Consider the following 101,288-nt stretch of genomic DNA (forward strand, 5'->3'; position numbering starts at 1 on the left):
ACACCTTCCCTAGTTAGAATAAGCTGGATATCAATCCTTTATGGGTGCATTTAGAAGATATCTTACATAGTTATATGTTTTAATAAGAAATGTACTTGTATGTCTTAACCATGTAGGAATTTTTACTTTGGGTTTTAAGATGAATGTTGTATCTATACTAGTATGATTAAAGGAATGAACCTTGTATGATTAATCACCTAGATAGAAAGTATGTGTTGGTTAGTAGTAAACATGTGGGGATCTTTGGTTGGTTGGTTTGTTTAGTCATCCATTTTGATCATTGGATTGTTGTGGCATGTATTCAAGAATGTTTCAATGCAATTCGTAACAAACAAATATGTTAGTCTATGTTTATCCTTGTTTCCAAGGATTTCGGGCGAGACATTACAATTGGCATTAATAAAATAACTATAAATAATAATAAAATTGTGTAATATAAATATTAGAGTGAAAAATATTTGAATTTATAATTGCAAACTACTAAATTATATTGTGCATATTAAAATGATTAAAAATAAGCTCTGTGAGCATGAATGTAAATACAAACCTCTCCACATTCATGGTTGGATTATGGTTGATTGGTGGTGAAGAATAAAAAAATAAGGAGGAATGATAGAGTTGTAGTCGAATTGATTAGAAAGGAATATGAAAGGACGATTGGTAGGGTTTCAAGAATCTGGGCAATTCCAATCACCCCTAGAGGAATCATCCTTAATACCCCAGACGATGGGTCTTGGAGGTGATTGGAATTGCCTAGATTCTTGAAACCTTACCAATCATCCTTTCATCCTCCTTTCTAATCAATTCAACTGCAACTCTATCATTCCTCCTTATTTTGTTATTCTTTACCACCTATCAACTAGAATCCAACTATGAATGTGGAGGGGTTTGTATTCACATTCATGTTCACAGAGCTTATTTTTAATCATTTTAATATGCACAATATAATTTAATAGTTTGTAATTATAAATTTAAATATTTTTCATTCTAATATTTAGATTGCACAAATTTATAATATATATAGTTATTTTATTAAGGCCAATTGTATTGTTCCACCTGAAATCCTTGGAAACAAGGATAAACATAGACTAACATATTTTTTTTGTTAGGAATTACATTGAAACATGCTTGAATACATGCCACAACAATTCAAAGATCACAATGGAACACTGAACAAACCAACCAAACAAAGATCCCCAAGTGTTCACTACTAACCAACACACACTTTCCATCTAGGTGATTAATCATACAAGGTTCAGTCCTTTAATCATACTAAAATAGATACAACATTCATCTTAAAACCCAAAGTAAAAATTCCAAGACCCACCATGATGCGGTAAGTTCCAAGATCCATCACAATATTGAAGTTAGTTCCACTCAAGAAGAATTAGAATAAAGACTTATTATCATTAGATAAAATACACTTGGAAAGATTAGAGGCTAACTCTATAGAGAAATCAAAAGACGAGGAAGGGAACAAGATGAAAGAGGGTGAGGTAGTAGTTGAAGATAACCAACTCTCATACTCCATTGAAGCTTCAAGTATAGTAATTCCTAAAAGGTCAAGGAGCCTTGAGGAGCATGCAAATACTAGTAAGGTGAAATGAATCTGACATGAGATAAATACAAGTCTAGTTAATGATAAGAGTAAACTACATATAATCTCCCTGTAATGAGATTTTGGAAGAATTTATTGAAGGAATGGTAGGAGATATGTTGGATACAAAAGATTTTGGTAGAGAGAAGGAACAAATTATCACTAAAACATTAGAATTGGGAGAAGAGGTAAGGAAATAATAAGGATTCAAAGAATGAATAGTTGAACTAGGTAGTAGATAAAAAAGGAGGGCGGGGGGTAAAATCTATGCTAGGAATTGAGCTAATAGAATTAGCAAGGATACTCCAAATTGCATAAAGAATGCTAAGAAAAGAGGTAGGAAGTCCCATGTGGAGCTTAGAAATAAAGATGGTTCAACTATGGATCAAATAAATATTACAACCCTATTCAATGCAAGGAAGGGAAAGAGCCTTCCCATGGAGTCGTGAGGATTAACACATGGAATGTTAGGGGCCTTAATGCCCCTAACAAGAAGAAAATTCTAAAAAGTTTCATTACCCTAACTAAACATGAAATCTTCAAGAAATCGAGTTCAATAAGGAAGAAGATGAAACTCTTAGGAATAAAATAGGGATTTGGGATTTAGTGTTCTTGTTGAAGGGCCTTTGTGGCATAAGAATATTATGGGATCCCAAAGTGGTCTCTTTCTCACTAACTAGGTGAAAGAATCTACATCAAGCTCTGCCACCATGGAAGAATCTTCCTAAGGCAATAATGAAATGCCAAGATCTAGAAGCTTGAGAGATATCACACGAGAGATAATGATGGTCAATTGATTAAATCAATAATGATCAAGAGTATAATGCTCATGCCTTGATTTACAAGGTAGAAGTTTCTAAATATATAGGCAATGTAAGATGACTATGATTCATACAAGTGACAAGCATCACAACTAAGCACATGTCCACCAGAGATGGATTATCCTCCATTGTGCATGAAAGTATGTGTGAAAATGAGAGGATGAGAATGCAAAGTTGTACCACATAAAGAGAGGTATGAGACAACATGTGCTTAGATAGTGTGCAAACTCATGTGTTTCTACATGAAAACGAATATGAAAATTCATTATCCTAAGTAAATTTAAGTAAAGTGTTATTAGTAATATTTAATTACACCAACACCCACCCTTAAGTGCAACTTAGGGGAATGCACTTAAGCTCACAAAATCTATGTAACAATGCAAGATGAGACTCAACTACTAAGTCATGTTAGGTACCCATGTACAAGCTACAAATGCAAAAGAAATACAATGCAATCTCTCATAAATCAGAGAAAGAGGGAAAACCTCATGGAAAAAACCCTCCCCCAAAAAGATAGATAAAAAATAAAAGCAAGATGCATGCATGGATGAAGTAATCAAGACCCCCCTATTATGACATACATCATGCATATAAAATAGAATATCCCTTCCTGGGAAGGAAATAAGGAGAAGTAAAATCCCCTCCATAGTGAATGATCTCCTTCAAGTGTGGCAAGTGCTTGAAGACAAAATGTGATCCAATGTCTAAAAACAACATTTCCCCCCTTAGGAAGAAGATACACCAATTATAAATGAAAGAATGCTTCCCATTATGGATAGGAAGTAGGAAGGGGAATCCATATGAAGTATGAAGTCTTTGACATATGAAGATGTGTCACCATGTCCTTGATTGGTGAAAATGTCATGAACCAATCAAGATCAACCCCAAAAGAAGAATGTGACAAAAAAGGAACCAATAGTAACTGCTCCATGTAGGAATGTGGTTCAAACTTCAAAGATAAAGATGCCTCCTCAAAAGAAGTATGGAGAGAAGAAAAGAAGCCCCCCCTCAATGTAGAATGTACACTTATGATAAATACACTTGGATCAATGGAGAAGATGCACCATTAAAATTAAAAAATGTTCCTTCCATTAGGAAGAAGTGTCATCATAGGTGTATCCGAGAATCCTCCCCAATCACTAGGAAGAACCCTCACAATGTAGGATGTCTCAAGAAATTGCAAGGGAATCTCCAACACATTATTATGATGAACCATGTAATGTGACATCTCAAGTGAAGCATGAGACTCATCGAAAACAATCTCCTAAGATTGAACAATCTTCTTTGAACTAAAAGAAACCTCCTCCAATTATTGTATCATAGGATACACAATTATGTCAAACTCAAAGGAATGATCATGTGAAGGATGATGAGAGATAGAGTGTTTCCCTACAACAACTCTAGAAGGATCATCCTCAACAAAGAGAAGATGTATATCATTAATCATATCTCCTAGATCCTCAATGTAAGACTCCACAAATAAACCTGAAATATCAGTCAAGGAATGCCCTTCTATAGTGAATTAGAATCACCATCATCATCTTCATCATCATTGTCATAATCAATATTCAAATGTCATCTATGTCACAACCTCAAGACTTCTTCATAGAAGAGAATATTTGTTGTATCATCAAGTGGGATGAGGCAATCCACAACTCAATCTTTTGGGATTGGAGGAATATGAGGATCTCCAAAATGCTCCCAAAACTTTATCCAAATTTCATGTGGGCATTGAGTATCAATGATCACGGGGTTGAAGGTAGGGATAAGAGAGACACCGATGGTTCCAGTAAGTAGAACTTTGAGATAGTTGTTCTTATCTTCTCAAAATATATTACCTCCACTCTTCTTGTGGCACAAGAATGAGTACATAGAGATAAGGCAAAAGATTAATCCACCTACAATGTGTAATTATCCCTTATTTCCATAATGCATAAATTTTCCCAATGAAAGGTATGAGAGTAGGATGAAAGAATTTCACCATAATTACATCAATAATGTACCCCCAAAATAAAATGAACCAAATATCCCCCCTAAATAGATGATTTTGACACTTTATATGTAGTGCGAGTACATTTACCACTTGCTCAATCTGTCCAAAGTGGCCTTTTGATTATAATTATTACAATAGAAAATATGAACCAATAACAAACTCAATATAATTAGGACACTAGATCTCTAAAAGTTTAACAAAGTACAAGTACCAAATAGGCTGAAATAGACCAAGTGTTGAAAGTGAAATTTTCATCCAAATAAGCCTATATTAAGATAGTAAATATGGATTTATCTCTAAAAATTATGGACTTAAAAAAAATGACACCTAAAATGTGTCTGTATGAGCTTGAACAAAGCCTCTAAAGTTGCAAAATCATGGACTAGACAAGCGCAGTCATCAAAATCTACAAATTCTAAATATCTATCCACCAAAATGAGAAAGTAGTTGTACCACTATTTTTTAAAGGAAATTTAAGCCAAAATAAGAAAAGATTGCACTGAAACTGGAGTCTGTATGACCAAGTTATTATTGTGCAAAGTTGGACTACAAAACTAAAAATACAAATAGTGAGGTAAAAAAGTCAACATTCGATGACATTAGTAATGTGCTAACTGGATAAAGACTGATATGATTGTCTATATTTTGCCAGGAAAAGGTCAGGTGACAAATCAGGACCTCCATTGCTTGGGGTAAGATCTGCTTGAGGGCCCCCGAGCTCAGGCTGGCAAAAGAATGTTGATAATGATCACAGGTGATTCTACTGTGTTGACGTGTCTCACTTATCCAGTCTCTCCGATGTCACTTGGATCTCAATTACTGTAGGACAATATCAATGTCTCCATGATGAAATATTTTCAAAGTCTCTAACGGGCAAGGAAGCTCCCAAACTTTGTGGGGTTTGTACAAGATCTATGAATAGTGAAGGACTTCCTAGTATGCAATGGCCATAGCTTAGGGTCGACAAAGTAGATGTGCAATGGAGCTCGAGCAATGCCAAGATGGGATGAGTATTCACATGCTAGCTATTTCGAAGATTCAATCTGCAATGTGGAGCCGCTTGGTGAAGAAGAAGTTGAATCTCCGCAAATAAGTGTCACATGAATTTCAAATTACTGTATCTCTATCCACAGATGTCAAATGTGCTCAGGTTATTTTCCCTCATTGAAAATGAGAGCTGATCAGATCAATCTCGGAGGTGTTTCCAATCCGCTTGTCAGAAGCAATGAAGGGGGCTTGAATACGGGTGAACCCTTCAATGTCCGATCAGATGAGAATGTTGCTACAAGTTGGTGCTCTACGATCTACAATGGTAGGCTCAATAAGGAAATGACCCTACAGATATCTGACGGGCTCAGTTTCATTGAGCCACTATTTACAGTTGGGATGAGAGATGTGCAATCGATATGCTCTAGCTGGTTCCAAGAATCTACATTAGCTCAGGACACCAAACGTCAAATTAGGTTGTCTGTACATGGGAGAGAAAAGGATAAAGTCACTGCACAAGAGTGGTCCACGTAATAAGGCTTAGAATGAAGAGATGGTCCGTGGGGGGATCAATTCCAATGGAGCCTGATTCCTGCGGTAGTAATGCCACAGATCGAAGGAGCCGAGGGTAAGTTAGGGGAGGGGGTGTAGGATCTTTATAATATGAGTTCACCACCCATAATTGTAAAAGAACTGATGCAACAACTATGCAACTCTTGCGTGTTGTAGTTCTACTAGAACAATTTTCCCAAAGGCTCTAAAAAATAGGCCAATGTGACCAACCAAATATTTTTCCCTGAAATTGCAAAGATAATGCAAAAAAATATGACAAAAAAAATTGAGAGATCTGATTTTTTTCAATAATATTTTTTTGGATCCGTAAAATCACCAACTTGCAGATCAGATCTTAGGGTTATAATTTGTGAAAAAAATTTGCCTTAGGTTTGACTTTTGCCCAACATAGGAAAATTAATAGTCAAAATTCACTAGAATGGTGACCTGGATGCGATGGTGAGGTTCGATCTTGCTCTAGACGTTCCCAAAAAAATGTGTTAGATAACTAAGAGGGGGTTGGATGAGTTATGTCCATTTATCCTACAATCCCTTTAAATAATCCAATACAAATAAAACCTCATAAACTTCAATAGTAACTACTCAGTGATTTCATTTAACTTCACCATTAACTCTTATCATGAATTTGCTTCAAACTATTAACTCACTATCCATTACTTTACTGACTATTAGAATTATAAATTTACTATTACCTAGTGGTTATCTAGTTGCAGTAATAAGTAAATATCATGAAAAACAACTTGCAACATAACAAAAATCACACATTTGACACCATGATTTTTAATGTGGAAATCTAGTAAAGGAATTAACTACCTAGGATTGGCAACCCAAAACTTTCATTCCTTCCAAAGTGATCTCTGTTAGGAGCTAACCTTGTTAAAAGTTTACATACACATCGTTAATGTGACTTAGTTAGAAGATTTACATAAAAAGATTATCTAGACCTTATCACTCCTTGATCATGTCTAAAGAGTTGCCACTCTAAATCCTTGTTAGGTCCACTTGGTTAAGAGTTTTTTCTACTACAACTATTAGAAAGTAACAATTCAAGTGATCTATTAGGTTTAGCACTACCTTGCTTGTTCAGATCTTTTTTTTTTCTCGATCTCTTTCTTTTGTTCTCTGTTAGGCTGATTGACTCCTTTTCTCTTTCACTTTGCACTTAACTATGCTTTGATCCTCTCCTTTCTCTACTTGGTTCTCCTTGCTTCTTCTAGCTTCTTTTCCAACAACAATTCTAATTCATTCAGCATTCAACCAAGAACCAAAACTTGTTCCAACTCCTCCTTAAATAGTACTCTAAAGCCTTGTTAGGTCCACTTGGTTAAGATAATTTTCTACTATAATTGTTAGAAAATAAAAGTTCAAATGATTTGTTAGGTTTAGCACTACCGTGCTTATTCAGATCTTTTTTTCTCTCAATCTCTTCTCGATCTCTTTCTTTTGTTCTTTGTCAAGTTGATTGACTCCTTTTCTCTTTCACTTTGCACTTAACTCTACTTTGATCTTCTCCTTTCTTTACTTGGTTCTCCTTTCTTCTTCTAGCTTCTTTTTTTCCAACAACAATTCTAATTCATTCAACATTCAACCAACAACCAAAACTTGTTCCAAATCCTCCTTAATTATTCCAAAAGAATTCATTCAATCACAATCATTGATCTTAAATTCATTCCATTCAACCACTTAGAAAATAAAACTTCAATCATAGAACTTTTTTCTTATCCTTATCCTTCTTCAATCTCCATCATCAGATCTTATTTTTATTTTTCCAACCATAGATCTTGTATAAACTTTGACTTTAGCCTTTAGACTTCTCAAACATTCTTTATTTTCACTAAAATTTAGCCTCAGATTCCATCTTTCTTTACTTGTTCTTCCAGTTGTTACTCACTGAACATAACATTTCACTCAATTAATACTAAACTTTCTTTGCCAACTGCTTAGTGACAACTATTGTCACTCGATAAATAAAGTCTTCATTTTTTCACCTTGTCACCCAGTGTAGCTTGTATAGCTCATTACATTATAATATTGTACATGATTGTAAAAAAACCAAACCAACATTATATTATCACTGTCCAACTCATTCAATTGCCCATTGAATACCATACTTATCAACTCTGTCATCTACACACTTTCTTCAAATCATCTTTATCAATCAAATAATTTGGCACTCTACTGAATTATCATAATGGCTAATTAATTAACACTTGACATTGATGACAACATATAACAACTGATATGACTCTTTTACATACATTCATAGAATTCTCAATTACATCATTAGTTGGTTCTACAAATCTCCCCATCTGGCATTGAGAGCAACAAATAATATATAATTTTACATTATAAAACATTACATGAGATAATCAAATGTATGCATTAACAACAATACAAATTTTTAACTCCAGGTTCTCATTATGATTTTCTACAAAAGCATTCATCATTAGGTGTACTCAGTCTATATCTTTAGCAGCAAACTTCAACAATATTTCTTCCCCTTAGGATATAATCTTCTTTTATTCAGTAGCATCATCATTTACTATGACAACATCTTCATCCTTCTTGACAATAGTATTTCTCATTCACTTACTCCCTCTGCATATTCTCTCAACTAGTTATTCACTTCAGTCACCCCACCTTTGCTTTTCCATCCTTACTAATTCTCTCCATCTCATATAGATTCTCTCCATCTTAGTTGAATTTACTTCCCCTTTGACTTGATCTTACTTACTGATTATCTCCCCCTTTGACAACACTGACAAGGGTAACTATAAGTTCCAATGTGAAACTTATAAAACCTTGAAGTATTCCTTGTACCTTGCATGTACTATTTATATTAATTTCATCACAATCATCTTCATAACTTTAGGAAACAACTCTTAAAAAGTGAACTCTTGCATCAACTCCACAAAGATATTTTTGTTCATCTATGAATTGATGCGAAATGTGTCTTTACTTAGTGAATTTTGGATAGGGGCAGGACCCCTAGTTTACCTCTTAGATACTCAAAAGTATCCTCAGGAAATGGCTTGGTAAATATGTCTACAATTTTCTCTTTACACTTCACATGTTCAAGCCTAACTTGTTTCTCTTGTACTTTCTCTCTCAAGTAGATATACTTGATTTATATATGCTTTGTTTTTGCATGCATTAGTGGATTCTTTGATATATTTATTACACTAGTATTATTACAATAAATAGTGAAAGGCTCTGTTATCTCTTCTTGCATGCCTTCCAACAATTGCTTAATCTAAACAATATTTGAAAAATTAATTGCAGCAACATACTCAACTTTAGCATTAGATTGTGAGATCCAACTATGTTTCTTGCTTATCCATGTTATCAATCTTTCTTCTAAAATGAAATCTCCACCACTTGTTCTTTTTCTATCATCCACATTACCAATCCAATCAACATCTGTATAGACTTTAAGAGTAAAGTTGTCTGATGAAAACCTTACAACAATTCCAACAACATGTGCAATATTTGGTCTACTATGCACAACATATTGTAATTTACCAATCATTGATCTATATTGTATTTCATTTACGTCTGCAGTAGTATCTTCCTTTGATAATTTTACTCTAGTCACCATAGGTGTACCGACTGGTGTAGACTCATCCATTCCAAATGTCTTCAATATTTCATTTACATACTTAGATTGAGTCACATATATACCATTCTTTGTTTGATGAATTTGTATTACAATAAAAAATTTAATCTCACCAAACATAGACATCTCAAATTCCTTACTTATTTGATCATCAAATGTCATACATAGCATGTCATTTCCTCCAAATATAATATCATCAACAAATATTTTAGCGATCGACACCATACTTTCAAATTCACATTTCAAGATTATTGTTCTCACTTGTTTTATAAAATACAATCTTAATCAAATAAGAATATAACCTTTCATACCATGCTCTTGGTGCTTGTTTCAATCCATATAATGCATTGTTAAATTTGCAAACCATGTTCCTCTAACTAGGTTTAATTAATCCTTCTGGTAGTTCTATGTAGACTTCTTCTTCAAGTATTCCGTTCAAAAATTTAGATTTGACATCTATTTGATATACTTTGAACTTATGTAGCATAGGCCAACAATGTTATTACTCCTTCCAATCTTGACACGTGTAAAAGTCTCACCATAGTCCATTCCTTCTTCTTGTGCATAACCTTTGCAAACTAGTCTTACCTTGTTTAGCACCACTTTTCCATTTTCATTCATCTTATTTCTAACAATCCACTTTGTTCCTATCACATTATTGTCTATAGGTCTCAGTACTAATGTCCATGTATTTTTCTTCTCTATCTATTCAATCTCTTCATTCATAGTATTTGTCCAATCTTCATTTTCAAGTGCAACCTTAACTATTCTTGGTTCAAAATCAGCTATCAAACATGTTATGCCTCTTAACTTATGTCTTTTCAATACTCCAACACTTCTGTCTCAAATAATTTGTTCAGGTGAGTGATTCTTTCTCATATATTTGGCTAATATAGGTTCAAATCATTGATTCTCAACACTTTCTTCAATTGGTATGGGCTCAACTTCCTTCTCGATTGGTAAGGCAGTTTATGACTTGGGTAATACTATGTGATGCTCAATAGCTCTTTATTGTGATTTAGGTAGTGTGTTTGGTGCCTCTTTATACACATTTACAAACTTTTTGTAATCTTCAAATTCTCTTTTTCTCTTCACATCATTCTTGTCTACGAACTTAGCAATTCTCACATTTGTACTTTCAATCATTTTGTCAATAGCTTTTTTCAAACATTTATAAGCTTTACTCTTAGATGAATATCTAAGGAATGTACCTTCATCTCCTTTTGAATCAAATTTACCATTCCTTGCATCCTTATGAATATAACACCCATTTCCAAAGATTTTGAAATAACTTACATTAAGTGTATGACCATACTATAATTCATAGGCTGTTTTGTTTGTTCTTTTCTTCAACTAAACTCGGTTGAAAGTATATATAGTTGTACTAACAACTTCTCTCTAGAACATTATCAATATTTTTTTCAATCATCAGTGTCCTTGCACAATCCAATTGATCTATTTCTTTTCTTAGTAATTCCATTTTGTTGTTGTGTCCTCGGTGTAGACAATTGTCTCTTAATACCAAGCTTTATACTATTTGAACATATCAAAAGCATGTGATTTCAACTTCATGAACATGAAAGTCATCATTCTAGAATAGTTGTCAACAAACAAGATGGAATATTTGTCACCATAATAACTTTCCATACCAATAGGTCCACACAAGTCAATATACACTAGCTCCAAAACATCATTAGAAGTGTGTGTCTTGCTTGAAAAGATTGAATTTTTCATCTTACCAAGCTGACATTCTTTGCACATAACATTCTCAAATTTTTGCAAATTTGGTAAGACGCTAACTCTTTTCTTTCTACTAACCTTCATCATGTTCTCAAAGTTTGCATGACACAACCTTTTATGCAACAAACATACATCCTCAACTTTAGCAAACAAATATGTCTCAATACTGGGATCAATATAAAGTAACTTATCTTTAATTTGCATCCCGGTTCCAATAAAATTTTCTTCATCATTGAAGAGCTTGAATTTTGTATTTTGAAACTTTAGTTTGTGACCTAAATTATTCAACTGACCAACACTCAAAAGATTATACTTTAGTCCTTGTACCCAATAAGCATCATCACATTGGATTTTATAATTCAACATTAGTGATCCTCTTTTGTTAATTGGACATGGAACATTGTGACCTAACTTAAAAGTTCCACATTCATCAATTTCTTCAAAAATTTTAAACTTATTTATATCACCGGTTATGTGATGTGAGCATCAACTATCTATAATCCATTCTTGCTAACATGTGAAATAAAGGTAGTTTCATTCAAAAGACCTTTTTCCATTGGGATCTTCCTTGATAGAAACATATACCATCTCAAATACTTCCTTCTCTTCATTAGTACTACATTCGATGTGTTCTTCTTCAACAATGTAGCATCATTTCTTCCCTTTGTCCTTATAGTCCTTGTTCTTCCCATACTTGTAATCTTTCTCGTCAATTCTATCACTCTTACTTCTGTTAGGACACTTAGCAACAAAATGACCAACTTCATTGCACTTAAAAAAAATCAAGGACAATTTACCTTTCAATTTACCTTTACCTCTTGATAACCTTCTTGCAAGAAATGCTTCAAGTTCATCAAAATGATCTTCAAATTTAGACTCACTCTCATCTTTACTTTTCTTATCTTTCTTTGAATTGCCAATGGTTAATGAAGACTTAAATAATTTCCAAGTTTAACCATACTTTTGTGATAATTGCTCGATTCAAATGCAGTCAACCGACCAACCAAACTATCAAGTGTCAAAATATTATTAGGCATAGCTCTTACTTCTTGAATTGTAGAGACTTTTATAGCACAAATATGCATAAGAGTTCTAAGAACTTTACATACGTTTTCACTGTCACTAATAATACCTTCAAAAGATCTGATTGTACTCACAAACTCCTTGATTTGGTTCACATACTATGTAGTATATTCACCTTCTTTCATTATCATGTCATCATACTTGCCTCTAAGACTTTAAGCTTTAGCTCTTTGTACATTTGGATCTCCACCATGTACAAGTGCCAATTTGTCCCACATCTATTTATCATTGGTGTAGTTCTTAATATCATCAAACTCGACATCATTAAGGGTAGACACAATCTCAATTGTTAGGTTATTATAATTTCTCTTCTCGATTATTTGTTCCACAGTCATAGGAGTCGCAAGTGCAGTGTATTCATTGTCTAACCAATGTGTAACATTATCTTCAATTCCAGATAGATGTAGCCTCATTTTGTCTTGTCATGAGGAAAAATTATCCTTGTTCATCTTTGATACCTCTCTCTTATACATCTTCAGCTATTTAGCTCAAGTTCTTATAAACTTCTTAGCCCAAGCACTGTGCTCTAATACCAATTATTAGATAACTGGGGTGGGAGGGGAGGGGCGAATCAATTATTTACAATTATCCTACAGTCCCTTGAAATAATTTTGTACCAATAAAACTTTATAAACTTCAATGTAAACTACTCGGTGATCTCATTCAACTTCAAAATTAACTCTTATAATCAATTTGCTTCAAACTGTTAACTCATTATTCATTACTTTATAAACTATCAAAATTATACCTTTATTGTTACCTAGTTGTAGTAATAAGTAAATATCATGAAAATCAACTTGCAACATAACAATAATTACACATTTGACACCATGCTTTTTTATGTGGAAATCCTATAAAGAGAAAAACCACCTTGGACCAAAAACCAAAAGAATATCACTCTTCTGAAGTGAGCTCCGGTAGGAGACAACCATGTTAACGATATACATACACATTGTTAATTTATCTTGGTTAGAGTATTTACACCAAAAGATCATCTAGACCTTATCACTCCTTGATCCCATCTAAAACGTGGCTTACTCTAAAGGACTTACAAACATCACTAATCAATATTACCATATAAGATTTTACAAATTTTTTAGATCCACTCAGTCAAGTGGGTTTTCTTCTATATTTTTTAGAAACTAATGGTTAAAATTATTTGTTAGGTTTAGCACTACCTTGCTTGTTCAAATCTCTATTCTTGTTGGTCTGTTTCTGATGTCTTTCTTTTGGTCTCTATCTGGTTGATTCACTTCTTTTCTATTTCACTTTGTACTTAACTCTAATTTAATATTCTCCCTATTCTACTTGGTTCTCCTTGCTCCTTTCAACTTCTTCTTTTTCAACAATAATTCATATGTATTCAATATTCAACCAACAACCAAAACTTGTTCCAATTCCTCCTTAAATAGTAGTCTCTCTGCTTCCAAATCCTTCCATATTTTTTCATTTTATCACAATTGTCGATCTTAGATTCATTGCATTTAGCGACTTATAAAATAGAACTTTCATAGAACTTTTTTCTCATCCTCATCCTTCTTCAATCTCCATCATTAGATCTTCATTGCATTTTCCAAGCGTAAATCTTTTAATAAACTTTGACTTTAACTTTTCACTTCTCAAACATTCTTTATTTTCATGAAAATTCAACCTCAAATTCCATATTTCTTTACTTGTTCTTCCAATTGTTACTTAGTGAACATAACATTTCACTCAGTTAATACTAAACTTGCTTTTCCAATTGCTCGATGATAATTGATGTCACTCAGTGAACATTATCTTCCTTCTTGTATAGCTCATTATATGATTGTAAAAAAATCAAACCAATATTACATTATCATTTTCTAACTCATTCAAGTGCCCATTGAATACCCTACTTATCAACTCTATCATCGACATACTTTCTTCAAATCCTCTTCATCAATCAAATGATATGGCACTCTATTGAATCAACATAATGTCTAATCAACTAAGATTTGACATCAATGCCAACATAAAATTGATATGAATCTTTTACATACATTCATGGCATTCCCAATTACATCATCAGTTGCAGCTAACAAAACATTGATGTCAGATCTAAATCATAACCCTTCAAAAGATGAAGCAAAATTCTCTCCAATGGCTATGAAACACTCCTGTAGATCTGATACCATGAAAGATTTTGCCTCAATCTCTGATACCATGTAATAATTTGCTTAAGGCAAGAAAGAAATGCCAAGATTTAGAAGCTCAAGAGATAACACAAGATACATATGCAAATGATGATCAATTTATTAAGTCAATAATGATCAAGAGTACAATGATCATGCCTTGATTTATAAGGTAGAAGTGCCTTAATATATAGGCAATACAAGATGACTAGGAGTCATGCAAGTGATAAGCATCACAACTAAGCACATGTCCACCAGAGGTGGATTATCCTCCATTGTGCATGAAAGTATGTGCTATAATGAGAGAATAAGAATGCAAAGGTGTATCACACAAAGAGAGGTGTGAGACAATATGTGCTCAAATAGAGGGCAAACTCCTATATGTCTACATGAAAACTAATATGAAAATGCATTATCTTAAGTAAACTTAAGTAAATATTAATTAGTAATATTTAATTATATTAACACTAGTAATAAGAGAAAGTGGATAAGTGGTAATGTTAAAATTACTAGGAGAAAACTGCAATTTACTTTGATCAATATCTACGATCCTACTCAAAATAGAGACAAAAGAATAGTTTGGGAGGAGTTATCACAATATCTATAAAAAACCATTATAGAATATATTTTCATAATAGGTTGGGGTTTCAATTCCTCCTTGACCGTAAATAAAAATAGGGAGGTTCAACAAGATTATCCATAACAATAACTAACTTTTAAGATTGGAATTAACTTGTGAGTATCCTCTTCATTATGGACTTCATCAAGTTGGCCTATAAGTGCATTAAAAAAATTATTCAATGGAAACACCTCATTAGTAAGGACACGAGCCTCTACTATTAGATGTATTTGTTCTCCTCTTTACAAAGCTATCCAAGTTGAGATACTACCTATTTAGGGGGAATTGACATCAACGATAACAATACAAACTAGATGAAACAAGTTTAACACTTTCTCCCTAAGTCATTCAACCAAGCACAACTCTCAAAAAACCCTAAGTTTTATTAAAAATCCCAAAGAGAAAAAAAGGATGCCAATAAAAAATCTAGAAACTTATTAAGGAAGTACACTAGCAAGGCTTCTTTCATGCAATTTTATGAGATTGAAAGGAAATCCAAGCAAGATAAGTAAGATGAATGAAGATCTAAGATATATACAAACAACCCAATATAGATCCAAAAATAAGTAAGTGCTAAGAGGTAAAGTAAGAGATGAAGTGCTCACCTTAAAATATGTAGTGGAAGATGTATTTTTAGCTCCAAAAATCATGGATTCAAGCTTGTTTATGAATATCTAATTGGAAGTTTCTAAATGAAACAATGAAATGAACAAAACCCAAAAATCATTCATCAAGAAGAGGAGCAGGGTCTAGGCTGACTTGGAGGGCCAAATTCCCATGAGGTTGACATGTACTAGGGCACTGTAGCAAAGTCAATCCAAATTCTCCAAAAAGGACTCAGGGACTAGTTTCTAGATCTCTATGAACCAAATTGATATCCTGCATTTCTATAACAAAATTTGTGTCTATGGGTGGCTATAAAGGGGTTTGCCTTAGCCAACCCCCCATTTTGGTCATTTCCACCTCCATGAATAGCCATTAGGAAAAGTATCATGTGTATCCTAGATGTGAAAACCTATAATGTGAATATGCTAAGAATCTACTTTGTGAGTGAAACCCTAGCATATAAATGTGCATGTATTTAAAAGTATGAAGGTGTAAAGAATCTGATTTGAAGTATGATGTAAAAATCATACCAAACCCCCAAGGCCAAAGTACTCTAACCATATTTGAGATCCATTTGCAAGTCCATTTTGATGTATTTCCTTTGAATGCTTGATGTAGAACAATAACGTCACTTTACAATGAAGAATAAGAAGCCGACCCTTGCTTTCAATTTACAATTTCTCTATGTCAAATTGGGTTGTCCACACTTTCTTTTCTCTTGATCCTCACATGTATAAATTATGGATTTAATGCCTTTTTATATTATATTTTCTAATTTTTCACAAAATTACCTCGTAGGAGTTGACTACACAAGTGAGATTTTATTGCAAAAGTAAAATAGCACCAGGTCTAGAATCATAGTAAACTCTAAGTCAAGGAAAACCTTGTTGACCTAGACCAGGACTAGATCAACCTTGACTTAGACAAGGTGGACTTGGATCAAACTAGACTAGAAGGTCAACCTTCTGAGTTTTCTTATTCTAGATTCTAGGTTAGCAAAAGTTAGGGGTATAACAAGTGTTTTAAACTATTAATCAGAGATCCAATATAGGATATGAAGTCTAGAAGGAAGAGGATACTCACAAGTTAAGTACTAGTTTAGTGGATATGTAGAAGGAAAGGGAAATTGAGGAGGATTTGTTAGGTCCTACCTCAGTTTCACCTAGGAGGAAGAGAAGAAAGGAGGATAAGTGTGTGCTCAAAGTGTGATCATGAAATGAGAACACACTAAAGAGGAGATAAAAGGTCCTAAATTAAAGTGCATCCAATTTAAGATGGTACATTTAGCCCCTACTTTAGTAGGATATGGCACTACATGCATATGCAAGCTAAAGTAAGAAAACATAATCATAATTTGTAGAAAGGATATGGAAAACTCCATATTTGTAAATCCTACAAGAAAACATTAGTAACACAAAAATAAAAGCCATTGATAATCCAAAATCACCTAGGAATGATAGCAGTGTGGTGAAGTTTGCAGATAACCATGCACACTCTGTTTTGGCTTGCTAATTTAGGAAAGGTGAAATAAGGGATCACACTAATCACAATGAATTGTATATAAGATGATGACAAGTATCTCTAAAAACACTTCTAAATGATCTCAAAATTCTTTGAAAGGCACTTGGAAGGATGGATAACTAAATCACAATTCCAACACCTATAATAGGGAAGAAATCGGAGTTACCAAGCTCAAGATATGGTGAAAAGAGAAAGGAAAGGTATTACTTGTAAATCAGTGTTTTGTGTTGATCTCGGATTAGTTTTGACAAGTTAGTGTCAACACATTTAAGATATTTACTTAGTTCATGTTGAACTAGTAATGCATGACTGGGAGGAAATCAAAGTTACCAAGCTCAAGATATGATGCAAAGAGAGAGGAAAGGTATTACTTGTAAATCAATGTTTTGTGTTGATCTCAGATTAGTTTTGACAAGTTAGTGTAAACACACTTAAGATATTTACTTAGTTCATGTTGAACTAGTAATGCATGCTAAGCACAACATGTAAATATTAGACCATGTCGAGTCATAGTGAGTGCTGAGTCACTCAAGTGCCAAGCAGATAGACCATGTCGAGTGATTCAGGAGCCGAGTAAATAGTGGATGCTGAGCAATACAGGTGTCAAGTCATAGTATAAAGATAGTGTATGCCGAGCATCAAAGACTTCAGATGACGAGTGAAATAGTTTGGACATATTTGTTTCTAAAGGCACAAACAACTATGTAAACCATTTTTGAGACGACCTAAGATTGTATTTTGATATTTTGGAGATAAGGACAAATCTCTAGTCAGATTCCCTATGCAATTACATGCAACCAATTAAAAAATGGGAAGGTTTAACTGGAAAAATGGAAGAATCTTAGCCATAGATTCATACCTAACCCTAAGTCACTAAGTCTTCTTAAGGAGGATGAAACCCTAAACTCTCTAATGAGTGCATAAGAAATTGAAGGATCAAAAAGAGAAGTTTGCATGTGCAAACATTACATTCATGGTGACTTAGAAGTTATGAATTGAGATCGAATTGAAAATTAGTTAGAGTAGAATAGAGGAAAGAGAAGTGTATACAACAAGGAGGCATCTGATCAAGAAGGATCAAGAAGACAAGTGTTTAGAGGTGATCTTTCATCAAGCAAGCAAGTGCTAATTGTAGGAGAGATTCTAATAGGTGATTTTAGTCAAAATCTCTTAACAGAGTAGTCCTAACAGGCTATATGAAATCCTTTAACAAGGTGCTTACTTAGTTGTGAGTTAAAGTCCTTTAGCAAGACACACTTCTAACAGGGTGTTGAAATCCTCTAACAAGGTGAGACCTAACGGTCTTTGTAAGCTTTTAATAGGGAAGACTTTTCACAGGGCAGATCATGACTCATGATCAAAACATTGTAACCTTCATTAGATACACTTTATTACTGTAGTAGTGAAGATTTGTGGGTATCATCCCCACCCCAGTTTTACCTTCTCACTTGGAGGGTTTTTGGGTAATCATATATGGTGTTATGTGTGTGAATGCTTACATGTTATTTTAGTTTATCTATTGAATGTATGAGATGGATGTATGGTGAAAGTTTTATGGGTCCAAGTTTGAATTATTGATTCACCCCCCCTTAGAAGTTTACCTTTCCTATTGTAATTCCAACAATTGGTAGCAGAGCTTTATTCTCTAAAAGAGAAGCTTTGCAACTTTGAGAAAAGATCTTGAAATGGAATTGTACAAGTTGGGAAAGACTATTGAGAATTAGGAGATTGAAATACATCTCATTCTACATCAACTAAATGAAGAAAGAGAAGCTTTGAAGAAATCCTTGAAGAGAAGGAAGGAAATTGCTATTGAGGAGAATGACACACAATACAAAGAGATAGACACTACCAAGCTATTTGTAGATGGAGACTCAAATTAATTTGATGTAGTAGTTGCAAATCTAATGGAAAAGAACAAAATCCAAGTTGAGGAAATCAGAAATCTTAAGTTAGAACAAGAATCACAAGCCATATTGGTATGTGAGGTGACTGAACAAAAGAAGAAAGCCATGAAAGACAAAGCCATTATTGATGAAGACAAAAGAGTTTTGGCCAATAGACTAGAAGAGAAATCATTAGAACTAACCAAGATTTCCTACATGTAATTGGACACTCTATGTCAAATGATGAATGTCAACTATGAATTGAATGTCAAGGACATTGAGATAACTACATTGAAGTTGCATAATGAACAATTGCAGAATGACCTAAAGAGAGAAAATGAATTTTTTGAAAGTTTCAACAAACCAAATGAAGCCATCAAATACTTTGAGCAATTATTGAGATCCTCTAGATCTAACAATGATACATTTGGACTAGGATACATAGGCACTGAAGAAGGAGAATCATCCAAAAGTGTTGAAGAAAGGAACAACAAAGGTAAGAGCTCCAAACCTACTTTTCATAATTGTGGTAAGAAAGGACATACTACTGATGTGTGGAGGAGCAAGACTACAAACCAAAATGTCAAGCCTAAGAGCATGGTTCACTATTTTCAATGCAACAAGCAAGCTCATCAAGCACATGAATGCAAAACCAAGACCATGAACACACAAAGATTTGAAGGATATTGTTACAACTATCAGAAGTATGCACATAGAGCTTTTGAATGCAGATCCAAACCAATGTGGTCATCAAATAGGAAAACAAAGGTAAGGAACAATGACAACTCTTATAACTGGGATTATAATATAAGATATAGCTATCATTATTGTCAAGAATATGGACATATTCCTAAAAATTGTATTAGGACACACTTCAATGGTAACTACAAAAGGTGGTTGAGTCAAACCACATGTTTTAGTTGTTTACAGACTGGTCACATCAATAGATATTGTCCAACTAGGTCAAAGGCACCAAGTTGTGAATTTGATAAAGGCAAAGGAAAGGCAGAAATTGAACACATTAGAGATGAGATGAATAAGACATGGAAAAAGAAAGATGATTGCAACACATCAAATGGAGAAGGGATCACTTCACCTAATGGGTCAGGTGATCACACCTCATCAAACTAAGCAATCAAGAGGTATGTGGGACTGATATTCAAATGTTGTATCATACATTAGTTCCAAAGGAGATAGTACTTAAAAGATTACATTAGCATGAATAAAGATGCAAGATGTTGTTAGGAAATCATGTTAAATCTTTGAGTTTTTTATGTTTTTGTCGAGCATGAAATATTTTCTATGTATGCTGAGTGGAATGTTAGAAGATGCCAAGCTAGTAGTCTGGCTAGTTGATGTTGAGCTCATAGTAGCTACCAAGTGACAAAAATTTCAATGGATGTCGAGTGAGCCTAAAATTGGTTGATGCCAAGCTTATAGTTGTGTAAGCATTCAACATTTATTGCAAGGTTTTCAAAGGGTATTTGATCAATTTTAGGTCATTTTTCATCATTTCAAATTCGAGAAAGAGTGAGTAGAGTAGAAGGTAATTTGGAAATCTGTTCAAAGCATTTGAAGAAGATTTTAGAAGTGATCTCACACTAGTTCGTCAGATTTTCTAAGGTATTTATCAAGAGCTGAGCTACACAATTTTAATTTTGTAAACCCTAGTTTCTCATTATGGCATCCAGTTCGAAGAATGTTAAAGGAAAGGAAGTTTTGAATGTTCAATTAGTGAGTAATGAAGGCAAGCAACCCATTTTCAAAGCCATTCTTGACATTGCATATAAGCAAGACCCTTCTAGTGCATTGTCAATGATTCCACCAAACGTAACAATGGTACAAGATGTAAGGAGATGCTATAACTATAAAATTGGTAGCATTGGAGACCTAGAGATTAGGGATGAATACAATAGGTTATGCAATAATGGTGTTTTGAAAAAAGAGTTCAAAATCATAGAGAGAAAGGGATTAACACAAGCCCTAGATTTTCTAAATGCATTTAAAACATAGTGGATTAGAATTTTGCTTAGTCGAATCCATGATGGTTCACTGTGGCTAGAGAATGGACCTATTAATATTACTAAGAGAATAATCCATAGGGTTACTAGTTACCCAAACCCAGATTGGCCTAAGACACTAAGAAGTGATTCTAAGGAAGTGATTAAGAAGAACATTGGAGCTATTTGGAATAAAAGAGACATGATAATAGATACAATCATTGATCCATTTTTAAATTTTGTTGTAAGAGTAATATCACACAAGTTCTATCAATCTAGCAGATTGAATAGTGTACCCTATATAGTTGTGGATATGGGATACAAGATTGTAAAGAAAGATCATTTATATGATCTAATAGAGCTACAATTGCAACAACTGATGGAGAACCTTGGAGAAATCAAGAAAACTAAGAGTGTATAGTGTAAACTTGGTTCCATACTAGTTTGTATATTCTTTATGTGCAAAACAATTTTTCGTCATTTGGCAATGTGGGATGGAAGACCAATAGATCAGTTGTAGTGTAGATTAATGAATATATTGAGCAGCTAGGAGAGAATTTTAAATCCTTAATGACTAGTTACTTTGAAGATTTCAAAAATTCAATGAAGGAAAGAATGAGTATACTAGTATCCTTGGTTGAGAAACACTATGATGACATATGTTTTCTTGTGGGTGCTGATTGTACATCTGTGTAAGCTACTACACCAAGGGTGAGATGGTTGAGACCCTTAGGCTATGAAATCAATGCGGATGAAGCCTCTGCAGCCACCAATACTTTACTTGTAGAAGAGGTAGACAAAAATGCTAAGATATTTGGAAACTATGAAGTGGCAAAATCCAAGATTACCATGGAACTAAAGACTGCTTCAGTTATCAAGAAGAAGGACAAACTGGTAAAGAAATTGAACGCCAAGTTTGGAGAGGGTGTTGAGGAGGAAGAAGAAGAAGAAGAGGATGAAGAGGAAGAAGAAACCAAAGCACAAGCACCTCTTGCATTAACCCAAGGCATGGGAGAAGACCAGGAAGAGGAGGAGACTAAAGGTGTTGAGGGAGAAAAAGTTGAGGAAGCACCTACTCTGGCCGAGCCAAAGAAGAGAAAGGCCAAGGCATAACCTCTGGCAAGAGAAATTTTTTTTGTTAAACCTAGCCAAGAAAAACCCACTGCACCTACCACTAGAGCAAGCACACATGAAACTACACAAAAGGCTAAGGAAAAGAAAAAGCAATCATAACAAGGAGGCGAAGAGAAAAATAACCCAAGAAGAAAGTATGTGGAACAAGTAGATTCAGATGAGGAGAGAACAAAATTAGATGACAATAGCCAATTTAAGGTGGTGAGTCATAATCCTTTGTCAAACCTTGATAATTTATGTGAAAATGTTAGGAATAGTGCAGATCTATTAGGATTTGGTCATGTTGATTTTGATAATTTGGGCAAAGTGGAGAAAAATCAAGTAGAAGATTCCATTTATGCTATGATGGAAAAGTTTAAGAAAACTCCACTGGAACTTGCCAACTCTATGCCAAAGAGTCTATATGATAGAGTTAAGCAGAAATGACACTATTGCCTAGACTTGGAGAAGCAAATAAGGGAAACATCTTTAGCCCAAGTGATGCCTGAACTAACAAAGACACAAATTTCTAAGTTTGTAAAGAAATATGTAGTTAGGTTTGTACCTAAATACAAAGCCTTCAACATTTTACAAAATAATATTGAGGATGTAGTCAACAAGTCCACTTAGATGTGGAAGCTCACTTATGGGTTGACAACGATCAGGGAAGTAGAACAAGAACCCATTGAAGTGAAGGATGATGATGATGATGATCAAGGTGATAATGTTAGAGGAGAAACAACAATGGAAGTAAATGAAAAGGCAACAACTGAGCCTAAGAAACCAGAAGAACAGAGTGTGCAAGACACACAAATGCCGAGTGCTAGTCCTCCTCATGTCACAAGTGTAACTATTGAGACTATAATTGGCAAGGATGTTTATGATCTATTAGCTTAGAACACTAATCCACTCACTGAAGATGATTTTAAGAAGATTTTAGATCAGTCTATACTACAGGCTAAACTTTGTGAAAATCCAATTTTGGTCAGTATAGATGAACAACAAAAGATAGTGACTGATGCTAGAAGGGAAAAAGGTGAATCCACAAGAACCACCTTCCATCATCCCTTCAGTCACTGATGTATAACCTTTGGTCCAAATACTAGAAGCTACATCTAATAAGGTTGATACAATTGACAAGATTGATACATATGAGAAGGAGAAAGAAAAAGAGCAATCCACCACTACAGGATAGTAGGAAACATGTCAGATAGACTTATCTGCACCTACAACATAAGGACAAGGTGCAAGTCAAGTAATAGTGGTAGAACAAGGCAAGTTTGAAGAGATAGAATTACCACCTAAAGTGAAGGAACAAGTTGTTGTTCAAGCACTAGTAGCCTTACCAACATCTAGCACTCCTTCTACACAAACTCTTCAAAAGTTGAGCACAGATGCTAATCCACTACAGATCTTAGTGCTGAGCTCGAGTTCATCAAAGTTAGAGGAAGTGATCCAATATGGAGATGTGAGCCTTGATGAAGAGATAATTCTACCAAAGTATGATTATGATACAATGACAATAGAAAAAATGGGCATATTGTAGTAGGCCCTAGCAAGGAAAAAGCATCAAAAAATGCTTAGGAGGGAGCACAGGAAGAAGTAAGCACTATAAGACATTAAAGACATCTTTTTAGATACATTTAGTCTGCCAACTCTGGATGAGACCAAGCCGCTACTAGAACAATTGTCAGATATATGGAGAAGGTCAGTAATGAAGACCTTGATACTAATGCAAAATTATTAGAATGGTTAGAAAAGAAATTCCAGAGCAAGGTAAATAATAAGATATCTGGTGAAATAGCACTAACACAAGTTGCATTGGCAACTAAGGTTGAGGATGTGAAGAAGGTACTTGAGAACATATTCTCATTGTACACCAAATTGTGTAATCCAACATTCTTCACCCAAGAGACTAGGAGTCACATTTTGAGCCTGGAGAGAAATATCAATATATCAGGTACAAGGCTACCTCTGAGTCCAACTCAAAGCTAGAAGCATTTCAGGACATTGCTTCAAACACAGAGTCAGTTAGCTGTATTGACAATAGATGAGGCCAACATAAGGGCCAAATTGACTGGCATACAAGCGACCCTCACCCCCCATATGTAAATATTACACAAGGAGCTTGGCTATGCCAAGACCTTAATGAAGAATGACCCAATCTTTCTACCTTAGATGGTCTAGTTCACCTTGCAATCCAAAATAAGTCATTGGATGTAGCATGTGAGAATTAGGATGTAGCTCTCAAGATGATATTGGACATCCATAAATCCTTTCTAGACAAACACACTATAAGTGTATAGCCCATTGACATAAGTGTCAAAAAGGGGGAGAATAAAGAAAGGGGGAGATATATATTTTTGGTGGGAGAATAAGCAATAGGGGGAGAATAAGACAAATGAGCTATATTTTTGAGAGAAAGAACAAAGGGGAAGACATAAGCATGGGAGAGCATCAAAATACAAAAAATATTAGATGAAAGAGTATAAGCATGAAGTCAAAGTGTATCAATAGAGGCACATTTACTTAGCAAGAGCACAAATTTTTGGTTAGAGAACATACACATTAACTCAGGGGGAGTTATCAGATTTTAAGTTATCTTTTGAAATTTTGAAGTTTTGTATATAAGCCAAGTCATGGATATGTTATGCTCATGAGAATAAGGATGTTACTGTATATTTAAGTGTTTTTGACACTCATGTCAAAGGGGGAGATTGTTGATCTTAGAACTTAGTTCATGCCAAACTAGTAATGCATGCCAAGCACAACATGTAAATATTAGACCATGTCGAGTCATAGTGAGTACCGAGTCACTCAAGTACCGAGCAGATAGACCATGCCAAGTGATTCAGGAGCTGAGTAAACAGTGGATGCCAAGCAATATAGGTGTCGAGTCATAGTATAAAGATAGTGTATGTTGAGCATCAAAGACTTCAGATGCTGAGTGAAATAGTTTGGACATATTTGTTTGTAAAGGCACAAAAAACTATGTAAACCATTTTTGAGCTGACCTAAGATTGTATTTCAATATTTTGGAGATAAGGATGAATCTCTAGTTGGATTCCCTGTGCAATTACATGCAACCAATCAGAAAATAGGAAGGTTTAAGTGGCAAAATGGATGAATCTCAGCCATAGATTCATGCCTAACCCTAATTCACTAAGTCTTCTTAAGGAGGATGAAACCCTAAACTCTCTAATGAGTGCATAAGAAATTGAAGGAGTGAAAAGAGAAGTTTGCATGCACAAACATAGCATTTAAGGTGACTTAGAAGTTATGAATTGAGATTGAATTGCAAATCAGTTAGAGCATAAGAGAGGAAAGAGAAGTGTATACAACAAGGAGACATCTAATCGAGAAGGATCAAGAAGACAAGTGTTTAGAGGTGATTTGTTATCGAGCAAGCAAGTACTAACTGCAGGATCAAAGCTGCGATATTCTAACAGGTGATTTCAATCAAAATCTCTTAATAGAGTAGTCCTAACAGGTTGTATGAAATCCTTAATAGGGTGCTTACTTAGTTGTGAGTTAAAGTCCTTTAGCAAGGCACACTTCTAACAGGGTGTTGAAATCCTCTAACAAGGTGAGACCTAATATTCTTTGTAAGCCTTTAACAAGGCAAACCTTTCATAGGGTAGATCATGACTCATGAGAAAAATATAGTAACCTTCATTAGATACACTTAATTACTGTAGTAGTGAAGATTTGTGGGTGTCATCCCCACCCCAATTTTACCTTCTCACTTGAAGGATTTTTGGGTAATCATATTTGGTGTTATGTGTGTGAATGCTTACATGTTTACATGATTTAGATGTATGTGCTTTACATGTTATTTTAGTTTATCTATTAAATGTATGAGATGGATGTATGGTGAAAGTTATATGGGTCCAAGTTTGAACTGTTGATTCACCCCCCCCAAAAGTTTACCTTTCCTATTGTAATTCCAACATTTTGTAAAACAAATTGAAAATGTAACCTAGAAGAGTATTATATAATCTCATGTTACCTTTTGAAATTCATTTTTTATCTTGTTCTTAAAGAGGAGAAGAAGAAAGGAGGAAGATTCCAACCATAAAGCCATTTTAACCCACATGGATGGAGGTTCATCGATAGGATGTGCTAGATGATTCTACGCTTGGGGAGGTAAGTACTGGATCCATACTTTGTACCATTTCATATTTTTTTGTATTTCTACTTTTTGTAGGTGTAGAATCTTGCTAGATAGGTGATTTTTAGTGTCTCTAGCAGGAGATTGACCTAGACCTAGGTTAGGCCAACCTTGTGCTAGATGTATCTTGGATTTCTTAGGGTGATGTCAACCTTGAGCCTAAGGAAGTTGACCTAGATCCTAGGAAGTTGACCTAGTCCTAGGGATGTCAACCTAGTCCCTAGGAGGTCGACCTAGTCCAAAGATACTTGTAGATGTTGATATGATTGACTGATTGACTCCTTGCTTATGGTTTGTAGAATCCACTAGTTATGAGGGAGAACTATATATAGTGTTAGTGTAGTTTTTTATTTTTCCTATTTTGCTAAGTTTTTCCTACACTTTTAATAATCTCGCTTAGGTTAATAAAGCATGTCTTATTAGGTGAATGGTTGTGAGGTGTCATCTTCCTACATGTGAGCATCCATTAACTATCTTGGGAAGATACTTTGCTATCTTTAGTCTGATAGATGGTTGCTCTTCATTGGTTGGTGTTGCCACCTCCTCCCTCTTCCTAGCCTATATAAGCATGCTACCTGGCTTGTATTTGCATCTCTTGTTTTTGCATCCTCTTAATGCTATTTTGCTTTCAGCATTTGCATTACTCTCTTGGAGACTAACTCTATGATGCTATTTTGATTTTGTATCATTTGCATTCATAGTTTAGATATTTACTCTTTGCACTAGTTTTCTGGGTTATTAATCTTTTCAGATTCTAACATGGTATCAGAGCTTTTCTATGTGCAAGAGTAGATTTTAGTTTCCTTATTTAAGAGATTCGGGGGGGGGCAAATAAACTTTATTGTAGTTTTTTGTAAAACAAAGTATGCTCTTCTCTTGCATCTTTGGATGATCCTGAGAATCAGAAAAGTTTTGACAAAAACAATTTTTCTCTGGAGTTTCAATCTCAAATTTGACAACCAACTTGCATATTTGGAGTTTTCAATCAGTTTTGCAGGTTCCAACATGCCATTGATGGACTTAAGAAGCTGATCCAGCATTTGCATGTCATATTTTGGTTGCTGGGGTCGTTTTCTGATTTTTGGAGCCGTTTTTTACTGTTAAAGGCATCTGATTTACACTACAGCAACATCTTTTGTTCATCAGCAAGAAAAATGCTTTCTGGGTTTTGTTCGTAGCCCCGAAAAATGATCTGGGTATTTTTTAGATTTTGCATGCAAGCTATATATTTTTCAAAATCGAGCATGCAAAGCTACAGCCATACCCCTCTTCGTTGGCAGTCGCAGATTTGAATGCAGTTTTCAAATGTCTCGTTCTTGCTGATACGGACTTCAATTTTGATAATTCTTGTTATGAACTTGGCTATTTTTTTGTGCTCTATCCACTAGTGGAGTTATTTTTTAATTTTCATGCATGAATTCTTCAGAAATTGCAAATTCTCAGCCGTGACTGTGCACAGTTCTCATTTTGGAAACTTCAGAGGATCATAACTTTCTCATACAACCTCGTATCGAGGCGATTCTTTTTTTGAAAGTGCATGATTTTTCGATTAGATCACAATGGTGCTATTTTTTTCCTTGATTATTGTGCCCAAGTTTCACTTTTAACATATGCTCTTAATGAGGGTTTGTAATGCATTGAAATCAAGACCACTAAGTATCTCTTTCTAGTGGTAGTTGTAAATGCACTAAAATAAAGTGCCAAATCATGTTTCTTTGGGGGGAGTTCTTTGATTGAGTAAAAAGGGGGGGGGCATTGTCGTGGCTGGGTTCTCTTCTTTTTAGCATTTCTTTGCATTTCTTCATCATGGATCAAACAAATATGCCCATCCTAACTCCATACAATTACTTTGAGTGGAAATCACGCATGACAATTCACTTAAGGAAAGCTGGATTAAATAGGATAACTATGGGACTTGAAATTGAACCTGCTAAAGATGAAGATAAGCCTAAGTGGTTTAACAAATGTGATGAGGCATTTGGAACATTGTGTTTGTCTGTTTCTCCTGACTTGCTATTTCACATTGAGTCTTTGAATACACCAAATGAAGTATGGACAAAGCTAGAAACACTATTTGGCACACAAGATTCAATGAGGGGTCATATGTTGGAAAATGAATTAATAAGTTTGAGTCCAGGCAATTTCAACACAATCCAAGATTTCTTCACCAAATTGAAATCACTAAGGCTGCAGTTAAAACAATGTGGAATTGAAAAGAAAGATGAACAACTGATTCTTAGTATTCTCTCTAAGCTAAGTTCAGAATATTCTGTGTTTGTCTCTACCTTCTATGCTACTAAGGGTGCACTTGGTACTCAATTCACCATGCCATCTTTAGATGATTTTTCTATCAATCTCACTCGAGAATAGGACAAGCTAATCCAGATGGGCATTCTTAAGTCCTCTAAGTCACATGCCTTGGCTGCCAACCAAGGCACAAAAGAACAACAAGGACAAAGTAGTAACAACAATAGTAAGGACAAGAAACAAAAGAATAGCGAGGAGAAGAAGGATCAGATGCCAGTTTCTTCAAAAGCAACTATTGATACACCATCTTCCAAGGGCGATAAACCTAAGAAAGAAAAGGTCAAATGTGCTTATTGTAAAAGACCTGGTCATGATGAACATAAATGTTTGCAGAAACAACTTGATCACTTGACATACATTCTTGAGAAGAATAATATCAGTGTTCCTGAGTCTATGAAACAAAGTTCTAATGAAGGGTCTAACAAAGAAAAAGAAAACAGCAAGGGGAAAGGAAAGGGCAAGGCCCTTTTTGTAGTTGCTTCCTCACCATCCACTTGGGTTCTTGATTCGGGTGCTTCACACCACATGGCTTCATCTAAGGAAGAAATTGCATCCTTGGAGCAATGTACTATGCCTTCTATGTTGATGGGTGACAACACTCCTATTGAGGTGTGTGGGAGAGGGTCTGTTGATGTGGGGGATGGCACATTCCATGATGTTCCTTATGTACCCTCATTGTCAACTAATCTCCTATCGGTACACCAGATCACTCACACAGGTTTAGGCAAGTGGGTTGAGTTCACTCCTGATTCAGTGGAGATACGTGAGTTGCACAATGATTCTACAATTGCAGTTGGGAGAGCAGATCATCAGTCAAGACTCTATATGTTTTCTCACCTTGTTCCTGATCCTCCTTTGACTGTTTTTCTCACTCACTCTAATGATGTGAGCAGATTATGGCATGAGCAGTTTGGCCATCTTAACTTCCACTACTTGCATCAGCTTAACCAGCAGAGCATGGTCACAGGGTTGCCTTCTACTTTGACATTGGAGTCACTTGGAATACATGATAGATCTTCTGATTGGTCAGATTCACTTGAGCAGTCTTCTACCTCCACTTTTGATGCAGAGAGTGATTCAGAGGACTCACCTCCTTCCTCTCCTAGTCATCATTCATAGGTTGATGATTCTCCTCTAGATTCTCCATCTTCTGGTCCACTTTGGGCTAGACAGACCTTGCAGTTTGCAGGTGATTGGGTTGGGGATCCATCAGACACCAAGCAGACTCGTTCACAATTCCAGGATGCTCTACATATCTTCATTGCTACTGCCTCAAATCCACAGTCCTTTCATGAGGCTTCTAGTATTTTTGAGTGGGATACAGCTATGCAGGAAGAGTATAGTTCCTTGATGAGGAACCACACTTGGGATCTTGTCCATTTTTCTAAGGGAAGAAAAATTGTTCGATGTAGGTGGATCTACCGGACAAAATTTGCAAGCTTTGCTGGAGGTGCAGGATGCTACATCTTTTGGGGGGGCCTCTTCCTCTCACTTGGAGTCCTAATTTTCTTTGGGGAGTCTCTTTTCTCTCTCTTTTGGGGGAATTTTATGTACATGGGTACCTCATCAGGCTTGACTTGCTGGGACCCATTTCTACATCCACCTAAGCTTCGCTTATGGGGGGGTGTTAGTGTAGTTTTTTATTTTTCCTATTTTGCTAGGTTTTTCCTACACTTTTAATAATCTCGCTTAGGTTAATAAAGCATGTCTTATTAGGTGAATGGTTGTGAGGTGTCATCTTCCTACATGTGAGCATCCATTAGCTATCTTGGGAAGATACTTTGCTATCTTTAGTCTGATAGATGGTTGCTCCTCATTGGTTGGTGTTGCCACCTCCTCCCTCTTCCTAGCCTATATAAGCATGCTACCTGGCTTGTATTTGCATCTCTTGTTTTTGCATCCTCTTAATGCTATTTTGCTTGCAGCATTTGCATTACTCTCTTGGAGACTAACTCTATGATGCTATTTTGATTTTGTATCATTTGCATTCATAGTTTAGATATTTACTCTTTGCACTAGTTTTCTGGGTTATTAATCTTTTCAGATTCTAACATATAGAATGTGATGGTATACATCTGAGAGAACATTATAGATCTAGGGGTAGAATGTTGGCTTCTAATTTGATAGAATTTTAACAACCTCTTACAAGATCAAAAAATCTAGGAATTACCTAAAGACTATAATGGGCATTCTGAGAAGAAAAATAAAAAGGACCAATTGATAACACTTTGATGTCTTCTCCACTTTGAATTCTACAAGATTAAGGTAGCTATATCCAAGAATTCACTCTTTACTTCTTTAAAACTCAAAAACTAACATGATTACAAAATAATAGATGATTTATCCCTAATTCTTCTTATTCTAGGATAGAAAAAGAGATAAAAATGGATATCTTATCAAACCCTAGAACTTCATGAATCAAGTACAGGTTGACAATTTCAAAACTTTAAAAATCAGAATATTAGAATGATTGATTTATATGAATTTATTCCCTAAATAAGATATTCCAAACTCGATCAACTTCAAGGATCACCAATGCCTTATCTATTGGGCTGTAAATTCATAGGAATTGGAAATTTATTTATGGATCTATCTTATCACTTTGTGAGAAGATTATCAATGTTTATTTCTAGATCTCATACTTATCAAAATCTTCGATGAAAACCATAGAGCTCTTTCAATTTACATTAAGAATTTATATAACCAATTAGATTATTCACAAAAGTAAACTAAAATATAATTCAAATTGAATTAAAATTGAAATTTAATAAACTTTTCCATTAAAACTCAGAGAACAAAATGAAGATAAAATAAGAAACAAGATCTACGATCAACAACTAGCTTTCTGCATTTTGTATTAATTTCTTTGAAATTTTATAAAATTTAATGACCATCCCTATTAGAAAATAACTCTATTAGACAAGCCATTATTAACTTTCTATTCAAACTCTAGAAGAAAATTACATAGTTTACATGGACTGACTCAAAACATGAACAAAACTTAGTTCAACAAAATGAATCCCAAACCACCCTCTATCCTTGCGAACTCACTTATATAGCATGAGTTGAAACAAACTTCAGACCTAGAGGGAAAAGGACATCTATCCTTTAAAAAGAGAGGAATACATACAAGACAAAAGGTCACTTTCATCATTGCACGAGAAAACTAAAAACATTTGTGGCCTTTTTCTTGATAACATGTAAAAGCTCCTTCATTCGTTGCTTTGTGGTGGGGTTTGTTATGTTTCATTTGTTTCTTTTTCCTCCATAATCCTTGATGATTGGTCTTTTTGTTCTTGCTTTTCCTCGGGTTGTGGGATCACCTTTTCTTCTTCATCTCTACTATGATTTGATTTTGTAATATTTGTTGTAGCTAACTTGCTTTCTTTTTCTTCAACCACTTTTATTGTCTTGTCTTCAATCTCTTGTGTTGGTTGTGTGCTCATCTCGCCTAGCTCTACCATGGTTATCTAAATGACCTTGTCAAACACTTCTCTCTCCTTAGTAGCAGTGAAATTATCCATAAATTTATCCTCAAATGCCACTTGTAATAGTTTTGAGGTTGAGGAACATTTCTCCATCCACTTGTTGAAGACAATATTACCTGGCCAATTGAAATTGAGAATTTCCTACTTTCTCTTTAAGATATCCTTTCCCAATTACTTTATTTTTTCAAAATATTTTTGGAAAGAATCAAAGAATACTTGGACAGTAACCACTTCCTCAATAGTTCTTGCAAACCAAATGTAGTTGTCCTTATTAACAACGTTATTAATCCTAAAACTCATTATTTCTTCTAATTCATTTCCCCATTCCTCTTTATCTTTTATAATACCAAGGCCCTTTAACACATGAGGAAAAAGATCAAAATTCCTACTGAGATATTTAAAGAAATAGGTTCTTAACTTTCTTTGTAATATGTTTCTCTTGAGATCAAAATCTCGTAGGTCACTTGCTTGATTATATGTTTTCTCAATCTGATCATCAACCTTGTCAATGATAGAAAAAAATAGAGCAATGATATTATCCTCCCTACTAATCCATTTATTCAAAATTTATCTCAAGGAAACATCATTATTTTTCTAATTCATTCCACATGTGTACTAACCTTGACATCTCCAAATAGAACAAAGGCTAGTTTACTCTATCCACTAGGAACAAAATTATATCTCTTAACCTGTCTTCATATTTGATTTGTACCTCTACCTCTGCTGCCCTAAGTTTGGCCTTTTCCTCACTTAGTTCATTTGCAGTGTAAAATTCTTGATGCTGAGGTGTGCTTGGCATTTCTATTCTAGGTCTAATGGGAGGAGGTGGAGCAGGAGAAGATGCAATCAAAAGTTGGCTGGATTCTTCCCCCACCTTTCTCTTACCTTGTTGCTTCTTTTGAAATTATTTTCTCCATTTCATATATTTTCCTTCCCCTCACATCGTAGGTCTCTAATACCTTTTGAAATTTATCATTTAATTCTAGAAACTTGTTTTTGTCTTATACTGCCACCTCCACACCAAAATCAACTATCTCTTTATTTTTTATGGGCAACTTTCTCACTATCTACATCCCACACCATGTACACTACAAGGATTCATGTATGCTCTGCATCTGAAGCTTCTTGGAGTCTTGATTTTTTCCTCTTCTAAATAGACCATATTACTAGGGGCTTTTGATCATCATTTTACTTTACACCTTAATGGGCTTCTTTGACCTCCTCTTCTGTGCTAAATTTGGTTTCTTTTTCTTTTCTAACAACATCAAAAACTACTACATTAGTGATGCAGGAGCATCCAGTGGTGTAAGGGCAATCTTGTATCACCCAAAAATATGCTTAGTGTTAGTTTCTATTTAAAGTGTTTTCATTTTTTCATACCCATTTGGGTCAAATAAAGATTCTGACTCTCATAGTTCCACCATTGGTTTTTTGGGTTAGAGTTTTTGAGTGCCTTGGGATACGTGTCAATGTAAAAAATGGGTTATTTTGTAATTGAGTCATAATTATGATGATTTAGGGGGTGTAAGTTAGAGGGATGATTATATTTGTAATTTAAAATACTCCAGAAAAAGAACTAGGTTAGAAGGCTTTACGATTTGAAAGCTATTGCAATTTTAAGTTGCCTAGAGACCTCCTAAGAGTGCTTTCAAGTCAGATTTGAGGCATTAAATGACCTTGTACAAGACCAAAAAATAGGGATGAGCAAAGCTAGTCCATAGGGCTATAGAGTTTTTTGAGAGCTTTTTGAAAATGTAAATGATTTGTCAATCGAAGTCCCAGATCAAAAGTTATGCCTCCCAGAAGTTGGACTACCATTTTTGGATTCTTCTAATTTTACATCAGCTTCTAACATGATTTGTAGAACTGTCTATTTTGGCAGTAGATTTCAAATGGAATATTCTAGAATGTATTCCTAACCCTAAACCTAAGTGGGGTTTATTTAAGAACATTTATGGCATTGTAAAGGCAGTTCTTGGTGGAGTTTGAGAGAGGGTACTGTGAGGAGGACTTTTCTCCAAGATTTGACCATTGTAAGCCCATAGCATGTATTTGGGTCTGTTTACATGTACTAAATGTAGTAGCATATTTTAATGATAAAAATATTCCCCTTTTCCCCTATTACATTCATTTTGGTTGTGGTTTGTGTCTTCATCAAGTGGTATCAAAGCAGGTTTTCCTAAGTGTGTAGACAAAGTGCTGACTGTGGGATAGTTTGCACTAGGACTATGTGGTTGTGGATTTGAGACAAGAAGATTCCTCCACAAAGGGAGCATGGTGGAAGGGCTAGAGTTATTACTCTTGAGGTTAGAGCCCTCTAGAGACAAGTCCAAGCATTGCAGGAGGAGATATGTAGAGGGATGAATGTTGCTATAGGCAATGAAAGTGAGGAAGAAAATGAAGAAGAAGGAAATATTGGGCCAGAAGGGGAAAGAGACAAAGAATTCCTAAACAAGGAAAAGGAGAGGTTTTTTAGGGCCATTGCTAAGCTTGGAAAAATACCTAAAATTGATGTGGGTATGTTTTCAGGAAGTCTAAACCCGGATGAGTTGATCAATTGGATCAATGAACTAGAGGAATATTTTGAGTATGAGGATATCGGGGACCCAGATAGGGTTAAACTTGTGAAGGCTAAAATGAAAGGTCATGCCAAAATCTGGTAGCACGAGGTTCAATAGGAAAGAAATTGAAGAGGAAAGGAGAAAATCACAAGATGGGATTACATGGTGGACAAACTAAAGAAGTAGTTCATTCCTGTTGATTACGAGCTTGATTTGTTCAAGAAAATGCAAGGGTTAAAGAAAGTAGGAAAATCTATCCAGGAATATAGAAAGGAATTTTACTGAGTTCTTATCAGGGTAGGGTATGAAGAAGCAAACAAGGAGAAGGTTTTCCGTTACCTTAGTGGGTTAAGACCTAGCATTCATAAGGAGTTAAGTTTGGTTAGAATGACTAGGATTGAAGAGGCATACTGGTTTGCCTTGCAAGTTGAGGAGAAGCTAAAAAAAAGGTTTGATGGAAGGAAAAGAGGGCACAGTCAAGGAGGAAGGGGTGGTGGTAGGTCATTTGGAGGCCAAAATGAGAACTAAAGGAAAAATGAAGATGTGGGTACTAGCCAAAACCAGAGGAACGAGGGTTTCAACTACTCCCATGATCAAAACTTTGGAGATTAGAGAGGAAGAGGTAGAGGACATGGACAAGGTTCTAGAAGAGGAGTCTTCTATGGTACCTATTTTCATTGCAATAAAGAAGGTCATCATGCCTTTGAATGCCCTCAATGCCAAGGAAGGACAAATAGGAGAGCTGATGGACAAGCAAGGGTTGCTCATGTGGATGAGGATGCACAGTCATCACATTTAGAGGATGTAGAAAGAGGAGAGGTTCTAGTAAATGAAAGGGTCTTACTAAATAGTGAGACTGAACCTAGACAAAGGAGGAGTTTGTTTCATACCAGGTGCAAGTGCGAGGGTAAATGTTGTGATGTGATTATTAATGGTGGAAGCAATGAAAACTTGTTGTTAGAAGAGATGGTTTCAAAGCTAAAGGTCAAGAGGGAGAAACACCCCCAACCCTATCAGATTGCTTGGGTGAAGCATGATCATAAGGTTATGGTTAGTAAACAATGTCTGGTGAAGTTCAAGATTGGGAGTTACCATGATGAGGTTCTCTGTGACATCGTTCCAATGGATGTCTGCCATTTATTATTGGGAAGGCTATGGTAGTTTGATAGGCATGTTGTACATGGTGGTCATGCAAATACATAATCTCTGACAAAGGATGGAGTTTGCCACAAACTAAAGCCCTTGATAAAGGAAGGTGAAAAGGTATGCAATAGTGCTTCTTGTTGATGAAAGAATTTTTTTGGATGGCATGAAACATTAGTATATGTGTTATGCTTTGATTCCAAGAAAAGATAAGGAAGAAAGTAGTGAAATTCCACTTGAAGTTTCAGGCCTATTAAGTGAGTATGGAGATGTCATCTTTGATAATGTTCCAGAAGGGTTTCCACTAGTAAGGAAAATTAGTCATCAAATAGATTTAATCCCTAGAGCTAGTTTGCCTAACAAGGCTGCTCATAGGATGGCTCCTATTGAAACTAAGGAGCTAAACATACAAGTTCAAGAGCTATTGAGGAAAGGTTTAATTTGGGAGAGCTTGAGTCCATGTGTAGTACCTGTAGTGCTAGCACCAAAGAAGGATGGAGAGTAGAGAATGCGTACAGACTCTTAGTCTATAAATAGAATAACCATCAAGTATCCGTTCCCTTTGCCAAGAATGGATGATCTTATGGACTGTTTGAGTGCTCAGTACTTCACAAAGATAGATCTCAAGAGTGGCTATCACCAGATATGGATACTAGAGGGAGATGAGTGGAAGACTACATTCAAGACCAAGGAGGGTCTATATGAGTGGTGAGTCATGCCCTTTGGACTGACCAACGTGCCAAGCACCTTCATGCAACTTATGAATGAGGTACTAAAGAAATTCTTGGGAAAATTTATTATTGTCTATCTGGATGATATCTTAATTTTTAGAAAGTTTTTGGATAAAAATTTATTGCACATTTGTAGTGTCCTTGAAAGGTTGAGGGAAGAGAAATTGTTGGTTAATTTAAAGAAGTGTAGCTTTGTCAAAAAGGAGTTAGTCCATTTGGGGTTTGTTGTATCAGCTGAGGGTCTCAAAATGGATCTAGAGAAGGTAAAGGCCATCCTAGAATGACTTACTCCAAGGTCTATTACTGAGGTGAGGTCATTCCATGGTCTGGTTAGTTTTTATAGGAGGTTCATTAAAAATTTCAACAGCATATGTGCACCCTTGACTGAAACAATGAGGGGGGATAGAAAAGAGTTCAAGTGGACTACAGGAGTTGCAAGGAGTTTTGAATTGTTGAAGAATAAGGTGATAGAGAAACTGGTGTTGGCACTTCTTGATTTCAATAAAGTGTTCTAGGTGGATTGTGATGCTAGTGGCAGTGTTATTGGGGCTATATTGAGTCAAGAAGATAATCCTATTGCCTATTTTAGTGAAAAATTGAATGATGCAAAGAAGAAGTATTATGTTTATGATCATGAGTTCTATGTAATAGTTCAAGCCTTAAAGAAATGGGGGCATTATTTATTGCCAAAATAATTTGTCTTGTATGTTGATCATTAGGCATTACAATACCTAAATAGCCAAGGTAAATTGAATCAGAGACATTTGAAATGGGTAGAGTTCATGCAAAGCTATACATTTGTGTTGAAACATAGAAGTGGAAGGTCTAATAGGGTAGCAGATGCATTAAATAGGAGACAGTTGTTGCTAATAGTAATGTAGGTTGAAGTGGTTGGGTTTGATGAACTCAAGAATCTATACCTTAAGGATCCCGATTTTGCTGAAGCATGGAAGGCTTGTAAAGAACCTGTTACTCTAGAGAGAACTAGGTGGCTAGATTATTTGATTCAAGATGGTATGTTGTTCAAGGGCAGTCAATTATGTATTCCAAGGAGTTCTATGAGGGAGAACTTGATTAAGGAGAAACACAGTGGAGGAATGGCAGGACACTTTGGTCAAGATAAGACTATTGCCATTATTAGAGAACATTATTTTTGGCCTCAATTGTCACAAGATGTGAAGAAGTTTTTGCAGAGTTGTCAAGTATGTCAAGAAGCTAAAGGATTTAGTCACAATACTGGACTTTATCAACCATTACCTATTCCATCGAAGCCTTGGGAGGACATAAGTATGGATTTTGTTCTTGGGTTATCGAGGACACAAAGGGGTAATGACTTAATATTTATGGTGGTTGATAGGTTCTCCAAGATGGTGCATTTCATTCCATGCCACAAGACTCATGATGTAGTACATATTGCAAATTTTTTTTTCCAGGGAAGTGGTGAGACTACATGGTCTCCCAAGAGTATTGTTTTTGACAAAGATACTAAATTTGTGGGGTATTTTTGGAGGACTTTGTGGAAAAAGTTGAGGATAGAATTGAAGTTTAGTTCTACGTATCATCCGCAGACTAACAAACAAACAAAAGTGGTGAATAGAAGTCTGGGAAATTTGCTGAGGTGTCTAGTGGGAGATAAGCCCGAGGGATGGGATTTGATTCTACCACAAGCAGAATTTGCTTATAATAATTATGTAAATAGGAGTATTGGTAGATCACCATTCCAAATTGTGTATGGGAATAGTCCACGGACTGCACCAGAGCTGAGAAAGATGGAGCAAGGGGAGAGGACAAGTGTTGAGATAGAAGAATTTGCTGAACATGTAAAGGATCTACAAGAGGAGATATATGCACATATTACCAAGATGAACCAACAATATAAGGCTAGGGTAGATCAAAAGAGGAGACATAAAGAGTTCCAAGTAGGGGATCTAGTTATGTATACTTAAGGAAGGAATGCTTTCCAATGGGTACCTACAACAAGCTGTAGATGAAGAAATTTGGTCCTTGCAAAATTTTGAAGAAACATGACTCAAGAAATGTATATGAGGTGGAGTTGCCAGATGGGATTCACATTTTTCTTATCTTCAATATCCTAGATTTAATAGAATATCATGATGATGGTGTAGATAAGGGGTTGATGCTGGAGCCATATCCAATTCCTACTTCGGTGAAGGAAGAGATTGAAGAAATTCTGGATAGTCGTATGGGCTAGAGTACTAGAAATAGAGAGTATGAAGAGTACCTAGTGAAGTGGAAGGGATGACCAATACAAGACTCAACTTGGATATCCACAATGAAGGTTGCCCATTTAGGTTTCCCTCTACCAGCTATAAAGTGACAAGGTCACTTTTCAATCTATCTTGGGTGTTTGATGTAGGAGCATCCAATGGTGTAAGGGCAATCCTATATCACCCAAAAATATGCTTAGTGTTAGTTTCTATTTAAAGTTTTTTCATTTCTAGATACCCATTTGGGTCAAATAAAGATTCCAACTCTCATAGTTCCACTATTGGTTTTCTGGGTTAGAGTTTTTGAGCACCTTGGGATATGTGTTGATGTAAAAAATGGGTTTTTTTTGTAATTGAGCCATAATTATGATGATTTAGAGGGTGTAAGTTGGAGGGATGATTATATTTGTAATTTAAACACTCTAGAAAAAGAATTAGGTTAGAAGGCTTTATGGTTTGAAAGTTATTGTAGTTTTAAGTTGCCTAGAGACTTGCTAAGAGTGGTTCTGAGTCAGATTTGATGCATTAAATGACCTTGTACGAGCCCAAAAATGGGAGATGAGAAAAGCTAGTCCATAGGGCTATAAAGCACTTTGAGAGCTTTCTAGAAATGTAAACGGTTTGTCAATCAGAGTCTTGGATCAAAAGTTATGCCTCTTGGAAGTTGGGCTACCATTTCTGGATTCTTCTAATTTTACATTGGCTTCTAACGTGATTTCGAGAACCTTCTATTTTGGAAGTGGATTTAAAATGGCATATTGTAGAATGTATTCCTAACCCTAAACCTAATTAGGGTTTATTTAAGAATATTTATGTCATTGTAAAGGTAGTTCTTGGTGGAGTTTGAGAGAAGGTACTGTGAGGAGGACTTTTCTCCAAGATCTGACAATTATTAGCCCATAGGGCATGTATTTGGGTTTGTTTACATGTATTGAATGTAGTAGCATATTTTAATGATAATAATATTCCCCTTTTCTCATATTGCATTCATTCTGGTTGTGGTTTGTGTCTTCATCAATTAACAATGTCCCATTCTAGGAGTATGAACACTCTTGAATCCTTTAATAGTTGCCTTCCCCCTTTAGGGGTTATTTGACTGAAGCTCTACATTAATTCATCCTTTATTTCCTCTTCAATATCAAGTTCCTTTTTATTAGGTTGCTTTGCCTTTGTGTTTTGACATTTTGCCTCAAAATTTGAAATATTGCTTCTCCATAAAAATTGGATAAAAGCCCTAGACTTCACAAAGTCATCATCATCTAAAAATTTCTTAGCAGCCTATTCTACAATAGGATCCATATCTTTCCCTTTGAAATATTCAATAGTTAGAGCTAAAAGTGGCATTAAGGGCTCCTCAAGCATTCCTTCCTTTACTTCTGATGTTGTTATTAGAACATCATCTTGACCACTCATTTGCTTCAATTTCTCCCTCAAGGAGTCTTCACTGTTAAAATGGATAGGGGTTTGGGATGAAAAAAACTCTTCTACTTTTGATGAGGATCCCTCTTCCAATTTTTTTTTTTGCTATTGGTTTTGAGGGTGGGCTATTTGAATGTTGTCTCTTATAAACTGGTATAGGGTGTTCCCCTACATTCCTAGCAACTACATATCCAACCTTCCTCTAGAGAGTATACTGCCTTGGACTAATGAAAATCTTATTCACCAGTTTTTTTCTACATCCTTGTCCTAGTCTAGGTAGACTTTTATCAATGCTTCCTTCTTTTCACTTAAGGGTTTCATGATCCCAAAAAAATGTGTCATTAATTAATTTATTTTATCCCCCCAAAATCTGATATCAACTAAAGGGTCATACTTTCTATTTGTTGGAGTTTTACATGACTCTACAAAACCCCTAGGATCAAATGAAAGACCAAGATAACTTCCATAAGAGAATGGCAAGACAATTGCATGAAGATGCAAGAATGCTATTATTGATAATGAACTTGATTGAAATCCAATGGATTGATTTAAAATGTACATAATAGGCCTCCTTATATAGGAGAGGCGATAAGAGACAATGAAAAGGAGAAGATAAGCTATCACCCACACAAGGTGGAATCACATGTCCACCAAAGGTGGACCATCCTCCATTATGCAATGAAGTATGTGCAATGATGAGGATGATAATGTGATAATTGCACTAAAGGTGGAATGAGATAACAACTATGACCACCTATAGTGGAATTATCCTACAACATGTGTTTAAATGAGGTGTGTCTAATCAATATAACACCTTTTTAGTTATAGGATTGGACATCCCTTACTACCAAAGTACTATGTTGATCTTCATTAAATGTCAATCCGGGAGCATACACTTGAGATGATGTCTGCAAAGTATATGCTCTAGTTTCGCTAAAACTCACTACTACCTTGAATGCAATAACCATTAAGGAAATATAGTTTATCCAAAGGAAAGACAACTATTAAACACTTGGAAGGAAATTCTAATTATTTAACCATACATCTATGCACCTACTGCTGCAGGAACAGTGACTGGTTCTATTTCTAGTGGCTGCAAGAACAACAGTTCTAATCTTAACTTAGAAAATTGAGTCTAACTCCTACTTACTAAAGTAAACTCCACCTTCTACGTGGGCCCCCATAGAAGAATGAAAGAAAATATCAACTTAGACAAAAGTATAAAAACTTAGCAAAGTCATGTATTCATTCAAATATGTAGTATTACAATAACTTGGAAACAAAGATGTCTATCAACTCTCTCTGTGTACTCACTACCTAACCTCATAGATACAGATGAGGTCTTATTTAAAAGGAAGGAAAATAATAAACTCCTATAATTAAGACTTCCTCATGAAGGAAAGTCAGTTACAACTTAAGACTGCAAGCATGCAATTGTAAAGGTATTAATTATCCCTTAAATTCCTCACAGATATAGATCATAACAAACGTTAGATTTTCTCTTGTATCTAACTTTAAACAACTTCCAGGAATCTAAGTATCATGATTTGCATGTTTAATTGATCGCTTTGATGCTTGCTTCCCTGCTTAGTCACTTTATCAGGTCCCTCTTTGTTATTCATTAAAACAGGTCCCTTTTGACTTTGCCGCAAAGTCTCCAGTTGCAACGGTGTCATAACACTTCTCTTTAATACCATCAATGCCTTAGCGCTATTCCTTCGCAATTTGTTTTGGATTAACTCCAGCTCAACTTGTATTCCTGTGATCAACATTTAATACCACACAAGACTTCTTGCAAACATTTATTTACATTTATTAGTTTACAAAGAAAAGGCATTAATTATTCAACTAATAGTTTTTGCAATCTCTTTGGCTACAGGAAGATCTACCCATATCAAACATTCATGAAGAAAGATTTTTACCACAAAATGAACCCCTTTTTAGATATAATTTCGATCATCATTTTTATGCCCTATGTCCATACTTTATACATCAAAAGTTTAAAACAGTTATACTAAAAGATGATAAAGTTCAGTGTGTTATAGACAAATGTTCACAAAAAGGGACAAAAAGACTTCTATTTCTTCATGTCATCATTTTCCCCCCCAATTGTCTTGAGGCTGGTCCCTTCAACATCTATAGGTTTCTGATCCTCATCCGCAACCTAAGATCATTGGCGATTTTCTCCCCTGATTCATGAGCTCTGTAATTAAAATATCCATGATTTTGTGTCAACCTTTCCCATTTCTGTTCTTCAACAATCATGTTATATTTAGCAAATGAATCATACTTTTCAAGCATAAGATGCAAGAGTATTGGCGGTTAGAAATGAAGAGGCACCGAATAATTTTTTTGACTTCTACCTAACATCATATACCTGGGCATCCTGCTGATGGCCAACTCCAGATTTTGAGGAGAGCGCAACTCCCTTATTTTCAGATCTTCTGGTAATCAGATCCATCTTTGAAGGGAGGCTTGTATAGCATCAAGGCATTTGTAGAACAATGCTGCTCCCAATTCAAAAATGCCTATTCGTGGATAGGGTGAATTTTGGCAGCAACACTTTGATTATTGTTAACAAAAAGCCAATCGAAGAATACTCTGTGAGTGTTTTGCACCTCTGGCCGAATATACAATGGTTCAAACATTTCCTTTTCCCTATAAGGAGTAGCTGTGTTCTCTCGACTAATCTCATTCTACATCCATGTCATAACTTCCCTAAACTATACATCTCCCACATATAACAATGAATTCCAATCTTTATCATCTGGAACAACAAGATTATGAACATATAACTCACAGAAGAGATTTTGTAGAGCCATCAGAACTGATTTGAATGCTCCATAGAATTCTTGGGGAGTGTGCAAGGAAGGGCTCAACCCTCGAGTAATCTGAGACAATTAAAAATTAATCATTTGCTCTTTTAGGAATAGTGTGTAAACTGGAGATGGTGACCTTCAATTTACAAGCTTTGGAATGAGCTCTATAATCTTCGTGACACGTTGCTGTAGAACCATAATTTCACTATCCTTCTCTTCAATTTGTTGTGCTTGTTCCCTAATAGTTTTGAGCAATTGCTTCCTTTCTAAGTCCCAATTTGCTTTTTCCCATTGAAACTGTTGGTACAAACTAAAGCTAGCTATTAATGGAGTAGAAATGTCTGGTGGTGTATGATGACGGACAATAGGTCTATAATCTTCAAGGTGGTGCTCAAGATGATGGTGGTCAATAGTGCTTTCATCCTGAGAATATTGACGTTCAACAAAGTTGTTATTTTGACAGGCAACAGTGTTATCAACTTTTTTTGAAGGTACAATGGCTGTAGGATAGGGTGCAATAGTCGTTTTAACTTGAAATGTTTCAACAATTTTTTGAACCATTTCTTGTGCAATAGATGGATATTCCTCTAGTGGTAGGTTATTAGTTTCCTCCACTGGTCGTTCAAACCCAAACACTATTTTTTCTGAGGACTCCATGTCACTATCAATATTAATAAGGCTATTTAGCTTTGCGAGAATTTCCTCAAGATCATTTTCATGTTTAGGAGTAGGTGTTGTGTGCTCTGGTGACTATTCAGGTGTAGGTACTAGATTTTCAACATCAACAGGTGATATAGGAGGCTCAACAGGTGACATAGGAGATTCAATTCTCAAATTTACCCCAGACATTCTGGTGACTCGTCATGGAGTAGAAATTGGGGCAAAAATTGGTTTCTTGCCCTTATCAACAGATTTCCCTTTATTAAGGTTGAGTGCAAGTTCTTGTGATACTAGGGATACTTTTTCTGAACCTTCCTCTGCAACAACTGTGTGTGATTTCCTCTTTCTAGAAGTTGAGGCTTCTGCGGGTGAAATTTTCCTTTTCGTAGTTTTAGGTATAGATGCAGAAGCTGAAGCTTCTTGAGCCATTCTATATACTACTTTCCTGACTCCAACAACAATTTTCTCTCTTGTCCCCATTCCTTGCCCTTTAGGTCCACCTCTTTTAGGTCCCTTTGTCTTGAGTTTTACAAAATCCTCCCATGTTCCCAAGTGCTGCCTAGTCAACTCCATTTCAATTATAGCCCTAATCAAGCAATGGTGGGATATGGACTAGGTTTTTCCTTGCTATACATAGGTAGCTTGCCTTTTGATAATATTATAAAGGAAACTTGAGAGATTTACAGGACAATCACCATGCTACAAACCACTCAAAATTTTGAAATGAATAGCATGCAAATAGGAATACCTTCCTTCATAGGTAAAATACCTTATGATAAATTCAGCAGGGTGGATGCATTACAGAGGGAGAGATAATTGTAATGTACCTTGCTTTTTATTTTCCTCCAGCCAAGGATCTCCAGGTACTGAGAATTGCTCTTTTGCTTGTCGTGCATCCATGTCCTCTATCCATCGTTCTCCATTTGTGGGCAAACCAAAAACTTCTGCCACCATGTCTTCAGTGAATTCTATCCGAATGCCCTTAACAATTGCATGTCCATCCCTTAATTTATTATGAAATTGGAGTGCAATTTCCTGATCAAATTGCTTCAAACTGAGATAGTAAGCCAACCAACCTCATTGTTGAAACAAACTACATGTTGCTGGGTCTACCAGTAAGACTTTGTGGTTTGCTGGTTCATACCGTTGAGGTTCTCCACCCATATTTTTCAAAAAAAATGCTATTACTAGAAAATTCACTGCAAGTGATTTAAGAGTATGCATGGAGATGGCTATAGGGGTTTCAACAAAGGGAAATTTTTAAAAAAAGAAATACTTAATACTTTCCAAACATCACATCCTTCAGTACTTCATGACAACATTTTAATCACCAAACCATAATGAGGATAAAGATCGTGCTAAAAAACATACTCCATATTAATGAGGGGTTATGTGAAATCATGATTAAATATTTAGCATTCTTTATATTATTTCACACATTTTGAAAGTACAAAGGAGCACCAACTCATTACTGAAATGACCCTTCCCCGTACATCCTACATTCCAACTTAAGATTTTACTTGATTTGCATTCATGATTTCTTTCCTTGATTTGCATTCATGATCTTGATTTTCCCTCCCCCAACCTAGCAGAGACTGGGTCACATCATACCGTAAATATTGCAAATTTTAAAAATTGAAATAACACGCTTTTCTAAATAAATAATAAATTAAATAAATGCAAAGGGGTCAAGTGTGATTGACTTGAGGTGCGATAGGAAGGATGGTTTGAGTAGTACCGTACGAGAGAAAGAAAGTGAGATGGCATGATGATGGAATGACAAGAAGGTGGGATGGAATGAGGTGGAAAAGAAATGAATTTCACATGAATGCAAACTTTTTATTATGAAGGCCTTGAAAATAAATTCAAGGGGCTACAAGCATCTGAGTGGGAGACTCAGATGGAGTGGCTACAGGAAGAGATGTTTATGTTGAAGAAATTCTTCCCAGGTTGTTGGTTTATGATATAACTTCAGGCGATGCCCATTAACCAAGAGTTTGAATTTGATCGGATCAATTATTGACAGTTGAACTACTCCATTGTTAAAAATTGCAATGATTTCATAGGGACCAAGCCATCAAGTCTAAAATTTTCCTTGGTGATGTTGATATCATGAATCATACGGGAGCGCCCAATCACCAACATAAAATTCTCTATCTTTAATGAATTTGTCATGCCATTGCTTTCTTTGACTCTGAATTAATTTTGTGTTATGAAGAGTTGACTTTTGCCATTCATCCAACTCATTGAGGTGCAAAATGTGATCCTGTTGTGCTGCAAGAAGGGTCGTATCAAGTTCCAAAGCTGTCCATAGAGTTTTATGTTCAAATTTAATGGGCATAACAACTGTCTTCCAATACAAGAGCTAAAAATGTGTAAACCCAGTAGTGGGTTTCCATGCTGTTCTATACGCCCATAAGGCTTCAGGAAGTCTAGCTGCCCAATCTTTTCAATGCAAGGACACAGTTTTAGTGAGTATATGTTCTAGCTCTCTATTGGTCACTTCTACCTATCCATTGGCTTGTGGATGATATAGAGAAGATTTTCCATACCAAATTTTATACTCCTCCATGAGTGCAACTATTAGATTAGATGTAAACTGAGGTTCTTGATCTGATTGTAATTCTCTTTGAACACCAAATTTGGTAAAGATACATTTGTACAGAAACTTTGCAACATTATTGTCATCAGGATGCTTCATGGGTTTTTCTTTTGCCCACTTAGTAACATAATTAGTGCAAACCAGTATGTAAGTTTTTCCTTCTGATGGTGGTTCAATAGGGCCAACGAAATCAATTCCCCATTTATCAAATGGTTCTACTACTATCTATGGCTGCAAGGGCATTTCATTTGTTTTTGTCGGTCGACCTATTCTTTGAGATTTATCACATTTTTTTGTATACTGAGCCGCATCTTGGTGAAGTGTAGGCCAATAATAACCTGTATTCAAAATCTTTAATGTAGTTTATTTGTTAGCAAAGTGACCACCATAGGGCTTGTCATGACAAGCATGAAGAACATCATATGTTTCATCTTCTCAGAGACACCTTCGTGTCACTTGGTCTAGCCCAGTATAAAACATGAACCCTGAGATCCATGAGAAATTAAAACTCTTTTTTGCTAGCAATCATTTTTCTTTTGCAGAGAAATGTGGGGGAGTTTTGCCAGTAGTTAGGTAGTTGGCAATGTCAGCATACCAAGGGTTTTGTGCTAACAAAAGAAAGAGATGTTCATCAAGAAAGCTATCTTCTATGGCTACAGGATCATCAGATGTTTGAAGATGAGACAAGAAATCAACTATAACATTTGCTTTACCTGGCTTGTCAATAATGGTGATGTCAAATTCTTGCATTAGTAACAACCATTGAGCCAATCGTCCAAAGATTACTGATTTTTTCATCAAATATTTGATAGCAGAGTGATCTATATATACAAATATTTGGTATCTTGTAATGTAATGTCTAAATTTATTCAGAGCATAAATTACAACAAGCAGTTCTTTCTCTATCACAGTGTAGTTATACTCGACTCCTTGAAGATTTTTACTGATATAGTAAATTGCATGTTCTATTGAATCTATCTTTTGGCCAAGTACCGCTCCAATGGCATGATCTGAAGCATCTGTGTGCATGTGACAATGTAACTCCCAATTGGGTCCTCAAAGCACTGGTGCTATTGAGAGGACTTCCCTAAGCTACAGGAAAGCTTTCGTACAATCTGAATCCCATACAAACTCTGCATCTTTTCGAAGCAATTTATATAAGGGTGCTACAATTTGATTGAAATATTTGATAAAACATCGATAATATCCCGCATGTCCTAGAAAACTCCTGACTTATTTCAATTTAGCTGGTATAGCCAATGTGCGTATGAATTCTATTTTTGTTAGATCTACCTCAATTCCTTTAGGGGAAATAAAGTGCCCCAACACCACTCCTTACATCATCATAAAACACTTTTCACTGTTTAAAGACAAATTGTAGTCTTTGCATCTTTGTAAAACCTTGTCCAAGTTCTCCTTGGCTTCTTCAAATTTTTGTCCATATGTGGTGAAGTCATCCATATACACTTCCAAACAATCTGCAGATAAGTCAAAAAAAATGCTAATAACAACTCTTTGGAAAGTTGCAGGTGCATTGCACAAACCAAATGGTAGGAAAACATAAGCAAATGTTCCCCATGGACACGTGAATGTGGTCTTGTCCTGATCCTTTGGTGCTATCTAGATTTGATTGTAGCCACTGAACCCATCCAAGAATGAAAAGTATTTTTTTCCTGCAAGATTGTCAAGAACTTGATCAACAAAAGGCAATGGAAAATGATCCTTCTTGGTAGCTGAGTTAAGTTCTCTATAATCTATGCAGACTCACTAGTTTCTCCCTTTTTTGGGAACAATAACCAATGGTGACACCCATTGGCTATCTAAAATAGGATATATGAAGCCAACATTGAGTAGCTTTTGCAATTCATTTTTGACAATATCTCTTAATGCTGGGTTTATCCTACGCCAAGGTTGTCTCATAGGTTTGCAATTCGAATTGATATAAATCCTATGGGTACAGAGTGTAGGATTCAAACCTTTCATATCTGTATACTCCCAAGCAAAAGCATCCTAGTGCTTTTGTAACAGCTGCAGGGTATTATGATGTTGTACCTAAGATAAGGACTTACTTATATTTAATTTTCTTCTTGGAACGATTGCTGTTTTGACTACTTTTTCAGCCATTGAAATTTGCATAATTGGTTGTGAATCTATCTCATGTGGTAGGAGTGAATTCATAAGCTATGTAGACTCAAAATAATGAAGTTCAGTGGGTAAATGCAGAATGCTTTCTAAGATACACTCTTGTTTAGAAGATGTCTCAGGTTGTGTTCCATACTCATTCAATATGATAAAAGAAATGGCATCATCTTCTTCTTTAATGTTTACAAATGAGTCCTTTGAGATCATCATAAATTGTTGAATAGAATCTATGTCCATATCAGAGTCATCCATATTTGGTCAGACAAGTTGATCATCCCGCAGCAAAGGTTGAGCAGGAGAATACAAGGTCAAATTTTTAGTGTTTTTTCCATATGAAATAGTCATTTTCCTTGATTGGCGTGCAATATAAGCATCTACTGTTGCTAACCATGGTCATCCTAGAATGATAGGATATCCCCCAATACTTTTTTTTGGAGAGAGTACTACAAAATCTATTGGATACTCCCATGAATGTAATGTGACAGTGACATCTTCTAGCATACCATCAGGAATGATAGTAAAACTATCTGCTAGCTGCAAGATTCTTGGTGTTTGCCTGAGATTAATGATGCTTAATTTGGACACTACTTCCTTGGTCATTACATTAATGTATGCTCCTAGGTCTATTAAGACATTCTACACTTGCACTCCTTGAATGGTGAGGGTCACTATTGGACTTCCAGGGTTTGCATACTTAGGCATTTTGCAGTTATCAAGCATAAGATCAGAAAGCTTCCCAAGGACATGGATAGTCTTTGGGTCTTTCTTTTTCCTTCCTGGATTTTTAAATTGACTTCTTTGATGGCTTTTGAATATATAGAGACTTCCTTTATTACATCAAGCAAGATATTTTTTACTGTCATTTGCTTGAGTTGCTCAAGAAAATCTAATGCAGCTTGATTTTCACTTGGCAGAACTTGCTCTGTTAACCTACTAGGAAATGGTGGTTTCTTGGCTATAGGAGAGACAATGGTGGTAGGTTCTTGAACTGACTCAACATTTGTATCATCTATTTCTGTTATAATGGGCTACTGAGGTGAGGCAAGCGTTGTTCTAGATCATAGATGGATATCATTCAGGGTGATGGAATAACTTTGCTGCTGGGCTGAAGGTTTTTCACTATTAGGATTAGGCATAGGTTGTGTAGGTAACTGTGGCTATTTTGGAGGGGCTGTATTGGCTGCAGGAGGCATTAAGGCTTACTGTTGAGGAGGTTGAGTCAAGGCTAGTTGATGCTAGTGCTGCTGCTAGTTCTAGGTTTGCTGCCAACCCTACTGAGGTTGTTGCCAACCCTGCTAAGGTTGCTGCCACCCTTGGTTAGGTTGCTTCCAATTATTATAATTAGCATGCTGTTGTTGCCATTGGCTATTACCACCGTAATTATGGAGTGGGTCTTGAGGAATACCTGATCTTGGACCCCACATCCTTCATTGAGCAACATAGAGGACTTCCCCATCTTCATCAATTACCTTGAACTTAGTAGGCACATGCTGTGATTCCAAGCTAGCGATAGGCTTACATCGGCAGTTGTATTTCTTTTCTCTGCAATGGGGGCAATATTCTACCAACATAATATCTACATCCTCCTTCTTCCTTCATGCTTGCATGGTGTCCAATTGTGTAGCAACATCATTAACGATGTCTTGCTTGAAATTCGACAAGAGGTTTGACAGTTCTGTCTTAGATACCCCCACCCCAAGAGTTTTTTGGAGTAAGTCCCTCAAACCTCATCCTTTTTTTGTTGTTGCTTTGGAATAGTTCAAACAAATATTCTGAATTTCAGCCCACATCTTGTGTGTAATGTCACCTCTAGCCATTAATTCTAAAGCTTCCATACTCCTGTCATGCACTCATTTCAGAAAGAGATGCTTTTGGGACTCCTTGTTCAATTGATGCTATGTGTTACGCTATAAGTTAAACATGAACTAGGTAACATAGTCCTCCAAAGACTCATCCTCCTTTTGTGACACTTTAAAAATGTCATCTCCTTTCAAATCATGGCCTCTGCAATATTCCTTATATTTATTAAGAAACATGTTACTCATAGTTGGCCAATCTATCACAACATTGGCACCTAGACTCATGAACCATCTTAAAGCGGCTTCTTTGAGAGTTGATGGAAACAATTTCAGCTTATGGGCATCAGTTGTGTAGTCATAACTTCGATAAAGGATGTCGAACTCAAAGAGAAAAGTTTTTGGATCTTTAGTAATAAGGCCATAGAATTTAGGTAGGGCATCTGAGGGTATATTTTTTAGATTTTGGTTACCCTGCTGAGGAGGAATTGGAAAGGGAAAGGTAGGCTAAGTTGCTACCATTTGTGGATGTCCTAGTGGTGGCTGATAAATGACTAGAGCTAATGGATTATCTTGATATTCTGGCTCAGCAAAAATTTTATTCAAATGGAAGGATTCTTCAGATGTGGTCAATGATTGTACTTGTTTCAATACTTCTACAAATACGTTCTCAAATGGTTCTTGTTCTATTTCTTCTCTCTCTTCTCTTTATTCAGGGTCAGGATAAAAAGGGTCTTCCTGATTGAAGTTGGGAAGAAATCTTCCAAGGCGGTCTCTTCTCCTATGCATGCAAAAATGCTAAAAATGAAACTAAATGACTCAATAGTGAATACTAGACTGACACCATCCCCAGAAATGGTGCCAAAAATATGTCTAATCAATATAACATCTTTTTAGTTACAAGATTGGACATCCCTTACTACCAAAGTACTATGCTGATCTTCATTAAATGTCAATCTGGGAACATGAACTTGAGATGATGTCTGCAAAGTATATGCTCTAGTTTTGCTAAAACTCACTACTACCTTGAATGCAATAACCATTAAGGAAATCTAGTTTATCCAAAGGAAATACAACTATCAAATATTTGGAAGAAAATTCTAATTATTTAACCATACATCTATGCACCTACTGCTGCAGGAATAGTGACTGGTTTTGTTTCCAGTGGCTGTAGGAACAATAGTTCTAATATTAACTTAGAAAATTGAGTCTAAATCCTACTTACTAAAGTAAACTCCACCTTCTACATGGGCCCCCATGGAAGAATGAAGGAAAATATCAACTCAGACAAAAGTATAAAAACTCAGCAAAGTCATGTATGCATTTAAATATGTAGTATTACAATAACTTGGAAAATAAGATGTCTATCAACTCTCTCTGTCTGCTCACTACCTAACCTCATAGATATAGATGAGGTCTTATTTAAAAGGAAGGAAAACAACAAAATCCTATAATTACGAGTTCCTCATGAAGGAAAGTCAGTTACAACTTAAGACTGCAAGCATGCAATTGTAAAGACATTAATTATCCCTTAAATTCTCCACAAATATAGATCATAGGAAATGCTAGATCTGCTCTTTCATTTGACTTTAGATAGCTTCCAGGAATCTAGGTATCATGCTTTGCATGTTTAACCAATTGCTTTGATGCTTGCTTCCTTGCTTAGCTGCTTTATCAGGTCCCTCTTTGTTATTCATTAAAATAGGTCCCTTTGACTTTTCTGCCAAGTCTCCAGCTACAACGGTGTCATAACGCTTCTCTTTAATACCATCAATGCCTTAGTGCTATTCCTTCACAGTTTGTTTTTTATTAACTCTAGCTCATCTTGTATTCCTGCGATCAACATTTAATACACACAAGACTTACCACAAATATTTATTTATATTTATTAGTTTACAAAGAAAAGGCATTCATTATTCAACAAATAGTTTTTGCAATCTCTTCAGCTACAGGAAGATCTACCCATATCAAACATTCATGAAGAAAGATTTTTACCATAAAATGAACCCCTTTTTAGATATAATTCTGATAATCATTTTTATGCCCTATGTCCATACTTTATACATCAAAAGTTCAAAACACTTATATTAAAAGATGATAACGTTCAGTATGTTATAGACAAATGTTCACAAAAAGGACCAAAAAGACTTCTATTTTTTCATATCATCAAGGTGCAAACTCCCAAGTGTCTCAATCACAAATTACTATGCAATGTACTATCCTAAGTAAGCTTAATTAAGTGTAATTAGTAAATATTTAATTACACCAACACCCCCCCTTAAGTGCAACTTAGGGAAATGCACTTAAACTCACAATGCAAGATGGGTCCTGGCTACTAGGCCATTTTAGGTACCCATGTACAACATGCAATGCAATACATGAAATGTAATCTCTCAAAAAGTGGAGAAAGAGAGAAAACCTCATGGGAAAAACCCTCCTCCAAAAAGAGAGATGAAAATAAGATGTATGAATGGATGGAATACTCAAGACCCCCCAAAATTTGCATACATCATGTATATACAAAGAATGATCCCCCCATAGGAAGGAAATAAGGAGACATGATATCCCCCCCATAATGAAGAAGATCCAATATAGATGAAGAGTACTTGCAAGAAAAATATAATCCAATGCCTACAAGAAACATGTCTCTCCTTAGGAAGAGATAAATACATCAAAAGATGAAGAAGCCACTCCATGTAAAAAGTGAGTAAGGAGGAAGAAGTTCTCCATGTACACATCTCTAAAGACTAAATAGGTGTCTCCAAGCTCAAAGATTCTATCACACCATCAAGATAACCTATGAGATGTGAAAAATCAAGAGAACATGAAGAGTTGGGACATCCAATGTCCAAATAAGGTGAAGAAGTATCTCGAAGAGAAACCTCCTTAGATGTATTAACCAAATTTGCATTATGAGACTCATCTGAAAGAGCATCCAAGAATTCATCCCACACTACAAGATCTAAAGCATAAAGATCATCCTGCTAAATATTAGAACTCATGTTTGAAGAAGTCGGAGGTGGAGGAGTAGGAAGTTCAGCACTTGTCTCAAGAAAACAATGATTCAAGTGTCCAATGTTCTCACATGAATTATTCACCTTTGATAAAGGGTTAGGTACATCATGAATATCATCATCATTATCAAAAAAATGTGCAAAAGAATACAAGCATGATTATGATCAACAACTCCCATAGCTATGACATCTCTAGCCTCCATGTCCCTAATACAGACATAATTAGGAGTGAACTCAACAATTTTTCCTTTTGCCCCATGAGTAATTTGGTAAATGTAAAGGATATTAGTGATCAAGGATGGTACACAAAGAACATCATTAAATATACCCTCTGTCATAGGAATAGAATGTTTTCCACAAACCTTCATCTATGTATTATTACCCATCAATATAGGTGGAGAATTACAAGGCTCAATAGAAAAAAACATATCCATAGAAGATGCCATATGATGTGATGCACCTGAATCAAGAAGCCATTTACCTTGCCCAAGATGTGTGAAAGAAATGAGTCCTTGTCCTTTGCCTCTAGATGATGATGTAGATGTAGTAGCTTCCTAATATTGAGAACAAGGAGAAGACACTGATAAGGGCAACTGGATATTATTCTTTTGAAGAATGTGAGTAAGCTCATCAATCTTCTTATGGAAACATTTATGCTCATCATGTCCTAACTTTTTGCAATAAGCATATTTATCTCTCTTTCTTCTAGGTGATTCCTCTCTTGAAGAGGACTTGGATTCAATATTATGTTTTGAAGGAGAGTCATCACCTTTGTCATGTTTCTTAAGATCCTTGTGTTGTTTGTTTCCCTTTCCCTTGGGAGCCTTTGGAGAGGAGTCATTTACAACCAACACTTGATACTTGGAAGGCTTCAATTGATCATTGTGTGCTAACTTTGCTTGTTCCCTTTTGAGATGAGTTGTAAATTCATCAAGAGAAGGCATTTTGTATGCACTATCAAGAGTATCCATAGTAGCATAGAATGTGGAAACAAATATTGAATATTCAAGACCTAGCTTGGAAAGAATAGATAATATCAATTGCTCATCATCTTTAGTAATACCACAATTAGAAGACTCCAATCTAATGGAATTGAACTTAGAGAAAAAGTCTTGAATATTGTCAAAATCACATGGACTTAGACCTATAAGCTGATTCTCTAATTTGAATTTTCTTATTCTATCATGTTTACGAAAGATTCCTTCCAATGTTGTCTAGACATCATGAGGATGTTTGTAGGATGAAATATGATATAAAAATCATGAGAGATGGTAGATCTAAGAGAGCTAAGTGCTTTATCCCTTATGTCAAACCATTTCCTTCTTTTTGCAATACCTTGAGCTGGTTCTAGATCCTGTCCAAGAATCATTCTAAACAATCCAATACTCATCAACTAATTAGAAATTGCTTGTTTCCATTCATGATAGTTATATGGAGTGAATAATGGAACTTTTGAAAAATCGATAATGAAATCAAATGATGACTGAAATAAATTGATAACTCCTTCAAATTATTTATTCAATTAAGAAAATTGCAATCCAAGTATTCACTAAGTACAAATATAGCCAAAAGGGACCTATTTATGAAAGTGATATGCCCACTCCAAATCATTGAAATTTGATTATAAATCTAGAAAGTAGAGGAAAAATCATGCACTTTCAAAAAAAATTGCACCTGAAAATGTTGCCGAATGTGCCCAAATAGAGCCTTGAAAGTTGCAAAAAATGGGATTTGCGATTTTTAGAAAAATTTAGAGATAGAAATCCAAAATCAATGGCACTACTGTGTAGATTCTAAAATTCTACCCCAAAATAAAAATAATTTCTTGGAAAAAGGAGTCTGTGTGAGGGAGATATCGTTGTTTGAAAATCGCCTCTGAATTTTTTTTTTTGAATTGCTGCCGCCACACCTTCAAAAATTAAATGGCTCTAGATTTGGCCTCAGATGTCTAGTTTGGATGAAACAAAATTTGATTTAGGGGTTTTTGAACCTCCTCTATATGATGCCAACCTCTGATTCAATTTTCACCTGCAATAGAAGGTCACAAAATAGGACTCCCAAAATTTCCTCCAAATTGTGATGTCCAAATTGCCAAATGCTGCACCAATAATGAGTCAAGCCAAGTTTTCACTTCTTGAGAGGAAGTCTTCACACCATGAGAGCTCTAATACCATGTTAGAGTTTTAGGTGACTTTACAACACCCCGAGGATCAAATGAAAGACCAAGATAACTTCCACAAGAGAATGGCAAGAAAATTGCATGAAGATGCAAGAATGCTATTATTGATAATGGACTTGATTAACATCCAGTGGATTGATTTTAAATGTACATAATAGGCCTCCTTATATAGGAGAGGTGATAAGAGACAATGATAAGGAGAAGATAAGCTATCACCCACACAAGGTGGAGTCACATGTCCACCAAAGGTGGACCATCCTCCATTATGCAATGAAGTATGTGCAATGATGAGGTGATAATGTCATAAGTGCACTAAAGGTGGAATGAGATAACAACTATGACCACCTAGAGTGGAATTCTCCTACACCATGTGTTTAATTGAGGTGTAAACTCCCAAGTGTCTCAATCACAAATTATTATGCAATGCATTATCCTAAGTAAGCTTAAGTAAGTGTAATTAGTGAATATTTAATTACACCAACACTATCTAGAGAATTAATAAACTCCAAAACCCTACTATAAACTCTCCATTTTTCCTTCTTTACTTTCTATTCTTATAAAGAGAAGTCATTCCTAATTATATCTTTAGGAAGATAAAATATATGTTCATATGATTTTGCCCTTTCTCTTTCTTTAAATATTAAAAAAAATGATATTGGGCCATTTGATATCTATCAAGGAACTTACCCAAATGTTTCCATCCTCCTTTGGTCAGCACAAAATTATGGACAATTCTGAAATTTGGAAAGATTTTTCCCTTAGATCTTCCCACCAACTCCCTCTCTTCAAGTCCTCTAATCTGCCATAAGAAATCAACGATTCCTACCTTCAAGGGCACTTGGTATGGTAGGACATGAGGCTTCCCTTGGAAACCATACACTCTAAAAATAGTAGAAATCGAATAGGGGATAATGTATCCCTAGTTGTGACTAACCTTCAGACCCTTAGCATGATCCTTAGGCCTAATCATCTCCAGTAAGGGTTGAGGAATTCAAAGGTTGTCTCCACTTAAAAAAATCCTCATCTTCAATGCAAAATACCTATCAAAATGGATAAAACTGGCATCTATGACTTCCCAAGTCATATCTACACTCTAGAGCTGAACTGATAGCTTCTCTCCTTCTCTTTCTCACTCTAGTTTCATGTATTTAGCAAAGACAAAAATATCTTTGTATAAGAACATGTACATAAAAAATGAATACCAGCAAAAGGGCTTTTCAACTTTACCCTTGCTTATGCTAACTAGCCCATTGTGTATTTCTTCAGCTAAATGGGATGCAAAATAAAAAGTGGAGCTCATTCCATACTGTAGAGTTTGAGTTATCATAAAAATTAAAGACCCTGGGATGTGATATTTCTCATCCATGCTTCCAGAGGGTAATTCAAAGAGCCTGTGCCCCTAGAGTTAAAATATTTCTTTAACAAGGGCTTTGGGGTGGAAGGTATTACAAGTGTTAGATGCCCTACCTTCGCAAAATGGTCTTGCAGTGGTCCCCCTCGAAGGTATATTCTTTGAGCATCATACCTTCATTGTAGATCATCCAAACTGATCTTTTCATGTAGAACTAGGTTAGGGTTTAACATAAAAGCCTCTCTGATCACCTTAATAGTTATCCTAAACAAATTGTCTCCAACATGGTTCTTTACAACCCACAACACAGGGTCCTTTGCACAAATCACTTTCTAAACAACTCCAAACCACCCATTGATGTTTCTGCATCTCTCAACCAATTTCCCTTGTCATAAAAACCCTCATCAATTCTTAGTCTAGGGATTCTGGGGACCAATTTCTTCCCTTTTTTTATCTCATTTGTAAAAAGGAGCAATTGTTCAAGGAAATCATCATGTACATTCTTATGTTGATAATCCTTCTTTCTAGAAAAATATCTTTGGGGAGACATTTTGCCAATTCAAAAAAATTTGAAATTGAAAACTTTTCACAAAAATGTCAGGGCACTTACAAATCTTTTGATCTCAGCAAAATAATTTGTTCACAAGAGTAGGCAATTTGATCTTAGAAAATCTTTTGATCTCAGTAATACAATTTGTAAGCCTTTAATAGGGCAAACCTTTCATAGGGTAGATCATGACTCATGATCAAAATATTTTAACCTTCATTGGATATACTTTATTACTATAGTAGTGAAGATTTGTGGGTGTCATCCCCACTCCAGTTTTACCTTCTCACTTGGAGGGTTTCTGGATAATCATATCTGGTGTTATGTGTGTGAATGCTTACATGTTTACGTGATTTAGATGTATGTGCTTTATATGTTATTTTAGTTTATCTATTGAATATATGAGATGGATGTATGGTGAAAGTTTTATGGGTCCAAGTTTAAACTACTAATTCATCCCCCCCCTCTTAGAAGTTCACCTTTCCTATTGTAATTCCAACAAATCCTCTTGCTCTTCTATAGTAAAATGCTATCCGTGAGGCTCTCTTTTCCATTCTCCATATCATGGAGGACTATTTGCTACAACATTTGATCTTCCTCTTCTTCTTCCTACAATAAAATCTCATCTTCTTGTAAAGGCTCAAAAGCCATTATTTGTTCCTCAAGAGAAGGAACAACCTTGCTATCTTTTTATTCTTCCTCAACAAAATAGGGAAGCTCTTCAAAAAAGAGGATTGGATCCTCTTCTTTCTACTCCATCTCCAACTCTTTATCTTCCTCAGCAGGTAACAAATCCTCCTATGTTAGCTTTGTGGGCTTCATTTCACTCTCCCAAAATGACATGTTTGGATCAATAGGAGTCCATACAACTAACCCACCCTCAAAGAGTGAAATGGTAATAGGTATAGAAGGCTTATGTGGCCATATTTTTTGTATAGGGAGTGGAGAAGTTAGAACAATAGGCTTTTGTAACAGAGGGGCTTCATGAAGCTTGGGATGACAAATCTTGGAAAAGGGGCTGCCTCTGCTTCTTTGGTCTAAAAATGAGCTGGCTAGAGCCTCATTTCCTCCTTTTTTTCTGCAACAACTTGCATAGCAAGTCTCTCCTCAAGATGTCTCTATTTCTAACTCTTTTTCTCTTGTTGTTGGAGATAGGCCTGGTATTCCATCTCCTCCTGCTGTCTCTCTATCTCTTGCTACCTTACAACCTCATCAAGCTACCTATCATAGGTCATAAATTGCTTATTTTGTTCATGAAACTTCCAATCAATCTTCTTTTGGAAGTCCAATATCATATCTTCAATATTTTTATATGGGGATGTTAGTATTGGTGGAGCAGTGGTAGGGAAAGAGTAAACATTCTGAGCATATTTGCTATAAACAACTTGGGGTTGAGATTGAAATTGGCAATATGATAGATGAGGAATAAAATTTTAATGATATGGGAGGGGGGGATAGTAGTTATTTATATGAAATGGGTCCATGGTTAGAACTTCATTAAAGTTGAAATTTCATAGAAAACTTTGGAAATCACAAAAGATCAAGAATGATCTTTGCATACTAGCACTGGGTCTTCTTGAAACAAGTAGATGTGCACTAGAGTTACCATGGTGTTTGATGAAATGCCTCCAAAGGCTAATGACACAAAGAATAACAAATAAGATTGCAATAGCCATCAATGGACTTATGTAGCTGAATTCGTGTGTCCCACTGAGCATGCCAAATACTATTGACACAAAATTCTGCACCCCTACCCTATGTGTTATCCTTGGGAGACCTTGTGTAACATGGAAGCAACCTCCAAGTGTGGGATTTTCTCTTTGAGGTTGAATCTCTAGAGAAGGCCAACTTCCTTACAATTAGGGTGCACCTACACTAAGACTTGGGAGGAAAAGGGAGAAGGAATGCATGTTAGAAATACTGAATGGGAAAGGGGGTGATGCACAAGATTGAAAAAATGGTTTAACTCTGATTTTAGCTACACTACACATAAATGAAGCACCCAAATACATAGCTCTAAAATCTAATCTATCTCCCAAGAACTTGCATGCTGGTTTGAAATTGATTGAATGCTGTGAGGAAAGAAATTTTCATTATGCAACCATTATCAACAGTTAAACACAACACATAAACTTATAAAATAGAGAAGAAACATTTAAAGTGAGGTAATAAATATTCAAATAGCAATGAATAGAAGACGGGGTAAAAAATAGAGAAATTTCATTCATAGAAGGCAAGGAATACATTTGTAGAGCATAAGGTTGCTGCAAAAAATGCCAGCAGAGAAGAACCCTTGGGAAATATTTACAACTTACCTTTATAGATCATGCATAACTCAAATTTAAACATGGACTTCAAACCCAAACCAAGGTGGAGTTGAGTTGTACAAAAACCAATAACTGAAGAATCAAATGGAAATATCATCATGAAGTACAACCTTTCTACTAGAAGTGATAGGAAAAGAAAAGAAGATGGAACCAGTCATAAGAGATCAAATCCCATAAGATTTGATCATCACATGCAATAAAGAGGCATGGAGTGCAATATAATTGTGCAAACAAGGCCCAAGATGTCAACCTATATTAAAGAAATGATCATTGTAATGTGTCATAGCTGCAACAAATCAATTCATGCCATTGTCAAAAAATGTGGGATGAGATAAAATGTAGTGTTAACTTCCCACATAAAATGTAGAGTTGACCTATGTGGAAAAAGATCTAATTTGCCCCAAAAAATGGTGGAGTGTTGATGTAGATCTTCCATTTCAAATGGACGACCTAGATGCTACAAGAATCTCCCCAACAAAAGATTAAGTCACCACCATAGATGTAGATCCTTTCATTTTAAAATGGATGGATAAGATACAACAATGAGATCCCCAAGATGCAATCAAATCTAAAGGTTGTTGCATCTTCACAAAAGGGAAACAATAGTAATGTGAAATATGAGAGTCTTTGGATTCAAAGAAATTCAACAAAAGAGGAAAAGTAGATAAAATGAAAATTTAACCCCACAATTTAGCGTGTTAACCCAAAACAAAGAAAACAATCTATTGAAGATCTCTCATATTGACTATTAGTAATGGGTTGAATGGGGGGAAAAACTGGCCAACATTAACCATATCACACAATACCTCATCTTAGTATTTCCCAATGTTGAACTTAACCCCATAGTTCTCTTTCATCTCTACATATGGTCATCCTAAAACCAACTTCCCATTTCAACAAGGGTGTTTAAGTCTCCTTAATCCTATCTTTTATACCATATCCTTTGACACAAGGTTTTCAATATTCCCATTGTTCATTATTGCCTCACAAAATTTTCCACCATATTTAAAAATAGTTTAGAATAATTACTTTCTTGTATAGTCTTTGATTCATTTTTACTCAATACAACTCTCCTAAACATACAAGATTATACCATCGTAGGCAGCCTTTCTTTCAACAAGTTCACCTTCATCAACTTGTCCCTCATGTGGTGCTAGGTTTTATTTTCATTTTCCTTTGCTAGAATAAATCAAACATTGGAAATCTCCATGTGAAATATTTCCATAATTGAAAGAAGTACCTTTGAATTCTATATTTCCCATGCATCTTCCATGAATCTTCTAATCTGATTCCTCTTCAATCACAAGCTTACTCTTGCTCTTGTCACCAATGTGTTTATCCCTTACCTTAGGTGTAGATTATCTTCTCTTTAACCTAAATTTTTCCTTTAGGGCATATTGATAGGAATCTTAAATTATACTAATCGTTATCATTCTTAACTCATCTTGAGTGTTAGTCTCAAACCATTGACATACCTAACCACCATCTCCTATATGAATTTTAGTGTTAAGATCTTATTGTCATATGGTAGAGGTCTTGAGTGTGCTCCTTAACTATCAAATTATTTTTCTTTATATTTAACAATTTCTTAAGCGATTCCAATTCATAGTCTTGTAGTCTGAACTTGACCCTAATTCTAAAAACCCTACTCCATCTAGTGATCTTAAATCTACCATTGTCTATTCTATCTTTCTATAATTTTTTCCACCATAAGAAAACATGACTCTTCAAATTAGCTTGTGATAATCTAACCTTATATGGATCCTTAACATCTTTAAGATAAAAGTAATATTTTAATTTACTAATTCAATATATCAATTCCTCATGATGTAATGTACTAGAAACACAAGAAACATCTATTCTATGACTCTTATCCAATTCTATCATAGCTCTCAATAATATTTCTTGCTTTAGAAGAATCTCAATGTTAGTTGTCTCAAGATCTTCAACAACCTTTTTGAATTCATCTTCACTCTTAGGGTTCGCCTTAACCCCAGTCAAAGAATTTTAGACCTTGATCCTTTTCTTATTACCAAATTCCCCCATTACTTTCTCTAGTCTTACATGGTTTATTTTTCTAGGTGGCATCCTTGCAAATGTTAGGAATTTCCTTCAATTTCCTAAGGTTTGGGGATCTAATCACAACTATTTATTTCCCTAATATAATGAAGCAATCTAACAAAACATTCAATATTACTCAAACAAATTATCTATACAGTTATTATCTATGCATTCCTTGAAATCACCAATTCGTCCTTCAAATTATCCACTGACTTTTCCTATGATTTTCTTTGTTCAACCCTCATCAAGTGTAGGTCAAATTTATCATTTATCATCCCATAACCAGGATCTTTAGGACTCATAATATTTGGAACTTGATATGATTAATCCTATTGCTAAAATGATACTATCATGCACCATTAGTAACAAATCCTATCTTAAACCATATTTTGCAAGTCACTTTTTGATGTAGGTCATATCCTTAGTTTTTCCACCCTACAAACAACAAATCTGCACCTTCTCAACCTCAAGAACTCTAATCTACAATCAAAAGAATTACAACTTTTCTCCAATACCATATGATGCAATCAAGGACAAAGAAATCCCCAAAGAATATGTTCAACCTTAAATATATGAACACCATAGTATAAGTAAATAAATAAATTAATGAACAACACAAATAAATAGGGAAACATGATCTTTAATTATCATCAAGTTGGCCAACAAGTACGTATTAAAAATTATTCAACAAACATGCATTATTAATAAGAACACAAGCCTCTAGTATTAGATATATTTTATTTCCTCTTTATCAATCTCTCCAAGACAAGATACTACCCTCCTCTACTAAACAAGTACTACCCTACTTATACACAATATCACTAGCCACAAGTCGATCGTCATATCTGATTAAACAATCTACAAGATAAAGAAGTATACGAAAAACATATAGGTTAAGAACCAAATCCATAAGAGCACCCCCAATTAGATATATCATGGCATGCAACATAAAGGAGGCTTGCAAAATGTATATAAACATAGAATGATGCACTATTAGACTTCACATAACATGAATCTCCATCACAAATTGAATCTTGCCAACCTAGTTATTAGAATTAGAAACTCAATATAGGACCATACCAAACATATGATAACTTCACCTAGAAATATTAGTTTGAGTTGGAAAGATAGACATACAATCTCCATGATGCATATATAACACCATAATGATCACATAAGATAACAAGCCAGTTGGATCTGTCACTACCAAAACATAGAAAATGCCCATTTAGAACAAAATACAAACAAATAGCAAGGAAGTCTTTTTGTGTAATGCAAGATTGCCAATTGCTTGGCCTAATTAATTAGATTAGAGAATAAAGTAATTCACCCTTACTTATGGATTGGATATTCTTATGTAGTAACCAATTGGCCTTTTAGGCTCATTAATATGTCAAACCTTGGACATAAACTTGAATGGTATATGTAAAGTGTATGCTATAAACCATGATAATTTTCATCACTTATGCTATGGAAATTAAATGTTTAACTTCAATTATATCTAGAACTTGGAAGTGAAAACATATATACTATTGAAAGCAATTCAATTATAAGTAGGATTCTACTCTGCCTGCCCATGCTAAAGGAACAACCACTAGTTATATTATTATGTGGTTGTAGAAACAAAATCATTCTAAGTTACTCCTATGAAAGAAAGGAAGTGAAACTAATAGATTTCACTTGCCAAGTGGCACCCCTTGGAAGAGAAAAGAGGAAATGTGCTCAAGAAAGACCAATGGAGATCAACAACTTCATTATATTCATTCTGAAGACATCAAGATTACAAACTAAACTAAAACTATTATTGTTTAGATTATAATAAACTTCTTGACTGACTACTGACTAACTAAAAGAAGTTCAATTGACAAATTATTTATTACAAACTACTTGAAATAAACTCCCTAAATCTAAGATCCTTTTAGCAACAAGGATATAACACAAGTCTTTAATTAGTTTACAATAACTAAGATATTTCTCATTCCAATGAACAAGTCTTCCTCTAAACAACTTAACAAGAAATACAACACATCATGATACTAGATTCACACACAGAGAATCAATTACTATTTTGACTAGCTTGCTAGATAATATTTATCAGTTAACCACCTTCCTTCATGCAATTATCACTTGAATTTGTCAACTCCATGTTTGTTAGTGCTTTCATGTCCTGCTTGACTTGTTCTTGAAAAGGTTAGTAACATATTCCAAAATTTAAAACATATATCCATACATTAATTCAAAGAAAGCATTTTAATATACTAACTCTTGCACATGTAGGACATTTGGTTGTAAGAAAATCTACCCAATTACTTAGGAGAAAAGATAACAGGTCTATTCATACACATACCATTTAATCATCGTTATCTATAACCATACATACTATCTACAGTATGAAAGTTCATAGTATCAAACCATAAGTATAAGCAGTATAAAAGTTTATACATAAGTTTGTTAAAAAAGTCTTCCTAGGAAGTAGCAACAAAAATCTTAAACTAACATAAAAGTAAGGAACACATGAGCCATTAATAGGAATCATCAATCCCCCCAACTTAAGGTCTTGCTAGACCTCCAAAAGAAATATAATTCCTGACTCTTACCATCATCCTAAAGTTTGGTGGAATGCTCTAATTGACACCTCCTTCAACAAATCTCCAATAGTAACCCTTGGTTACCCTCAGTTGTTCTCATCTCCTTACCTCTGCTACCATATCATGGTCATCAACATTTTCATTTAATTCAACAAGTGGAGAGATGAGTAGTGGAAATTGAAACCTCAAGGAAATCTAGAAGATTTTTCTATTCCTTCCAAGAAGTATGTGCCATGGTGCCCTTCTACTAGCCATAATGAAATTTTGGGGAGAATGTGACTCCTTAACTTGTAAGTCTTCTAGCAACCTAATCCACCTTTGAGTGATTGAGCCCATAACTTTGTACTTCATTCCTTTCTATTTTCTCATAATCCATGTGAGCAACTTCCCTAAGAGGATAAATTTTTTGGCTTGTTGAATCAATTTTAGTGACCTTTAACCAATTGTAATAATAATTCTTGGCATATCTAGCCTTAGGTCTCATAGGCAGAAGAATATATCGTTCTTCCTATCTTGAAGGCCTAGCTTTCTTTTCCTTATTTAATTCATTTTGAACCTAGAGCATATATGCTCACAATTGAATATCCCCTACATACATGAGTTGGTTCTAGTCTTTGCCATCTAGAATTGCATGTTTATGTAGGTAAAGTTCACATAAAAAAAATTAATGTCTACAAGAGAGTATTGAAAAGCACCATAGAATTCATGTGGTGTATTTAGGGATGGGTTAAGTCCCTATACAATTCTAGTCTTATGAAAATTTAAAAAATGCTCCTTAAGATAAAGGGCATATACATTTTTTTGGTAGTCAAATCATTTATCAATTAGTGACTAAAAAATTAATTAGATGGGTTGGTTACATTGCTACCGAGCTACACAGAGTCTATTGAGATTTAACAATGTATACTGAGTTCTACAGAGTCTACCAATCTTAGCAAACAAAATAAGTTACTACCGAGCTTCACAGTGTCTACCAAGCTCAACAATGTAAACCATGCAAGAAATAACATTAACCAAAATTTGTAGTGTTAATTGAGCTTATCCATGTCTACCTTGTGAGTCATGTTAACCAAGAAAAATGAAGGTAATATTGACCGAGCCATAGTGTCAATCGAGCCCTTCAATGTCTATTGAGTTCTCCAATGTTCATCGAGTCACAAAGTGCCAACTAAGTTCATGCCTACTCCCAAGTGATCAATGTGGATTGACCACCAGTGTCAATCGAGTGCTAGAGTTTGCTAAGTTGATAGTGTTATCGAGTGTTAGAATATCACCTGATTAGTCTTTAGAACCTGAGTATCAATAGTAAGTTGACTTAGTGAAGATTGTTTGAATTTGGTGTTGTAGCCAACTCCAGAAGGTAATTAATTGGATTGGTATATATGAAATACATCGTATCATATCCAAGTATGAATGTGTAACAAACAAGAAGAAAAATGAATGCAAATTAGAACACAAAGGATACAAAAAGTATAAGGAAAAGTAGAGTCTCATCCATCACATAAAGGTGATCATTTTATATCAAAAGAATCTCATACATCAAATTGAGTTACAGAGTAGAGATCAACTATTGGTTCATCCTAATAGGTGCATCAGTCAAATCCTCTAACAAGGTGGATTTAATAGTGTTATGTCGAATCTCCTAACCAAGTGCATACTTCATTATATCTTGTAAATCCTTTCACAAGGTGGACCTAATAGTCCTTATTGCTCCTAACAGGGCAGATCACCAGAAGTGATCAATTGTAAGTCTTAACAAGAAAACTTTATACTGCACTCATAAAGCTTGTAGGCATCATCCCCACCCCAGTTTTACATTCTATTTAGAAGGTTTCTAGGTTACCAAATATTTTGTCAAGTGTGATATGTGTTTTATTGCTTTCAGTTCTTCATGCATACAATTAGAACATAATAGCTTATGAAATATTAATTGGTGAATTAAAGTTAAAAGTTTTTTTGGTTCTTGATTCACTCCTCTCTTAGTCACTTGGGCCCTATCATACATTTCCAACAATTGGTATCAAAGCATTGGTTCTCACATCAAAAGTTTAGTAGCTTGGGAAAAGATCAAAGGCAATGGAAGTGTATAGACTAGAGAAAGCTATTGAGAATAAAAAGTTGTATCTACAATTAGCCATGTTTCAATTCAAGAAAATGAAGGAGAAACTCTCTCAATCCTTGAAAAGAAGAAAAAATCTTACAACACAACTAAATGACAATCCCTACATTGAAGACATTTTCCAAGACAAAAGTTCAGATGAAGCTGATGCAACAATCAAAGATCTACTTGAAAGGAATCTTACTCTTCATGAAGAAGTCAAAAAATTGCAAAGAGAACAAGAAATTAAATTAGTCAAAATGTGTGAAGACATGGAACAAAAGGACAAAGAAAAAGAAGAGAAAAGATTGCTAACTGAAAATATAGAAGAAAAGGACAATGAAATTCATCACCTATCTCTTCAACAAGAAGATTTGATTGATCAACTCAATTTTGCAAATCAAGAGCTTATAAACTTGAGGAAAAAGAATGAAAGATTGTAGAATGATCTCAACATATAAAAGAAAACCAATGAAAGGATTATGAAATCTCAAGAAAGTATGAATTAATTGGACAAGCAAACTCAATTTAGACACAAAGGAAAATCTAGATTAGGATACATAAAAGAAGGTGAATCATCTTAGCAAGGAGCTCAAAAGAATAAAAGACCTACTTGTAATCATTGTGGAAAGACAGTGCATACATCAAACAAGTATTGGAGAAATAGGAAATTGAAAGTCAGTGGAAAGTAATACAATTATAACAAGCCAGGAAATAGAACAAGTCAGTGCACAGAGAATTTCAAGTTTGAAGGAACATGTTTCAATTGCAACAAACAAGGGCACAAATCTTTAGAATGCAAGACCAAGAGATGGAATCCAATAGAAAAAATTGTGAAAGCTATGTTTGGTTGGGATTATAACACATGGTGTAGATGTTACTTGTATGGTGAACATATACATATTGGACCAAATTGCATAAGGAATCACATGAGGAAAAGAGACCCTAAAAGGAGATGTTTTTTATGCAAGGAACTTGGACATCTAGCCAAAAACTATATGAACTGAGCTAGAGTTGAAGATGAGAAGAAAGAAAAAGTTGACAATATCAGAAGTCAAATGAGGCAGCAATGGGTAAAGAAATCTCTAGAGAATACATGTCAAAGTCATGAAAATGTTGACACCCAAGTCAATGAGGTGGGTGACTCAACCATCTCGAACTAGTTATCCATGGAGATTACTAAAACTATGATACTAAGGAGACATATCATATCAGTTCTAGTCTACAAGAAAGAAGATCTAAATCACATTTTAGATGTACTGGGATCATCAAGTTGGAGGACAGTTGAAGTAATGTCTTAGACCTTACCAAGAAAGGTCGGGTCACAAAACCTTAACGAGCAAGGTTGGGTTGCAAGACCTAACCTAGCATGGATGTAGATGGTGAGTTTGGAGTTCTTATCCAATTAAATACTTAACTGAGTGTTGAAGACTTTACCAAGTTTAAAAGACTTAGCTGAGTTGGTGACTTAATTGAACATCCTATATATGCCTCCCGAGTTGAACAGGTTGTCACTGATTTATCTAAACTATGACACATTAATGATGACTTAAAGACAAAATTTGGTTCACACTAATCGATTAAAGCTTTTATTTTCATCATGATTTTTAGTGCAAATTGAGAAGAACATCCTTGAGCCCCCGAGCAATTCTAAGAAAACTTATTGAAGTTTTAACCTTGCATCATTGAGAAATATGACATATTCCTTCTACAACAAAGTGAAGAAAGGTTATGAGATGTTGATAAGGAATACAACATGTGAAGCCCCAAAGTTCAAACTATGTCTGGCAATCACAGAGGAACCCAACCTAGTCAAAGCACATTCATAAATCCCTTTGAAGCTACTCCTGATTCATGACATTAGGTCATTATATCATTATTAAATTCATGAATTGGGTACCCTATAATTAAACCAAGCATATCAAGCATTATGTGTGGATAGAAATTTGAAACTTGAGCACAAGCATTTGGAAGCAAAGGGTTTGACCCACATCTTGCACATGTCGAGGGACTTCCAAGGAAAATGGATTAGGTATATTCTAAGTCGAGTCCATGACATGCAATTCTAGCTTGACTAATCTATTTAGATCTCAAAGAAGATGATACATAGAATTACAATGTTACCTATGACCAAAAAGGCAAAGACTACCCAAATTCTAGGTCATGTTGAACTAACAAAGAAAACTCTTGCCAAGTGGAATGATAGAGGAATGAAGCTGAATGGCGTTATAGATATGTAAATTAAATTTAGGATACATGTGATTGCTCAAAAGATCTATAGCTCTAGCCAACGTAATAGTGTTCCTTGTGAAGCTGTTGACCTAGCATCCAAGGTGGTTAAAAATAATCTATTATTTGACCTTGCTAAGTTGTAGTTGAACCAACTAAGCAAAAACATGGAGAGCATCCTGCTGAGTAGTCATTTTGCATGATTCTTAACGACAAGAATCCTTTCAAACTCCTCTCTTAAAAATTTAATCTAGGATTAACTCCAAGGTTTTAGGCAATCTTGTAACCTATTGAAATCCACCCAATTGAAGATAACTGTGTATGTTCACAAGGAGGCCTTTGCTGGTTCTAAACAATTTTGGATAAATTGTTTGATCTATTGCTATTCAAAACAAGTAACCACAAAAGAGATATATTTTTGGTATTTTCTATTTTATGATGAATGCAATCTATCAATGCAACTATATGAATTCCTATTTTAACCGAGTGTTTAGCAAATCAAACAAAAAAGATAGAGTAATGAGAGATTAAAGAAAATAACTTGAAAGGGAAATTCCTAATGGACATAAACCATGGCAACAACACTTTTATAAGTTAAATCATCAAAAATATTGGGTAGGAAACCAATGAAAATAAGAGCAATGCTTCCTCAATTCTACTGATGTAATCATTGATGGGAACTTAGTAATAACCAAAATATGTTTCACTTCTCATCAAATAACAAGGCCACAAAAAGTGAGCTCATGTGAGACATGAAGCTATGCAAGAACAAATATGATCCTTTCTCTAATTTGTTATGTCAATGAAATTCATTAACACACGGAAAAAGATCAAAACTAGAAGGTCGCACAATCATAACAACACAATAAAAGTATTGGTTCCATTATAATTCATGAACATGCACTCACAAAAATAACACACTCTGGCAAGAATAACTACACTTAGAATGAGAGCACCAATAACATATATTATTGCATCAAAGTAATGGCCTGAAGTACATATTCATCCATGTATTTATAATAAGTCATCTCCTCTTTTTGTGTTGAGAGTGAGAGCTCTTAAAATGAAAACATATGCTTAAAAATAATAAAACAAATCTAATTATATACAAACTGACTCTTTAAATGGTGCTAAGTAGGCCTCCACCCTTGTTTATATCAATTAATGGGTGCATGAGCCTTTACATGAATTAAAATGATAAAAGAATGAGAACATAAGAAGAAGGAAGCTACAAGCTGATCTGGAAGTCTCTGAGAGATTTAAAATTGGAAGCTTGTCCTTCTCTAATTGTTTCTTGGAGTTCAACTACCATCAAAATGTATTTTCGGTGCATGGAAAGCTCTAAATTAGGAACAGACAGTTAACTGTTGGAGCACTGCTTCTTCTTCTCAATTTTTGATGCACCTATGAGAAAAAAACACTTGCACACCTTGATGATAGGTTCCAAAAATGCAAAATTTTCACAAGTGTCAAAATTGAATTTCTAGCATCTGGGTTTTCTTCCCCTTTACACCAAAATGATGTTTGGATGTTTGCTCTTGAATTTCTCAATTATCTCTATTACTTGGATAGCCTCTGGTAAATCCAAAGCTCCATAGTTATCCTTTACTAATTGCCAGAAATTGCTGACCTCTATTGGAATTTCCACAAAATCCTCAAGTTTGGTGTCTAGCTCTAACAATACCTCTTTAGTCTTGAATGCTTTCTTGATATCTTCATCTGGCGAAGCATCTTTGAAAGTTCCCTTGAATTGTTGGACCACTGATTGCATTGTCTTGAGTTTGGTCTTTGACTCATCTTCAAAAATCTTAAGGCAGATAGCATTGTAGTACCTTTCTTCTTCCAAAATATTCTCTTGAGCTTGGTCCCTTATCTTCTCGATATCTACATGTAGTCCTTCCATGAATTTATTGCCAAATGATATTTTCTCAATCCAATCATCAAGCTTATCAAGCTCCTCAGCTGTGTATACTTCCATGAGTGTACAATACCTTTGACCTTTTATTGATTTCAAGGCCTAAAGATCTTTTTCCCAAGTATGTACCTTATCCATTAATCCAAAATCCTAGTTCACTATGTATGGACACTAGCTTATACACACTAGAATGAAAATGATGTGACAGGTTCAAGTTCCCTTGTATTATTTGAACACCTTTCTCCTCAAAATTGTCATGCCATTATTGACATGCCTCCAAAAATGGGTCTAACTGTACATTCCCCTTCTCTTTTTTCTCTAGTACCACAACAAGAGTGATCTTTGGATGATATAGGTCTATTGGGCCCACAACTCCATGCAAATGGCCTCTCAAAAGTTCATTTTGTTTCTGCAACATTAGCAACTCAGACTCATCTCAGTCCATATGTCTAAACACCTCTTTAATGCCCGTAGTGATAATCAATTTTGCGGTATCTACCATGGGCCTTCCCAACATGGCCTCCTTGATCTAGTAATCCTTGGAGTCAATTCCTCAGTGTCAACACGTGGAGGAGGAATAGATATATGCACAAGCAAGTCCTTATCTTGGTTCTTCATAATGAAGGCCAGTGCTCATGCATCACCCATAGGTGGCTTAGATTTCTTGATGGCTTTAATTATCTCTCTCATTCCCTCATCAACTGTTAAATCCAACTTCTTTTTTTGAAACATAACCTCACTCTTCAGCCATGTTAGTGTCGTGCCTATTGGAGATATGTACTTGAATGAAGAGGTGGTTCCTATTGTAGGTCCCTTTCCCATATCGGTCCTCTCTAGAGTCTTCTCCCTTTGAGAAAGATCAATAGTTGAAGTCTCTGTATTCACTTGGGCTAAGGTCCTAGCCTTTGTATCATGAGGAGTTTGCTGAGATTCTTTAGGTATTTTCCCCTCTAGTACTTCATTAGCTTGCAGTTGTTGGGGATCTTCCTCTGCTGCTTGTTCTTCTATTTCTATAGTGAAAGGAAGGGAGTCATTGATCCTTTGTCTAAGCATGAAAAATTATGTGATGGTGGTGGGGATGCCTAGAGATCCTTGAGGTAGAGATGGAAATTGATTCTAGTCCCCTCCTAGGAATTCATTTGTGGGAGTGTCTCTTATCTTATCACCCACCATCTTAGTGCCCACTATCATGAATTTGAAATTAGAGAGGTTAGAGACATATATTTCTTGCCCCTCCATGTTGGCTATCCACTATTGTTGCTCATCCTCTGAAGTAGACACTTGAATAGGCTCTTTTCGAATGGATGGAGGAGTTGTGGTTGAGATTCTTCTTCTCTCCTCTTCCATAGCCCTAGTTGAGTGAGTCCTTTGAATCAAGGGAACATATTCAATCTATTTATCCTCCTCTTCTTTTACTTTAGGTTTAGAAATTGTCTCACGAACCTAAGGAATAGGAGTAGTTTTCTTCTTTAACTTCCTCCTTTTTGTGCCCACCACCTGAGTTTCAAATCTCATTCTTTTAGGCATTGAAGGGGAGGCTTCTTCCTCTGTAGCTATAGGCGGTACTTATTGTTCTTCATCTACCTATTCCTATTCTTTCTCTTGCTCTTGTTGGGGAGGCACTTTCTCAATTTCTTGGGCTTGAGCTACTATGTTAGCTTGGGGCTTTTCTTCTTTAGGCTATGCTTGTTCTTGTTGAGGCACTTGTGCAGAAACTATTTTCTTCTTTTCCTTTGCCAAAGATCTTTTCCTCCTTAATCCCTTATTAGCTTCAAAATACTCAACCTCCCACTCATGTTGATGCAATATTTTTGACCTTACTAGGGATTGAGCTGGGAAGTTTAGTACCATGACTTTCATAGCTTTACCCTTCATTGGGTGTGCTATGGCTTGAAGAGGAACAACCCATGAAACTGGATCTAGTCTAAAAGGCTTCTTGATCCATTATCTAGTCAATTGGACTATATGGCGAGCTCTATGATTGATATCTAAGTTCTCATCCCTTCCAATTTTTGCATTCATTATAGGTCTGTCATAAATTTTGTCCCTATTATACAATGGATCCAAGACATCTTCAGTATCTTTCTTGATAACCTTTAATGAGATCTTTATTTTGAGGACCTTCTGTGCTAGATATAGAGTCATCCTACAATAATCCCTTATCTAAATATCATAGTCATCTATCACATTCATCTAGTGATCCTCCAATGCATCTTCATGTACAAATTGCTTCCTTGCCAAATGCTGCACCATCCCAATATTGTTGAAGTATGGACAAGGGGAGTTGTACTCTTCCAATGGATAATGATCCCATTCTTAATCAAAAGTAGCAATGTCCTTTTTCTTAACTTCAAAGGTACCAATTTTCATGGGCCATACCTAGGTTTTCTTATGCTATTTTCTCACTCCATCATATGCAGATGTGAGCTGCTTGGTAATCTCCAACAAAATGAGCGTATCTGATGGATACCTCAATAGTTTCTTTGGGTTCTCTATTGTGTCAAAAACCCTTAGGTAAGTGAATGTTTTAAATTGGATGTAGTCTGCTCTAACCTTTGTGTACTGGCCGCTGCCTCCACTGATATCCTTTTAGCATAATCATACTCTAAGAATCAAATGATTGTAAATATGAAACTATCATTCACCTCTCTGTACTCTATGCTAGATACTTTGAGAGTTTCTTCTTAACCAGCTTAGGGTATACCACATAAGGCCATACATTAGGATCTTTCATGCTACCCTTCTTATAAAGCCTAGGGTAGTGTGTTGTTCTAGTTACCAACAGGTACACCAAATATGATGTCATGTAGAATTTGGGATCATCTTCAATATCTATCAATTTTTCATCAAGGTTATTGCTTAAAGTGGTGGCCCAATCAATTGATATTCTCAACGTCCTAATTGTCTCTATGAAGTGGACCATCCAATTTTGAAGATGTATAACCACTAGGAGTCTCATTTCTCTACTCAAAAGAACAATTGCCTAACTAATATCATCCTTCATATACCCTCGAGTCATTTCCACTTTACTGACTTTGTGGCCTACTAGTGTTCTATCAATCAAGAATGATGATTGAATTATCTCTTTAGCTTCTTTCTCATTCTCCTGATACCACCTCTTAGCTCCTTCATACGTGATCTACAAGTATTGATTTTCTCTTGGGAGATCAAATTCCTTCTCAATATTCTAAGGTCAGAGGTTGAGAACTATTTCTCCAGTAACACTATTGAAAACCTTTTCTTTAGATACATAATGTTTTTCCAAGGTCACAATCAACTTTGATCACTATATTGAAGTTAGATGTGATGCTACATTGACTAAACCTAAATGTAGAAGTGCAGATACCATGTAAGACCTTTCCTTGGGCTCACCACAAATGATGAGGAATGCATTGTAGTCATATCTCTGAGCTTGGTATCTCTAATCTTTGCATGCCCATCTTGAAACTAGGATTTCCTCAGTGTACCTTGGTATTTGAAAACAATAAGATTGGGAGCTATCTTTTCTCCCATTGAGGAGGATGCTGATGCTATTTTATCTGCACAAAAGAGGAAATATTAGTCTAGAAGGCTAAAATTAGACAAAAAAAAAAACCCTAAGAGATCAAAACCAAGTAGAAAATCACTCAAAACAATTAGAAACTATTGAAATCCCCCCCAAAGGCTTATAGGTGCATTAGGTGCACTGAATGGTCCCTAATTGACCATTTAGCATAGTTGTGCATATGCACACCCTGGTGAGGTGCACACATGTGCATGTGTGCAACTACGCACATGCACAGTGGAAAGTGCAAAAGGGGGAAACTAATTAGTTTTATTTCTTGAATTTTTGTGCATGAGGGTGCACACATGCACACCTTGGTGGGGTGTGCATGTGTGCACCCTAATATACACTTAATTTCTTGGAAAACACAAAAATAGTGCGCATGTGTGCACGAAGGTGCACACATGTGCACCTCTTCCTTAGGTTGCTTCATTTAACTTTAGGTTTAAAAAGGTGCACACATGCACACCTTGAAGAGGTGCGCATGTGCACGCCTTGAAGAGGTGCACATGTGTACACCTTTTATGACTTAGGTGTTGTTTTGTTTTAAGTTTAGTGAGGTCTATAAAAGGTGAAATAAGGTGCATACATACACACCTTGAGGAGGTGCATACATGCACACCTTGAGGAGGTGCATATGTGCATACCTTTTGGCATCTAACCTTAGTTTTTTTGTGATATAGGAGTGGAGGGAGCACAAGTGAAGATGTGTGAAGGTGCGGTGATTGGAAGAGCACAGAGGAGAATGAAAAGGAGAAGGGGGGGGGGGAGTTTGGGGTTTATATAGACCCTGGGCCCAGGGTGCGCACCCTTTGGAGGTGTGCACATGCACAAGTGTGCATCAATACATCTCCAGAGGGAGATGAGTGCGCACTTGTGCACCTAACTAAGGTGCACATGTGCACTAGTGCGCTAATGCACACTTTTGCACTAAATCACTTGGAAATTCATTTTTCCTCTAGATTTAACACTTTGGACTTGCCCAATTAGAGACTAAGGCTTGACCTAGATGCTTGAGGGTGTCCCAAAATGAATTAGGCCCCAAACTAGGGGTCTAGGAGACAAAAATTTACTAGGGGGTTCCCATATTTAGGAGAAATGGAGCGTGCATTATGAGACCACAACACATCTGAGTGTCAAAGAATAATCTGTGTAAGTTTGGATCACTCTTGACTTGTCTATTCTTTTATTTTCAAAAATTATTTCCTTCCAAAGGTACTATGGTATGGAAGAAAGATATACCTATTGTATATCAGATTAATGAATTCATAGCTGAAATGGGAGATAATTTTGAGGGCATAATGGATTCTTATTTTGAGACATTCAATGAAAGAATGCAGAGAAGAATTAAAATACCCAAACAACTAGTTGATGACTTGACCAAGATATATGTTTCATTGTAGACTATGAAAAGGTGCATATCTAGGTAGTTAGGCCAAGGATAGCATGGGTAAAACCTCTTGGATATGAGGTAAACGTTGATGAAACAAGAGATATCATTGAAGTTCTTGTGAATGAACCTGTGGGTCCTAAGTCAACATATTTTGGTACCTATGAAGAGGCCAAGATTAGGATTTATTTAGAAATCAAGCCACATTAGGCTCTGAAGAGAGGGAAAAAGAAGGTTGAGAAAATTTAGAAGGAAAGCAAGAAACCTAGTTCCCCTCCTTTGCTAACAGAAGGAAAAGGTGATGATATCCCAGGTGAAGAAGGATACGAGGAACAAGATAAGGAAGAAGATCTAGAAGAAGAAGAGCCTCCCAAGAAAAAGGGGAAGGTAATCATAAAGAAGCCAACCAAGTCCTCACTTTCCTTCTTCACAAAGAGACATGCCAAATCTAGAAAGAAGCTCAAATTGATGGATGATGAAGAAGAGCAACAAGTTACCTTCAAAAGGTCTACCCCTACCTTGGATGAAAGACTAAAAAGACTCTCAAAAGGTATAAGTCTCTAAATTATTATACAAGGAGCAAGGAAAATCATAAACAAATTAAAGATGCCTTAATGGAAAAAATGACCAAATGAAAGTATTATCTGAGTGAGCTAATTGCTCAAGTTCCAGATGTTATACTAAAGGAAGTTGCACCTAGATGGGAGAATGTAGTAAGTGTTATCTCAGACATCAAGGAACAAAACTTGAGAAAATTTATACTAAATTTGATAGATAAGGAGGTGAAGGAAGTATTAACCAAGCACGAACAAAAGTTTACCCCTAAGTTCAATGCATTCCTAATTTTTTCAAATGACATAGAATCAATTGTATAATCCACCACAACTAAATGGAAAAAATATTGGTAATATGGTTAGATGGATGTCTTGATGGTTGTCATTTATAGCAACATATACTTAGCATTTAATTTATGCATTTAGAGATAGAAAATTGTTTAAGTATTAGATAGTTTACAATAGTACAGTGAATAGATCTTAGTAGTACAGATGATACATAGAGAGTTAGCTTATGCACAGTTGATGAAAGATTTGTGACACCTTCATAATGATGTGTACCAGTGCACATGCATGTATGGTTAGTATGACACAACTTATAGTAAGTTTAATTGTGCTTGTATTTAACAGTGTAGAATAGAGCATAGCAGAAAACAAAGCTATATGACTTTAGGAATTATTTTGGTTTCAAAATAATTACTAAATCATGTTAAGTTGACTATTCAGATATTAGTTTACATAATGTGAAGTGTGTGAAGACATGGAAGCTGATTGAGCAACAATTTGTGAATGCACAAGATATAAGTAAAGATATTATGTTGCACAATTAAAGTGTGAGTTGCACAGTGAATGTATGTGATGCACAAATATTGTGGAAGTTCCATAATTAGATGTAACATGTGAAATATCATGAGAACCATCTACGAGCCTTATGTGATGTTAAATTTGATGTTAGATCAGAGCAAGTGCGAGTTACAACAGTAAGCAAGTATTGTATGTATATCTATTTTGTGAAGGATTTGAATTGTATAATTGCATGTTAGGGTAGTGGGCTCTTCTTGTATACATTGTAATTGATCTACCAACTCCTAACAAGATTGTAGTAGCTCCTATTAGGGTTGAGGCTTCTAACAAGGTCTAGTCCTCTAACAAGGACTCGAGACACTATATGTACTTCATAGACTCCTAATAGAGTCAATATCCTTAACCAGATCCTATTGTTTAGTGAATCATCTAGTGGGCATCATCCCCACCAGGGTTTTCCCTTGGCCAGGCTTTCCCTAGTTAACAAATAATGGTGTTATGAGTTCTCTATGTGTATGGTTATATTTACTATTCAACATTTTTGGTTTACTTTCATATGGAAGTTATAAAGTAATTATCAATATTTAGTTGTGGGCAAAAGTTGTAGAATACTGATTCACCCCCCTCTTAGTATTATCTATTTCTAACAATTGGTATCATAGCATAGTTACTTTGAAGAGGCTTAACAACTTAAGTAAGATCCTAGTGAATATGGAATAGTTAAAGAAGAATTTTGAAGAATCCCTTGAACAAATTGACCTTCTTACTAAAGAGAGAGATAACTTGAAAGATAGATACAAAGATGCGAAAGTTTATATTGGCAAACTGAAAGATGAAATTCATGATCTTAAACCTGGAAAGGAACTTTTTGCACAAATTACTGTTAATGATGATACAAAAATCTCAAGAAAGAGAATGAGATCTTGAAGCATGAGTTGAAAATTGTTGAACTAGAGTTGAGTCTTAAGACTAGTAGCAATAAGAGTGAACCTGATCTAAAATATGAGAAGGAATACTTTAGATCCTAGTTAAGTCAAGTGACATTTGAATTAGATTCTATTAAGATAGAGCATGTAGAGTTGGAAATATACAACATCATCATGAAAGGAGAGTTAACACAAGCTAAACAATAGTTAGAGAAACTTTACACAAGTTCTGAGAAAATTGATGAACAAATATTTCACCAAAGACCTTCTTATGACAAGACATGCCTTGGATATCTTCTTGGAGAGAAATCAAAAAAGAAAGATGAGATTAAGATAGAATCAAATCCTATAACATAAATCACTAAAGAAAAGTTCAAGTGGTCTGATGAAGTTGAGAGAGTTAAATTGACTAAAAAATTTGATGAACTTATAACAACAGAGCAAGTTGAAGAACCTAAGCAAGATGAATTATCCAAAGAGGTAAGATTTGAATTCAGAGGTAGATGCTATACATGTAATGAAGTTGGGCATGTCAAGAGAGAATACACAAGTAAGTATTTTAAACTTATTACTAATTTCTATTGTTATAATTGTCATGGTTATGGATATAAGGCAATAGAATGTAAGAAACCTAAGTTTGTTGATGATAATAAGAATAGAAGAATGTTTAGGAATTATAACCCTATAGGTAATGGAAGAAGTAGATTGTAGAGCAGATATAATGATGGAGAGAAACATGATGTTGAGAGAAAGAAATTAGTTTGTTACAAATGTAACAATCTTGGACATATTGTAAGGAATTGCAGAGCACCTGAAAGTCAGAATGGAAACAATAAAAAAAAAATGCACCTATATGTTAGTTATGCAATAACTTTAGACACACAATAAGATTCTGTAGAATGGAAAAAAGGAACTTTAATAGGAATCCTAATCACAGAGGGAACAACAACACAGATGATAGAAGGAATGAAAATGGAGGCAACAATAGTCAGAAAGAAGCAGCCAAGGAACATGTTGATGAATTCAAAGAAGCATTTATGAAGCCTTGTAATCCAAAGAGTTCCCATATAGTATTGGAAGAGAAATTCTTTGATGGACATGATGGAAAAGTCATAGATTGTTTGTGGCTCAACCTATTTGAATTAAGCTATTACAGAAGCAACAAAGTATTAGTGGTTTAGTGCGTAAGTCTTGACGTGATCATGGTAAGTGGAAATTGTATGATCAAGGTCACTGGGAAACAGAGATAATATTTTGAGTTTTTGGCAGATATGCATTTATTGTGCAGTGTAATTTGAAATGATTTAAGGATCACAAACAAGATTTGATGTACCATTTGTTCATGTAAAGTGTCTTGAGTGAATTGAAAACAATTGAAGTGCGAAGCACGTTTGTGAAGATGAAAGTTGCAAAAGCCCTAAAATCATGAATTTGAGGTATTTTACAGAGTATTGAATCTAGTTTCTTGAAGTATTTATAGTTATAAAGGAATGGCTAGTCAAAGAGTGTATGATGTTAGTGATAGACCAAGATATGAGTTCAAGAAACATCCATTTGTTTCTTTACTAGATGATCCTGTAGGCACATTTTCACAAGTTCCAGAAAATGTGTTACATGTAGAAGATATAAGGAGTTATATATATTGCAAAATTGAGAGTATAGGTGATGAGGAGATTCACAAGGACTTAGGAGTCATGTGTAATAATGACTTATCCCTAAAGTCTGAGTATGCACACCTTGAAGATCTGAATTTGGTGAAGTATATGTTCTACACAGAATTTGACAATCACTAGTGGACCCAAATTATATTGAGCAGAGTACATGATGATATGTTCTAGTTAGGTGATGCATGGATTGTCATTGAAAATGACCTAATCCACAAGGTCACATGATTGTAATCCTATTAATGATAAAAGAATCAAGAAAATAATGGAGACAAACCTGGAAACCAAGTTTGATGGAAGGAATATGAGAGTTGATCCTATTCAAGATAAAGGAGTCAAATTGTTGACCAAAATCTTAGGGTACAATTTTAACCATGGATCAAGGGTAAACTCTATATCGGTTGGATTCCTTCATACAACACATCTGGTGGCCACTAAAAGGAGAAAAGTAAATTTGTGCGACACTGTCAGAGTGCAACTATTGGACAATATTGCAAAGATAAAGAAAAAAAAGAGTGCAGTATTTAGATTTGAGTCCCTATTAACTCATTTGTTCTTCTATGTTAAAAGGAAGTTTCCAGGAGTGATAAATTGGGATAGTAGTGAGTGCACAATGAAGATTGTAACTCAAAGCTACATATCTAAACCTAAGAATGTCAAAGACATTGATATTGATAGGATGATGAAGAATTTTTAGTTTGAGATGAAATTGAGGTATAAGATACCTCTCTCTATGGTGGAAAAGTATAAGGATGATTTGTGCTTCATGGTGGATACTGATAACACATGCATGGAAGTAGTGATACCTAGAGTGAAGTTCATTGAGCCTATGGGCTATGAGATGAGCACATAACTAATTAAAGGGTATGCGCATATCATACTCGAGTTTGAGCAAGACACAAAATGTCCTAGATGAGGGACATATAATGAAAGATTAAGGATAGTAGAATTTGAGCTCCACAACAAGGAGAGCAAGAAGAAAGTAGAGAAGGAGAAATTTCATACTCAAGGAATCTAGGATGTCAAGGAAGGAATTTAATGAGCTGAAGGAAATTGCACTGGAGATGAAGGCCAATGGGTAGTCTTAATTGTTAGCAACAACACCTATTGCAATGACAGGACCTTTAGAAGGAGTAAAGGTGGCACAATTATGTGTGTAAACTCCCATTGCACCATATGCAACACTTGCACAAATGAAACCTATAAAAGTAAGCTATGAACAAGAAAGAAGACAATCAGAGGTGGAAGCACCTACTATGTAGAGGAAGTTAGGGAGACTGGTGAAGGTTAAGCAAGAACCTGCACCTCAAGAAAAGAAAAGAATAAAGAAGATTATCAATGAACTTGGAAAAATGAGGAGAACCATGCAAGTGAGCATTTTTAAAAGCTCATATGATGATGATGAAGATAAAACTATTGGGAAACATGCATAGGAAGCCAAAAAAACCATAGGAAAGAAGGCATTGAAACCAAGGTGGAGAATCTGAACATGCAGATTATAAATGATGACAATTTTGTTCAATTGAATAAATTTTATAACATGTATAACAATATGGGTAGGAGGAAATTAGAGAATTTTATAATAAGAAATATAATTATGAGAAATAAGAGATTTGATAACATTCAAAATAAAATTCCTGAAGACCTATACAATAGGTTGATCAATAGGAAGAGAAGAGTAGTAGAAGAATATTTGAATATGAGGATCACATCCATATATAAGTTATGTGATGTTGGATTAAAAGAGGAATTTGAGAAAATTTGGAAGAGTATTGAGCCCTTGCCGAGGAACAAAAGAAGATAAATTCTTCTGATGGGTGGCAATTATGAGGATGTAAGGCAAGAAACATAGGAGGCTATAGTGAAATATATGTCCTTAGTACCTAAGGAGAGTGTGCAAGCAAGGATGATGGTCCAGTACATGTACAAGTAGATACACCTTCCAATGAAGAGGAAAAGGCAAAAGGGACACAACAAGCACTATGTCCATCTCACATTGTTATGGGTACTGAATCCATGCAAGTGGATAGTACACACATAACTATGGATACAAAGGAGAATCATTTTACAACATATGGGGCAAGTATTGTTGGAAATATCACTGCCTATACCAGATTTGATGATGAAGAGGAAGAAAGAAAGAAGAACGAATAAGAAGGTAAGAAGCAAAAAGAAGAATAGGAGAAGAAGCATAAAGAAGAAGAAGAGAAGAAGGAAAAGGAAGAAGAAGAAAAGAAGAGAGAAGAAGAAGAGGAAAAGAAAAAGAAAGAAGTAGAGGAAAATAAAAATATAGAAGAAGAAAGAGGCTAAGGAAAAGAAGAATGCAGAGGAACAAAAGATAAAGACTACTGTATCTTCAGTCATATTAGTAGATGGAATATCAACAGTAGTACCTATTCCATCTAATGATGAAGACCAAAAGAGCTAATGGGCACCTTGAGAATTTTTTTTTTTGTAAAGTCTTTAGAGAAGACCCTTGCTCAAGTCTTGAAGTGCATGTAGAAGATAGTTTCAAAAACTATAGCTAATCTAGACTTGCAAGCCAAGGCAAAAGAGTTGGTTAAGATCTTTGATGGGGAATTCACAACCTTAGCTGAAGTAGTAGTAGTGCAAGCACAAAATAATCATGATGCAACCCTATTCAAACAGTTTGCACTAATGTGCACAATGATTTGGAGGCACTTGATGGAAACATCAAGGAATTGAGACAATGTATTGCTAAAGCTAAGAATTTTTATGGAAAATGCTCAAGTCTTACATTTACTTACGTAATTTTGATGCAAATATCAAAGGCCATATGAGTGAGCTTCAGTCACTCACTACAAGATTGCAACAACCTGAGATTAGAATTGAAGATTCCAAGAATGAGATTGAGAAGATTCACAAGGTTGTCAGAAGCATTAAATGTGACAAGGAGGAGGTAATAAGAAGATTCTCTTTTCTAGAGAATATTTGGCACTTAAAGTTGTAATTTTGCAGAGGCAATTGAAGGAATGTCTTTCAAAAAAGAATTTCTATGAAAATTTTTCCTATACTATCTTGAGCGCAGTTGAAGTGGCGTCCTATGCACTTTGCGCACTCATCAGTATATTAGATACAATCAAAGGAAATTGGAAGAAGGACTTTGATAGACTGAAGATTGATTTTGTAGATTGCATATGTAGAATGACAAGCTTTTTAAAAGCAGGCAACAAGTTTTTGTGATACAATTTTTGACACTTTTTCCATTGATGTCAAAAGAGCAGTATTGTGTTATTATGTAGAGGAAAATTGTATAGATGTAAATGTACATGTAAGGGGGAACTTATGTATGTATCAATATAAAAGAGTGATAAGGAATGTAATGATCCATCAAAACATGAATAAAATTGTTATATTTTGAAGACAATTTTTATGTAGTTATTTTTTTAATATGTATGACATCATTTTGGGACTTAGCCAATTTTTCAAAATGTTGCCATTAATGCCAAAGGGGGAGATTGTTGGCAATATGGTTAGATAGATGTCTTGATGGTTTTCATTTATGGAAACATATACTCAACACTTCATTTATACATTCAGAGACAAAAAATTGTCTAAGTATTAGACAATTTGCAGCAATACAGTGAACAACTCTTAATAGTAGAGATGATGTACAGAGAATTAGCTTATGCGCAGTTGAGGACAACTTTGTGACACCTTCATAATTATTTTTACTAGTGTGCATGTGTGTAGGGTCAATAAGAAATAAGTTACAATAAGTTTAACTATGCTGGTATTTAATAATGCAAAACAAAGCATAGCAGAAAATAAAGTTGTATGGCTTTAGGAATTATTTTGGTTTCAAAATAATTACTAAGTCATGTTAAGCCAACTATGTGGATATTATTTTATATTATGTCAAGTATGTGAAGACATGGAAGCTGATTAAGAAAAAATTTGTGAATGCACAAGATATAACTAAAGATCTTATGTTGCATAGTTAAATTGTGAGTTGCATAGTGAATGTATGTAATGTTTGTATATGAGCAATGTTAGTATGCTAATAGAAACCAAATTTAAATAAAGCTTCTGTAAACTAAACAAAATTCATAAACTTCAAGATAGACTAAGATGAGCTCTTAATTGAGAATATGAGCCATTAATGGGCTCTCTCAATGAGAAGCTCTCTTGTTGAGTAGCTTTGTCTAAATAGATAGGATGTATGCTCAAGCTTTATGCTTCAAAAAGGGCTTCAAATGGAGTTGGAATTTGGGTGTGAGTGTATGGTTTCGATGTAAAATGGCTTCTCAAAATGGCATTATGAGTTTACTTCATGGATTGTGTTGTTTTTCAAAGGGGAAAGATCCAATTTATAGGCAAGAGGCTTGAGGGTTTGAGGGCTAAGATGCAAGGATGGGGAAAAGCTCATGGAGGGCTCAGATTACATGAGAAGAGAGTACATGGATTGTGCTTCCTTACAACCAATCAAGGAGTGACACGTGTCATAGGGTGAAAAGATGGAGGAAAGGGGAAGGATGAGTCAACAAAGGAGGCTCAAGGGATAAAATCTTCATAAAGACCCTCATAATGGCTTGTAAGAGCAATAAAAGGGCTTGGAAGAGTCATTTATGGCCTAGTGGGCTTCATAAAATTTTATGGTTGGGATATTTTGAGGGAGATGAGAGGACTTTCAACTTGGGCTTGATTAGGAAGGTTTTAAGCTTGCTTAGGCTTGTGCAAATGATTAGAGGATGGATTAGGATGGTTTAGGATTAGCTTAGGGATAGGCAAGTGGATGGCATTTAATGAGGGTGGGTGAAGGAGGAGATATTTGTTAACTTTGGCTTGGGTTAGTAAGTTTTAACCCATGTTTAGGGAATGTGACAAGGTTAGGAGGGGATTAGGATTAGGTTTAAAGACATCTTCTAGAAGAGTCTAGACTTTGGATGAGGATAAAGACTTTCTAGAATAGTCTAGAACTTCCTAGGATGAGGATGAAGACTTTCTAGAAGAGTCTAGAACTTCTTAGGATGAGGATAAATTAGATTTTTAGGAAATAAATAAAGTTTTATTTATTTCAAGGGTTTGGGTTGAGGAGATATTTATTAAAACTTTTTTAATAAACATGAGGATTAATATTTAATCTTAATTAAATATTTTGAGTTGGGATTAGGGGTAGGAAATGATGGGATTAGCCTTTAATCAAAATTAAAGGAGGATTAGAAGATTTTGGAAGAAGTTAATGGTCTTAAGGAAATTGGCCAAGTTTTCAGCAAAAGATAAATTTTTTATTTATTTTGGGTTTTTTGGTCAATTTATTAATTAAATAATTAATAAATAAGGAAATAATGTTTAAATAAGATTTAAACATTTTTGGGAGGGATTCCTTAATTAAATATTTTTAATTAAGATAAAGAGATTTAATGGCATAAAAATAAATAAATTAATTAAATAAATAATTAATTAATAAATGATGATGTCATCAATAATTTTTCAAAAAATAAAAATACTTTATTTTCTAAAGGTTTTTAGGTGTCTACATTTTGCCCCTCTTTGATGTGATGCCACAAGTGGCATGCCATCAAAGATAAGAAAATAAGATGCCCAAGGCTAGAGAAGAAGAGGAGAGAATGGACTGTGAGATGCCCCCTCAAGAAGGTGGCGGGGAGAGAAAGCGAGGCTCGATGGCTTCTTGAAAAGTACAAGAATCTCGGATGAGCAAGGAGACTCAGATTGGCAAAGAGAAGGGGTTGAATTAGCTCAAACTCTCACTATGGGAGAATGATAAAGGAGAATCAGATGCATAAGAGGAAGCAAGCTTAAGACTTTAGGGAATGTGGAGGATGAAGGAGCGGAGCGCTATAAAAGGAATCCAGGATGGGGAGATGGATGAGGGGATTAAAAAGCTGATGCAACAGGATTTCAAAGAGTCAGATTGGCGGAAGATGGGTTTTGAAGATCCCTAGGACTAGGATTGTGGATCTCGAAAGATGAGGCTTGGTGGATTGATTTGGATTGGTGGATCCCTAAAGCTAAAGGTGAGGAGTGATTCACAGAGATACTGATGCATAAGCTGGGGTAGGAGAGACGGATGTTGGATATGGATGGGGGATAATGGAGATGAAGGAAAACCATTGAAGCTTTTTGAGTGGGGGGATACTTCAAAGAGAAGTACCACCATGTAGTTGAACACTAGATTTTCTATAGGACTGTTGGTTAATTGCCAAGGTTACCAAGAACATCAAGGCCTTTTCACCAACTGTCCAGAGGACTGACGGACTGACTCAAAACAAACACGCAAGGATTTCCCCAGCATCACACATGAATCTCGAAAGAATCAGAATGGAACCAACACTGGGTAACCCACATGCAGAAAAGAGAAACAAACAAAAGACCTGATCAAAACCTTACGCTCAGATTGACCCATTCGCAGTATACCATGATATGGAAGATTGTGGCAACTTTGAGGAGGGAACAAAAAGATTGCTTGGAAAAGATATTTCAAGACCCAAAAGGAAAGATTCCAAATCAAAAGAAAGTGAAAATTCAAAAGAGAAACATTTGCCAATGAGATGGGTAGGATGAGGTACTAACGGACCAAGATCAGACATGAGGAAAGCTATATCTTACAAGGATCTATCAGAGAGCACCTAAGCTGGTGGATCTGGATGAGTGATGCATCTGGCAAGTTGAACTAAGAAGGATAACACTTTGGTGACAGGAGATCTAGCTAAAGGATGCATTGGGATAGCTAACCAAGGGTTGTACGATGTGTGCAAGATGCTGATCAAGGAGGAACTGACACAAAAGTTGGATAGATACAATGGTACTAAGCTAAAGAGGATGTACAAGCTGACAGACCAAGATATTTACAAGCTGAAGCTAACCAAGATAGTTACAAGAAGGCAAAAGCTCAGGATGATAGGATAGCGTGATGGTTCGATGTTGTGCAAGATGCGAAAGCTAAGGGTGGGGTGATAGCGAAAGATATGGATTTGGCAAGATGCATCCAATGATGATGAGAGATTTTCTGACCAAGGATAGCTAGAGGAGCAGGATGAGATGGCTGGATAGGATGGTAGATAGCTAGGATTATGATGGATATAAAGAGATGACATTGGGTTTGCATGAGGATAGCCTAGAGCTAGATACCAATGACAAGGTAGGATGGACAAGACAAGATCTCGAAGGAATATAGTGCCCCCAATCAAAAGATAACATGCGGAAGGAGGTCTGATGATGGACGTGATAAGATTGAAGATAGGATGGAAAAAGCTAAAGGGGCTAGGGAGATGGATGGTAGCTGGGATGGTTGGCTGAAGCTGCAAGAGATAAGTGGATGGTGTGAGATGGAAGATGGAGGGTGGAGGATAGGTGGATAGATTGGAAGATGGAGTTGGATGTCAAGAGATGACCAAAAGCATGAGGGTGATAGGCTAAGCTGGGGATGGCGAGATTATGCATGACGCTTGTTTGCCAAGTTTTCATCATGGTACTTGTCCAAGGCGCTTGAATTGCCAAATTTTCACCAGTGGACGCTTTATTTTTCTTTATTATTTTTTGACTTTTTGACTTTCGACTTAGCTGGAATGATTTTGGCTTTCTTCAGCTATTTTTGGCTCATAGATGTTGGTAGGATGGATGAAAAAGGATTGGATTGAACAAGTGGAATGGTGGGTGGGAGTTTGACATATAATGGATTCAAAGACATAACGCGTGTGGGTAAATGGATGAGGAAAATGGAAATATCATCATTGGCACACACCTTGAGAGGTGATAAAGTAGTGGGAAAGATGGTTTTGAGCGAGGTTGAGGAGAAAATGGAGGAAGAGAAAGATAAGGACTAAAAGTAGAGTTGGAATATGGAGGATGGGAAATTTAGGATAAGAAGCATATGGACTAAAAGTGGATTGGGGGGATGAAGGATGCTTATATGGGGATTTGGATGAGGGATGGATGGATGAGGCTTTTTGAGTAGCATGAATGGATGCCAATTGAGATTTTTCTTTGAGATGCATTTATTTTATGAGCATCTTGGGTCTCCACATGATTTTTGACTTTTTTAGCTTGGGCTTTTGTGGCCTCTTGACTTTTTCTTTGATTGGGATTAAATGTTTCTTGTTTTGAACATGTATTTTAGAAGGGACATGTTGAGACTTGGATTTTTGTGGATTTTTGGATTTATGCTTTTGTATTTTGGCATCCAATATGCTTCTATTAGCCATGGTATGGGAACAAGAGCATGGAGGAGATGGAGGGATAATTGATGGAGTGATAGGGTTTAAAGGTTGGAAGGGATTCAAGGGTGAGTGCCTTTGATGATCTAGCTGGTGGATTTGAGGGGATGGAAGGATAGATTGGAACATAGGATATGGATGGATATAATTGCCCAAAATGGATGGAGGGAAGGAAGGATATGGGCCCAAAATAGATGGAAACGGGGAAGGTGTAGGTCCCAAAATAGATGGAGGGGATAAAGGATTCATATTAGGTATGTAAGGACCCAAAATGGATGGAAAGGGTGTGGGATTTAGATAAGGGATATATGGACCCAAAATGGAGGGTTGGAGATAAGGAGTAGGATGAGGGCCCAAAATAGATGCGGAATAAGATGGATGGGAACTTTGGGGTGGAGATGGAAGGACTTGGGACCATGCAGGAATAGCGGGGATACCAACATCTAGAAATACATTTTCATTTCTTTTTTCAATATGATGTTCATTATTTGAAACACAAGATGTGAGTCCATTACTAGCTGAAGGAGTTGGAGCTTCGAATATGATAATTAGTTCTTTTTTGATGGATCTATCATCATGGATTATGGGAGATGTATGATCATGAAGCAGAGGAGATGGGAGGATAGGATCTTGAGTTGGGTGGGCTGAGGGAAAGGGATCTTGAGATGGAGTAAGTAAGATGGAAGGATTTAGATATGGAGGGGACGGTAAAAGTGGATCATGTAGGGGAATAAGTGGGATGGCAGGATTTTCTATTCTGTCAGAGGATATTTCAACATGCTTTTGGACAAGATCTTGATAGGAATGGATGGGAGTGGATGCATGAGGTTCATTATATGGGATTTGGATAATGCTTGGAGGAGGAGATGTGGATGGAATTTGGAGCGATTCAATGGGTGGTGGGATTTTGATGCTTGTGGGAAGTGGAAGGATTTTAAGCAATTTGATGGATGGTATGGGGATGGTAGCTATGGGAGATGGAGGTGATATTATAGACAGGGAAGCTTCATCACTGACTACTTCACATGGTTGGATTAGATGACATGGCTTATCGACTATTGGAGGCAGCTTTTCTTGTATTTCCTATAGGAGATTCCTTGGAGACTCGTGTGTCAAAGGTGGAGGTGGATTGACAGGAAGAACTAGTGTGATGGGGGTGGAAGATTAGGAGCTTGGTTGATTGGGTGATGGAGGAGAAGCTAGGATATTAGATGGCATGACTAGATAGTTTGGAAGAATGCATGGATTTTGTGGGATGCTTGGGGGAATGTTTCTAAGGCTTTCAATATACCCGTCATAGTCAACAAGACTTTCATCATCATTGGAATAGGAGGTGGCGGGAACAAGGAAAATTCGACCGAACACATCATGATAGGTTTGGGATTTCATGTTTTGATGATGAGTTGGATGGGGATGGGGTCTTGCATATGGATGAACATGAAAGCTCATGGTTGGATTTGGATTAAGCGCAGATTTTGGATTGGCTGATGAAGGATTTCCTAGGGAGAGTCAAAGCTGTATGACAAACCTAAGGAGGATTGGCTGGAGATTTTTGGCTTTCCTGTGGATGGAAGACTTCAAGGGCATGCTGTCAAAAAGTGAGAGTTTTGCTTTCCTATGCGCTGGATTGGTGGAGATTGTGTCAACTTAGGGATAGACTAATGATCCTATGGGCATGACACGAGATTGACCACTTATGGATCCCAACCTTTAGCTCAAGGTGATGAGGGATAAAAAGTGACAAAGCCAGATTACCCTAGACAAAGCTCTATCAAAGGGATAACCTTGGTGAGGCTGGTGGATTGGTTAGATTGATTGGATAGCAAATTCTAGCAGAATGACAACAACTCTCTAAAGGCTTGGGTGTGATTTTGGATTGGGTTGCTAGCTGGCTGGGGGGGATGATTTGGAGAGACTTTGGATTTGGGATTTTTCTAAAGCAAGGAACTAGATAGATTCGGTTGCAGCGGGGGAGCTTGGATGATTTTCTGATGAGGCAGTGACTACACTAAGTATGCCTTGAGCTGGGAGATTTTTGCTTTTTTGGGATTTTGACCAAAGTTGGCAAACATTCATTCAAAAGCTATGAACAAACAAGCAGACACAATTTTGGAGCAAGCACGTTAAACACACCAACATCCTAGGAAGCTTTCTACAAGGATGAAATTTGTTATAGCTAGGGAGTCCTTGATATACGCAAGGTACGTGAGGCCCAAATCCGTAGATGAAACCAAAAAGATCTCACACAGCCGAGAGGAGCGGTAACCCACTTCTCCTCTTTCACTTCTCAAGGGTATAAAGTTCCTTGAGGCTTAGCCCGAGTGACAAAATCTTGATTCCAAGAGAGGTGTCTTTGGATTCACCTCCTGATTTTTATACTCTGTCGGAACGTTGGAGTTGAGGTCGTCCCAAAGGGTGATGAAATCCCAAGCAAGCCTCCTAAAAAGTGTAAAACAATACCACATACATGATCTTGGGCTTTAAAAGACACGCGTTTATTCCAATTGATGATTTAGATTTTGTAAGCTATGATTGAAGACACTTGTGATTATGGCATACAATGTTCATTCCAATTTGACAGCATCGTCAGCATAATGAAAGTCGAGAGATCGTCAACATAAAAAATGCGAGTGTCATTGAAAATGCATCCAAACCATGCAATGTTCATTGATTGTTAGGCATTCAAGATTGAGTGTGAGTTTGTTTTAAGCCCAAAACAAAGATGTGTGAAACTCGATTGCCAAGCACACGCCCAGAGGCCCTCCACATCAAGATTTTTCCAATTTTTATGCCCAAATGAAGTGTGAGCGAGACTAATGCGCATTCAAGGAATTTTCTAACTTAGAAAAACCACTAAAGATCCACTCAGAAAAACCACTAAAGACCCAAGTGAGTGGAGTTTGATCTTTGTGGAGCACTAACACCCTCTTAGGTAGACCCATCCCCATAGATGGCGCTGAGATTGCAACCAATGGTTAAATTGATGGGTGATTAAAGAGGGTGAGTCCAACTACAAACTTACTCAAAGCGTCTTTATTAGTTTTTATAACTTAGAAGATTTCAAAAATGTGGATTCTTTTTATGCCCCAAAAGATGATTATTTGATCTATGGCATTCAAGATTGGATTTTTTTTTTTAATCATGCATTCATAAAAAAAAACAAACTTGATTTTAATCCATGGCACTCAAGAGTGATTTTAGCAACATGCATTCAAAGACAAGTGATTAAACATTCAAGTTTTTTCCTTTGAGCATTCAAGATTGAGATTTTGTGTGTTGTTTTAAGAACTTTGAAGTGTTTTGTTTTAACCTTAGATCATTCAAAAGATTGTTTTGGACTCAAAAGTGAAAATGACTCTTTGGACTTTGGTTTTCATTCAAGATTTTGTGTTCTAGTTTGCATATTTTAAGCCCAAAAATGATATTCCTAGATTGTTTTGATGCATGAAAAACCTAAGAAACATTCAAGATTTTGCAACAAGACATTTTTTTGGAACAAATAACAAAGCTTTTAGGACAATTTTTGGCAACCATTTAGGACTCTTAATTTTTATAAGATTTTTAAAAGAACTTTAAAATATTTGCAAATGAGGTTCATTTTATCCTTGATTGATGCTTTGAGTTTGATTTAGATTTTAGTGTGCACTTAGTGTTGATTTTGAACCTTTTGAAATGGAAACTTGAAGTTATTTTTAAATTCCCAAAAATGAAGTGTTCCTAACTTTGCATGAATGCATCTAAAACCTTGATGTTGCAAGGATGCAAATGATTGGATTGGTTTAGTTTCACTTGTTAAAAGATTTTTTCTTTTTTGCAAATTTTTAATTTTTTAATGGATTTAAGTATGATTTGGGGGTTTATTTTAAGCACTAAAAAGAAGTGTGTATGATTTTTCTTCATTAAAAAAAAAAATGGCCAAGATCTCCCACAAGAAGAAGAAGAAGAAGTAGATGGAATATGAAGAATATAGACAAGAAGAGGAAGAAGAATTTCAAGTTCTTTGTCCACCTATAAGCTTGAAAAATCTGAAAACACTATGAGATAGATTATGAGTTCCTTTGTCTTTTTCATGCTCATGTGGACCTACAAAACCAATTTATACAATCCTACCAATCACAAAAACAAGAAAAATTAGCCAAAATTAGCAAATGACATACAAAACTTGACTAAAAAAGCTAATGAAGATGACCCATGCGGGGTCCCACCGGGCGTGCCAAAATGTATATGAGCAATGTTAGTATGCTAATAGAAACCAAATTTAAATAAAGCTTCTACAAACTAAACAAAATTCATAAACTTCAAGATAGACTAAGATGAGCTCTTAATTGAGAATATGAGCCATTAATGGGCTCTCTCAATAAGAAGCTCTCTTGTTGAGTAGCTTTGTCTAAATAGATAGGATGTATCCTCAAGCTTTATGCTTCAAAAGGGGCTTCAAATGGAGTTGGAATTTGGGTGTGAGTGTATGGTTTTGATATAAAATGGCTTCTCAAAATGGAATTATGACTTTACTTCATGGATTGTGTTGTTTTGCAAAGGGGAAGGATCCAATTTATAGGCAAGAGGCTTGAGGGTTTGAGGGCTAAGATGCAAGGATGGGGAAAAGCTCATGGAGGGCTTAGATTGCATGAGAGGAGAGCACATGGATTGTGCTTCCTTACATCCAATCAAAGAGTGACACATGTCACAGGGTGAGAAGATGGAGGAAAGGGAAAGGATGAGTCAACAAAGGAGGCTCAAGGGATAAAATTTTCATAAAGACCCTCATAATGGCTTGTAAGAGTCATTTATGGCCTAGTGGACTTCATAAAGTTTTATGGTTGGGATATTTTGAGGGAGATGAGAGGAATTTCGACTTGGGCTTGATTAGGAAGGTTGTAAGCTTTCTTAGGCTTGTGCAAATGATTAGAGGATAGATTAGGATGGTTTAGGATTAGCTTAGGGATAGGCAAGTGGATGGCATTTAATGAGGGTGGGTGAAGGAGGAGATATTTGTTAACTTTGGCTTGGGTTAGTAAGTTTTAACCCATGTTTAGGGAATGTGACAAGGTTAGGAGGGGATTAGGATTAGGTTTAAAGACATCTTCTAGAAGAGTCTAGACTTTGGATGAGGACAAAGACTTTCTAGAATAGTCTAGAACTTCCTAGGATGAGGATGAAGACTTTCTAGAAGAGTCTAGAACTTCTTAGGATGAGGATAAATTAGATTTTTAGGAAATAAATAAAGTTCTATTTATTTCAAGGGTTTGGGTTGAGGAGATATTTATTAAAACCTTTTTAATAAACATGAGGATTAATATTTAATCTTAATTAAATATTTTGAGTTGGGATTAGGGGTAGGAAATGATGGGATTAGCCTTTAATCAAAATTAAAGGAGGATTAGAAGATTTTGGAAGAGGTTAGTGGTCTTAAGGAAATTGGCCAAGTTTTGGGCAAAAAATAATTTTTTAAATTTATTTTGGGTTTTTTGGTCAATTTATTAATTAAATAATTAATAAATAAGGAAATAATGTTTAAATAAGATTTAAACATTTTTGGGAGGGATTCCTTAATTAAATATTTTTAATTAAGATAAAGGGATTTAATGGCATAAAAATAAATAAATTAATTAATTAATTAATAAATGATGATGTCATCAATTTTTTTTTCAAAAAATAAGAATACTTTATTTTCTAAAGGTTTTTAGGTGTCTACAATGTTTAGATATTGTGGAAGTTGCATGATTAGATGTAACATGTAAACTATTGTGAGAACCATCTATGAGCCTTATGTGATGCAAAATCTAATGTTAGATTAGAGAAAGTGCAAGTTACAACAACAAGTAAGTACTGTATGATTATCTATTTTGTGAAGGAGCTGAATTGTATAATCTCATGTTAGGGCAGTGGGCTCTTCTTGCATACATTGTAATTGATCTACCAACTCCTAATAGGGTTGAGGATTCTAACAAGGTTTAGTCCTCTAATAAGGACTTGAGACACTATACGTACTTTATAGACTCCTAACAAGGTCAATATCCTTAACTAGATCCTATTGTTTAGTGAGTCATCTAATGGGTATCATCCCCACCAGGGTTTTCCCTTGGCTAGGGTTTCCCTAGTTAACAAATAATGGTGTTATGAGTTCTCTATTGGTATGGTTATATTTACTATTCAACATTGTTGGCTTATTTTCATATGCAAGTTATAAAGTAATTAACTATATTCAGTTGTGGGCAAAAGTTTGTAGAATATTGATTCACCCCCCTCTTAGTATTATCTATTTCTAACAAGAACATCTATGGATTTCATGATACAAAGCCTACTGAGGAGGTTGTGCAAATTGATGATGAAAAATATGATGACAAGGATAATAGTGCAAATGAAATAGATGATCATGAAATCAGTGAGGATCTTCATGATATTAAGGACATCCAAGATTTTGATCCTAAGAAGATTGTAGTAGAGGTAATGGCCTCCCTTGCTAACTCTTCATGAAAAGCCTTAGTGCCATCTAGCTCAGAGAAGGTTGCTGCTGAGTCAAAATCAATTATGGTAAACATAGTTCCACCAAACACCCAATTGACTGTGGGAGTTTTTTTATTGAGTGCAATGATGAGTGTTGTTTCCACCACTTCATCTACTGAGTAGCAGGTTGCACTCTTCATAGCATTAGACTAGATTGAGTCTCAATAAGGAAAAATAAGTACTCCTACTATAGTTGATGTTTCTCCATTGAGAAATGTTGTTTCTTCTACTAATGTCTCTATTGCAAGTGTAGTGATAGTTGAGGTTAAGCCTCAACTGAGTACATAAGATTTGAGTAAAGGAAAATAAATTATTCCTTCTACTACTCAAAAGGAAAAAGGAAAAGAAGTAGAAGCCTCCAATGATGAGATTGATCTAGAGGAAGACATCATTATACCAAATTGAGATCTCTACAATCTAACCTTTGGTCAAATGGACACAGTAGGAGAGTTATGGAAGAAAAGAGAAAGACAACAAAAGGTTAGACTTGAAAAGAAAAAGAGAAATCAAGTGCTTGAAGACATTAAGGATATATTTGTTGATGCACTTAGTATAGTGGTTGATGAGAAGCAACCTATTTTGGATCAACTTGTTCATATTGTTCATAAGTTTAATGAAGAATTGAGTGGACAGGAAAAACTACTACAAAGGGAAGAAAGGAAGTTTGAAAACAAAGTTTTGGAGAAAGTGGCAAAAAATATTGCTATTGATCAAGTTTAATTGTCCACCATTCTTTCTACTTTTGAAAATTTTGTAAATAATGTTGTTTCTTTATTTGTTAATTTGAGTGATACATCAAATTTCATCAAAAAAATAAAGGAAATGTGGTCTAAGATAGATGCTGATATGAAGGCAAGTGCACACCAGTTGTCACTTGAACCTAACACTAGTTCTACACATTCTATGAAGACCAGGTATCTGACAAACTTGCAGGAAAAATTATTGAGGGAAGAAGCCAAGATAAGGGCTACACTTGTAGATATATAGAGTATGATAATTCCCAACATGGATGTAATGCAAAAAAATATTGTGCATGTCAAAACATCAATCCATGACAACAAATTTTCAATTGCCGATCACATGATGGAATGATCAACTGAAGTGCAGATATGATTGGATACCTCAAAAGTTTTGCAAGAGAATTGGGACAAAACCATGTCCACAATTTTGAAGGTACATAGTGATTTCCTTTCACATCTTGGTGTTACCTTGTAATTATGCATTTTTGGCATTTATGTCAAAATCAAGGGGGAAATAGTATTATCATACATAAGGAAGATATGTATATACAAAAAAGTTATAGAAAAAAGGGGGGAAATATATGTACAACAAAGCTACAAAAATCTTTTTGAAAAATAAAAAATAGAGTTAGATTTTACCGAGTCGCTAGCACAACAGTCAAAATCGAGTTGCAGAACCAAGCATGTTGATAGGGGGAGTTTTGAATTATATTTTGAAGTATTCAAAATTTTCGTATGATAAGTGTTTTTGTCACTAATGCCAAAGGTGAAGATTGTTGCCCTTATGGTCAAATAATTTGTCAATTAGTGGCTAAACACTTAATCAAATTGGTTGGTTAGATTTCTACTGAGCTACACATAGTCTACCGAGCTTAGCAAATAGAAAAATGCTGCTACTGAGCTTCATAGAGTCTACCATCACTACTACATCTAACCTCATTTTTCCACCAAAATTTTCGACCATCAACTAAATAAGTTTAGGTTGGTCAGAATGTTAAGGCAAAAATTTCTTTTTTTTACATGTAAGCCCCGTGTTGGTCGAAATTTCAACCAACATGGGGCTTATATGGTAAAAAAAGAAACATTTTTTGCTTGTATATTTTTTGTGTGCGTGGGTTCATTTGGGTTTTGTGTGTTTTCATATGGTTTTTTGCAGCGCGTTGAGGCAAGTTTAGCTCTGGTTGGTTTTCACATTGTTCTCCAGCACGTGTTTTGGGAAGTTTGGACTCTCTAGTAATTTTCACAGTTCTGCGTGGTCTATTGGATTTGTTGCAGTGGAGGCAAGGGCGACAGACATAACTTCTTTGAGCAAGGAACTGGTGTTCCTAATCTTACAGTTTCTGGATGAGGAGAAGTTCAAGTAAACTATACACAAGTAAGCTTATGGAAAATAGAAGATACCCATCTTTCTTTTAATGGATGTTCTTGTGTTTTTATTTTTTGAATCCAGTTTTGTTGGCTTCTGATGTTTTGGGTTTGTGGATATTTGTAGATTGGAGTAAGAATCTAGGTATTTTTTCAACATGAAGTACTTTGAGGATCAAGTACAAGCAAGGGATTGGGATGAGGTAGAAAGTTACCTTTCTGGGTTCACCAAGGTGGATGATAATTGATACTCCATGAAAAATTTCTTTGAGATCAGAAAATAGAAATATCTAGAGGCACTTGACAAGTAAGTATTTAAAGTTCCTTTGTAGATACTTATAGTTTGCATTTGTTTATTAAAATTAATAGTATTAGAACGATGACCTAAATTTTAGTCTTGTCGAAATCTATGCTCGTAAACAATAAATAATTTAGGTGCATAAAAAAAATGTTTGGAAATGTTGTATATTTTTCCAGATGTCATTGTGGGAACCATATTAATGATTGCTTAACTTTTGTTTAGCTTGGATTTAGATATCCAAGAATTTTTGAAAGACGGCGGTTATGATTGGTTATGGAAAACTAATTTGAGATTGTGTGTGTTTAGACAAGATCAGGCTAAAGCTGTGGACATACTAGTGAAGGATCTCAAAGTATTTTCTTCTTTCAATGAAGAGCTATTCAAGGAGATTATACAACTGCTTACTCTGGAGAACTTCAGGTCCCATGTCATTTTTTCAATATTTAATTCTTCATTTTCTCACCCGTACTTTAAAATTGTCCATTACTGTAATGAGTTTGAGAAATTGATTGTTTCCCCATAAATACAAATTATGATAGATTATTATGTATTCTTGGGAACTAAAATTCTCATGTAGGGATATACAACTACATTTTGTTGAAGCCCTTTTTTGAGAAAAGCATTCATATTGGAATGATTGACAAGCAAAGTTTAATTTTCTATTTATTTTTCTGGGAGCTTGTATAGGAGTTGTGTTATGTTGAGCACAACATTTAAAGACTGAGATTGTGATTCATGCAGGGAAAATGAGAAGCTATCTAAATATGGGGAGTCCAAGTCTGCAAGAAACGTTATGCTGATGGAACTTAAGAAATTGATAGAGGCCAATCCTCACTTTCGTGACAAGCTCCAATTTCATGGCCTCAAAGCATCTCGTCTTAGAACTCTCATAAATCAAAGGTATGTTGTAGCTAGCTAACTTGGTTAAGGAATTTGCAATGTTTAAGTTAATGAAAGTGGTGTGACAAGGTTGAGTAATACTTGTTGAATGTCATATAATCTTAAACTGTTAATGTAAAATAGGGGTTTAGTTAAGTTTATTATATTCTGAAGTTTAGTATTGGATTTTCTATGTTCAATCTTAATTGGCAGCATCAATTTTATAAGAACCCTCGACCCAATCCCGATAGAAAGACATTATTTGTAGATCATACATGTGCACCTACTAATGGAACTCGAGCACCAACTCCTTCAAATAACCCTCTTGTTGGGGCACTCCCAAAAGGAGAAACCTTTCCTATTGCTCCCCACGATGTGAATCAACTGGTACATCACTCATTTAAGTCTTGTATTTTATCAATTCTTTTATAACTTTTTATTTAGTGATTTTTTCATTTTGGTGTTACTGTTAACAAGACAAGTTCCTTTGCAATATGATTTCAGCCATTTCAACCCATAGGTGCCCCTTTTGCTAGTTTTCTAAGATGGATGGCGAGTCAAAATCCTTCTGCTCCACACTGTGTAGTAGTTCCTGGGCCTGCATCTCTTACACCACCTCAAAATATAGGTGAATTTACTTGACCATATCTCAAGACATGGCTGCTAGAAGCATAAAATATATATACTTTTTAATAAGGAGACACATTTCACAAGCTCAGTGGCATGTGAAAGAATTTTTATTTCTTATGAGCTGTATTGGATAACATTGTCTTTTTCAGATCTTGTAAGAAGTGTAAGATTATCTAATTTTTTTTATTGGATATTCCAATACACAGAAAATTCCATTTTCTAAATTGTTTAATTGCATCAGTTGCTATCCTTAAGCAGCCTAGAACTCCACTTTCAAATGGTCTTATAGTTGATTATCAGTCTGTTGATTCTGAGCATCTTATGAAACCTCTTTGAACTGGACAATTTGATGAGGTGTGTGTAGAGTATCTTTTCCAAGTTATTCTTTTTCTCTAGCATGTTCACTGATAGTGATACAAAGAATTTCTCTTCTAAATGCTGAAACTCAACATTACTGTTTTCTTTTAAGGTGAGCTATCCGGGTGCTCATACCATGTACTCTCAAGACAATCTTCCCAAAACAGTGGCAAAAAGCCTCAATCAAGTTTCAAATGTCATGAGCATGGATTTTCATCCTTAGTAGCAAACAATCTTATTAGGTAATTCCACATGAAGTATAATTCTTCCTTCAATTAAGAAGATGTGGCTTTGGTTTTGTAAGTAAAGAATATTTTTTGGTTTTTTTTTGGAGATTTTGATTTTTGATTTGATCTCTCAATTGGAACAAATGTTGGTGACATTGGAATTTGGGAGGTAGCATCTAGGGAAAAGTTAGCTCAAAGGACCTTTAAAGTTTGGGACATTTCTACCAGCTCAATGCCAATGCAAGTAGGCATAGTTTAATAAGCTTGAATTTTGATTTTAATTTTTTAATAAGGAACATGCAAATATATTTAGTATTTACTCAAGAGAATAGTGTTGTGTTTATTTAGGTAATAATTATATATGTTCTTTTTTTTATGTTGTCTTAGGCAGCCCTATTAAAAGATCTAGTTGTATCAATGAACCATTGTATTTGGAGCCCAGATGGCCAAGTACTTGGTAAGTGAATTTGTTATTTGTATTCTCAAGGTAAGGGAGGTGCGTAGAAAATTTGACCTTAGTGCATATTCACTAAATACCCTTTGTAAATATTATTATGTTTGCTTAGGTCAGGATTCTTTCCATTGCTTTATTAATACACTTGCATTGGTCTTGTAGGTGTTTCCTTTTCCAAGCATATTGTCCATATATATTTTTATCAAATCTCAATTACTTATAGTCATCTAGTTTATGTGAGATCAGAGGTAACCTTCCTCTCTATGCTGTAGGTATGGGATGCACTAGCTGGTCGAAAACAATATACATTTGAAGGCCATGAAGCACTTGTACATTCAATTTTTCCTCACCACAAAGAAAGTATCCAAGTACTTCATTTCTCAAAACCTGATGTATTTTGACATGGCAATTGAATATTTAAGAATATTTTTACCACTACTTGTTTTGGTGTTTGATTTCCACCCAATGTCAAGTCATTCGCTATTGCTTTTAGTACTTGATAATGTGGAAGGTAGGATGGTTGTAATTCTTTTCTTTGCATATAGTTCATTTTCTCTACAACCATTGATGGAAAGATCAAAGCTTGAATGTATGATCTTTTGGGATCTAGGGTTGATTATGATGCCCCTGGGCTATGGTGCACAACAATGGCTTACAAAATATATTTTTACGTAAATATATCTTTCTCTTAAAGCTGATTAGGAGAAGTGTGCATAGAAAAAGCATTTAGTTCACTAAAAATCCTCTATATTTCATGGTTTCTTCAATCTGCAAAGTGTCTGCCAAATCAAGGTGTTGATTCCAATTCTAGGTTCAAACTCAGCATGCCACATCTGTTCTCTCTCTTAAAGCTGATTAAGAGAAGTGTGCATAGAAAAAACATTTAGTTCACTAAAAATCCTCTATATTTCATGGTTTCTTCAATCTGCCAAGTCTCTGCCAAATCAAGGTGTTGACTCCAAGTCTGGGTTCAAACTCAACATGCCACATCTGTTCTATAGTCAAATCCAACAAGTATGGTCATGACTAATTTTTCGTAGGGATTACACATGTTTCAAACTCGTATCTGAACTTTAATATTATTATACTAGTTATTTATTTCCTTTTTTCATTTAGTTTAGGATGAGAGAATAAAGTGCTAGTTGTTGGAGGTGGATAATGCTTCAATATTTATATTAATTCTAACCTTCAACTTGAGAGATACAAAGTTTTTCTTGTTTAAGGTACTGCCTCTTTTTTTTTTTCTAATTCTATAAGGGCTTTGTATGTGGCAGGCACTTCTTAATGCCGGTCCTTTTGATATTGATGCACAATGGAAGATTGAAGAAATGATTTGACAGATATGAATAATTAAAAAAAAACTTACTTGAACAATTGCATCCATTGATGTAGCACTATGTGTCATGTTGGAAGAGGTCTAACCCCACATTAAAAGGGAACTAGATAAGAAAAAAACTTTGTTGTATGCATTTGATGAAGATACCCTAAGTAACCTTAACCTAGCATGAAAAGAGCTAAGAAAGAGCTAGATAGCAAATAACCTTATTCACACTAACATGCAACTACATTCAAAAGACTTTCGTATTTTCATAAGATACAATCCATTTCAAAAAGCTTACTTGAACAATTGCATCCATTGATGTAGCACTACATGTCATGTTGGAAGAGGCCTAACCCCACATTAAAAGGGAACTAGATAAGAAAAAAACTTTTTTGTATGCATTTGAAAAAGATAGCAAGTTCACAAAATTTTATAGCATATAATAGTGGGAAATACAAGCAATAGTTTGATTGGCTTTATAGCACTCATCAGTTTCAGGTGGACGCAATTTATGGTTGCATCTTCAAAAAGAGCAAGTCAATGGTCCAAATGGAAAACAGTGACCTCGGTCATCAATAAGAAGACAAGTGATAATGCAAGCACCCTACCACAAGTTGCCTCCAATGCTCAAAGTAGAATTACCTTATCCATAAATCCCACCACTCATGCACATATCAGATGTTGCTAAGCCACTATAGAGCACAAGACCAAACCATGACCAATGCCATGAAATGACTGCTAAT

At 35.5% G+C, this 101,288-nt stretch overlaps 1 pseudogene; it reads left to right on the plus strand.

Moving 5' to 3' along the window:
• The first annotated feature begins 22,938 nt into the window (after positions 1 to 22,938).
• LOC149558314 (protein TOPLESS-RELATED PROTEIN 2-like) lies at positions 22,939 to 100,561 on the plus strand (annotated as a pseudogene).
• Positions 100,562 to 101,288: the final 727 nt, after the last annotated feature.

Source organism: Cupressus sempervirens, chromosome 5, assembly GCF_028749045.1.
Source record: "Cupressus sempervirens isolate cs-2001-9-10 chromosome 5, ASM2874904v1, whole genome shotgun sequence".
NCBI classification, from domain to species: Eukaryota; Viridiplantae; Streptophyta; class Pinopsida; order Cupressales; family Cupressaceae; genus Cupressus; species Cupressus sempervirens.